General features: G+C 35.1%; 6 protein-coding genes and 1 pseudogene across 8 annotated transcripts; 4 read left to right on the top strand and 3 right to left on the bottom strand.

The window, feature by feature from the left end:
- Positions 1-45079: 45079 nt before the first annotated feature.
- On the top strand, positions 45080-48366 carry LOC132557901 (uncharacterized; annotated as a pseudogene).
- Positions 48367-63655: 15289 nt separating this feature from the next.
- On the top strand, positions 63656-80027 carry LOC132557909 (proline-serine-threonine phosphatase-interacting protein 1-like). 3 transcript variants are annotated; one of them, XM_060222434.1, is made up of 14 exons: positions 63656-63691; positions 65673-65773; positions 66959-67033; positions 67239-67380; positions 67986-68048; positions 68753-68857; positions 70172-70217; positions 70437-70516; positions 71087-71185; positions 72769-72865; positions 73540-73722; positions 74965-75047; positions 75399-75427; positions 79282-80027. In XM_060222434.1, coding segments are annotated over exons 1-14 (1140 nt in total). In that variant the 3' UTR covers positions 79283-80027. The 3 variants fall into 3 exon arrangements, with proteins under 3 accessions (XP_060078417.1, XP_060078419.1, XP_060078418.1); XM_060222436.1 differs by lacking the exon at positions 75399-75427; XM_060222435.1 differs by lacking the exons at positions 74965-75047; positions 75399-75427.
- Positions 80028-83851: 3824 nt separating this feature from the next.
- LOC132557890 (beta-1,3-galactosyltransferase brn-like) lies at positions 83852-85126 on the bottom strand. The gene has a single exon (XM_060222415.1). It carries the CDS (start codon positions 85124-85126, stop codon positions 83852-83854), a length of 1275 nt encoding a protein of 424 aa, XP_060078398.1.
- Positions 85127-88277: 3151 nt separating this feature from the next.
- On the bottom strand, positions 88278-101885 carry LOC132557900 (cytochrome P450 4A25-like). Its single transcript, XM_060222426.1, has 12 exons — positions 101730-101885; positions 100967-101168; positions 100606-100733; positions 99820-99944; positions 99188-99250; positions 98727-98850; positions 98132-98264; positions 97586-97709; positions 96722-96917; positions 93690-93772; positions 93107-93172; positions 88278-88377 (listed from the first exon to the last, which is right to left on the bottom strand). Exons 1-12 carry the CDS (start codon positions 101883-101885, stop codon positions 88278-88280), a joined length of 1500 nt encoding a protein of 499 aa, XP_060078409.1.
- A 1710-nt stretch (positions 101886-103595) lies between these two features.
- On the top strand, positions 103596-114221 carry LOC132557899 (armadillo repeat-containing protein 5-like). Its single transcript, XM_060222425.1, has 7 exons — positions 103596-103618; positions 105981-106263; positions 107443-107473; positions 108038-108224; positions 108678-108818; positions 110021-112177; positions 112523-114221. The coding sequence occupies exons 1-7, from the start codon at positions 103596-103598 to the stop codon at positions 113316-113318; spliced, it is 3618 nt and encodes a 1205-aa protein (XP_060078408.1). The 3' UTR covers positions 113319-114221.
- Positions 114222-115616: 1395 nt separating this feature from the next.
- LOC132557898 (spermatogenesis-associated protein 22-like) lies at positions 115617-121317 on the bottom strand. The gene is made up of 9 exons (XM_060222424.1): positions 121312-121317; positions 120937-121069; positions 119841-119996; positions 118957-119257; positions 117974-118259; positions 117409-117541; positions 116656-116756; positions 116147-116187; positions 115617-115767 (listed from the first exon to the last, which is right to left on the bottom strand). The coding sequence occupies exons 1-9, from the start codon at positions 121315-121317 to the stop codon at positions 115617-115619; spliced, it is 1308 nt and encodes a 435-aa protein (XP_060078407.1).
- Positions 121318-123407: 2090 nt separating this feature from the next.
- On the top strand, positions 123408-125610 carry LOC132557891 (uncharacterized). The gene is made up of 3 exons (XM_060222416.1): positions 123408-123877; positions 124500-124633; positions 125288-125610. The coding sequence occupies exons 1-3, from the start codon at positions 123408-123410 to the stop codon at positions 125608-125610; spliced, it is 927 nt and encodes a 308-aa protein (XP_060078399.1).
- The last annotated feature ends 18569 nt before the right edge of the window (positions 125611-144179 follow it).

Genomic DNA, 144179 nt, shown 5'->3' with positions numbered 1-144179 from the left:
AATATGACAGTCGATTTGGACCGAGAATAAGACAGTCGATGGGAGCCTAGAATATGACAGTCGATTTGGACCGAGAATAAGACAGCCTATGGGAGCCTAGAATAAGACAGTCGATGGGAGCTGAGAATATGACAGTCGATTTGGACCGAGAATAAAACAGCCTATGGGAGCCTAGAATAGGACAGTCGATGGGAGCTGAGAATATGACAGTCGATTTGGACCGAGAATAAGACAGCCTATGGGAGCCTAGAATAAGACAGTCGATGGGAGCTGAGAATATGACAGTCGATCTGGACCGAGAATAAGACAGCCTATGGGAGCCTAGAATAAGACATTCGATGGGAGCTGAGAATATGACAGTCGAGCCGATGGGAGCTTAGAATAAGACCGTCGATGGGAGCCGAGAATACGACAGTCGATTTGGACCGAGAATAAGACAGCCGATGGGAGCCGAGAATAAGACAGTCGATGGGAACGGAGGATAAGACAGTCGGTGGGGGTTGAGAATAAGACATCTAATGGGAGCCGAGAATATGACACTCGGTGGTGGCCGAAGTAAAGACAATATATCAGGACCGAGAATAAGGCTAGCCTGGCTTATAGTTCATGTGTACTTGTTTTAGATTAAAACAAAATCCTGTGATAAGCTGATACATTGAAAGAGTCATGACCATAAACGAGCCTCATATAACATAGAGGTGGCATATAAAACTATCACTATAGGAATTGACCGTTTTGTTGAGGAAAGTAAATGCTTATTACCCTAAACCAGGTTTTATGATTTATGGACGTCATCACGTGACCGAGTCATGTTTTACCCAGACTACAGACGAAAACTTAGTCTAGGATAATAGCTTGGCTCTCTCTACTGACAAAATTTCGAAGTTTATACCATCATGACATGGAATATTGAAACAATAAAATGAGTCTCTACGTATGTGCTAGATCGTAGTTCTTGATTTACATGTAGGTTCTAAGCAGTATTACATAGATAGCAATATTGCCTGCTTCTCCGCACTACTTTGGATTTTTTTTTCTTTTCTTTTTTCCCCCGAAAACTTCTACCGAGAAAGACACATCATACTCAGAGGCAAAAACAAGTTCACGCCAAGAGCCGAGTACATCCATGTAAAAGCCAACTCCGGTAGCCGAGAAGTCATCCAGGTAAAAACATTGTTAATTCAAAAACAGGACCTGTTTGTTTAGCGTTGAAATAACTGAGTCTTATATAAAACTTATCAATTTCAAGTATTATAAAGAAAAGAAATTATTAGATTTTGTTAAAATATTGAACTAAAGAGATGATTCATCACTCTAGTGTATGAAATTATAAGTAACAACGAACATGTTCTATGTCCTGAAGACCATGGCGTTACTGCGTTATCAGTCTGTCTCATACACCTAAGGAGCTCTCGTGTGTGGAGGGGCGAGATTAAACGAGATTCAGCGAGATTCATTCATGCTGTTACATTTCAAATTACATTTGCTGTTTTCCCGATATTGATCTTGATGTTTGCATATTGATATACACACTGTCGTACCATTCATTACCTTTATTTCTTACTGGTAATACTAAATTTTAACTTTTAAATACATTGCATCAAATATTCTACCCGAAATGCTGCAAATTACGTAATGGCATATATAATATGTTGTTACAACATGTGTTTAAAACGATCAAACAGAAAGGGAGAAGTGAAAGGTGTAACTCGTGGAATAGCTGGAATACGTAGTATTTATCGAAGCGATACAATTGGTTGTTAAAACGTTGGACAAAGAAAAGTGTGTAAGGGGAATAACACGTAATTGATAATCTAATGAGTTGTGCATACTGCACTATCAACTTTAACTGACTTTTATGTAATTTCATTGTTGAATTTCCATGTGTGTTTATGAGTGGAGCCCACAGATAACAGCCCTGTATGTCAATAACATACCACTCATACTTATAACAAGATTAGTGACTCAATCGGCCTAAAGTGGTCCAGTTTTGGAAAACTTGTAATTTTCACTAAACCAAAATAATACTGGCCATTTCAGTTTTAATGAGTCAAATATAGGCTGCATGGTGGTGATGTACCCGGAGTTTTAAATCCGCGTTGTCTTTTTGACAGTATGACATAGTGGATGAAAATAGCACAGAAGCAAGTCCTTGTATGATCATTCTAACACTGCATTTAAATGGAATGATTCAGTGTCTGATTTCGATGCCAGATGAGTTTCTGAAATCTGGCATTTTAACGATGTTTGATGAAATCTGGCGACAGTTGTAAGGCATCCTATATAGTGAATCATATACCACACAGAAGAATAATTATTTGTCTACCGATTCAGACCACTCCCAGCGAGATATCTTCAACATTTTAGTGACAATCACACATTTCCCGAAAACAGGTCGTTTTGCAAGGCCTATTGAGTAACTACGAAAGCCTAATGGTGTCAAAGCAGAAAAATTAAAACGTGGAAACATGCAATAACGCGAAATAAACATGTGAATACGTAAATAAACTCGAAGTAACGTGTTTTTTTACGTAATAACGCGAAAAAATGCGTTATAACGTGAATAAATACGTAATAATGCGAATAAACGCGTTATTACGCAAACTGAATACTCGTTATAACGCGAAAAATCACGTAATAACGTAAATTTAAAACTCGTAATAACGCGAAAAAAACACATAATAAAGCATTTAAAATACCCTTATATACCGTGTTTTTCCGCGTTATTACGAGTTTTAAATTTACGTTATTACGTGTTTTTCCGCGTTATAACGTGTATTCAGTTTGCGTAATAACGTGTTTATTTGTATTATTACGTGTTTATTTACGTTATAGCGCATTTTTTTGCGTTATTACGTAAAAAATCACGTTACTTCGGGTTTATTTGCGTATTTACATGTTTTTTTCGCGTTATTGCATGTTTCCACGTTTTAAATTTTTTGCTTTGACACCATTAGGCTTTCGTAAAGTAACAAACCTTGTTAATAGTGATGCAGTAGCAATTGTTACTGGGATAATAGCACGAAGCACAGGGACTTAGCAGAAGTTACCAACCCACAGTCCAGATTTATATATATATATATATATAAATCATAGTGACAAGGGAGGTAACTCCCGAGAAAGGAAAATTGAACCTATTGTTTTTAATTATCACTTTTATATATTCTAGACGCCACATGTTTTAGTAGCATATACAATACTATTTTGAGAAATGTTTAAGACTGATTTCTTTCCAAAGAATGTTTGATGAACGAGACTAGCCAAATTATTGACCAAGCTATGACCTGAGGAATCTGGAAATATATGTAGAAAGGTAAACATTTCAGTGTGCGGTTGAAACACACTCTCGTCTCTACTGGGTGCCTCAATAACTTACCGGTTGATGGCCCTATTGACCTTTTATGTGTTGATGGACTGTTAAGTATATCATCATAATAATGATAATAACCACCTCAATAACTATGTCCAAATCGCAAAATCTACGTTTGTAGCAGAATATATTACCCAAGACTGTGTCCACACAGAATGGCTTTTGATGTTGTGATTTTTTTTCTATATTAAAAGCAAGGTGCTCAGTTTCTTCCACAACAACGCCAACTTTTCTTTTTGTGTCGCCGATCTCTGGTGCACGATGTATGACATTAGTTCTTGGTATAAATGAATAAGATAATGTTATGAATTACAAGGGCTGATTGATAAGTTGTGAGCCTCATATTTACGGATTTGACTTTTGGGTGACCAATTGCTTTTTTTTTCAACATAATCCCCTTCAGTATCTACAGTGTGACACTCTTGCGAGCGATATTAATGGGCCTCAATGCCACTTTTAAAGACGTATTTTTATTGACCGTTCAGAAAGTCCTGCAATACGTGTATGACGTCATCATCTGACAGACTTGTGAACAGGGCATTCTCCTGGTGAAACAGCACTCCTTTACTGAATTTTCTGTGGCGCTTGAGTTCAATATTTTCTCTTAACTGCCTAAGATGTGAAGCATACTATATGACATTGATTGTTTGTCCCTTTTACAAATAATATACCATCAACATCCCAGAAAACCGAGGATCTACCTCTAAAATGTTCATATTGGTACGCTAAAAAGTCCGCCTGGTATGCTTCTGACCAACTGTGAATTGTCCTCGTACCCAACAGGCTGAGAGCTGTCTCATTGCAAGAATGTACGTACTCTTTTCTGTATAAACTGTACTGGTTATATATCTCTCTGTAACTCGTCTGTCAGCCATGACAATATCATGGACTTTATTGACCATTTCTGGGGTTGCAACAGTGACAGAGACGGGTGTCATCCCCAAGGCTCTGCCTGCCACGCTTAAATTCCGCCACCCACCTTTTCATTGTAGCATGTGAAGGAGCATCATTCTCTAGTGTTGCAGTTTAGATATCCTCAGATTCTAGATGAATAATGAATCACCGTTCTTTCAGCGATTTTGTCCATTTTGTAAAAGTCACTTGCTTTGTTTAAGAGTGCTACTTCTTCTACATAAACTGACCAAATAACAGCAGTCTTCGGTTACACTGTCTTAAATAGTCAGGAAAAAATAGAACTGAAAAAAGGACATCCCTGCTTAACTTCTTCATTACAAGACTCACAATTTATCAATCAGCCCTCGTAATTCAAAACGGAAAAGTTTTGAAATATTGAAATAGATTTTAATAAAAGTTTGAAATTTATTTATTTACGGTCGAGACCGTTGACGGCGTACACTAGTGATACAGTATACTGTATTATTTCGATATACATGGATCATGGATAGGGACTTCTGTGGCACGCCGATTAACATAATTCCTTTATGTTTTATAACTGTTAACATTATTCCTTTATGCTTTATCACTGTTAACATAATTCCTTTATGCTTTATCACTGTTAACATTATTCCTTTATGTTTTATAACTGTTAACATTATTCCTTTATGCTTTATCACTGTTAACATAATTCCTTTATGCTTTATTACTATTAACATAATTAATTTATGCTTTATTACTGTTAACATAATTCCTTTATGGTTTATTACTGTTAACATAATTCCTTTATGGCTTATTACTGTTGCTACTAATACCTTTATGGACATATTTCATTAACCTTGTGATGATATGGATCAGTTACTGTTTTAGGACACACATCGATGTCTTAATTCATAAGCTGTGTACTCTCCGCCGATTGTTTATTACAATGTAATTTAATATCAGTCATATCCAGCCATATCGATAGAGATACAATTAACGTGTCCAATAACACGGACATCGGGTAAAGCCTATATTCACAATCAGTATGGTTCTAATTAAGCCCCGCCGCCCCCACCCCCAACCCACTTCATCCCTAACGAAGATAAAATTATTTCGTATCCAGAAATATACAGTTTTTCATTGGAAACTTCCGCGGTCATTATCTACTGTTTCAAAAATAGAATGTTGTTTTGTCTTTCACTGAAATCTGCCTAACATACAGACAACGACGAGTTATTAATATGAAGGGAACGACTCAAGTTCTGTTCCGATATATCATATCATTGTCTTGTCAGATTTCTAGGTTTTATGTGATTAATGAAGCTGGGAAGTTTCCCATTTCATTCTGTTATCGAGAAATCCTGCAGCCATGACAGACACTGTCGTCATCCTAGAGGTATTGAGATTGTGGGGCTATCTCATTTCAAATGTTGTTTTATATTTCTTGATTAAAAGTTGCACACATCAATATAATACCGGTCGTAATTTTAAATGTTATTGGTTGCAAAAGCTATTTGCTTAAAAGTGCAGAACGTCATTAAATACAAAGGACGTCACTAGCTCAAGATGAATGATGTTTAAAGTATCAAACCGCACAAATGTATTGTATCAATAAGGTACTTAAATTAAAGCATGTGCATTACGTCACGTTATGTGACGTCACTGAAAGTGACAGACGCCAATTTACTGTACGGGACATCACTGAAAATATGAACGATAGATGTCATTTCTGTTCTTGTACTTTAGTTGTCGTACCAAGCAGTTCTGCATATGGTTTAATCGTGTGAGTTACTCATTGTTATCTCTCGTGGTGATTATATACGCTGATGTTTGAGAGAAATTCACGTATCAACGAGAAAACCAGCTCCGACATAGGATGACGTCAGGGTATTGTTGTTGGTCACAGTTCTTTATTTTCCAGGCTTAGTCGACAACGACATTTTCAGCGGAACACGATCTCGTTGACTTGCTAATAACTTGGAGTTATCTGGCAACGGTAGGGTTTTAGTGGTTTTGTCTATCTACATGTAGCAGTTACACTGTCATTTTGGTTGTCAGTGTATTATCATGGCGAGTTGGTTAAGTTGTCCAAAATATCTTATCTTTTGACGATGGAAACCAGTGACCATTGAACGATGCCAAGAACATCACCACGACAAGATAATCGTAAAACGTGACGTCACGACAAAGAACTAAATTGGTCTGAAACGATTGTTGATTTCTTTTATCTGAATATTAGCTGTTTGTTCATTTTCTGAAAACAACTTTCTATCTTAATCGTAAGACTATCAGGGTACTGTGTGTCATACATATAATGGTTAATTTGATTTTGTCTTTACACATGAATTTATAATTAAGCCACATTTTCACACTTAAGATAAACACACATATATATCCGTGTTTTCTGAACATATGTTGACGGCCAGGTGTTCAAATCTAAAGATCCTGTCATCTTAAAGCTTTAACCACGCATCATACAAACTAATGTACTGCCACAAGGTAAATACAATTTTATTTTCATCATTTTCACTGGTTTCACTTTTGTCAGATAAGCTATATGGTCACAAATTTCATCATTTGTGCCAAAGACATCGCACATCCGTCACACACATCATCACTCCCATTCCCTCGCACCACACCCTATCCCTCACCTAGAATCCGCACACACCCTCCTCGTGCTCAGTCCCTATCTGCTGTCAAGCTTATCGCTATACCATCTATATTGACAGAGTGAAACGAAGTGCAGTTACTCAGGAAGATCAAAATGCACCTTGCAGACTGCGACCGTCAATCGCCCAGGCATAAACAACCGATAACCTCAAACTCGAGGATCAAAGACGCTTCATTCAATAACTTAGCAAGCAGTGCTTTAAAGCCTCATCTGACCATTCTTGTTTCAATTTAGTTCCATGCCAACCCCGTGGACAAAATACAGACAGTACGTCGATACACCATTTTTTCTCCGTCACTTCAACTTAAAATCATCGGTTTTCAATTATTGTATCTAACCGGAGTTCAACATTGAGATAATTTCCACGCAAAGACGTTTTTAAATTGTTTTATAAAAAAAGACTCTTCCACTTCAAATGGCTTCTTTACACAATTACTACGGAGACTGTTTCAGAAATCAGCTATCGTGCCACCATATAAACTGTAGTATATTGTTTCGTTTAACGTTATTGCAAATAAAACGTTCTGCTGAAATTTAACGTTACGAGGTATTTTGTACTAATGCTCTGAAAAAAGGTTAAACAAATTGAAAAAAACAGCATTTATATGGGTTTGTATAATTGTGTGAAGCATTATCATCTAGAAGGCAACGACAGACCAACCGTACATTTCATCACGAAATAATAAAAATAACCTTCCACTTACTTAACGAGAAATGCCATATAATCCGTTACCATTATTGAAAGATGGAACTTTCAATCTCGATAAAAGTTCATGACACAGAAATCTCTTGTGAACATTTACGTTTAGTCAAGCTTGGTCGCTTAGTCGGCTTGGATACGTGTTGTTACCGTGGCGACAGGGAAATAAAGTGATCGATACATACATTACTAAAATACAATTACCTGTCGGTCCACATCGGGACTCATCATTTCTCATTTGAACAAGCACAACGTGTACGTACCACTCGGATACACTAGACTGTTACTGTCTCCACGGGATACCACTCCAGTCACCTAATCAACACTCACCGTATCAAGTTTTATAAACAGAATTACAATTTTGAAATCAGCAAGTTGAAAACAAATTAAGTGAGTTATAAATTTCAAGATCTCTACACGGTATGTCAATTATGCCTTCATCTAATTTCCAGGTTGTCTGATGGATGACATCATTACCAAGTGGCGATGTTTTAGGGACATATAGCTAGAGTTGAACGTCTTTGATCCTCTATTCGTCTTATTTAAAACAAATCTTGATATTTTTTTTTTGTCAAAATTAACTATGATTTGATTTTTTTGAAGCCTGACAGTTTAATCTGCTGCTGACAGGAAGTTTGTTATTTGAATCTCCAAACCGCTGCTTGTATGACTTCTGTTAATCAAATGTTCAAAATTACCATGTTGATTAAATGGAGTGAAAGTTTTCCAAACTACACAAATAATATATAATAATTATCTTGAATCTTTAATTCACTGATGGCATCGGATGCGTTATTCGAATTTGCAATCTCCAATAACGGATCTGTAGATTGTTGAACTGTTTTATCTCAACTGTATACTATATTTATTCCGACATTTTAGGATTCAAGATGAAAGGGGTCCTAATGTTGGAAAAATCTATAGATGAGTTGGGTACATACAAATCTGTTGGAGGTGAGTTAGGTACATACAAATTTGTAGAAGGTGAGTTAGGTACATACATATCTTTCGAAGGTGAGTTAGGTACATACAAATCTATAGAAGGTGAGTTAGGTACATACAAATCTATAGAAGGTGAGTTAGGTACATACAAATCTATAGAAGGTGAGTTAGGTACATACAAATATATAGAAGGTGAGTTAGGTACATACAAATTGATAGAAGGTGAGTTAGGTACATACAAATCTATAGAAGGTGAGTTATGTACATACAAATATATAGAAGGTGAGTTAGGTACATACAAATTGATAGAAGGTGACTTAGGTACATAAAATCTATAGAAGGTGAGTTAGGTACATACAAATCTATAGAGGGTGAGTTAGGTACATACAAATATATAGAAGGTGAGTTAGGTACATACAAATCTATAGAAGGTGACTTAGGTACATACAAATCTTCAAAAGGTGCGTCTGGTACATACAAATCTTCAGAAGGTGCGTTAGGTACCTACAAATCTTTAGAAGTTGCGTTGGGTACATACAAATCTATAGAAGGTGAGTTAGGTACATACAAATCTTTACGATATCTATTAGGTACATATAAATCTATAGGAGGTGCATTAGATACATAAAATCTAACAAATCGCGAATTGGGTACATAAAGATCAATAGAAGGTGAGTTAGTTACATAACAACCCATAGAAGATTCCTTAATGAAAACGTAGTATTCCCTCCACCAACGACTCGTGTACCAACAAAGTGACACCGCGATATCTCGGCGATTTATCTATATTAGATAAATAAGATGTTTACCTGATTAAAGCTTCGCTTCGACAGTATTAGTCTTGATTTATGTTGTCAAAGAATCCCAAGTATACAAGCTGCACTAGTACGACAGGCAAGCCGACTTTACTGTAGGAAGTAGAAACATCTTATAAAATATATCTTAAAAATTATAAGATATATTTTAATACAAACTTTACTTGCCATTCACAATGAGAAATCATTATGGTCATTAATTTATAATCATTCATAAGATAGGTTTAAGGAAGATGTCACCAGTCAGAATCTTATGTTACTTTCCCCTTCCTACACATAGAACCGTAAGGGATAAGGATAGATAATCTGCTGATTGGGAGCTAAAAAAAGAGAAGCTCATCATCCGAAAACATGTTTCGGCTCCGAAAAAGATTTCGCTATACGTACCGAGATTATCTTTAAAGGTTGCCCTTGTGTGTTGATGCTATTGTTCACTCATATTGTTACTGTATCCTAAGTTCCATTATTTGTGATTATCGACATGCCCGGGGGACGGGAACATGCTCAGCCATGGTCGTGCGACCATCTACGCGTCTGTGGACAAACAGTATAAGTTATATGTTATTACTAACGGCGAGCCGATAAGATGGTGGATATCATAGTCACTACCACGTCTGATCCTCCTTGGATGTACATGGTGATGCATTATTTCAGTGAAATATTTGAGTAGGGAATAGAAAATAGAAATCTGTTATATTCATCATTGTCGTATCGATGTGCAGCTCTGCTGAACACCTAATAGAAGAGTAGATTTAATAGTTTCTCTCCACGGAGGGAAATTGGTCGATTAGAAACATGCAACTTTTTCCCATTTCATGGATCATCATAAAACATTCCTGTCTGTATCTGTACAAGTCTTTATAGGGCATTACAACTTCCTTTCATAGTCATATATCGGTGGTTTCCACTGCTGTTGTGAGAAGTGCTATTTATGTATGCTGAACGCCTCGAATGAAAAAGAATGACACGAACCGAATCCTGCTGAAAGCGCCTCGTATGAAAGAGGAAGACGCGATACCGAATCCTGCTGAGACGCCTCGAATGAAAAAGGAAGACGCAATACCGAATCCTGCTGAAACGACTCGAATAAAAGAGGAAGACGCGATACCGAATCCTGCTGAAACGCCTCGAATGAAAGAGGAAGACGCGATACCGAATCCTGCTGAAACGCCTCGAATGAAAAAGGAAGACGCGATACCGAATCCTGCTGAAACGCCTCGAACGAAAGAGGAAGACGCGAAACCGAATCCTGCGGAAACGCCTCGAATGAAAGAGGAAGATGCGATACCGAATCCTAAAAGAGCTGCTGGATAAAGCAAGGTGATTACAAACTTGACGCTTTCACCGAGTGAACCAGAACTCACAGACGCGATACGATTACGAACGTTAACCAACCTACGATGCTCCGAAATAAAAAAGCAGAGGTGACCCCAAAAGTATGTAGAACAACGGTGCTCCTTAAGTAATGAAAACGACGAAGCATCGAATTTTAACAAAACATCAAGACGTCGAAATGTAGGAGAAACAATATTTCAAGCGAAGTGACAAGCAAAACTATGAAATTCAAGAAAGATTGACTCTGAGATGAATGTTAGACGGGTCACAAAAGACACAAAACGTAAGGGGAGCAACGTTTTTTCCAAATCATGTCGAAAGACCAGACATCATTTACACATATATTATGTCACAGAAGCAGCGGTATTTAAAGGGAAGCAAGCGAAAAGTTTTGAGTGAGAAACAAGATTTCTAAACTTTCGACATGTCACCTGATACATTGGAGTACCACGATTTTGAACAAATACCCTCAGAGATACCATTAAAAAGGGACATGTTAATTAAGATTGGATAAGAAACTAAATATGAATCATCATCTAGGTACGTATTGCTTTGAAGAAAGTGAAATCAAGTAAGTAAACGTCAGTTAGATACAAAATGTAAATTTGTCGCTATTTCAGACATACACGATATGATTAATAGAATCTTCCCCCACCTTGAGGGTGTGAAAGAGAAATCTCCAACCCGAAGGGTGATATTCTTGGTTGTCTAGCCTCATAGCCTCGGGTTAGACAACCAAGAATATCACCCCTCGGCTTGGAGATTTCTCTGCTATATCCTCAAGGTAGGGGATGATTATTTTTCTCCAATCATACTTATTCTAAAATTTGGTCTCCTCATCGGGCATTCCCTTCACAAGTTCAGGCTTTGCTGCACTTACTATTTCGCCAGTGTCAGTCATGTGGACTTTATACATCATATACCTTCCTATAGGGCGAAAGTGTCAATAATTTTGTCCTTCCTACCTTCAGATCCTATGCTGACAGTGTCTCCTATTTCAAACATGGTTTTGAGCTATTGGTCAATTCGTACTATGTATTTATTTACATACATGAAGCAGACGACGTGTGTAGAAGTAGTTCCGGTTCACTTCCGGTGCACGCGCTGTCTGTCATACTTTAAGGGTTGACAGAGAAATCATACCCTAGGGGTTGACAGAGAAATCATACCCTAGGGATTGACAGAGAAATCATACCCTAGGGATTGACAGAGAAATCTTGAACAAGTAAAACAGGTGACAAGCCTGTGAATGATGGGGGAAACATATGTCAGTATTTCAGATATACACGATACGATATGTATGTCAGTATTTCAGATATACACGATATGATAAGTATGTCAGTATTTCAGATATACACGATATGTATGTATGTCAGTATTTCAGATATACACGATATGATATGTATGTCAGTATTTCAGATATACACGATATGATATGTATGTCAGTATTTCAGATATACACGATATGATATGTATGTCAGTATTTCAGATATACACGATATGTATGTCAGTATTTCAGATATACACGATATGATATGTATGTCAGTATTTCAGATATACACGATATGATATGTATGTCAGTATTTCAGATATACACGATATGATAGGTATGTCAGTATTTCAGATATACACGATATGTATGTCAGTATTTCAGATATACACGATATGATATGTATGTCAGTATTTCAGATATACACGATATGATATGTATGTCAGTATTTCAGATATACACGATATGATAGGTATGTCAGTATTTCAGATATACACGATATGATATGTATGTCAGTATTTCAGATATACACGATATGATATGTATGTCAGTATTTCAGATATACACGATATGATATGTATGTCAGTATTTCAGATATACACGATATGATATGTATATACACGATATGATATGTATTTCATTATTTCAGATATACACGATATGATATGTATGTCAGTATTTCAGATATACACGATATGATATGTATGTCAGTATTTCAGATATACACGATATGTATGTCAGTATTTCAGATATACACGATATGATATGTATGTCAGTATTTCAGATATACACGATATGATATGTATGTCAGTATTTCAGATATACACGATATGATAGATATGTATGTCAGTATTTCAGATATACACGATATGATATGTATGTCAGTATTTCAGGTATACACGATATGATAGGTATGTCAGTATTTCAGATATACACGATATGATAGGTATGTCAGTATTTCAGATATACACGATATGATATGTATGTCAGTATTTCAGATATACACGATATGTATGTCAGTATTTCAGATATACACGATATGATATGTATGTCAGTATTTCAGATATACACGATATGATATGTATGTCAGTATTTCAGATATACACGATATGATAGGTATGTCAGTATTTCAGATATACACGATATGATATGTATGTCAGTATTTCAGATATACACGATATGATATGTATGTCAGTAGTTCAGATATACACGATATGATATGTATGTCAGTATTTCAGATATACACGATATGTATGTCAGTATTTCAGATATACACGATATGATATGTATGTCAGTATTTCAGATATACACGATATGTAAGTCAGTATTTCAGATATACACGATATGTATGTCACTATTTCAGTATTTCAGATATACACGATATGTAAGTCACTATTTCCGATATACACGATATGATAGGTATGTCAGTATTTCAGATATACACGATATGTATGTCAGTATTTCAGATATACACGATATGATACATATGTCAGTATTTCAGATATACACGATATGATATGTATGTCAGTATTTCAGATATACACGATATGTAAGTCAGTATTTCAGATATACACGATATGATACATATGTCAGTATTTCAGATATAAACGATATGATAGGTATGTCAGTATTTCAGATATACACGATATGTCAGTCAGTATTTCAGATATACACGATATGATACGTATGTCAGTATTTCAGATGTACACGATATGATATGTATGTCAGTATTTCAGATATACACGATATGATAGGTATGTCAGTATTTCAGATATACACGATATGTATGTCAGTATTTCAGATATACACGATATGATATGTATGTCAGTATTTCAGATATACACGATATTATAGCAAACTAATTATATCAGGTCAACACGAGATGTATGTCAGTATTTCAGATATACACGATATGATATGTATGTCAGTATTTCAGATATACACGATATGATATGTATGTCAGTATTTCAGATATACACGATATGATATGTATGTCAGTATTTCAGATATACACGATATGATATGTATGTCAGTATTTCAGATATACACGATATGTATGTCAGTATTTCAGATATACACGATATGATACGTATGTCAGTATTTCAGATATACACGATATGATATGTATGTCAGTATTTGAGATATACACGATATGATATGTATGTCTCTATTTCAGATATACACGATATGATATGTATGTCAGTATACACGTATGTCAGATATGATATTCAGATATACACGATATGATATGTATGTCAGCATTTCAGATATACACGATATGATATGTATGTCAGTATTTCAGATATACACGATATGATATGTATGTCAGTATTTCAGATAAACACGATATGATACATATGTCAGTATTTCAGATATACACGATATGATATGTATGTCAGTATTTCAGATATACACGATATGTCTGTCAGTATTTCAGATATACACGATATGATAGGTATATACACGATATGTATGTCAGTATTTCAGATATACACGATATGATAGGTGTGTCTCTATTTCAGATATACACGATATGATATGTATGTCAGTATTTCAGATATACACGATATGATATGTATGTCAGTATTTCAGATATACACGATATGATATGTATGTCAGTATTTCAGATATACACGATATGATATGTATGTCAGTATTTCAGATATGCACGATATGATATGTATGTCAGTATTTCAGATATACACGATATGATATGTATGTCTGTATTTCAGATATACACGATATGATATGTATGTCAGTATTTCAGATATACACGATATGATAGGTATGTCAGTATTTCAGATATACACGATATGATATGTATGTCAGTATTTCAGATATACACGATATGATAGGTGTGTCAGTATTTCAGATATACACGATATGATAGGTGTGTCAGTATTTCAGATATACACGATATGTATGTCAGTATTTCAGATATACACGATATGATATGTATGTCAGTATTTCAGATATACACGATATGATATGTATGTCAGTATTTCAGATATATACGATATGATATGTATGTCAGTATTTCAGAAATACACGATATGATATGTATGTCAGTAATTCAGATATACACGATATGATATGTATGTCAGTATTTCAGATATACACGATATGATATGTATGTCAGTATTTCAGATATACACGATATGTATGTCAGTATTTCAGATATACACGATACGATACGTGTGTCTCTATTTCAGATATACACGATATGATATGTATGTCACTGTTTCAGATATACAAGATATGTATGTCAGTATTTCAGATATACATTTCAGATTTCATATACACGATATGATATGTATGTCAGTATTTCAGATATACACGATATGATATGTGTGTCAGTATTTCAGATATACACGATATGATATGTATGTCAGTATTTCAGATATACACGATATGATATGTATGTCAGTATTTCAGACATACACGATATGATATGTATGTCAGTATTTCAGATATACACGATATTATAGGTATGTCAGTATTTCAGATATACCCGATATGATAGGTATGTCAGTATTTCAGATATACCCGATAGGATATGTATGTCAGTATTACAGATATACAAGATATGTATGTCAGTATTTCAGATATACACGATATGATAGGTGTGTCTCTATTTCAGATATACACGATATGATAGGTATGTCAGTATTTCAGATATACGATATGATAGGTATGTCAGTATTTCAGATATACACGATATGATATGTATGTCAGTATTTCAGATATACACGATATGATATGTATGTCAGTATTTCAGATATACACGATATGATATGTATGTCAGTATTTCAGATATACACGATATATGTATGTCAGTATTTCAGATATACACGATATGATATGTATGTCAGTATTTCAGATATACACGATATGATATGTATGTCAGTATTTCAGATATACACGATATGATATGTATGTCAGTATGTATACACGATATTTCAGATATACACGATATGATATGTCAGTATTTCAGATATACACGATATGTATGTCAGTATTTCAGATATACACGATATGATATGTATGTCAGTATTTCAGATATACACGATATGATATGTATGTCAGTATTTCAGATATACACGATATGATATACACGTATGTCAGTATTTCAGATATACACGATATGATATGTATGTCAGTATTTCAGATATACACGATATGATATGTATGTCAGTATTTCAGATATACACGATATGATATGTATGTCAGTATTTCAGATATACACGATATGATAGGTGTGTCTCTATTTCAGATATACACGATATGATATGTATGTCAGTATTTCAGATATACACGATATGTATGTCAGTATTTCATATATACACGTTATGTCAGCCAGTATTTCAGATATACACGATATGTCAGTCAGTATTTCAGATATACACGATATGATATGTATGTCAGTATTTCAGATATACACGATATGATATGTATGTCAGTATTTCAGATATACTCGACATTATATGTATGTCAATATTTCAGATATACACGATATGATATGTATGTCAGTATTTCAGATATACCCGATATGTATGTCAGTATTTCAGATATACACGATATGATATGTATGTCAGTATTTCAGATTTCAGATATACACGATATGATATGTATGTCAGTATTTCAGATATACACGATATGATATGTATGTCAGTATTTCAGATATACACGATGTTATATGTATGTCAGTATTTCAGATATACACGATATGTATGTCAGTATTTCAGATATACACGATATGATATGCATGTCAGTATTTCAGATATACAAGATATGTATGTCAGTATTTCCGATATACATGATATGTATGTCAATATTTCAGATATACACGAAATGATATGTATATCAATATTTCTGATATACACGATGTCATATGTATATCAGTTTTTCAGATATACACGATATGATATGTATGTCAGTATTTCAGATATACACGATATGATATGTATGTCAGTATTTCAGATATACACGATATGATATGTATGTCAGTATTTCAGATATACACGATATGTAAGTCAGTATTTCAGATATACACGATATGATATGTATGTCAGTATTTCAGATATACACGATATGATAGATGTGTCAGTATTTCAGATATACACGATATGTATGTCAGTATTTCAGGTATACACGATATGATATGTATGTCAGTATTTCAGAAATACACGATATGATATGTATGTCAGTATTTCAGATATACACGATATGTATGTCAGTATTTCAGATATACACGATATGATATGTATGTCAGTATTTCAGATATATACGATATGATATGTATGTCAGTATTTCAGAAATACACGATATGATATGTATGTCAGTATTTCAGATATACACGATATGATATGTATGTCAGTATTTCAGATATACACGATATGATATGTATGTCAGTATTTCAGATATACACGATATGATATGTATGTCAGTATTTCAGATATACACGATATGATATGTATGTCAGTATTTCAGATATACACGATATGATATGTATGTCAGTATTTCAGATATACACGATATGATATGTATGTCAGTATTTCAGATATACACGATATGATATGTATGTCAGTATTTCAGATATACACGATATGATATGTATGTCAGTATTTCAGATATACACGATATGATATGTATGTCAGTATTTCAGATATACACGATATGATATGTATGTCAGTATTTCAGATATACACGATATGATATGTATGTCAGTATTTCAGATATACACGATATGATATGTATGTCAGTATTTCAGATATACACGATATGATATGTATGTCAGTATTTCAGATATACACGATATGATATGTATGTCAGTATTTCAGATATACACGATATGATATGTATGTCAGTATTTCAGATATACACGATATGTATGTCAGTATTTCAGATATACACGATATGTATGTCACTATTTCAGATATACACGATATGATAGGTATGTCAGTATTTCAGATATACACGATATGTATGTCAGTATTTCAGATATACACGATATGATATGTATGTCAGTATTTCAGATATACACGATATGATATGTATGTCAGTATTTCAGATATACACGATATGATATGTATGTCAGTATTTCAGATATACACGATATGATATGTATGTCAGTATTTCAGATATACACGATATGATATGTATGTCAGTATTTCAGATATACACGATATGATATGTATGTCAGTATTTCAGATATACACGATACGATATGTATGTCAGTATTTCAGATATACACGATATGATAAGTATGTCAGTATTTCAGATATACACGATATGATAGGTATGTCAGTATTTCAGATATACACGATATGTATGTCAGTATTTCAGATATACACGATATGATATGTATGTCAGTATTTCAGATATACACGATATGATATGTATGTCAGTATTTCAGATATACACGATATGATATGTATGTCAGTATTTCAGATATACACGATATGATATGTATGTCAGTATTTCAGATATACACGATATGTATGTATGTCAGTATTTCAGATATACACGATATGATAGGTATGTCAGTATTTCAGATATACACGATATGTATGTCAGTATTTCAGATATACACGATATAATAGGTATGTCAGTATTTCAGATATACACGATATGTATGTCAGTATTTCAGATATATACGATATGTATGTCAGTATTTCAGATATACCCGATATGTATGTCGGTATTTCAGATATACACGATATGATAGGTATGTCAGTATTTCAGATATACACGATATGATAGGTATGTCAGTATTTCAGATATACACGATATGATATGTATGTCAGTATTTCAGAAATACACGATATGATATGTATGTCACTGTTTCAGATATACATTATATGTATGTCAGTATTTCAGATATACACTATATGTATGTCAGTATTTTAGATATACACGATATCATACATATGTCAGTATTTCAGATATACACGATATGTATGTCAGTATTTCAGATATACACGATATGATAGGTATATCAGTATTTCAGATATACACGATATGATATGTATGTCAGTATTTCAGATATACACGATATGATAGGTGTGTCAGTATTTCAGATATACACGATATGTATGTCAGTATTTCAGATATACACGATATGTATAGTATTTCAGATATACACGATATGTATGTCAGTATTTCAGATATACACGATATGATATGTATGTCAGTATTTCAGATATACACGATATGATATGTATGTCAGTATTTCAGATATACACGATATGATATGTATGTCAGTATTTCAGATATACACGATATGTATGTCAGTATTTCAGATATACACGATATGATATGTATGTCAGTATTTCAGATATACACGATATGATATGTATGTCAGTATTTCAGATATACACGATATGATACGTATGTCAGTATTTCAGATATACACGATATGATATGTATGTCAGTATTTGAGATATACACGATATGATATGTATGTCAGTACTTCAGATATACACGATATGATAGATTTCAGATATACACGTATGATATGTATGTCAGTATTTCAGATATACACGATATGATATGTATGTCAGTATTTCAGATATACACGATATGATATGTATGTCAGTATTTCAGATATACACGATATGATATGTATGTCAGTATTTCAGATATACACGATATGATATGTATGTCAGTATTTCAGATATACACGATATGATATGTATGTCAGTATTTCAGATATACACGATATGTATGTCAGTATTTCAGATATACACGATATGATATGTATGTCAGTATTTCAGATATACACGATATGATATGTATGTCAGTATTTCAGATATACACGATATGATAGGTATGTCAGTATTTCAGATATACCCGATATGTATGTCAGTATTTCAGATATACACGATATGATATGTATGTCAGTATTTCAGATATACACGATATGATAGGTATGTCAGTATTTCAGATATACACGATATGATATGTATGTCAGTATTTCAGATATACACGATATGATATGTATGTCAGTATTTCAGATATACACGATATGATATGTATGTCAGTATTTCAGATATACACGATATGATATGTATGTCAGTATTTCAGATATACACGATATGATATGTATGTCAGTATTTCAGATATACACGATATGATATGTATGTCAGTATTTCAGATATACACGATATAATAGGTATGTCAGTATTTCAGATATACACGATATGTATGTCAGTATTTCAGATATACACGATATGATATGTATGTCAGTATTTCAGATATACACGATATGATATGTATGTCAGTATTTCAGATATATACGATATGATATGTATGTCAGTATTTCATAAATACACGATATGATATGTATGTCAGTAATTCAGATATAGACGATATGATATGTATGTCAGTATTTCAGATATACACGATATGATATGTATGTCAGTATTTCAGATATACACGATATGATATGTATGTCAGTATTTCAGATATACACGATATGATATGTATGTCAGTATTTCAGATATACACGATATGATATGTATGTCAGTATTTCAGATATACACGATATGATATGTATGTCAGTATTTCAGAAATACACGATATTATATGTATGTCAGTATTTCAGATATACACGATATGATATGTATGTCAGTATTTCAGATATACACGATATGATATGTATGTCATATACACGTATGTATGTCAGTATTTCAGATATACACGATATGATATGTATGTCAGTATTTCAGATATACACGATATGTATGTCAGTATTTCAGATATACACGATATGATACGTATGTCAGTATTTCAGATATACACGATATGATGTCAGTCAATATATAGATATGATATGTATGTCAGTATTTCAGATATACACGATATGATATGTATGTCAGTATTTCAGATATACACGATATGATATGTATGTCAGTATTTCAGATATGCACGATATGATATGTATGTCAGTATTTCAGATATACACGACATTATATGTATGTCAGTATTTCAGATATACACGATATGATATGTATGTCAGTATTTCAGATATACACGATATGATATGTATGTCAGTATTTCAGATATACACGATATGATATGTATGTCAGTATTTCAGATATACACGATATGATATGTATGTCAGTATTTCAGATATACACGATATGATATGTATGTCAGTATTTCAGATATACACGATATGATATGTATGTCAGTATTTCAGATATACACGATATGTATGTCAGTATTTCAGATATACACGATATGATATGTATGTCAGTATTTCAGATATACACGATATGATATGTATGTCAGTATTTCAGATATACACGATATGATATGTATGTCAGTATTTCAGATATACACGATATGTCTGTCAGTATTTCAGATATACACGATATGATAGGTATGTCACTGTTTCAGATATACACGATATGTATGTCAGTATTTCAGATATACACGATATGATAGGTGTGTCAGTATTTCAGATATACACGATATGTATGTCAGTATTTCAGATATACACGATATGATAGGTGTGTGAGTATTTCAGATATACACGATATGTATATCAGTATTTCAGATATACACGATATGATAGGTATATCAGTATTTCAGATATACACGATATGATATGTATGTCAGTATTTCAGATATACACGATATGATATGTATGTCAGTATTTCAGATATACACGATATGATATGTATGTCAGCATTTCAGATATACACGATATGATATGTATGTCAGTATTTCAGATATACACGATATGATATGTATGTCTCTATTTCAGATATACACGATATGATATGTATGTCAGTATTTCAGATATACACGATATGATATGTATGTCAGTATTTCAGATATACACGACATTATATGTATGTCAGTATTTCAGATATACACGATATGATATGTATGTCAGTATTTCAGATATACACGATATGATATGTATGTCAGTATTTCAGATATACACGATATGATAGGTATGTCAGTATTTCAGATATACACGATATGATATGTATGTCAGTATTTCAGATATACACGATATGTAAGTCAGTATTTCAGATATACACGATATGATACATATGTCAGTATTTCAGATATACACGATATGTATGTCAGTATTTCAGATATACACGATATGATACATATGTCAGTATTTCAGATATACACGATATGATATGTATGTCAGTATTTCAGATATACACGATATGTATGTCAGTATTTCAGATATACACGATATGTAAGTCAGTATTTCAGATATACACGATATGATATGTATGTCAGTATTTCAGGTATACACGATATGATAGGTATGTCAGTATTTCAGATATACACGATATGATATGTATGTCAGTATTTCAGATATACACGATATGATATGTATGTCAGTATTTCAGATATACACGATATGATATGTATGTCAGTATTTCAGATATACACGACATTATATGTATGTCAGTATTTCAGATATACACGATATGATATGTATGTCAGTATTTCAGATATACACGATATGTATGTCATATTTCAGATATACACCATATGTATATCAGTTTTTCAGATATACACGATATGATATGTATGTCAGCATTTCAGATATACACGATATGATATGTATGTCTGTATTTCAGATATACACGCTATGATATGCATGTCAGCATTTCAGATATACACGATATGATATGTATGTCAGCATTTCAGATATACACGATATGATATGTATGTCAGTATTTCAGATATACACGATATGTAAGTCAGTATTTCAGATATACACGATATGTATGTCAGTATTTCAGATATACACGATATGATATGTATGTCAGTATTTCAGATATACACGATATGTATGTCAGTATTTCAGATATACACGATATGATATGTATGTCAGTATTTCAGATATACACGATATGATATGTATGTCAGTATTTCAGATATACACGATATGATATACACGATATGTATGTGTCAGTATTTCAGATATACACGATATGATATGTATGTCAGTATTTCAGATATACACGATATGTCAGTCAGTATTTCAGATATACACGATATGATATGTACGTCACTATTTCAGATATACACGATATGTATGTCAGTATTTCAGATATACACGATATGATATGCATGTCAGTATTTCAGATATACAAGATATGTATGTCAGTATTTCAGATATACACGATATGATAGGTGTGTCTCTATTTCAGATATACACGATATGATATGTATGTCAGTATTTCAGATATACACGATATGTATGTCACTATTTCAGATATACACGATATGATATGTATGTCAGTATTTCAGATATACACGATATGATATGTATGTCAGTATTTCAGATATACACGATATGATATGTATGTCAGTATTTCAGATATACACGATATGATAGGTGTGTCTCTATTTCAGATATACACGATATGATATGTATGTCAGTATTTCAGATATACACGATATGATATGTATGTCAGTATTTCAGATATACACGATATGATATGTATGTCAGTATTTCAGATATACACGATATGATATGTATGTCAGTATTTCAGATATACACGATATGATATGTATGTCAGTATTTCAGATATACACGATATGATATGTATGTCAGTATTTCAGATATACACGATATGATATGTATGTCAGTATTTCAGATATACACGATGTGATATGTATGTCAGTATTTCAGATATACACGATATGATATGTATGTCAGTATTTCAGATATACACGATATGATATGTATGTCAGTATTTCAGATATACACGATATGTATGTCAGTATTTCAGATATACACGATATGATAGGTATGTCAGTATTTCAGATATACACGATATGTATGTCAGTATTTCAGATATACACGATATGATATGTATGTCAGTATTTCAGATATACACGATATGATAGGTATGTCAGTATTTCAGATATACACGATATGTATGTCAGTATTTCAGATATACACGATATGATATGTATGTCAGTATTTCAGATATACACGATATGATAGGTATGTCAGTATTTCAGATATACACGATATGTATGTCAGTATTTCAGATATACACGATATGATAGGTATGTCAGTATTTCAGATATACACGATATGTCAGATATACACGATATGATAGATATGTCAGTATTTCAGATATACACGATATGATATGTATGTCAGTATTTCAGATATACACGATATGATAGGTGTGTCAGTATTTCATTTTATTGGTAGCAACATTACTGTTTCCTTTGCCTATGGTATATGATAATCGATTCGATCTTCAAGTACGTATTCCCAGATTCACGATTTCTGTGGTAAGATATACATTGCATAGATGCATTGTAATGATTGTACAGTCAAGTGAATAACACTCTTTAATACAAATATGTAGGTTAGATACGTTAGAGACAAAAATAAATAAAACTGCATCATACAACTGTTTCGTCCCTCTACGATTCATCTGTGGTGCTAAGGGCCTAATGTTTAAGCCAAGCGGGGGCGGCTGAGGAAAATACAAGGTGATGGAAAGAGAAGTCAATGTGTTGACGGGGATGTGCAGTTTTAAATACAGATTGTAATAATATTCTTAGAAACATTTACATGTAAATAATGATTATGGTCTTTGTTATAGTAGAGACAGATTTACACTCTTAACGATCGTAATGAGAAAAATGTTACAATTTGATATTTTGCCGCAGGTTGACAAGACCAGTCATTTATAACATATTTATATCATTTGCGGGTATAGTGGGTGTATAGCCGAAGATGTTTTATTATATAAGCGCTTTAGAAAATACCTCTTACAACAATGACAGGTCATTACCAGTGAATCAATGTTAACCTAACTACATGTAAATCAACATTCTACCTAAAGTGTCAAAGGGACGTAACTCCACCAACAGACTGATTAATTGTCAAGCCTTACCTAACGTGTTAAAGAGGCATAACTCTAGCAACAGATTGGTCAATAATCAAGCACGACCTAAGGTGTCAAAGGGACATAACTTGATATATTTCGTCTTCCACAACTTACCGTACTGGACGTTACTTAGTCATTAAGCCAGATTCGTGACAAAAATATTACCGGAAAAGAGGTCATTGCATTCGGTATTTTCTATTTTCGTTGTCGTTTTCACTAATAATCTGCGGAAACGTTTTTAAGTATACATGTAAATATAGCGTTGTACTTTGTGTGACAATTAAATAGATATGCCAAAGTATTCAAAAGGTCGCACAGTTCACACGAGGAGGGGTTTTGGACAGTTCCTAACAAGTCTTTCTGATATTGTGTCGTAAACAAACTCACCAATGTACACATGCAGACTAACAGAGTCGGGGATTGACCGTCCTAACCCTCTGTTTAGATCCACGCTAGTCATTATAGACTTAATTTGGAATCAGGAAAGGCCGCGGGTTGACCACGGTGAATGATTGTATTGACCAGATGATAATAGTCCAGGAGTCTCGGTCAATGTCCGCACGGCTATTTATTACTGACCATAGTTCTAATATATCTATCTCGTATACGTCGAACGTCCATGTTATCGACCTCTTCATTGTGAATGTAACACCCCCCAAACAAGGCTTTATTCTGATAGAGAGGCAGATACATTGACAAATATAGACCCAATGGGTTTACTTAGCAGGTTTTTGGTTTAGACTGGCTGAATATTCCTTCAGTGTGATTTATCTGTGTTAAGCATTCCTTCAATATGATTTATCTGTTAAATATTCCTTCAATATGATTTATCTGTTAAATATTCCTTCAATATTATTTATCTGTTAAATATTCCTTCAATATGATTTATCTGTGTTAAGCATTCCTTCAATATGATTTATCTGTGTTAGATATTCCTTCAGTGTGATTTATCTGTTAAATATTCCTTCAGTGTGATTTATCTGTTAAATATTCCTTCAATATGATTCATCTGTGTTATATATTCCTTCAATATGATTTATCTGTGTTAGATATTCCGTCAATATGATTTATCTGTGATAAATATTCCGTCAATATGATTTATCTGTGTTATATATTCCTTCAATATGATTTATCTGTGTTAAATATACCGTCAATATGATTTATCTGTGTTAGATATTCCTTCAATATGATTTATCTGTGTTATATATTCCTTCAATATGATTTATCTGTGTTATATATTCCGTCAATATGATTTATCTGTTAAATATTCCGTCAATTTGATTTATCTGTGTTATATATTCCTTCAATATGATTTATCTGTTAAATATTCCTTCAATATGATTTATCTGTGTTAAATATTCCTTCAATATGATTTATCTGTTTAAATATTCCTTCAATATGATTTATCTGTTAAATATTCCGTCAATATGATTTATCTGTTAAATATTCCGTCAATATGATTTATCTGTTAAATATTCCGTCAATATGATTTATCTGTTAAATATTCCGTCAATATGATTTATCTGTGTTATATATTCCTTCAATATGAGTTATCTGTGTTAATATTCCTTTTAATATGATTTATCTGTGTTAGATATTCCTTTAATATGTTTATCTGTTAAATATTCCTTTAATATGATTTATCTGTTTAATATTCATTCAATATGATTTATCTGTTATATATTCCGTCAATATCTTTTATCTGTGTTAGATATTCCTTTAATATGATTTATCTGTGTTAGATATTCCTTCAATATTATTTATCTTTTAGATAATTATATTCCTTCAATATTTCTCATCGGTCAACAAGAGTACGATTTGTGAGGTCGTCAATGCCACATATTGTCACTCAGCAACATGTTAGTCAAGCTTTCACCAAACCATCATTTACGTAAAGACATATCACAGATAGCGGCCATGTCTGGTCATGTCATTGCATGGAACGACAGAGAGCTTTCTCAAAACACTGAAACACATTGAAGTTGATTAAGTATATCTAAATATGCCATTTTATATAATACTTAACGATATAAGATTCTAACACAGGGAAAAGTTCTAGAGGTTGTTGAAAGTTTTTCCCACAGATTTTTTTCCTTCGTACAATTTACAGCGGTTGAATATTAACATGATATCAATCTTTTTGACGACCAGGGTTCCATTCTGCACTTTATTCTCACGTAATGTTGATAGCTCGTTTGATGTTTTTATTGGTAATTCGATTCACTTTTTGCTTGGGACAACCTTAAGTGTTATCGGAAATTTTATGTTTTGTTGATAATTTTAGACGTATTATTATATTGATATTTTATTAAAAACCACACGATGTTATCATTTATAAAAATACAAATTCAGTGTGATGATGAAACTATACATGACGACATCATATTTTGATAGGCAAATAATATACATCAGTACGACGATAAATAACCATAACATTGATATCCTTATATATACATAATGACATCGATATGTTTACAAATACAGAATACAGTATATATCTTCTTTCTATACTATTTTGTTTTGCCTAATATGAGTCTGTGAATTATGTCCCTTGACCGAGAATTTCTTCTCCCTACAAAATCTTTCATAATGATAGTAGCGTGACCATTCTTGTTTCTCGCGGTGAAACTCAATTAACGTTCAAACTGTTGAACCAATTTTGAAAGGTTTTAATGTAGAAATGGAATAATATACCAGCCTATCATATTAAAAAAAAATTAAAAATCATGCCACCTGGTGTTTTTTTCGTGCTTTATTTTTTTTTCAGAATGTTACTTAGGCAGACATTTATGGCTTTGTCATCACTTATCCTGAAGTTCACCAATGAGGGTTATTCATCTAAACGAATAATTCTAATTAATACAAAACTTCTATCATCCTTTCTTGTAATGGTCCAGAGTGGTGGATATATCATTTTCAATTGTAATTTTTTTCTAAACTGTGTACTTCATAAATTCATAACATAGATATCAAGACTTTTCCCTCTTAGATCACTGGCTGCGAGTTTGTGTGTGTTCTAGTTTAGAACTGTGACATTCACTATATTTCTGTGTATCGTGCAGGAAAAAAGGGTTTGGTAACTCAAGCTTGAATCATTTTTTTCACGACATCTTATCAAAATATGGCAACTTAGGTAACTACAATCGTTTTACATTGTAAAATTTAATCAGCAGGTTTTGCTCCAAATGAGCAAGTCATCTTGGGCGGTTATTTAATTCCTATGTAAATACAGTATAGGTCTCGGAAGAAGACATATGGTATGTCCAATATTCCGATAGACTAATGTCATAATGGTAGTTATATGCTTTCCAATACAATTATTCCGACATTTAGCTTATCTATATTGTACTATGTTGTATTAATTTATCCATTCTACCGTTCGCTCACACACGCTCAGTGTTACAGGAGAGGTAAATATTACACTTTAAATTTAGTTGAAATAAACAGTTTTCTATACACGTACTTATTACATTTCAAACAAAGTGAATCAGTACTTTCAACGTTATCAATTTGCGTGGTTAAGGCGTCTGACTGTCGGTATCACTGGCCCTCCATCTCTGGGTCGCGGGTCCGAGACCTAAATGGGGCGATCGCCAGGTACTGGCCACAGGTCAGTGTGATTTCTCCGGAAACTCCGACCTTCCTCCTCCACCCAAACCTGGCACGCCCTTAAATGACCCTGGCAGTTAATAGGACGTAAAGCAACAACAAACTTAATCAAATCTTAGACAAACTGAGATGTACAAATCTGAATGAACGCATATACATGTAGACTACTGTTACAATTGATAAACCCTGAAATAACCTACTTGATTTGTCGCTCCTCGTCAATGTTTCTTTGAGTTTCAGTTATAATATAATCCGAGAGAGTTGCGTGATTGCGATATTGTAAAAGGATCGTTATTTCTATATATTTCAACACTAACTACGCGTGATACATTTCTAGGACTTTATTTGGTCCAGCTGGTTATATTTTACTAGTTCATATATTAAACATCTTTAATCAAAAACGAAGGAAATGTAAACTTGCAGCATGTGTATCGATATTGATTTAAGCTCAGTTTCCCGCGTGATTTAGAAAGCATGCCGTCCGCTGGTACATTAGGTAAAGGGTCACACATGTGACCGTGGCTTGATTACCAGATTTTTAAAGTAGAGTTATCCTAACAATCCCATCAATAAACATCAATAACGTCTGTTCACTAGGACAATCATTTGTGTAGTTTCACTACACACCGCGCCGATCATTTATTGACGGACACAGTCGATATGTATCGATTTAATCCGCATGTATTGTGTTTTGCAGTCGACACATGGACAAAATGTCGGCCATCTTAGCTGCCAGGTGAAACAGCTGTAACGAACCGCGGGGCGAAGGACTGCGATGTTTAAAACTTTGAAAAGAGGCCTCCAAGAGGGTATTTTACAAAAAGTAGCGAAAATGTTGAACATTTAAAACAGATGCATGAAGTGATTGTTTTGTCAGCTCTTCCTCGTTAATAGTAATATTTAACACAGTAATGAGAGCATCACGTTTCTATTTAAATATTATCAGTAGTAAGTGAAGCAATCAAAATAAGTCTAAAAATGTCAGTCCGAAAGCGAAGTTTCGACCAAATTAATTAATTTTAGAAAGCGAAGTTTCGACCAAATTAATTAATTTTAGAAAGCGAAGTTTCGACCAAGTAAATTAATTCTAGCTGTATGTTTATACATTTAAAAACAATTCGTAATAAGTTGCATAATTACATGTAGCATGAATCTCGTCATTCATTTATGCAGGAGAAGTTATTTAATTAAAACAACAATTAAACAGGTACCCCTCCGGAGCCTCCTGGCCAGGTGATGCGGAGATGCTGACATAGAGATCGGGTGCCACGTGGCAATCAGAATTATTCTGAATATTTTTGCTCAAGAGCAGACTATTTTCAGAATTGAGCTCATTCAGTAAATACCGTGGACGTGTCCGCGACTTCTGTGGACTCCAGGGAAAAGTCCGATCTACATCGGACTTACGGAAACACATACAGGTGAGAACCCCTATAGTCAAAGTACAGAGAGATAGAGAATTGCTCTCTAAGGCGTGTTAAATTTTAATGGACACTTTGCATGTGATTTTTTTTTTTTTTTTTAAACAATATGCTAGTGGAATTATGAATACGTTAACGTAATATTCCGACTTCAGGGGAAACAATTTACACGATTCTACAGAAACATACTGGGAAGAATGACCTATTAGTTAGGTCACCGCACAAAGCTTTTACATGTATCTAAACTTCTATTTAGTAGCCTTGTCGTGGTTGTATTATAAAATAAGTATTGAGTATCTAAATTTCAATCGAGTGGCCTCCTTGTGGTTTTTTTTTATAAAATACATTGAGTATCTTAATTCTATCTATTAGCCGCCTCGTTGTGGTTTTATTATTGAGTACATACATTTCTATCTAATAGCATCGTCGCAATTGTATAATAAAATAAGTATTGAGTATCTAAATTTCTATCGAGTGGCCTCCTTGTGGTTTTATCATTGAACACGCATTGAGTACATACATATCTATCATGTAGCATCGTTGTGACTTTATTATAGAAAACATTAAGTACCTAATTTTCTATCGAGTAGCCTCGTCACAATTATATTATAGAAAACGTATTGGGTATATAAATTCTTTCTAGTAGCCTCGTCACAATTATATTATAGAAAACGTATTGGGTATAGAAATTCTTTCTAGTAGCCTCGTCACAATTATATTATAGAAAACGTATTGGGTATCTAAATTCTTTCTAGTAGCCTCGTCACAATTATATTATAGAAAACGTATTGGGTATATAAATTCTTTCTAGTAGCCTCGTCACAATTATATTATAGAATACGTATTGGGTATATAAATTCTTTCTAGTAGCCTCGTCACAATTATATTATAGAAAACGTATTGGGTATATAAATTCTTTCTAGTAGCCTCGTCACAATTATATTATAGAAAACGTATTGGGTATATAAATTCTTTCTAGTAGCCTCGTCACAATTATATTATAGAAAACGTATTGGGTATATAAATTCTTTCTAGTAGCCTCGTCACAATTATATTATAGAAAACGTATTGGGTATATAAATTCTTTCTAGTAGCCTCGTCACAATTATTTTATAGAGAACGTATTGGGTATCTAAATTCTACCTAGTAGCCTCATCGCAATTGTATAAGAGATTACGTATTGAATATTTCAGCTTTTATCTAGTAGCCTTGTAGCTGTTGTATCATAGTACACGTATTGACTATTAATCTAGTAGCCTAGTCGAAGTTGTATTATAGAAAACGTGTTGAATATTTAAACTTCTGTCTAGTAGTCTCGTTGTTGGTTTTATACTAGAATATGTACATGTATTGAATATGAAGTTGGGTTTGTGTGATATTTTTATGCCTTGAGGTGCCGTTGTTGGTTACTATTGGAAACTTTATATTACATGTGCTCACTTGTATAGATTTATATGACTGGTGAAATTTTTGAAGAAGAAGACGCTGATCCTTCAGTAACACGCGGTCTTATTGTACCTTTTTACGAATCCCCGTGTTCTTATTTGTATCGAATTTGAGGTTAAATTCAGGCTTGTTGTCATATAGGTAGTTTCTTTGTTGCTGTATTACATAACTATAACACATTATAGAACTTCTGAGTAATGCTGTCAAGGTAATGTAGTATTATCATAGAAAAAAAATACAAATTGTATTAACTTTCCTCCTTCTTCTTCCTCCTCCTCCTCCTCCTCCTCGTCATCATCATCATCATCATCATCATCATCATCATCATCATCATCATCATCATCATCATCATCATCATCATCATCATCATCATCATCATCATCATCATCATCATCATCATCTTTTCCCCCTTACTATTATGAAACAAATATTTCAACAATGATTTAATGATATCAGCGACTACACAATGCCTAGTTATTTCAGATCATCTTTAGGGTATCATTTATCTGAGATATGAACAGGACCACTTGAAAAGCGTGTCAGTACTGAGTCAGCAGTTCCAGCCAAAGCCATAAACATCTTAAAGTATGACTTTAAACCATTAAATGTATATTTGTTTACGGTACATGCATGTACATATTGTTCGCGTACTTATATGATTTTATTAAAATGTTCTGTCGAGAATTTCCATTTTACAATGAGATATTACTTGTGAAATATGCTACCTTTGAAACACTATTCATTTTTTTTCGAGACAAAAGAAGTTGAAATTTGAATTTTGTCTCGGAAGCTTAGCAATTTTTTCGGCATTGAAATGCTGACACCGTGTTTCGCTTGAAGAATCGATAGAATGGCTCTGGGGTATGTTTCTGTAGCGATCGTGATGAGACACCATCACAACTATTATCAGAATATGTCATTTCTCTTCAGACGCAATTTCTACATAAAATTCCAACCAATTTATGTCGTAAAAATGATGGAGAATTTTAGGGTACTTGTATATGGTGGTATAGAATTGTAGGGTACTTTATATCGTGGTAGAGGATTGTAGAGTGTTTGCATATAGTGGTGTAGAATTGTAGGGTACTTGTATATAGTGGTATAGAATTGTAGGGTGATTGTATATAGTGGTAGAGAATTGTAGGGTGTGTGTATATCGTGGTAGAGAATTGTAGGGTACTTGTATATCGTGGTAGAGAATTGTAGGGTGTTTGTATATCGTGGTAGAGAATTGTAGGGTGTGTGTATATCGTGGTAAAGAATTGTAGGGTGTTTGTTTATCGTGGTAGAGAATTGTAAGGTGTTTGTATATCGTGGTAGAGGGTGTTTGTATATCGTGGTAGAGAATTGTAGGGTGTTTGTATATAGTGGTTAATGCCATGTAATGTTTGAAAAAAGGTCACTTATACAAGAAAACATCCAATATTTCCAATCAGTACTGAAGATAATGAAAAATGGAAGCTAGTGGTTAAGATCAAGTGTTTTTCTTCGTTGTAGAGATCAGGTGATCTGCATGTGTAATAGTAAAGGTCATGTGATGTCTAAAAATAGTGTTACAGATCATGTGATACTGATAAAAATGTTACAGTACTTTGTGGTTTTGTCTAGTTGAAGACTACTTGTGTGGTTTGTACAATACAATATATAACGATGAGAATAACATGATGCAAGAGGTCCTTTAAATTGTCTATATATATACTTTTTCACTGAATCACCTTAGTCTGTGGAGGCCTATGTAGTGACCCATTTTTCTGATCACGGGTCACGCTGTGTTATTAATGGGGCTAAATTAGATGAAATAAACTTGAAGATTCTTCAAAAATACTGTAGCTGTAAAACATTTTTAAACCAACATCGATACATGAATCTACGCAATTTACGCAAACTAGACAAAAACAAACCGTGCGCATGTTGGTGTTGAGCAATATTACCAACACCCCTTTAAATGTTTTCCATTCAAATTAGAAAATCTGCGTCATAATCTGTTTTGAATTATTTCTGATGCATGAGAATTGTAATGTAAATATCTGTAATTGGTCCCGCTTACTTGGTCAATTTAGGTCCCGCTCCGATCCACTGAAAAATAAAGATGTGATATTACATTATCAGACAGGGGTTTGTAATGCAACAGACTTAATTAGATAACTAACAGATTTAGTATGAGATATTTTATTAAACGCGGTCGTTCTGATTACGTTAGAAACTAGAAAATCGGGTTTGATTTATTGGAAATTCCAATTTTGCTTGTGATATAACGAGATAAGTTACCGCCTTCCACATTATGATGCCGGACCAATAAATAACGTTAATCAAACGATCACGGTCTTATTAGTTAGGTATTCGTCTGATGTATCAATTTGTCAATTCCGAACAAAACAATTCACCAGTCCAGTCCATCTATACTAAACAACATGAATTAATTCCCACAGCAATTATCATTCGATTCTCGAAATCTTTTTTTTTTCACAGGAGAATCACACGAGTGAAACAAAAATTCAGCATTTTTTTTATTTCTTTAGATTTACTCTTTTAATTTTGGCAGATATTTACGACAATAAAAATAAATAAATATGTAAAACAATAGGAATAAAAGAATATGTATATATATATATATATATATATATATATAACATGGTCGGTTATGTCTTTGACCCTTGATTTGTATTTTGTGTGTACATACTTTACACTGGTTTTGTCTTTCGTATCGATGAGATGTTCCTCCTCAAGATGAAGTAGATAAATGAATGAGTAAAATAAATAAATAGATTTAATTCTATCGCTGATCCTACACTGTCCCGATATACGCTTACTGCTAGGCTGGCTGATATTGGTATCAATATAAGAGAAGCGGTGATGTCTGTAACATCTGTTTCCAATAATAGAAATTCATTATTCAGGTTTAAACACCAATTAGATTATTGTCAACTACCTTAGGTATCGCGATTTATTTTTGCCCCTTTTTCAGGACAGTAGAAGTTTTTAAAACAGAAATTAACTTATAATTAGGATAAAGATTACGTCTAATTAAAAGCTATATCTTCTCTTGGCATCAAAATCAATACTTGATTTTTCTGAACGGATGCCGAATAGTGTAAAGATCGGATCGATACTTTCTGTCATCTGGTATGTATCATCACGAGGAGATTGCAACAGCTTGTCTCGGCGCATGCGTACTGTATCGTAGTATAAGCAGTGGGGAGAAATGTAATGCGTTTTCTATCACTCATAACCAGGAGCGTGATGGACGCAGAAAAGAACAAAAATGGCATGCGACTTCGGTAAATTTGTTAGTTTAACCGTTCCTAGAATGACCTGGGAACAAATGAAAAAAATCAATACTTTACTTTCATTTCAAATGGCTCTTTGCATTCGTACAAGATCAGATGTGAAATTGTATTGATGGGGCGGGTGTTTCCATAGCACCCAAACCACGGCGTAACAGTGATTTGATAGATTTCAACTGGTACAGATACGTAATCTTGTAAACTGAGGAAAGCCTACACTCGAATATCAAAAATATTATCTTACATGTTTATCCTATGGGACTTCACAAACATGAGTAGGAATACTGGGAAATATATCCATACGGGTAATTATATTTCAGTCAACACAAATAATGTGTATTATATTCCTTATTTGGTCATTATTTGGCCCGGCTTCCAGTTTTTGGTGCGTGGAATTGCTTTGGTGGCGGTACAGATTGGACATAAAACAAAGCAAATTATGTGACTGGCATGATTTTTGGGAGATGTGATGTGATACCGTATGTAATAGAACGAGTAATCTAGATATCTGTTATATCATTACAGCCTATGTTTATTGTAATTCCCCTATAAATTAATTCATGTAGCAACGATATACAGCCATTAAAAGATTGTACAATAAAATTGCAGAAACTGAATAGTTTCAGTGATTACGAAGCTTTCAGAAGACACTGTTTCATAAACTGAACCAGCCATGAACCATATACATTTATGTTCTCTTATCTACATTTGTATCTAAATATGTAATCGTTTTCCTTCGCTCACAGATCATAAGAAACATAAAAGTATAAAGCATTGTGATTCATTTTCAGCCTTTTTACTTGGATATTTGAATGTCTTAGCATGATTTTAGAAAGAATTATATGATGAAGGAACTTTAATGCAGCTTCAGATATCCGTACAGAATATGGATTTTCGGGTCTAACAAATCCAGCGTTAATATACAAGACATTGTAAAAGTATATATAAGTCGATACCTTTTAGCGGTATACGTCCTGTGATGAAAAACTTTACATTTCATCAATAGTATTTATTCACTGTTTATTTGTTCAACTGTTAGTGCTTAATGAAGAGAACAAATTTTAAAGAAAAATTATGTGCAACATGTGTGCATGATAGATTTCAACCATATATAATTTTTTATTGTGTGGTTATACAACTGATGCTCACTCCAATTTTATTGAATCGATTAAAGTTCTTGTCTTTATTTCAGATCAGTCTATGTCCACTTTTGACATCTGGTGCTTCGGAGAAAATCTGTTCCATTTTCTATCGATCGATGGCGACACCTGGCGAAGACACGTGGATGACGGGCGATAACCCCTTTTCCTACTATTTTACAATTCTTGATTAATAGTTCTAACAAAGCGACGCGCGATACTTGACTGTCTAAGTCTGGTTATAACCAGATTAAGGAGAACGCCCAGCTCCATCAATTACGATACCTTTTAAGGTAACGAGAGAGTCTGTCTGTCTGTTGCGTCCGAGTGAAAGTCTTTTCCAGTCGTATTTCTGTGATCGGTGGGACTTTCGTTCGCTTGCAATAGGTAGCCTTATCATCACCAGAATCGCGTACCTTTTGACTGTGTATATGGAGTGGAATTGCACCAGAAAACAAAGGTACTTACTGAAACCATGTCCTTGTATAGAATCGACTGATCACTGATATATTTTATATTTATATATATATTTATTTACCCCTCTGAGTTCGCATAATTACAACCGAATATTTGTTCTGAAGGAATGATCAATATAAAAACTTCAGTTAAAGATTTGGTTTGCTGGTATGTCTTTTAGGTCGTTTCATTACTTAATCGAACTCAGAATTAAGACAGGGGTTATCATACGGCACAATGCATACTTTTCATATCTTGAAGATCGAATGCAATATTTTTCACGTTCGTTGTACTGTATACTGAAGTCTTTCAGGCGGTTGGTCAATTTTACTGTTGACTTATATATAATGAAACACTAAACTTGCAGGCATTCCTGATTTATTTATTGGATGATAAGTTAAATAAAATGTTGAATAACGAGTAGGTTCGACAAAACATAATAACTATGTGAAACGACACCCGACGAAATTATTTAGTTGCAAATATCGACATTTTAAAAAGATTTTTTGACATATACTTATCGAACAAGATCGCACGCAGTACTACAACACTAGTAAGATTTAATGTGCAATACTAAAGAACGCTTTGGGAACAGGACTTTCTTTTAATTACTGATCATCTTTCCGAATTACATTTCTTATTATAAGCATAATTGATGACGTGTTGCTTTCGTATTATTATTACATTATGAATTCAGTTGTTTATCTAATAAAAAATTGAAAAGAAAAAAGGAAACATAGTTGTCCTCTTGTATTAACTAAGCGTTACCGAGTAGTAACATCACATTTCTCTGACATCACAGAGAGAGAGAGAGAGAGGGGGGGGGGACATAAAATTACCAAACTGAGGTTCAATAAAATTACGACAAACTGTGATCAAAAGAAGGATTTACACGGATACATATGAAAAGGCACAAGAAAAATGAATTCAAGTGTTCCGGAAGGGTATGAGCCTTCTGCTTCATCCACGACACTCGCCCTGTAAATCTTGGTCAGTCAGTGCAAGTTAGTAATGTCGCATTCTCAAATTAGACAAAGGTATACGATAATGGAATCAACACACATACATCAAGCTATATCGACGTATTCGGAGTGTAAGATTGTTAACACAATCTATCGGTCTGGCCCAGACCAGACACCAGGTAGGTCTGTTATAAAGTCGGTGGTAAAATAAAGATATTAGCAACCTCGCTAGTCACAAAACCAACAAACCAGTCACATCTTATTATTTTAATTCAGTATGTAGTGGTGTGATTTCTATACATACACAGTTCTAATAACCCGACACAGAAATAATCCCGGGCGTCGTATTCGCTTTGTGTCGCCAGATATGAGATTGAGGCGACAAAATTATTCCGTAATCTGGAACAAGAATTTAAGAAATGGCGTTCTTATGCAGGTGAGACGACATCGGTAATCGAGGGATTCATTACTTTTGTAATTTGGACAGTCTTTCTCAGGATTGTAGTTCCATAATAGCTCCATGTTGCTTTAAATGAAAAATGAAATATAATCAAATGGCCATTTAGATCGTGATGACAAGAACATTGGCAATAGTGCAATTTGACTGAATTACTCCTACTCCAACGGCCATTGACATTAAGGCCGACAGAAAAAAAATATCGTGAATATACAATCAAATATTTCAAAAGGTTAGTTCCATATTAGGTAAAAATACATTCTTGGTCCTTCTTACCACAGTGTACATCAACATAGGTTATAACTTTAGACCTCTCTTTGGTTTTATTGAATGTCGATGCAACCCTAAAAACGTCTAATGATATGATATACAGACACGACATAATCCTTTAGTAATATGTTCCACACTAGAAAGATCACACATGAGACACTCAAGCGAATAACACCTTCGTTCCTCTAAGACTCATCAGTCACGTTACATCATACTGCTGTTTCCTCCTTCTAGGACTCGTCAGTGATGTCACATCATACTGCTGTTTCGTCTCAACCAAACCAAGATAGGGAGGTGCAATAACCCAAACCAGATAGGGAGGTGTACTAACCCAAACCACATAGGGAGGTGTACTAACCCTAACCAGATAGGGAGGTGTACTTACCCAAACCAGATAGGGAGGTGTACTAACCCAAAGCAGACAGGGAGGTGTACTAACCCAAACCAGATAGGGAGGTGTACTAACCCAAACCAGATAGGGAGGTGTACTTACCCAAACCAGGTAGGGAGGTGTACTAACACAAACCAGATCTAACCCAAACCAGATAGGGAGGTGTATTTACCCAAACCAGATCTAACCCAAACCAAATAGGGAGGTGTACTAACCCAAACCAGATAGGGAGGTGTACTTACCCAAATCAGATCTAACCCAAATCAAATAGGGAGGTGTACTAACACAAACCAGATAGGGAGGTGTGCTAACCCAAACCAGATAGGGAGGTGTACTAACCCAAACCAGATAGGGAGGTGTATTAACCCAAACCAGATAGGGAGGTGTACTAACCCAAACCACATAGGGAGGTGTACTAACCCAAACGAGGTAGGGAGGTATACTAACCCAAACCAGATAGGGAGGTGTACTAATCCAAACCAGATAGGGAGGTGTGCTAACCCAAACCACATAGGGAGGTGTACTAACCCAAACCAGATAGGGAGGTGTATTAACCCAAACCAGATAGGGAGGTGTACTAACCCAAACCACATAGGGAGGTGTACTAACCCAAACGAGGTAGGGAGGTGTACTAACCCAAACCACATAGGGAGGTGTACTAACCCAAACCAGATAGGGAGGTGTATTAACCCAAACCAGATAGGGAGGTGTACTAACCCAAACCACATAGGGAGGTGTACTAACCCAAACGAGGTAGGGAGGTGTACTAACCCAAACCAGATAGGGAGGTGTACTAACCCAAACCACATAGGGAGGTGTACTAACCCAAACGAGGTAGGGAGTTGTACTAACCCAAACCACATAGGGAGGTGTACTAACACAAACCAGATAGGGAGTTGTACTTACCCAAACCAGATCTAACCCAAACCACATAGGGAGGTGTACTAACCCAAACCAGATAGGGAGATGTGCTAACCCAAACCAGATAGGGAGGTGTACTAACCCAAACCAGATAGGGAGGTGTACTAACCCAAACCAGATAGGGAGGTGTACTAACCCAAACCAGATAGGGAGGTGTACTAACCCAAACCACATAGGGAGGTGTACTAACCCAAACCAGATAGGGAGGTGTACTAACCCAAACCAGATAGGGAGGTGCACTAACCCAAACCACATAGGGAGGTGTACTAACCCAAACCAGATAGGGAGGTGTACTAACCCAAACCAGATAGGGAGGTGTGCTAACCCAAACCAAATAGGGAGGTGTACTAACCCAAACCAGATAGGGAGGTGACTAACCCAAACCAGACAGGAAGGTGTACTAACCCAAACCATATAGGGAGGTGTACTAACCCAAACCACATAGGGAGGTGTATTAACACAAACCAGATAGGGAGGTGTACTAACCTTACTAGATAGGGAGGTGTATTAACCTTACTAGATAGGGAGGTGTATTAACCTTACTAGATAGGGAGGTGTATTAACCTTACTAGATAGGGAAGTGTATTAACCATACTAACCTTACTAGATAGGGAGGTGTATTAACCTTACTAGATAGGGAAGTGTATTAACCATACTAACCTTACTAGATAGGGAGGTGTATTAACCGTACTAGATATGGAGGTGTATTAACCTTGCTAGATAGGGAGGTGTATTAACCTTACTAGATAGGGAGGTGTATTAACCGTACTAGATATGGAGGTGTATTAACCTTACTAGATAGGGAGGTGTATTAACCTTACTAGATAGGGAGGTGTATTAACCTTGCTAGATAGGGAGGTGTATTAACCTTACTAGAAAGGGAGGTGTATTAACCTTACTAGATAGGGAGGTGTATTAATGTATTAACCTTACTAGATAGGGAGGTGTACTAACCTTACTAGATAGGGAGGTGTACTAACCTTACTAGATAGGGAGGTGTATTAACCTTACTAGATAGGGAGGTGTATTAATGTATTAACCTTACTAGATAGGGAGGTGTACTAACCTTACTAGATAGGGAGGTGTATTAACCTTACTAGATAGGGAGGTATATTAATGTATTAACCTTACTAGATAGGGAGGTGTACTAACCTTACTAGATAGGGAGGTGTACTAACCTTACTAGATAGGGAGGTGTACTAACCTTACTAGATAGGGAGGTGTACTAACCTTACTAGATAGGGAGGTGTATTAACCTTACTAGATAGGGAGGTGTACTAACCTTACTAGATAGGGAGGTGTACTAACCTTACTAGATAGGGAGGTGTACTAACCTTACTAGATAGGGAGGTGTACTAACCTTACTAGAAAGGGAGGTGTACTAACCTTACTAGATAGGGAGGTGTACTAACCTTACTAGATAGGGAGGTGTACTAACCTTACTAGATAGGGAGGTGTACTAACCTTACTAGAAAGGGAGGTGTATTAACCTTACTAGATAGGGAGGTGTACTAACCTTACTAGATAGGGAGGTGTACTAACCTTACTAGATAGGGAGGTGTACTAACCTTACTAGATAGGGAGGTGTATTAACCTTACTAGATAGGGAGGTGTACTAACCTTACTAGAAAGGGAGGTTTGCTAGTCACGAAAAAAAGATCTCTAAGGATTATGAAGTGTTTATTTTTGAATTAAAGCAAAAGTTGTTTTAACACAAATCTCGACCATATCAGTCGTTTGGACGAATGTCATCATCGACATTTTGAAATATGAAAATGGCTCAATTGCAAAGCTCTAACTACCGATATCAATCTTGATAATGTTTAATTCTGTAAATTATGTTCCATAGCTGAAATTCATCGAGGTGAGTAACCCTCCCTATCTAACCTTTTTTAAAAACAAATTCTCGATCACTTTGTATTTTTTCTCAGGCGCCTCCCAGGTTTTATACCTGAGGTCCTTAGCATCACTGACAAATCCCAGAAAGAAGAAACAATTGTATGATACGGTAAAATTCATTATCTGGCTCTCCCCTATCTGATCTTGGATTTGTATGATACGGTAAAATTCATTATCTGGCTCTCCCCTATCTGATCTTGGATTTGTATGATACGGTAAAATTCATTATCTGGCTCTCCCCTATCTGATCTTGGATTTGTATGATACGGTAAAATTCATTATCTGGCTCTCCCCTATCTGATCTTGGATTTGTATGATACGGTAAAATTCATTATCTGGCTCTCCCCTATCTGATCTTGGATTTGTATGATACGGTAAAATTCATTATCTGGCTCTCCCCTATCTGATCTTGGATTTGTATGATACGGTAAAATTCATTATCTGGCTCTCCCCTATCTGATCTTGGATTTGTATGATACGGTAAAATTCATTATCTGGCTCTCCCCTATCTGATCTTGGATTTGTATGATACGGTAAAATTCATTATCTGGCTCTCCCCTATCTGATCTTGGATTTGTATGATACGGTAAAATTCATTATCTGGCTCTCCCCTATCTGATCTTGGATTTGTATGATACGGTAAAATTCATTATCTGGCTCTCCCCTATCTGATCTTGGATTTGTATCATACGGTACACATGACTTGTGTGTCTTTTGTGAAATATTTGACCCTATGTACAGATGAATGTTTCTGTGGACAACATACCAAGGGAAAACATTGAGAACTCTAATAACACCAGACTTTCTTACACCAAGTTAAACTCCTTTTAACAGATCAGATCTACACCAAGCTAACGGTCACACAAAAACAGTCACACGGGAAACTTATTCTACAAGCTTCAAGGACATAAGCATTTATATCTCTTACACAGTGAATAAACGGTTTGAGTGGAACACTGCCCTATAAAACAAAAGTATTGAAACTTCTCCCGACAAATCTATCGTACATAATATGGTTATTTCGTTTCCAACCAACTGCTGACACTAAGCGAGGACAGGTATAAACCCTCCCTGGTCCGTGTTTAGTCTTCATTTAGGTAAAACCATACCAACAATGTTTAAAATACAATATATATTTACTATGTACTTTATGAGTTGTCTGGCGTGTATTAGCAGTTTTTCCGATTCTTTTAAACAAAATTTAAAATATAAACCTCTCCCTAGAACACGCAGAGGAAAGACCGACGTGGTTTTAAACACGGCAAAGCGTCAGATTCACACTGAACACATCATATACCGACCAAATGACTCCATAAAACCGAAAAAGAACAGCGTGTCTGTTGAACCGCTTTAGACCACGAAACACCAGATCGAACGGGGTCACGTGAATTTTGGCGAATTTACAAAATCTGAAACCATAAAATAAAGATCCGAATAATACACCTATATATATAAGACCACAGCTGTCAAATGATTCGGGATATTTCTCTGAGTATGGACAGTAATCCATGCTTCTTGTGAATTCTTCTGACCAGCGACATTAATCCATATATTTACACGGAAACCACTGTGGAGGAATGACCCCGACAACACATTCCAAACCCAGACACGGGCAAACCTAGGTTACGTTCATATGTTGGGATATCGATCGTCACAACAGAGGTAAAAATCCGTTAATTTCACAGATAAGGAAATCTAGGGCTATCCCGGGTGTTCGGTAAACCTATTTCATGTTGTTGTCAACCGGACATTTTGAAAGTGAAATCACATGGTGACGTCACTGATCAGCTAATGTATACTTAGTAATGATACAGCAATATTTATGTGTTCAAGTTTTATGATTAATTTGATATTATCATTTGTTAGGATAATAGCAAAATTCGATTTGTGCAAGTTTTATCTGTCAGAAAAGCTTGGAAAAGCTTGTAAAGCAATGTTTTTGATTTGTCTAAACAGTAAACATTTCGACAGACATGATTGACCTATACATGAACGGAGATAAAAAATCTTATTGGAACATATCCAATATCCAAGAAATAATTCTTGAATACAGCTTTTCAAAGCTGTGTAAATGTTGGAATATTAAAGATAAGATGCTCATTACACGACGGATTTTCTTGACAAGGCATTTGTTGCAAATAGACAAACAGTTGCATATATATATATATACTAAAACAACTGAAGTCTTCTTTGCAAAATTGGTCAAAGTCTGATCGAACGTACTTGTAAAGGTGTACGTCAAGGAGTATGAGTTGACCATGAACAGCAAGTCTTCTACTAACTCAACGATAGCCGTAATATCATTATGGGTCGGGTCCTACTAGTAAATATAAGAAAATGAAACCCGCGGTTAGTGACACCTCTACATATGGTAATGTACCTTGGACATGATGAGATAGTTTAGCACAACTGTGTTTTATGTTATTTTGACAAAATAACGGAATGTCGTCTTTATACTAACGTCACAGAAAAGTCGTGTTTAAGGATTACTAACGGTTAGACAATAAAAGTTGGATTTGCACTTCAAACTCAATGTTAGGTTATCCTGAAGGATGAAATGAAAGACGATCGGTAAGACCCGTGAAAAGCTTGGTTCAATCGGCCCGTGAACAACCAGTTATGTTGAGGCGGGGTAAACTTGTAATTGCCTAAGACTTTCTTACTTAACATCACTTAACATCATATTAGAGGCTCACCAACTGCGATCCAGAGCAATTGACGCAAATGTCTTGCCAAGAAAAGTGATAAATATGTAGGACAATTAGTTACGTTTCTACGAATCAGAAATCAGATATATTTTAATGAATTACTTTAAGGCTATGGCAGAAAATAATCGGTGTTCATCTTTGTGTCATTCATCTGTCACATCTTTATGAACCGGAAGTACGAAATCCTCGTGAGAAGGAGATATCAAGGTGTGCTAAAGAAAGTAAACAAAATCTTGTTTTTGAAAAACCTCTTGTCACGTAGTAGACAATCTACACTGGAACTGAGAGATCATAACTTCCGGTTTCTATTTCATATAAAAACAAGTGACGTCATCAGGTACTTTAGGGGTGTGCCATATCATGGCATTTTACCGTGTTAACCATTATCAGTTAGAATGAATTTGTGGTAACATCCTACTTCAAACTGACTGAAACGCAAACAAAATCAGCCTTTTCATTCTAATGTTCCCGGATAGAAACAGGGGAATCTTCAAGTCCATTAATTTTCAGAGAATACGTGTATGGTTGAAATGTTGTCACTTTAAAGTAAACAAATAATGACCGGTGCTGAAGTCCTTGACACGTGAAATATCCAATAATTTTAATATGAATACCACTTAGTCCCTGCGAGAAAATGTTTACGTATAAATAAAGCCAAGCCAAGCTTGGAAACCATAACATGATAAGATTATATCTCAAGGAACATCACAATATCATTTGGTTTCAAAACTAAGGTAAGAACAGAATGTTTGAAATTATCATAGTTTGATTCTACTATTTTTACCGTACTTGAGTATTTGCCTGTAAAAAAATTGATTTTAATGAAATTTCGTATAGGGCATGTTTATATATCATAGATACAGAAAATGACTAGCTTATATTCCACAATATCATTTATACTATAATGCATTTCAAATTAACGAAAGCAAGCTAAAATAATATAACTAATAATAACGTTATTCTGTCGATGTTATATGTTTCTGATGATGACGACACGTAAATACCAAAATATATCTATATAGATAGACAATGATAATACATAGATAACAATTAAGTCTATAAATCATTTACCTTATATAGGTTGTATCATTTCTTATTTTCCTGTACTATCGTTAGATAACCTATTTCAATAAGTAGTGTTTTTGCAGGTTCAATACATCTACCATGTAACGATATTCAAAGTTTAAATGGTGTATCAATTTTCTATTTTGTTCTGTTTTTCAGATTAAAAGTGAAGAATGCTCGGACTTTGTATTTATGTGATCTTTGCACTGACTGTGGCCGAGGTCAGAGGTCATGGGAGACTGTTGGAACCCCCATCTCGTGCCAGTATGTGGAGACGTGGGTTCAATTCCCCCAAAAATTACAACGACAATCAGCTGTTCTGTGGAGGCTTTTACGTAAGTTTATTTCATTGTGTTTTGTTCACACATTTATATTTCAAAGCTTCTCGTAGCATCATCATCATCATCATCATCATCATCATCATCATCATCATCATCATCATCATCATCATCATCATCATCATCATCATTACTTTACAAAAAAATCAATTAAGACGATGGAACATGCTAAGGCGGTAAGCGTTTATGTTGAAAAATATTACTAAATAAAAAACCAACTCCCTAATCTCTTCGAATTATTTTAATTAATATTCCATTATCAGAAGTTCTTGTGACAGGTTCATGTAGAGATTAATTACATGATATCAATATAGTGTGTTTTGCACTAAGGCGTTTGGCAGCTCTTTTCTATCCTGAGCTTTACCTAACTTTAATATAACTCTAAGGTGAATTGGGACTGACTCTACTTCTAAGATTTTGTTGAAAATTCATTCCGTCACACCTAATCAGTGTTTTTTTTCCATTGCATCGCATTCTTATTGAAATACTGAGAAGAGATAAAACTGACAAAAAACATAAATGATTGATAAATAGATCAAGCTGGGATACATGATACTAAACCAGTCGTAGTGGAGCTCTGCGATTTTCTTCATTATTTGTTGATACTTGTGGACCATCCTGGTATAACAACATCATCGCCTATGCTCTGTATTTTGGCATTCTCCCGTACTCAGTTCACTTATCATTTCTAACGTCTGTGGTACCATTCTTCAGTTCTATATACTGTCTGTATCATACAGATTACCTGCTTGTACATGTAGTTTACATTATTTCAAATATATCGATGGACTAAATATGTTGAGTGTTTAATCCCATTAGAAAGGACGGTAATTTTTCAGATATATTCCAGTCAGAAAACGTTGTTAACGGACCCATAGATCCGTATATCATCTCATTAACAAGGATCATTTAGCCGATAGATGTAGTGAACTTGTTTTCATCTGTGTTTACCAGTAATTATATAACTTCCTTAATCACTTATTAATTGTTTATAGATTACTGGTTGACCAATCAGAAGTCAAGGCTATGCCTCCCGGCCCCTAGTTATGATGTTCTTGCGTACAAATTCCTCCATGTTGTACATTTATTCGAAAAATGATAGAAATATAATGTCCTTCAAATTTTTCCATTTTTGTATGTCTCTTCAAAATTTAATATTTTTTATGATGTAGGCAAAATGTGGTCTTTTTGTTTGGTAGTTCATATAGTCGAGTCATATAAGGACGGGTGTGTAGGCGGGGAGTGGGGACAAAACACCAACAAAACAAAACAATTCACAGAGAAAGGAAAGAAAATTGAAAACACAGTAATTATGATTTCCAATGGCTCCCTATGTAATCAATCATCCTAAGTTTTGAAATAGGGACAGCTTATCAGTATGTTCGTTCCAGGTCGTTTAAACTGCTCTACTCTAGTGTTTTGAGTCGTACAGCTTTTTCTAGAACGTTATACCTAATGTGTGTTGACGTATTTATCTGTATAATGTAATTGTTTTCACTAGCATCAATGGACTGTGAACGATGGAAAATGTGGAGTGTGTGGCGACCCATGGGATGGACCCCGTGAACACGAGGCTGGAGGGAAATATGCCACCGGAACGATAACTCGGACTTACACAGAGGGAGCTACAATCGATATTGAGATTCAGGTGACCGCGTCACACCATGGATTCTTTGAATTTAGACTATGTCCGAATAATGACCCAACTAAAGCTGTCACACAAGAGTGTCTAAACCAGCATCTGCTCCACCAACCAGACGGAAAGACTAGAGTCATCGAGGTTGGGCATGCGCAGATGTACCGAGCACAACTCGTACTTCCAGATGGAGTCACGTGTTCGCAATGTCTTCTCCAATGGAAATGGAACACGGGTAGGTTTGTTTGAGAAGATATCATTAAAGTTATCAACTGGCAATATGCTTGTCTTTTGTCCTGGAATCGGGAGAATACTGTGACCAAATGAAATACGATTTTGTATATTTAAGTTTAAATGGATAGACATAATTGAATTACATTAACTTCCCTTTAATGCCAATAAGTGTCCAACTTTACATTGTAAAGATTAGAATGTCATTCTGAGTAAATCAACTGAAAGACATAGAGATAGAGGTTTCCACCACAATATATAGGTGTAACTCCAGGCATCAATGTCTCATATACATGTTATACCAAATGAAGTATAACACTTAAACACATTTTAATTGGCTGAACGTAGGACTGAATTCACGGTAATCGGAACGCGCAATGTTGTAGTTCACAATTGATTTTGCAATAATTTGACGTCTATTTTGATTTCTATCCTTTTTCTTTAAAGGTAATAAATCAGTTTAGTTCTAGTTATAATTTGTAATGAGTTTTAATAACCCAAATTGTTTCCGAAATTGTCAGTTTATGCTAATTATCAGTAATTCAGTAAATGTATCATCACCAAACAAATGACGTCAACAAAGCACATGTGGGCGTAATTTTTTATATGTGGAATTTCATTCGCTCTTTTAAGTTATTTTCCAAAAGTTTCATAAACAGTCACCAAAGCTCCCGTTTTCGTTAGTTTAAAAAAACCTATAACTACAGTGAAGGAAATGCCATTTATCACAACCACTCGTTTTGTAACCTCCATTTATTATATCACATAAAATAAATAATGATATTGAAAATGTGTTTAAGTATATATATGTTTCCATGGATATAGGAAAAACCCGTCAGGTGATGATTAAATTATCTTATAACCTTTTATTGAAACACTGCTATTTTGTGATATTCCCTTAGTCCTTTTAATATCATTTTAAGCGTGTCTCCGTTATCTATTACAGGGAACTCATACGGATGTTACGCGAAGCGATGTTGTAAAGGATGTGGGAAACAGGAACAATTTTATGGCTGTTCTGATATAAGTATCGTATCATCTCACAGTAACACTGACAACATAGGGGGAAATCAAAACTGGAGTGGTCTAACGAATGTCGATCATCAGATAAAATCTACTCCCGCACCAGGTCAGCTTTCTGGAAATCAGGCACATCAGTCAAACATTCAGCACCCTAATCAGATATCGACAAATCAATTCCTAGGACAACACGTCCAGTCTTCGTTGCAGGCTGTTCACGGGTTTCTGCCGTTAAATATAGCTAATTCTCAGAATCATCGTCCCAGTGAACACGTACCAAGCCACGGACAGCAGGAAAACCTTGTCCCTCCACCTCAAGGCCAGGCGAACTTTCCTCATCTGCAACACGTTGACCAGTCACACTTCAGTCCAGTCCATCAGGGCCCCGCACAAACTCAAGGTCAAGTTACACAACATGGTCTTCAACATCTTCTAGTTCAAGGATTTTTACCAATAAACGTTGGCCTACAGCAAGTAAACGGAAATTTACAACAACATCAACCTGCACTCGGTCACTCTCAAATCAATCAACACGTATTAGGTGGTCGTCCGTTTAACAGCCAGGTTGGGCAATCACAAGGTTCAATAATTGGTTTCATGCCACAGAATTTTGGGAATTTCCACCAACCGCAGCACCAAAATCCACAGCATGGCCAACCTCAACAGCATTTTCCTAATAACCAACATATGACGAGCAATATGCACGGATCAATTGACTCATCTGCTTCCGGACACATGTCTGTGCAGTCTGTCCATGGATTTCTTCCTATAAACACTATAGCTGGCAATCATCAGCAGGGTTCAACCGGAAGCGGAAGTGCTCAACAGCCATGCAGAGCTACGCCCGAATACAGAGCCGTGTATCACATGGCTGATCAGTATTGCGTGGCAAAGTGCAGACAAGGTCAGTGTCCGTCTGCTCAGTACTGTTTGGATTCCTGTAGACACTGAAGGTTACCATGGATACCTTAACCTACTCTAACACCCTGTCTCATAATACATAAAGGTCAGATTAGCCGGAAATATTCGTTATTAACATTTTACATGTTTACCTTATGGTAATTTGGTTTAAAGGTAATTTATATATTGCGTCATGAACAGTCACGAACAAAATGTGTATATCTAGTTTCTATAATTCTGATATTCGACATCTCGGAGAAAAATGTTTTCGTTACTATCAATATTTTACCTTCAAAGGCAAAACATTATTGACTAAATATTTGTAAACACAGTCATAACGTCCTTGGAGGTGATGACTGACCATGGTTTTCGATAATTAGAAAGCGACAATATTAGATCGCCTGTAAGTTTCATTGTAGTTCAAACGAAAAAAAAAACCATTTGAATTGTATGACGTAACATATCGTTTTCGATACAAAATGGACACGTCCGATCAAAGTATTCATTCACTTTCCTACAACTTCATTTTTTTTCTTCTATTTTTTAAATTTGATTTTAACATGTTTTATATTTATTTATTTATGTTTCTTAGTCATAAAATCGATAGGTATTGGGTGCGACGTTTACAGAGTAAATGGAGCCGATATTCATTGGCCGGATGTGTTATAAGTAAGTCACACCACGTGGATATAATTTGAAATGTGTGATGATACTGTCATTCAGTATTTTATTTACAATGCCGATAGTATGCATCACTTCGCGTTAAGATGCGACTGTAAAACGGTGTTTCTATCTGTCCTTGACTATGAACAAGAAAACTTCACCAGCTACAAACATTTTCAGCTATTACATGTCCGTGATATTCTATTTAATTCACAATAATTGTATGTACACACGGACGACCTTTTTACAAGATAAAAGAGCCATATTTTAAAATATCACTGTATAAGTACATTAACGAAACTGGTTCAACATGTGTTTGTCTATATGTCAAGTGAAATGATTGTGATAATGAATTGCTGTAAACACACATAATGATGTGATAGATTTGAAGGTATGAATGTTTTGTCATATTTTCATATATATCAATGTTTATTTGAATAAAGCTTGTATTCTCTCCAATGACTGTCTGTAGTTCTGATAACCGTGTTTATTAACTGGTGTCGTATGAACGTTTATGATATAATGATGTCATATTAACAATGATTTAAATTTCGTATTAACAAACTGTTATGTGAAAATTTATGTATGTCATAGTTACATTAAGACATAGTGACGTTTAGACACGAGGCATATAAAACGTTTAGATAGGGGTCTAGTAATGTTTAAATAGGGAACATAGCAGCGTGTAGACAGAAGATATGGTAACGTTTAGATAGGGGGTATAGTACACGTATAGATAGGGGGACATAGTACACGTATAGATAGGGGGACATAGTACACGTTTAGAGAGGGGGACATAGTACACGTTTAGATAGGGGACATAGTACACGTTTAGATAGGGGACATAATACACGTTTAGATAGGGGACATAGTACACGTTTAGATAGGGAACATAGTACACGTTTAGATAGGGGACATAGTACACGTTTAGATAGGGAACATAGTACACGTTTAGACAGGGGATATAGTACACGTTTAGATAGGGGAAATAGTACACGTATAGATAGGGGGACATAGTACACGTTTAGATATAGATATAGTACACGTTTAGATAGGGGGACATAGTACACGTTTAGATAGGGGGACATAGTACACGTATAGATAGGGGGACATAGTACACGTTTAGATAGGGGGACATAGTACACGTTTAGATAGGGGACATAGTACACGTTTAGATAGGGGACATAGTACACGTTTAGATAGGGGACATAGTACACGTTTAGATAGGAGATATAGTACGGGTTTAGATAGGGGACATAATACACGTTTAGATAGGGGACATAGTACACGTTTAGATAGGGGACATAGTACACGTTTAGATATAGATATAGTACACGTTTAGATAGGGGACATAGTACACGTTTAGATAGGGAACATAGTACACGTTTAGACAGGGGACATAGTACACGTTTAGATAGGGGAAATAGTACACGTATAGATAGGGGGACATAGTACACGTTTAGATATAGACATAGTACACGTTTAGATAGGGGACATAGTACACGTTTAGATAGGGGACATAGTACACGTTTAGATAGGGGAAATAGTACACGTTTAGATAGGAGATATAGTACGGGTTTAGATAGGGGACATAGTAGATAGGGGACATAGTACACGTTTAGATAGGGAACATAGTACACGTTTAGACAGGGGACATAGTACACGTTTAGATAGGGGAAATAGTACACATTAAGATAGGGGGACATAATACACGTTTAGATGGGAGACATAGTACACGTTTAGATAGGGGACATAGTACACGTTTAGATAGGGGACATAGTACACGTTTAGATAGGGGAAATAGTACACGTTTAGATAGGGGGACATAGTACACGTATAGATAGGGGGACATAGTACACGTTTAGATAGGGGACATAGTACACGTTTAGATAGGGGGGCATAGTACACGTTTAGATAGGGGACATAGTACACGTTTAGATAGGAGATATAGTACACGTTTAGATAGGGGGGCATAGTACACGTTTAGATAGGGGACATAGTACACGTTTAGATAGGGGGACATAGTACACGTTTAGATAGGGGACATAGTACACGTTTAGATAGGAGATATAGTACAGGTTTAGATAGGGACATATTACATGTAATGTTTAGGTAGAGAGCGTAGACGTGTTTTTATAGTGGGCATAGTCAATGTTAAAATAGGAGACATAATTATGTTTAGTTACATTTAAACAAGTGTCTTTATAAAATCATACAGAAATCTAATATTGAAAAAGTACTGTATGTATTCCGGATTAGTACTTTACTGTAATTGTTTACTATGCCCTGCCAATATTTCAAAGTAAATTCAAACACATCATTTCTTTTAAAGACTGCCAGCAGAGAGGTACCTTATAGCCATTGAAATAGACATTGAGACAAAAGAGCAGTAAGACTGTCGAGGAAAGTCAAGGATTTATATTGTTCTACACACTAGTATGTGGTAGGGAGCAGTTACATTAAATGTTAACATCAATTAGGTGTGTCTTATTCGTACCATCCTGGGAGGAATTAAACTGAAACTGTAATAACATTCCTAAAGGAGGGTACATGTTCTAATTCTATTTTTATTGCCTAATTTTTGAGTAATTCTGCCCAAAGATTACTATCTATACTGTACATCAGGTGATACTGAAAACACACCATGTAGATGGTTTTATAAATGTCAAACTGTGATATTGCTACAACGATATATGGTCCCTTGATTGTCATAATAGACAATATTTTTTTTTTCGTATCTTGTCAGATTTGTGTTATGGGCTAGACCCTTGTTGTCCAACTACATGTTAAATTTGAGGTTTAAGCTATGGCTTACAAATGTATTAAGTAACAGTGTTCGTCATAAAACATCATCAATACACTGACTCTGCGGCAAGTCACCACAAAGAAAGGGACTGAAAAAAGGGTCATACAAGGATATAAGTACATTTCAATATAAATTAAATGATGCTAGGGGCCCAAAATGTGGAAATCGGGAGTTCGGAAATAACAGACATTAGTAAATAATAAAACACATGTCCTCATTTCCAGAGAAATTAACAGGAACTAGGGATGCGAATTAGAAAGATATGGAAAGGTTGATGTTTCGAAACCCGGGAATAAGAATCCGAAAGATCTAGAAAGGTGAGCACTTGTTGTGTTACGAGTGTCTACTGACAAATCCGTGAGCACGTCACGAAATCAGTCGGCTGTGAACAGCCGTTACGAAATGTTCGTTATATCCTAGTAGTTAAGTAGTTTCGTGATTCATAGAATGAACTTATCCAATCTGATCAATATGTAGATCCTTATTCCCTCTCCGTTACTCTTCGCATAGAATCTGACAACGTCTGATAAAGGGGTCACCTGAAGATTGGCGAAATAGCTTGCATGACCTATTTGTGCATTGAGTCATTTCGTCCCAGTATGTCCACAATAATTCAAGCTTATCTACATCTCAATTTAATTAAAATGTGTATCCCTTTTCTCTCTCTCCGATGCAGAGTGTAACGAGTTTTGATGAGGACATGAATTTTAATCACATTGATATACATGTGACGAAATGACTTGCTGCACCTGAAATCGACTATTAGACCATTCGCCTTGTGTGACGTAGTGTGGGTGTAAAGTTCACTCGACCATGAATCCTTATGAGATATTGTCAAGATCCTATACAGACAGTAACGGAACCAGAAGTAGGAACTGCATATAAATCCAGTTGAAATTGACCAAGGACAGTCTGCTAACAAAAACAATATTAATAGCCTGGGTTTACGAAAAAGCTGTCACACATATCTATGGAGACGAGACGTACCTTCAAACCAAAACTGAGAAAAGAAAGTTTTTATTAGACTGCAGTCGTCACCTTGATGAATGATAAAATCGTTGGAAAGTCTCAAAAATAACAATCAATACAAATTGAACTTTCCACGTACGAAGATATGATATTCACGGAATACTCATTTGATTTAATTCTAATTTAAGTCTGTCTCGGAAAAGATGCCCATGTTACATGTTTGTACCGGAGAATAATTACTATCCAACGTCTAGGGAACAAAGCCCACATTGGATCAGGACCCAAACAAGATCACTTTCCTAAAATATGGTGTTATATCAATAATTGTTTCCATATATCAAGGTTTTCAATTGCGTACCTGTAGAATGCAATGACATACCCATACATTTTTATCTTCTATTGTCAATAATTTCACGAGACCAATGAACCGAGAAATTATAGTTCAAACCGGCAAACGTGTTGCTTGAATTGATTAAGAAAATAACACATGCGGGCGCTTTTCTTTTTGTTTTGTTTGTTTGTTTTTTTCTTTGCTCTTTTTTCTCTCTTATTGTTCTTATAGAAAGAAATCAATCTGAATGCGAAGCATATTGGTGACGTCGGAACATTCTTAAATATCCCATAGAGTTCAGGGTGATCAATCTAAATTTCTGTTTGAAAACACCATTCTTCTTCTTCTTCTAAAATGATCTTCTTTTTATTCTATAAGTTTTGAACAAATTAGAGGCTTGTTATATATATATATTAGAATTATCATGATATATATACGTTTTACTTACTTTTTTGATCAATAACAATACAATTTCCTGACACAGCAACATTAGCCGATTCGTATTTGGATGATACACAATATAACATAGACGATGTAGTAAGGCGAAATGCTTTCTGGGATCAGGATAATTAACATACGAAGAACATTTAACACAAAGTCTCACATGACAGTGTGTTCTCTAGATATAACGTGGTGCTGTATGATATAACATCACACATGATGGTGTGTTCTCTAGATATAACACCACACATGTGTGTTCTCTAGATATAACATGGTGCTGTATGATATAACATCACACATGATGGTGTGTTCTCTAGATATAACGTGGTGCTGTATGATATAACATCACACATGATGGTGTGTTCTCTAGATATAACGTGGTGCTGTATGATATAACATCACACATGATGGTGTGTTCTCTAGATATAACGTGGTGCTGTATGATATAACACCACACATGTGTGTTCTCTAGATATAACGTGGTGCTGTATGATATAACATCACACATGATGGTGTGTTCTCTAGATATCACACATGATGGTGTGTTAACATCACACATGATGGTGTGTTCTCTAGATATAACGTGGTGCTGTATGATATAACACCACACATGTGTGTTCTCTAGATATAACGTGGTGCTGTATGATATAACACCACACATGTGTGTTCTCTAGATATAACATGGTGCTGTATGATATAACATCACACATGATGGTGTGTTCTCTAGATATAACGTGGTGCTGTATGATATAACATCACACATGTGTGTGTTCTCTAACATCACACATGATGGTGTGTTCTCTAGATATAACGTGGTGCTGTATGATGTAACATCACACATGATGGTGTGTTCTCTAGATATAACGTGGTGCTGTATGATATAACATCACACATGATGGTGTGTTCTCTAGATATAACGTGGTGCTGTATGATATAGCATCACACATGTGTGTTCTTAAGATATAACGTGGTGCTGTATGATATAGCATCACACATGTGTGTTCTTAAGATATAACGTGGTGCTGTATGATATAACATCACACATGATGGTGGGTTCTCTAGCGATAACGTGAATGGTGTTATTTGATGTAAACGTTTGAATTTCTTATCTCGTTCAGTCTGCCGAGATTGATTTGTAGAGATCGATTTTTTTTATTTTTTAAAGTTACCTCTGTTTGATTGATTTGTGTCTTTCCGTGAGTGTCTACATACACTGTGCCATTTCCTTTAAATACCAACTGAACCGTAAATCCCTCCACATCAGCCAATAATGTTGTGATGTACTTACAACGACTCAACCTGTAAGCCATTTCAATCGTAGATATGTGCCGACAACACTTTCGATGTGAAATAGTTACAATCCCGCTTTCCAAACCTAGCGTATTTTCGTGTCACTGTTTGATAAATATACTGCTGAAAAAAATCTTTGTTAGAGTGCATGTTTCAAAAGAATTATATCAAAGTTTTATAACCATCATCGTGATCTTGACTTTTTCAATACTTAGTATAAAGTGCTTTCATTGGGATCGCAATGATACCCACTTTAAAAGTAGTATAGATTTACATGTCATGTGTCTTCGGTGAAACAGAAGACGCTTGCATTTCCGGAACACCTGGTCAATTAACCTTTAACGTCTCTTTAAAGGTTTCCGTATCAATATTTTGATTGTTTATATCTTGCGTTCAGTTTTTTTTTTTTTTTATATAATTACATTTCTATTTAACTGTGGGTATTGTTTTGTTGTTTTCGGAGTACTGCTAAATGTCCCAAACAATTTACATACCGAGATATATCCTGGTGAAATATTGGTATACACCCTGATGCTATTTTCATGCAAAATATGATTTATGACACTAAAATAAACAGTACTGTATTTGCACTGCAACAAGAAGAGTTCCCCGTGGAGTGATGAATGTAAAGATGTATTTGAGTTGTAATATCCAACGACGAATTCATTTTAATTATTCAAAGACATAAGAATTTTTTCAGCGAGAAAAGTTTCAAAGAAATTTTATGAAATACGAATAAGAACGTTCAAAATAGTCTCTTTCAACTATCATCAGAATGGAACAATTAATACTGGAATCTGTTACCTTCTGGTTAAGTGAATAACGGGTAGTTTTACGAAACAGGATTGTTATGTGACAGACTTATCAAAGAATACCTAGATAATAACATTTTATAAGCTTCACAGACGATATTCTTAGCTGATTAGATCATTGATATACTTAGTGATCCGCTGTCGTTTTGTTTTTGTTTTTGTTTTTGTTTTTTTTATTGTTTAAACTTGTCATTACTTACTTTGATTGACATTGCTTGTGAATGTAGCAGAGGACGCTTACCCTACCGGAACATTTGGTCTTATCTACCTTGTATGTTTTTTCAGTAATCTCCGTGTAATTTTCCTTCGATATGTTTCACCCTAGTTTCGCCGAATTTGTGTTTTAATTGTATTTTTCTGTAAAAGTACATATCGCCATGTCACTAGTCACTGGATTTGACATAACTGCATACCTTGTATTTATCGTTGACATTTGATTATTAAGTTACAAGTGTGGAGTATGGGTTGACATTTAAGCAAGGTTAAAGCTATATTTCTATTTAAACTCTCCTGCATTCAACTTTTTTGTCAACCAGCATTTTGTTATGTGGAGAACTAACAGTGTCGGTGACTTTTGCGTTAATTAACATTAAGTGGCGACTATGTATACACTAAACCCACGTATTTGTAACATTACTTAAGGCATGAGTTTTATTTGAATTCGTATAATTTCCCGAAGGATTAACGATCTCATTTTAAAAAGGATTGCGTCACCAGTAAAGACTGTAATACAATGTAACTGTAGCAATGCCAACCTTTTGATAATTTTTTTTTGTATATTTTTTTTCTCAAAAAGTTAAGAAAAAGTGAAGAATGATACTAATACTATGAACCAGAAACAGTATATTTTAACGTAATCAATACGAATACCAAAAACCGCTGAGCTGTCGCTATTATTTGAAATAACAGGCCAGTGCACTAAGTGTTAAAATGTACGAATTTATCATAATATCCCAGTCATAGGAAGTTTTAGTTGAGACAAGGAAACAAAACGGGAATTTGTGAAGTAAACACAATATTCGCTTTGTGTAATGCAATAACAAGCATAAAACCCCAAACACACATGACCTGGACATTTCAGGGACATCTGCCCTCACACAATGATCATTACAAACTATGGTGGCTGTCACTTTTATGTAACGGTGTGACAAACGCCACACACCTGATGTGTCTAGGATATTATCAGTTGTCCTGATGACGTTGTCTGTGTTTAGCTTTAGTACAAACGATAAATGTATTTACATATTATTTAACAATACTTTGTCTTGTCGTGAAATGGTCTAAACAAGACATTAACTTTACACAATAAAATAGACCGGTTATTTTCAGTCTAGTTTTATAAGCAGTGGTCATCTAATAAAAAACTTCCGTGTACATAAACAGACAGCTGGGTGGCTGTCCGTGACACAGTGTATTATAAATGAAACACCTAATGTTTGTAGAACACAGCAATATAACATTTATTGATTGTCCTCTTTAACATTAGCTTACTTTGTCGGGTATGACGTAAACAGAGCTTGAACTTAAAACACATTGAATATTAATCAAATAGACTGGTTAGTTTAAAACTTTCATTATAAGAAGTGGAAAGTTTGCAAATATTGATCTATATATTAAATTACTATAAATCTTATTACATAGAGGCGGTAGTTGAACTCGCTGCTATGTTGCGGTAAGATCATTTGTATAGGGTGTCAATGTCTCTAGAACAAATAAATTTTATCTACTTTCTCTTCACCTTCACATTTGGCATACAAATATGATACCGCTAAATTTCAATAGCTCTAATCTTCTATGTTTAAGACAATCGTTTTAATAAGATCTCACCGTAATGTCCTAACTACCGTACATGGGTCTGACAAGTACCATCAATGTGGAGATAGCTGCTGTGTTAACTCGCCTCCTAGTAAGATAAACACGCTATATAGGAACATTGAAATCACTACAGTCTATCAACTGTTCACTTAAACTTTATTCGTATCTAGTCGCTATATTTCCATGCATCTACTTTTTTTAAGCAATAATGTTAACGATTTTGCACTTCTGATGTCCAAAAAAACTCCTACCTCATATTTTCAGTTAAATAGTGTTAAGTGATAAGGTGACACAGCGCCGAACACTAGTATACCAACTAAACAGTATCGGGTTGTTTATGTGTTTTGTAGTGACTGCTCTGTTACCATTGCCGATATATGTTCACCATATCTCTTTTTTATCGCGTGAGACGGTATGACTTATATGTTGCCATTGACTGTTGAGTACAAATGTAGATAGTATCCGCTGATATTGTTTTTAATGGATCGATCCTTCTCGTGTAACTCTCGTTACTTCGTTCCGCTACTTTTCGTAATCTTTACTTACGTTCGTAGTCACCGCTGTTGTCCCTAGACTCTGCTAACGTTCGAACCACTGTCAAATGTTCTGATTTTAAAGCACCCGTGCCCTTCCTTAAGTAAACAACATTCCTGCCCTTGGGAATTTCTTGTGGTTTTTCTAACCTTCCTATCCCCTTGGAAACCTACTTGACCTTACCGTCCTAACGTCTTGTGAATCTACCCACTCCATGATAGCCTATGCAACCCCAGTCCCTGCTAGCCATACTAGCCCATAAGAAAGTCCGATAACTCTACTTATTTATATAAATTCTGTTTAATTCCTCAGTCACTGCTTACCTTCGAAGCCCAGGAGATATGGCTAGCTTGTGTCGTGCTAATTTCATGCTAATATTTCTAGTCTCTAAAAACATCCATATTCCCTGCTAACTTCAATATATTGTCCTAATAGCATCCCTATTTAATGCTAACTTCAATGTTCTGTCCTCATAACATCCATATTCCTTGCTAACTTCAATACACTGTCCTCATAACATTCCTATTCCCTGCTAACTTCAATGTACTGTCTTCATAACATCCCTATTCCCTGCTAACTTCAATGTATTGTCCAAATAATATCCTTATTCCCTGCTAACCTACATATGTTGTCCTCATAACATTCCTATTCCTTGCTAACTTCAATGTACTTGTCCTAATAACATCCCTATTCCCTGCTTACTGCAATGTATTTGTCCTAATAACATCCCAGTTCCCTGCTAACTTCAATGTACTTGTCCTAATAACATCCCTGTTCCCTGCTTACTGCAATGTATTTGTCCTAATAACATCCCTGTTCCCTGCTAACTTCAATGTACTTGTCCTAATAACATCCCTGTTCCCTGCTAACTGCAATGTACTGTTATCATAACATCCCTGTTCCCTGCTAACTTCAATGTACTGTTCTCATAACATCCCTATTCCCTGCTAACTTCAATGTACTTGTCCTAATAACATCCTTAATCCCTGCTTACTGCAATGTATTGTCCTAATAACATCCTTAATCCCTGCTAACTGCAATGCATTGTCCTCATAACATCCCTGTTCCCTGCTAACTTCAATGTACTTGTCCTAATAACATCCCTGTTCCCTGCTAACTTCAATGTATTGTCCTCATAGCATCCCTATTCCCTGCTAACTGCAATGTACTTGTCCTCATAACATCCCTATTCTCTGCTAACTCCAATGTATTGTTTTCACTGCATCAAGAAGAAAACCATTTAGCAGACTATGGTATCAGCTATATCGGTTTGTTGAGACTCAATAAACTACAAATCATTATTGTAGGGGAGGTAACTTTTATAAAGTTCCTCCGACCAGATAAAGTCGGCGACCATAAAATCTTACAATTTTTTTAATCTGCTGCATCATACCTACTGTATTGTAAGTTTCTTTATTTTAAAACAAATAATAATAATTCAAACTTTCAAATATATGACTTTTAATGTATACTTGTTGATTGTGTATTTCCTAAAAAAACATCATCAGTAATTTGTGTTAAAAATATTTTGATAAATTTTCGAATGGTTCCAGTTAGCATCTTCATCAATATATAATATTATTCTTTCTTATGAAAACTTTCATTACACGTGACAAACATAATGAGTTCTTTCGACTTTTTGTTTGTTTGTTTTTATATTTTTTTTTTTTTTTTTTTTGGGGGGGGGGGGGGGTGGGTGGGTTTGTTTGTTTATTTGTTTGTATTTTTTGTTTGTTTGTTTGTTTTGTTTTGTTTTGTTTTTGTTTTGTTTATTCGTTTTTTTTATATTTGGTTTGTTTGTTTTGTTTTGGTTTTTTTTTTGTTTGTTTATATTTTTTGCTATATTATCAAATCGTACTCACTCACTGTAACACTGACACTCTCCAATATCCAAGTCGTGATGATCGCTTGTCGTGACACCTCGTATTACACACGGAAGTTTATATTATATCCATAATGGAACATTTCACATATTACTTATCAAAACATATCTCCGACTAACATGTCATTGATACAAGTGGTTAGCATGCGAATTCATCAGAGAACAGGAAACGATACTTCCTGGTATAATGATTCACAGATCATCGTCTTCTACCATACCGCTCTGTCGTAAAACACGTAGTTACACACTGGGACTATATCTATGTATATATATAAGAATAGATAGTCTAAATCTACTCCTGATAAACTAAAATATTCTGTCTAACACCTCCTTTTTGTAATTAGGGGACAATATATACTTTATGTATGCATTTATGTTAATCACGAGACGTAGTAAGGGTTATGACATTTTAAGGTTCAACAATAAATGAAGAAATCTCTCAGGGGCGGCGGTAGTCATAAATTAATTTCTTTTTTTTTTAACTCGATCTTTTGTTTTTCTGTCTTGAAATACACGTCCATATTGGCCAGTAAAATTTACATCTATAAATCACTACCCTAGATCCTCTATAACAGACTATCAAGATTCACGGGTTATACAAAGTGAGTTATTTGATGTACGTAAATAAGTTACTTCTCCAGCTGGAGATACGGAAACATATGCTGTCTGTTTAATATGACAGTGGATTGGGCACATCAACTTTATCTGGTGTAGAAATCGGTGTCTAATCTCGCGCTTTTCAGTCAGTATCAATTTCCCACATAAACAAACTTTCTACCGTTTTATTTAACAAGGTTGGAAATCATTGACAATAGTTACTTTGATACTGTGTGTTATATAATGAAATATCTCTTCAACATGATCAATACAATCTGGTCTATAACAATGTCCGTAAGGAGACTGAGTCGGTCTAAACACTTTTGTCCAAAACGATTACAGTGTATTTAATTGATTTTTCTTTCAATCACTTTAGATATTTTTCAGTCACCTTCCTGACTTCAAAATTTAGAGCATTAGCATCACTGACAAATTCTAGAAAGACGACACAGCTGCATGATTTTTTATCCCCCGCTTTCACCGAAACGGGGGATATTAATTTGGGTTGGTCCGTCCGTCCGTCCGTCAATCTGTTTTTGACACTTTCGTTTCCGTGTTCTAACTTCCCCAAATATCATCCAATCTGGGCAAAACTTGGTCAGCAGATGCAACTTGAGGTCATTAAGACTGAGTTTGACTATCGGTGTCATCTGTTCATAATTATGCATACTACTGAGGTGTCCTTTTATTGCATTGGTCGGTTCATTTCCGTGCTCAAACTTCTCTAGATAAAATCCGATTTAGATGAAACTTGGTCAGTAGATGCATATTAGGACACATAAGACTGACTTCAGCAATCAGCATCATCTGTTAATATCTATGCATACTAATTAGGTATCCTTTCATTTCATTGATCGGTCAGTTTTTGTGCTCTAATTTTCCTAAATATAATCTGATTTAGATGTAACTTGAAGTCCCACAAATATTATCCAGTCCCCAATACTGATCATCATATTGTGTGGACTACTATACCTGCTGATGACCATGGATCTGCTTTGCACCATTATAGTTACTAGTATGCAAGTTTGCTTCAATTAGTTCACTTTATTGGTTAATATTTGATATGTCCAATAAAACATCTACTCTCTATAATCCTTTACATCTTTCTTTGGCTTTATCGCAATACATCATAGCTCAAGAGAATATATCATTCTACATAGCATTATGACATGTTTACTCCTAACCTCTAAAATATTTACTTACAATATGTTTGGAAAGCGGGGGATATAATTTGCTTGGTTTTTTGTTTTTGCTTTTTTTTTTTGTAAAAATCAAGACTAGTTCAGTCTTTCACCTAATGCAACCGAAATTCCAAACTCATAATCTATGAGACAAAGGTAACATCTGAAAAATTAAAAAAAAGGAAAGGATTTAAATATATTTCATATTTTATTACATTCAATTGTACACTTACACATACAACGGTCGCGTATGTTTATTTTAATACTAGTTATATACATGATAGGCAGCTCTGTGGGAATGGATATACATAATACGTATTAATTATGATCGCTTTGCATGACTTTTATAGATGATCACTGTTTGTAGCGTTGAATTATCTCTACCTGTGTTTTCCACTTGTATCAAAACACAGGTAGGTTATTCATGGCATAGCTCTGTCGTCATGTATGTACAATGTAAATACATAAGACACGAAATGAATCACAAACTATTTTATATGTTGTGTAATATGAACTGCTAAGTTTGCAGACGAGGAGTTACCGCTTTCTCTGTCATCCCTTACTCTAATAACGCTTGGTTAAAGGGCGTATCAGCTGTCTATCACATGATACAAATATACACTCGGCTATATATAGCTCTATACTCCCGTACAATTTAAGAAGCTTTATCAGTATGACTCGGATAAAAATATCCAAAATCGTCTTTTTGTAGCTGGAAAATTAGGCTTTGATTACACACGTTCATGTACGTCGACGTTTTACATTGAACGTAGATACAAGTTACAGCAGATATGTAGAAATTATTTATGTTAGATAAGTTGACTAGACTCAATTGAATTGTTCACCGGTGAATTTTCAGACAGATAAATAATCAACTACTGGTGTGATTAAATTGGCGGCGTGTCAACTACTGCTCGGACAGACAACAGCAGAAATCACAGGTGTGTATGTGTGTAGGTATGTAATAACAATCTGGTTGTAGTCAGCTTAATGTACAGGAAAACGCAATCGATCATCCTGATTCAAACAGGTTCTTAACGCTCAAGAAAGTAGAAAAACATCACTCCTACACTTTCCAGTACAACGCAGATGTTAAATATGCTATCTCTCTAGTATTTAAATTCAAATTACCTGTGCAGTTCTGTATAGGCCAAAAGCGCACAGGTAACTTAGATGGAGAGACTGTGTAATCAACGCCCGTAACCTAAATATCAACTATGTACGTTGCTTGACTGTTAAACCGAAACAAGAGTTAAATATGTTGTAGCTTCCGGGTTGAGCTCGCGAACTAGTCTGACCAACAATGACCAAAACACCAAAGTTTGTGGAATCCTTCTGGGTGAGTATCTACATTTTGTCTTACAGTTCACTCAGTGATGACAGAATCCAATTCTAAGTAATGAGAGCCATGTTAGAATTAATTGTGAACGTTAACCGACCATCTTCATCTACAGCTAGGACACGACATAACAAGATCGGTCGTTAAACCGGTTCACATATATCTGGTACAACAGTGTACATATTCTGCATAATACGATTCTGTCATACTATGATACAACAGTGTACACACTTTTAATCATACATCAACCTGATACAATAATATACATGACCTACATCATATGTTATTGTTATAGTAATTGTTTGTAATGTACACTCCTGTGTATCAGTTTCGAAGTGTGTTAATTATTACATCCTATAAACTCTGGCAGTTGTATTCGCGGAACTACTTTGACTTAAACTTACATACATACTGACATGTATAAATGATATAAAATAGATTTACATGTTATCATATGTTCTTCTAGTTCCTGCTCAATTTGTTGATTGTTTAATTGTTAAAAAATGGGACTTCCTGATTGATATAACGCAATAACGTTGTGTATTATCATGTACGGCTGTTTAGTTCGAGTAAACATTAAATACGACAAACATTTCTAATTTTACTTCCTGATGCTTTCTACCAACACTGTAAAATAACCCCCACTTGTTGGACTGTATCGTATCAATCATGACTTACTCAGAACTACTTAAATACATGTTTTTATAATGCATACGTTTATTATAAAGGGAGTTTCCTCTTAGGCTTCAAAAGTCGGCCTTTGACATCACTGACGAGTCCTAGAAGGACGAAACAGTTGTATGATGTAGCATTACTGACGAGTCCTAGAAGGACGAAAAAGTTGTATGATGTAGCATCACTGACGAGTCCTAGAAGGACGAAACAGTTGTATGATGTAGAAGGACTTAACAGCTGTATGATGTAGCATCATTGATGAATCCTAGAAGGACAACGCAGCTGTATGATGTAGCATCACTGACGGGTCCTAAAAGGACGAAACAGTTGTATGATGCAGCATCACTGACGAGTCCTAGAAGGACGAAACAGCTGTATGATGTGGTATAACTGACGAGTCCTAGAAGGACGAAACAGTTGTATGATGTAGAAGGACTTAACAGCTGTATGATGTAGCATCATTGATGAATCCTAGAAGGACAACGCAGCTGTATGATGTAGCATCACTGACGGGTCCTAAAAGGACGAAACAGTTGTATGATGCAGCATCACTGACGAGTCCTAGAAGGACAAAACAGCTGTATGATGTGGTATAACTGACGAGTCCTAGAAGGCGAAATAACTGTATGATGTAGCATCACTGACGAGTCCTAGAAGGACGAAAGAGCTGTATGATGTACCATCACTGACGGGTTCTAGAAGGACGAAACAGCTGTACGGTGTAGTATCGCTGACGAGTCCTAGAAGGACGAAACAGCGGTATAATGTAGCAGTACTGACGAGTCCTAGAAGGACGAAACAGCTTTATGATGTAGCATCACTGACGAGTCCTAGAAGGACGAAACAGATGTATTATGTAGCATCACTGACGAGTCCTAGAAGGACGAAACAGCTGTATGATGTAGCATCGCTGACGAGTCCTGGAAGTTTTATTCATTGTTTGGCTCTGCATCAAACACGTCCGACTTCATATCGCACAAGGAAATAACATACTAACCGATCAGATCGTTTTGATGACTGTAAAACTTCCACATAACCTTGACTAATCTGTATCTCTCTAAACCATGGGTCGCAAGTTTTATCTTATGGCCAAATGTGAGTGTTATGACCTATATAATTACCCCGTTACTGCCTTAGTTAATTACAGGTTTTCTATATCAGCGACTCCTCCCGTTGCCGGGTATCATCTAACCGGCGAACGTCAGTGTCCTATCGACGTGTCGTTACTACCGAACATTTGTAGGAGATATTTATAGCTGCACGTGAATGACGGTATTTGTATTGATATATCAACTTCTTTTACCAGGATGCGGATATAACAAGCACCAGAGGGAGCGATGTAATAATACGACGAATGAAAGAAGGCAGGAAGGTGTGCAAAGAGTTGATTGAATATCTCTCCGAAAGGTAGGATCATAATATACTTTATAGAGTACAGTTCAAATGTTAGCTAAGGATTGTATTAAATGTACGTTTAATACGAAGTTTCAGTACATATCGTAACGTCCCAAAGGATGGCGTAAACAAATCACAGAACAGAACAAGTCAAATCATCCTCTAAAAAGCTTTTCTGTGGTGAAAGAAACAGATCACAAAAACTTTCATTTTTGGTATTTCTTTCACTCTCGTTAGTGAGAGGTAGTTTTTTCAACATTCTTACAGCTGTCTCGATCATTTCCTATAACGAAACCAACAGGGCCACCGAACAGGATAATGAGTGGTGATCACCATTTTCCTATTGTAGATATCACATCTGTATATAATCGCAGCTTCCCTAACTCATGTTGTTCATTCGATATTTAAGGTTTTGTTCCCTATGTTAATATTTTCGCGCAAAATGTCGACAACTGATAGATGAACGTAAAACATCGTTTTTTTTTTTGAGAAATTCAGGTTAATGGCAATTTTATAGGAAGTTTTGAGGTAGTCATAAAGATCTAATTGGGAAATGTTGGACATGTCTGATGCCTGGTAGTAAGGCATGGTGGCTCCATTTTTTGTTTACCCTGTTCTCATTTGGAAACGTGACAATGTGTTATTGCATTGACGAGGATTTACATGGTTGATATGGTCTATGAATCAGAAAATGGTAAAACTCGGGCCATATTCTCCCTGTACATTTCCAGGAGTCTACACATACACCTTTCCTTTGTTCATATTTTGCCGTGGTTTCATCGCATTTGAGTTTGAATTAGCATGCTGATGAGATGTATATTTTCATCAAACGGAGTATGCCGACCTTACGCCAAAAATAAGGTCGAAACATGGTGGATGGCTAACTATGTTATTCGTAGATAAAAAAAAAATCAATGATTCCTACGATACAAAACCAGTACTTTGTTTAAACACTTATCTGTGATGCGATTTGGCACCTGTTTGTATGATGGTCATTTATCTTCCTTAAATGATATTTTTCATAGTTTGTTTCATCAGCAGAATACAACTATAAATTTAGATTTAGATATAGGTGGGTCAGATAATGAACTGATAGTTGAGGAAAACCAAAACTTATCGACGAAAGTTAAAAATCATGATTAGGAGATGCACTACATCTAGAAAGTGAATTATGTACTTGTCCTGTTACTTTTTCAGAGCTAAAGCGGAAGCAGCGTTTGCAAAATCTCTTAAACATGCAGCTCGTAAATTAGAAGGCACCTTAGAAATAGGGTAAGTAAAGCCTCGAATAATCATTAACAAGGTCACGTAGTAGAACGTTCTTAAAAGTAATATCTAATTATGTATATCATTCATAATTAAATCATATACATTTTTCTGAATACCAAAGAAATATCAGCAAAATGCTAGATTCATATGACACTAGTGAAATGTATTATAGTGCACTTCCCTTTAAACGTAGTATTGATTATAACAGGGACCTGGGAAGTTCCATACGGGCACTGAAGTCCGAGACAGAACATATAGCTACGGCTCATGAAACAGCTGGTAACGATTTGTCGTCTCTGTCGATAGAATTAAGCAACTTTAATAAGGAACAGGAGGTTATCAAAAGTCAGGTAAGCATCACTGTCGTTATCATATATGTTTACTGCTTAGTTCCTTCGTTTTATAAACTTATACAATTATAGATAGCGAATTGTGAAAATTGGATTTAATGTCGAGCTCATTATGCAAGCACGGAAAAAAAGTGGTTTCATTACTGCAGTCAAACTAGTGTGGAACTGGACTTGGTAGGAAAAAAGTAGAAAAAGCATTGAAGTTATTCTTAAAGCTTAGTTACATTATTGATAAAGACAAATTAGTGTTAGGCTGAGAAACTAATGATTATATTAAATTATAACTATACATATTATCGTTTATCACTGAAAAGATGTAAAATAAATTATACTTAATGAGGGATGGGTGAGGGGGTTGAGCGGTGGTGGGGGTCCTCCTAAATGGTTTATCTATACATTTGATGCTTCATTAAATTCCATGAATGTATTTCAATAAGACACGCCCTTGATTTATGTCGATAAATCATTTAAATAATTACCTAAAAATTGATAGAAAGTTCAGAATGTAAAAGCTTAATTGATTCCTATAGCCGTAAGTACCAGTGTTTCAATCATACTCTAGTGATTCTACTTTAGCTGCATGTACTTTTACTTTTACGAACTAGAAAACAGACCTTTTACAGAGAACCACAAGTAACAAGTCATCTTGCCACTCCAAGACAGTCACGGTAAGTTAAGATAAATAGGAATAAAATATAGACAGTTGCGCTGGTTTCTGATATCAAATATTGTTGACTAAACTTTCTAATATCACTGTGGTAAATCTAATTTCAAATTAAGGTAGATATTTGTGTGATATTTTAGATTTTCATTTATGCCTATTATATATTAAGACTTCAACAAAAATATTTTCTCATAGTTTTTTTTTTTTTTTCGATCGAGTCATGTTTGGACTGGAAATAGAAAAATAATGATCAACCGTTAATCAATTGTTAAAGAATGTGTTGGCAAATGTATCGTTTATTTCAATTTTATGAGGACGGAATGAGATAAAATGTATAACAAATACATAGATATGTGTGATGTGATATTACAAGGTGATACGACTTTTAAATCATTTTACACGTGTTGTAATACTATGTCGTTTATTTTGCATTATTTCGATTTCAATGGTTCAGTGTATAGTTTCTATTACAACATGTGTTAATCTATAATTGACCCGTATTACTGTCATTAAGCATTCATATATCTAGTGTTATGATTGGTGTTAAAGTATTATAAAGAGGTTGATAATGTACCCTGACTGTAGAAAATAGAGAGGATGGCCACTAACAACAAGTTGTAATTACTAGGAAGGAAGGCGTATAGTTTAAGGACTATAGATCGATTAACAACAAACAGTTTATAAATCTATTTGCTGGTTTGTTTACAGCTTCGAGAAAAATATATGCAGAAATGCCGAGAGCGGGACACGGCAGATGATGTATATGCATCAGCGAAAAAGAGTGTGGCAACTCAGACCAAAGATCTCATGAAGGTATGTGAAGGCGGTGAGGTGAGGATATAAAGACCGAATATTTCCAATAGCAATGTACAAATAATGCACCGCAGAAGCAGACCGGTAGGTATGAACATGTAACGTGTTATAGAGGACGGACAAAGATATTCTGAATAAGTGTACACGGAATTATTCCTCACATAACAAATGTCCTCAGAAAGTACGTTAAAAAAATTTATCGTTGGAAAAGACAAAATATATATAGAATTATCGTATAGAGAGACCAAACATTTAAGAAAATCTCTACCAATGATGTATTTTAAAGAGAAAACAGTTATTTGTTGAATGCATAAACAAGCATGTGTGTCACATAGAAAGACCAGATATCTCCAGAAGGTATGAACAAGTGTGTGTGTTGTATAGAGACCAAATATCTCCAGAAGGTATGAACAAGTGTGTTTGCTGTATAGAAAGACTAAATATCTCCAGAAGGTATGAACAAATGTGTTTGCGGTATTGAGAGACCAAATATTTCCAGAAGGTATTAACAAATGTGTTTGCTGTATTGAGAGACCAAATATCTCTAGAAGGTATGAACAAGTGTGTTTGCTGTATAGAAAGACCAAATATCTCCAGAAGGTATGAACAAATGTGTTTGCGGTATTGAGAGACCACATATTTCCAGAAGGTATTAACAAATGTGTTTGCTGTATTGAGAGACCAAATATCTCTAGAAGGTATGTACAAGTGTGTGTACTGTATATAGAGACCAAATATCTCCAGAAGGTATGAACAAGTGTGCATGTGCTATATAGAGACCAGATATCTCCAGAAGGTATGTACAAGTCTGTGCTGCACAGAGTCCAAATATCTCAAGAAGGTATGAACAAGCGTGTGTGCTGTGTAGAGAGAGTCCAAATATCTCTAGAAGGTATGTACGTGTGTGTGAGGGTGTGTGTGTGTGTGTGTGTGAGGGTGTATGTGTGTATGTGTGTGTGTGCTGTATAGAGAGGCTAAAAGATCACTTGCAAATTAATGATGTATTTTAGAGAGATCAAATATCTGTAGTACGTATGACCAATGATATCCAAGGGAATACCGTAAGTAAAGCAATAGTTCTCCGGAAGGTGAGTATAAGTACTTTGAACTTAAAAAGCCAAAAGGTATGTACAAGAAATGTGTAATTCAAAGAGAATGACTAAGGTCTACACAACTCAAGAAAATATTAATGACTCGGTACCTCCTGGATCTAAATAACAGTAAGCAATGTATAAAGTGTGTGTGGTTATGTGTGTTACTCTCCGCGTGTTACTATTATATGTACATTGCGTTTTATTTTTCCCGTTGTTTTAGGCAGAAAAGAATAAAGAGAAAGCCTTTGAAAGTATGAAACACGCAGGTAAGTCAATGTATCAATTTAAAGTAAAAATACAAGAAAATGACGTGTCAACAGAATCTTAATTGAAACTCAAATTCGATTTATCTTTGGCAAAATATGCCGGATGTTGGTATTTTCTACCATCAGGCTGGGTAAAACGATATTTTTCCCGTTATTAGAATCATATTAATTTAACATTCTTTCGTTTTATGTTTGTAATATGATATTGTACTGTTTTAGATACGGCTTATAAAAGTTCTGTAGACACTCTAGAAGGAGCACACAGAGCATGGGAGTCCAACATGGCAGAAACATGTGAGGCATGTTATCCTTTATCTGCATTATTTTTTTGTTTGAAGAATATTTTGTTATCACGACGATTTCATGTACGATTCAATGCCATTAGATGATTTAATATCTGTTGTCGGTTTGCGAGTAATGTTGATACGTTTACTCTTAATTCTCTGTTCAATACGTGTCAGACAGAGAAATATCTATAATCCACAATTCTGAAATACTGGATTGGTAGGAACTTGAAAAGGACCTGATAATTTTTTTTATCAAATTGTATGCAAAATCACATATAACATATATTTCTTGCAATACTCTACCATATGTCATAATATTTAAGATATTTTGGTAGTGTTCGATGTTTTACATTTTGAATGTTTGTAAAATCTTAAGAATAGAAAAATAAAGAAAATGTTCCAGACTGTCAATGCGTATGTATATGTTAAATGTGATGTTCAAATAGAATAACACCTTAACCTAATAGTTTGGTCAATTACTGTTTTGCCAGAGAGATGATCGGAAATCTTTATCTTTATGGAAAACTTGTAGTACGAGAAATTACCATAATTATAATTCTATTGTGATATTGTGTATTACAGGCATTCCAAAAGATGGAGGAAGAGCGTATCTATCTTACACGGAACGTTATGTGGAAGATTACAAACGTCGATTCTCAAGCGTGTGTGAGACAAGATAACGTGAGACCGCTTTACGTACACAAGGATACCTCAAATTAACAATATATGAATTCTTGTCAATATCTCACGCTTCAATTAGCTGCTTTGATCTGCAGGTTCCGACAAAGTTGAAAAAAATCTTCACTAACAATAGTGAATAAAGGAACTATCATTGATTAGTTCTGATAGTATAGGTGACAGCTTAAAGATATAGTTACGAGGTGTAACGTCCTGTATTATCAGGTTTATGATCGAATCCTTCTTGTGTTTATTTACAATTCGAGTCTCTCTTTCATATCGTTTCTTTTCTTTCCTTTTATGTTATGATATCATTTTTCTTTGCTTTTGTGTCGTTCTACGTGAATTTTTTCTTGAATACTTTCCTGTCCAAGTGTCTCGCGCGTGTTGTTGCCTTGGTATTTTCTTTGGTGAGCATTTCCTTATCTTTATTTATCTATATCTTGTTTGAATATGACTAGCTCTTTTATAATAATTTTCATAGTCTAAGTCTTTCGTTTGTTTTCACAGTTTAATTGTATCTGTTAGTTCAATATTCATGGTCGTTTCCAAATATATGTTTTCTATTATATATTTAGATGACGACAAAAGATAGAAAAAATTAAAACAAAGGATTTCAAGAAATGTGAATCGATGAAGGCCAAGATTCCATGGTCATTTTTGCGATACTCGTTAGTGCACTCGGTGATTTTGATGTTATAGGCTTGGTACTGGCCACCTCAGGTGATGCGTTGTGGCGACAGTGAATGTTTGTCATACATAAATGTATTTCCGATAAAAGCTCTTGATCGCTCCTTCTCAGATTTCAAATTAGATTTCCCGTGGTCCCTCTTTGCAACCAGTTCTTTTTTGGACGGATGAAAAAAAGCAAAATGGCTGACTTACGGACACCTTCAATGTAGACAATGAAAGTTTGTCATTACTTTTTTCTCCATTCGATGGATATTTCTCATATTTCATGAGTAAATTTCCAAAATTCCTTCGTTGTGCCCTTTTAATTTTGGGGATGATAAATAAGAACAAGAAAAAAGCGACATGTTAATAGAATCATAATCTTGTAAATCTTCGTCAATCTGGCGTCGATGAGGCGTGGTTTACAGTTCTTAGACACCAGATATGTTGCTGAACTCGTATGAATCTCTGTATCGGCATTGTTCTTGTATTGGTAACGCTCACTTAAGTGACGACCATGTGATTATCAAATATAACATTAATAATACATTGGAATGGCATAACAGCAAAAGAGCTAGACTTCGAAGGAAAGTGGGAATAGAAACTTTCACCAAATGAAGCTATTAAATGAAAATACTGTTAACATTATCTATTTTTCCAAGTGAAAACATGTCTTATGCCGATATTAACTACTGTGAGCGAGAATTTAAGAGAAAAAAGCAATATGTCTGCTTGCATTGCCATCTGTACATTTCATATGGTATTACTTTCTGTCTTAAACAAGGACTTACACGAAGCACCATATACAGGGCAAATGTGTATACGGAGGAAATAAAACACGACACAATAGTCTACTTATGATCACCAAAACAGAATATATAAGATTGATTTTTGATCTCTTATGTTATCATTAGTGTGCAGAAAAAGTACGTCAGGTGTTGGAGAAATGTGACATAGAAACCGATCTACAGACTTTTATAGAAAACTATGGCGTGGGACAGACGCATCCTGGTGAGTATATTGTACCTGCAGTAAAACCGCAAAAAAATTGGACCACGCAAAAACATAACCTATACCGTAACATATTCTCTCTAAAAAGGGGAATACCGACACGTCCACAAAATCTTGATTCAAACCCATTTTCGATGAAACAAGAGCAAAATATGATATAGAAAAAATTCAGCTGTTCTGGAATGGTAAGTTAGCGTCCTCTGCTTCATTTACAACAGCCGCCATTTAAATTTATATCGGTTCTGTCCCGTTCCTAAATTGTACAAATGTTAACAACAACTGAACACTGCATACTAACGAGCATCAACCACCAAACACGACTTGCTTCATATCGCAAAAGGAAATAGAACATTTCATGATGAGATCATTATGACATTAATTATAATTATAGATTATAATGAATCTATATACATTTTTCAACACCTTACTGGTTGAGCTTATTGTTTTATTTCGTTGTTATGGCTGAATGTTGATGAAAACACGCACTACAAATAAAATTAGCAATGCAGTAAGAAATGATAACATTTTCTAGTCAAAAAAGTTAACTATGAGAAACATTTAAATGATTTTCTGATAAATAGTTTTCTGTAAAATTCAAATGACTAAACGCAATAATTTCGGTGGAAATATGAACTCAAATGAAACGGGATTATTTCTATGTTTTATTTTTTCAGAGAAAGTGCCTTATATTAGTTACTATGAAAGAAAAGGGTCACAATCAACCCAGCCAACGCTATCAAGATCGGGTGGAACACGTCCACGACAACCCCTCCCTTTGGTTCGTAATTTGTCGGGAGGACCACCGATTTCACCACCACCAACACTGTCGAGAGAACGTCCAACCAGACTCCCATCAGGTTAAAATTAGCATAATACGGCTATATCTGTGGTCATTTCTGTCTCGCGATATAATCTTACAGTTAAGCTTACTCCAGTGAAAACTATTGCTGTGTTGATTATAGCAAATTGTCAAATCGAATTTAATTATTTAATCAAATAATGGTTGGATGCTGCTCCATAAATAGATGACAATTTGGCTTGCCATTGAGTCTGATGACCTATTGCCCCACTTAAAGACATTATACGTTCATATACGAATAACTTTTGCTAACTATTGTGATGTCATATCACAAAAAAAGTGACTATGCTAATTAACTTACTGCCTATTGCATATTTCTCTTATCGATGTATTTACATGTTCGCACGTGCATGAATTTGTGAGTCAGAAATGCATTTGTTGATTTTTTTTAAAAACTTTGTCTCAAGTAGCATGTGTAACATTAAATTAAAAACTATGCATATATATATATATATATTTAAATGACTTAGATGCATCATACAAATTCATTGAGTGAAATGCGAATAACAACATGATTTCTATTCATTATATCACATGATAATATATCTTGTATCAAATGGCAATGTCCAGTCACAATAATCATCACATGACAATCAAAAATTTACTATATCTATCCTTTCCTACCACGACAAACATTTATTTCATCTCACGTTTGCTATCCTGTCAAAATTAATAGAATATTTAAATCCACCCTATCATAGCTTGTTAAACAATAACCATATCTACTCCCTCCTTCCTAGTCAAACGATTACAGAAACCATTTCCTTTTACATTGTCAAGCATTTACTGTGTAATTAAGTCTATTTTTCCTACCCTGTCAAATATATCCTTTATAAAACATTTACTATATCTACCATCTCTTATCTTGTGAGATATTTTTCCATCATCATCACTCTTATACCCTGTAAAACCTTGACTCTGCCTACCCTCTCCTGTCCTCTAAAATATTTCCCACACCCATCCACTCCTACCTTTTCAACATTTACTATATGTTTTCTCTTCTACTGTGTCAAGCGTTTACTATACATTTAAATTTATTCTTTCCTATCCTATCCACTCCTGCTCTGTCAATGTTTTAATGTATCTACACTCTACCTACCCTCTCCTACTTGACAAACATTCACTAATTGTAATGTCTACCCTCTCACACATTCTCGCGCTTATACTTGGTCAACATTAATTGTCTGTTGTCTCCATTGCTCTCTTCATTTAACTATAATATTGTCCTGTTTCTTCTCAGACGACGAGGATGCGTATGCAAGCATTAGCACAACAACTCCCGGTAATAGAATGGCTAATGTAGTACGCCAACATGATGCAAAGGTTGGTAATTCGTGTGTTCTCAGCTGTTTAAAAGATATATATTTTATGGCATTTATCTATATTTAATTTATAAAATAGTTCATTTTCTAAGTTTACGTGACCATGGATACTGACAGACAGTATAAGACCAAATATAAAGTCCATTGACATCATTATTATAAAATATTACTTTCACAAAATTAGTTTGCATCTTGTAATATCAACCGAGCTCTTGCTCCACCAACTTTCAAGCGAAAATTAAGTGGAGCACATGCTTTCTCCGTGGACACGTTTTACTATCAATCACTTCCTTTGATACGGTTTCCCGTTGTCACTGCGTGGTGACTTTTCATGATGCACATATATATTTAGATCGTAGTTGCGGCATCTGAAAGACTCTGGTAAGTATTTTCTAGAAATAAGAACCTATTAATAATAATAAAAACGCAAACACGTGCTTTACGTTTAGTGAAGTATACAGACTGCCAATACTTCAGGGCTCCCAAACGTTTTGATGAAACTCTTATGCTCGTCCTGAGCATATATGTGTTTTGAGGTTTGTGATTTGATGTATCAACTATGTTAACACGGCTAAATGAGAAACCTGTTCTCACGTTTTGTTCATAAGGACTGTTTTTCAAATGCGGTATTGCATAGGTAGCCATCCTTTATGTATGATTAAAGCAATGTGATGGCATCATACGTCCGTACATGGCGACATCATTATTCCATTTCCATGTCCATGTCCATGTACATAACAAGCAACATAAACATTGCGGTTTAATGTGCTTTTCAAGTGACAATAATAACAAAATTTCTCAGGTTTTAACTGAACATCTTACACTTTACATATGAATTTTATTAGTGCAGTGTACATATGCTTTGTGGTCTGGAGCGCAAGTGTTGGCAATCTGTGTCGAGCTGTAGGCTGATTGTTGTCGTTTAAGTTGAAACACTACTCTGGATAGCTGGCAAGGTTGTAATAGTATGGTATTAGATCTGGTGAAATTAATCATGACGTTTGTATTGTCACGAGCTGTTTGTGCATATATTCTGTAACCAGCATGACGTTGGTGTGTTTACGGAATGGCGAAGGCTTGTACAGAGAATGTTATATTATACTGCTGCATGCGCATGGGCAGTAGCCTTATATCTATGGGCATGGGCAGTAGTGTTATATCCCTGGGCATGTGCAGTAGCTTTATGTTTATGAGCATGGGCAGTAGCGTTATGTCTATGGACATGGGCAGTAGCTTTATAACAATCTATTATTATGTATGTGTATGCATGAAATAACGATATTTGCTTGACATGTTATGCTTAGAGTAACTATGTGTGTTATCGGGACGAAAGAAATTAGTTACACTCGAACTTATTCGAACACAGGTTCTGTATTTGTTCTATTAAGTATAGTACAAACGAATTTGTATTTTATGAGATGAATGAAGACAACTGACATAGATTACATGTCAAAAACAAGTTACAAAGAGTACAATTTTTAAAGGAAGTTCTGATGAAAATGGCCCTGAAAAATGTGATAAATCGTTGTGAAATTACAATATATTTGTCAGTCGTACGACCAGATCATAAATATAGTATCGTGAGGTCATAAATAACTGTCGTCATGATGGCGTTAAATTATTCCATCCGATATAAAAAACGCTTCGAAACATGGTTTTTGGTTTTTCTTCAGAAAATGAGTTATATGATAAATGGAATCTAACGTTCATGCCAATGGAATCTGGAACTTTTAAACATCGTTTAGTAATTTGAACTCACTCGCCTAAAGGCTATTTAAGTTTAAAATGATTGAATTCGTTTAATGAATCCCATACTACATCGTCATTCATGTAAAATACTATGTTTAAAGTATTAACATGGTTTTGTGTAAGGATTTCTCTTAACTAAATGTTTGTGTGGTTTTCAAAATTGTTCCGCTTTTAATACTGCTTATTATTAACTTATTAACTCAAGACTTTATCAGCAGTACGTGTTTATAACAAAACCATATTTATGATAAAGGCATAAACAATAACATTTCATAACAATGAAATATGGGTTTGTTTGGTTTTTACTATCATTTTTTTACATTACATTTTCCACTTATGATAAAGTCATTGATAACGTCATTATTTGTTAATTTTCACTTTTTTATACGAACGAAAATATAAAAACACACGACCATAACACCTTTCTGACTTCTGGCCTTGAAGGTTTGCCGAATTAAAACAATCATTTGTTACATGATTGGCTGTAGTGACAAATCTTTACCAAAATAATTATGCCTCTTAGCCAATTAGCTTGATAGTCGAATAATCAGCCCTGAAAACCTAGCTTGATAGTCAGATACAACTTCTATTAAAGAAACTAAACGTTGAAAATTATGCATAAATTCTGAAGATGAACACTAAATTTTTAAATAAGAGAAAAGTCCTGCTGTTCCACATTTATAGCTATTTAGGCAGTATGTTAATTGAACGCTAGAAATCAATGGTTTCTTCCGCCCAATCCCACTCGTTATCTAGGTAAACTTTCTGTACATGTACAGTTAAAGCCATATAAGAGCAAAACTTGTGTAGGTTAGATATATTGTCATATTCCTTAGGATGTATGTATTTCATACTGATTACATTTTATAAGACACATTGTGTCTGTGTAATACATACCATAAAGTTTAGATGTGAATATTTATAATTTTTTTTAAGACGCCTCGTGTTTATGCAATAAATTGCCATATAGCTTAGACTGGATATATTTTTATTTATTTTTTATATATATATTTATAAGTGATTGTGTAATACATTGTCATAGAGGTTACGATGTGTATCAAATTAACCGCATATAAGACACCTTACATTTTGTAATACATTACTTGGTAGTTTTAAAAAGTTTGTGTTATATATAACTATATAGTTTAGGATGGATACCAATTTTTCATCTTTCAGACACACTCTGTTGCTGTAATATATTGCTATATAGTTTAGGATGTATATTCGTTTTAAGTGTATTAGATTATATTAATACTAAAGAACACTAAATACCTAAATTTCTACCGTAACGGTAGGTATCACAGACCCAGATATCAATCAAAGTGACACATTTTGAAAATACATGATAAAATGACACTTTGAAATATCTTAAACGCTTATTTCCTTTCAATTGTACGGAAAATGACATCATAAATCAGGTCTGATCGACTAGGTCCATAAATACCATGGGTCTTGTTATTTAAAATATAGTGATAAACACTGTTATTGGTGTGTCAGTAGTACCTTTAGGTATCCTTTTGTATACATACATTTTTGTAATCTAAGGTTCCATTTGTATCCTGTTAATTTCGTTACTACATTACAATTTGTAGGTGTATTTCACTGTCAGTCTCAGCCCCTGGGGGAGGGGGATAAGGGTCTTATCCTAAGACACTTCGCCTGTAGAATGTCAGGATTTTGTCGTAATTTAGTCGAAGCATCCTGTGATGAAGTGAATCAATTTTGTATATATAGTCGATCTGAGACCACTGGGAAGGCAAATTATACTAAGATCCTTCGTCTGTAGGAATGTCAGGATTTTGTCCAAATTTGGTCTGAAGCATCCTGTGATGAAGTGAATCACTTTTGTATATATAGTCGATCTGAGACCACTGGGAAGGCAAGTATACTAGGCAAAATTTGGTAAGCATCCTGTGATGAAGTGAATCACTTTTGTATATATAGTCGATCTGAGACTTATACTAAGTCTGTTGTTGGAATGTCAGGATTTTGTCCAAATTTGGTCTGAAGCTTGCTTTGATGAAGGGGAATCAATGTCGTATAAACAGTAAGTCTCCCTCCGTTGGAATGTTTGGATTGAAGCCCAGATTGGTTTGGAGTAATTTTGGGTGAGGAAGACTTTTGCATCGGTTGCTTTTTTAACTCTTTGGGGCAGAACGGCGGAGGCCAATAGATAATATTAGAATCAGAATATCCTTTACTTTAGTTATGATGAAACAATCTCAGCGAAGCAAAGTCAGGTAAGCGATGCAGGCCCAATGAGCCCATTGTTGTATGTATTATCAATAGATGCTCTTTCTGCCAAACGTAAGTGTCTCCTTGTATTTATTACCATCAGATGCCCTTTCTACCTTACATTATGGACTCAGTGTTGTATGTTATCTTCAGACGCCATTTGAACTACATATAAGTGACTCATTATTGTATGTTATCTTCAGACGCCGTTTGAACTATAATTGACTAATTATTGTATTTGTTAAATTCAGATGCCTTTTGAGCTGTCCGTTCGAGTTGGAGATAAGGTAGAACTGCTAAATCAAAATAAAGGATATCTTCAAATAAAAATTGGAAACCGAGTGGGAGCAATTCCGGAAACATGTATAAATATGCACAACTACGTCTGACAAAATACTACAACCATCGTCAGGACATATTTATACTAAATTATTTTTTTACTTTTGATATTAATTGGTATATGTATGAATATATTTTGTAACCAAGTGACATCAGAAAAAAGTAAATGTATTTGACAGTACAATCCTATGAATACCAAGACAATCTGAGAAGTATGTTGTTATACAAAGATATTAGAAATACATAAACATCGTAGGAGACGATAAACTAAGTATATGTACATATATCATAATATATCTTCGAAGTAGTTAACAATATGAAAGTTGATTAAATGATGTTGTTTAATAGGGAAAATAACAGAGGATTCTTAAATGGCGCTTAAAGTAGAGATATAAATATAAATGTTGATTTATCTTTGAGGTATATGAAAGTCCTTGGGTATATTTGAAAGTACAGTAATTACAACTTTGTCGATGTACTGGGAAGATAGATATCAGTATTTTAATTTGTCTACATAAAGTTTGTTATATGATTTTTGAAGCATCTGGAAAGTAAAAATATATGTTGTTCTATTAGTATAAGGAGGATTGTGAAATTACGTCGATACGTCGAGAAGGGAAGGGACGAGTAGTTATTATTGGATTGAGCTTTAATTCATTTAGTGTTTAAAAACTGCTGTTATATATTGCTTTTTTTGTATTTTTATTATCTATTTGTTAAATTGATCTCCATTAATATGATTTTTGTTTGCAATATAGTTCATCAGTAAGTATTTACTTTGGTCACTGTCATGCTGAATTACACATTGATACTGACTTCTACATTTTTAGGTATTACATTTCAGTGTTAGTGTAAAATGGTGAACATACATAGCTGAAAGTTGTTGTTTAGGTTTGACGTAAAAAATATACGTGCACCCTTATTACAAATCAAAGAAATATGTTTCACAACCAAGGTCCGACTTATTCAGTCATAACATAAATGCTATAAAGAACACCTTTCAGGAACATAATGATTTTACCCATGAACCAATTTTAACTAAGCTGGATGTTTTTGTAACACGCTCAGAGACAACCAATCAAATGTGTAAAGAAAAGATAAAAAAAACCAAAGTGCCTAGGGTTTGTGCTATGACATAGTGTTGTGAATCATGGATGTACATAAGGGTTCATGATTACATAGAAAAACCTACCAAAACATCAGTGAACACTATCCATGATATTTTTTTAATCAGTGGGAACTGCTGCAAATAATGATGACATCAAACATGTGTAAAAATGTTACAATATTAAAAGGTTATTCACTTTCAAGAATGAAGAATGATTAACTTTAAGTCGATGTTTAATCACGATTATTATGAAAGTTCCTTTATTATCACTGTATAAGTGTCTTGTATACACTTTTACATTCTCAATTAATGAATCAACCGACTGGCAAGTGTGCTTATATTGTACATCCAGTGTTGGATAAAATATTTATATGGCATATAGTACCAGGTAATAATATTTCATATAGATTTAGAAATACCGAGGCAAAAACAAAGGTGTTATATTTTATTTAATGTAGTTTAAGAAAACTGAGATATACCTTAATGGCATTGCTACATCGTCCATTGTGTTCGTCACTTGTTTCCTTCAGTGACTAGAAATGCAATTATTTTGCCTTCTTGCATCAGTATTTTGTGATATCACAATTTTTTTTGTTTTGTTTTCTATTGGCGATACGCAATGCTTATCGGAATCAGTTTTGGTTTTGCACACATTTCCATATGTTCCTGTATGTTCTGTGTGTATTGTCTGTGTTCCTGTATGTTTTGTGTGTATTGTCTACGTTCCTGTTCGTTCTGTGCGTATTGTCTATGTTCCTGTTCGTTCTGTGTGTATTGTCTGTGTTCCTGTACGTTCTGTGTGTATTGACTATGTCCCTGTACGTTCTGTGTGTATTGACTCTGTTCCTGTACGTGTTGTTTGTATTGTCTATGTTCTTGTTCGTTCTGTGTGTATTGTCTATGTTCTTGTTCGTTCTGTGTGTATTGTCTATGTCCCTGTACGCTATGTGTGTATTGACTATGTCCCTGTACGTTCTGTGTGTATTGACTCTGTTCCTGTTCGTGTTGTGTGTATTGTCTATGTCCCTGTACGTTCTGTGTGTATTGACTATGTTCCTGTACGTTCTGTGTGTATTGACTATGTTCCTGTACGTTCTGTGTGTATTGTCTATGTTCCTGTACGTTCTGTGTGTATTGTCTATGTCCCTGTACGTTGTATGTGTATTATCTATGTCCCTGTACGTTGTATGTGTATTATCTATGTTCCTGTACATTGTGTGTATTGTCTATGTCCCTGTACGTTGTATGTGTATTGTCTATGTTCCTGTACGTTGTATGTGTATTATCTATGTTCCTGTACATTGTGTGTATTGTCTATGTCCCTGTACATTGTGTGTATTGTCTATGTCCCTGTACGTTGTGTGTATTGTCTATGTCCCTGTACGTTGTGTGTATTGTCTATGTCCCTGTACGTGTTGTGTGTATTGTCTATGTCCCTGTACGTTGTGTGTATTGTCTATGTCCCTGTACGTTGTGTGTATTGTCTATGTCCCTGTACGTGTTGTGTGTATTGTCTATGTCCCTGTACATGTTGTGTGTATTGTCTATGTCCCTGTACGTTCTGTGTGTATTATCTATGTTCCTGTACGTTGTATGTGTATTGTCTATGTCCCTGTACGTTGTGTGTATTGTCTATGTTCCTGTATGTTCTGCGTGTATTGACTAATAGTAACAAGAATTGTTACTTTTTTTTATTTATAGTTATTTGTTCTTATTATCTGAGGTTGACCCAAGAAATGTCATCTTAAGTTGAAGATTAGGTCGATCTCCTGGCATGTTCTCTATCTTCATAGGTGAAGGTCATTCTAATCCTAAAGGCATCAGTTAATCATACGATCGTTCTTTTTTAAGCAGACCAAATCTAATCACAAGTGCATTAAACCTTGAACGCGTTTTGAGTAGCGGTCACGCTGAACTTTGACCGGGAGGTCGATTTGCTGAAATCAAAACACACAAAAAGTAGTTGCAATCGTTATTGTAATTATTTGTTTTTTTATATCTTATTTTGTAAAGCCTGTGGATGTTGTCTATGTATTTCTTTCAATCTAATTGATCATTTCATTTCGCTGAAGCTCGTTTTTAGTGACTTTTAGAAAATGTCGACAGAGAGTGAAATAAGTATATAAAACAACCATTTCTTATATGACCTGCATTATTTTATCGCCCAAGTAGCAAATAGAGCTGGATGTAACTCGGTTAACACAACATTAGTCACATTTCGAACCTTCGTGTTTGAAATTTTAGGTTTCTAGAACGAAATATGGGATCTGTCTGACGGTTGTCATGTTAAGGAGAGTGCATAGTTTGTTCTTCGGGTATTATTTAATGCAGGGATATTAAAAAAGTACCCTCTCTATACATTTAGCACATTATAATCTTTATGTGGCTTCTGTTGTTAGTATTATCGATTATACTTACACTGTTAAATTAAACATACAATATACTAGTATATATGATGTTTAAAATACGCTCATTAAAATATATTAAAATGTTTAAAAAATGTATTTTATCGTTTTTCGACAGAAAAAAAAACCCTTTAATATGGCGTCCATTTTGTGAACAAATGAAAAGACGTCAAAACAAAATACAATGTTCTCTAGGTAAAGACAGTGTAATTAAAACTGTCTGTCAAAATGAACCACCGTGTAACACGTTGTTATATAGGTAAAGATAGTGTAATTAAAACTTCTGTCAAAATGAACCACCGTGTAACACGTTGTTATATAGGTAAAGACAGTGTAATTAAAACTTCTGTCAAAATGAACCACCGTGTAACACGTTGTTATATAGGTAAAGACAGTGTAATTAAAACTTCTGTCAAAATGAACCACCGTGTAACACGTTGTTATATAGGTAAAGACGTTTTAATAAAAACTGTATGTCAAAATGAACCATCTTGTAACAAGGTAAAGTATATTTAGAATCGTTTAATCTTTTATTTGGAATTGGTCCACCGTCTGTGAAATCTGCCCTCACATGACGTTTTAATTATTTGAGAGAATGTAACACTAGGGGAAAAGTATTAAAAACAAAACATTTCACTGAAATAATTAGTCATTGAATGTATTGCCATTACATATCTATAAAATCACTGATAATTTCATTTCACGGTCACACCGAGATTAACTGTCGTACTGGAATCCTCTTTTAAGCACCGAAGTCTCGTTATTTAACTGCCACACTGAAGGTTTTTTTGACCACAGAGAGTATAATATTTATTGTTGTAGGAACGGAAGCCCTTCCAATGGAGGCCGCGTCACTTCAGTTTTGGATACCTTACCTGTTCACTAGTCGTTTTATTCTCCTTATAAATGTTGATTAACCTCTGCGGCCACCTGTGATACCAGCTTCCAGCAGAAAGGATCGATATACATTCACCAACATGTTTTCTTAGTCGAGTTTTCTCGCGCCAATTCCTGCATTATTTCGTGACATCGCCACGCATGTTTGAGTTCAAACGGACGCTTGTAACCGTGGGAACTAAGAACCGTTCGGAACTCATCATCAGAATACCTCACTTTCCGGATGGCAAACCTGTCTTCGGTCATAGGCTTTATCCCGAGTTTATAGGCTACAATGCCGAAATACACGTCGTCGAATCGAATGGGTTTTGTGTAAGGTATCACGATGTTCATGTCAATAACAAAGTCCATCGACATAACGAGAGTTCCTCCTCGGATAACTGGAGGATACTTGTTAAAAGGATAATCCGCGGGAGAGATATACCACTTGGCAGACCGATCTCGCTGAGGTTTAGCACTATGTATCAGTCCACCCATGTATACCCCTGCGGGTTGAAAACTATGAATATGTTCCAGTAAAGATAACATGAAATCCGTTGCCACGTAATAGTCATCGTCCCCCATCACTGCAAATTTGGCTCCAGGGCAATTCTTCGCCGTCCATCTTATTCCACCGATAGCTTTTAATGTTAAATTGTAATACGTGTCTATAAAATCTAACTGCAGAATGTCACTGAACTCTTTACTCTCAGCTAAAACCATATCATTTAGAGCTGACCTTTCCGGAATTCCCATTAGAAACACTAGCCGGATATTCGGAAACTTGTTTTCGTCGGCCCAAGACTTTCGGATAGCATTGCGCCTAGCGTAGTTGGTAGGTGTGCTCTTGATTAGATATATCATAAACACGTTTTTTTGTGACTCCTTCTTGTCTCCGTACATGCAAGATTTGGCTGGAACGATTGTCTCGATATGAGTGTATTTGTTGATGATTACCTCATTTACATATCCCTGACGTTTGTAGTCAGACACTAATTTAGTCATATTTATCTCCAATGGATAATTAAACTCAGAGAAGGATATTTCACATTCGACGTCTTGTTCCGTTTTATTCGTACAAAGTGGGAGTTCGCGTTCTGTTTCCTCTTCTTCGTGTCGTTGTTTTTCTTCTCCAAAATATTTCACGCGCACTTTTGCTTTGTGTTCCTTTTCTGTATCTTCTTCACATGGCACTGTTCTTATAACTTCACGAATTATTTCCTGTTTGGTTTGGATTACCTCCCCTCTGTTATACATATACACGATGTTCATGAGCATCACCAATGCATTACATAAAGACATAAAGAAAATAAACTTAGCCGAGCGGAAACGGGAGTACATTCTTCTGGCTACAGGCCGTCGACTCATTTCCACAACCCGTTGGGCGCAGCTATAAAGAGCTACTGACTTACTGCCCAATATATTGGAGTTTTTTTGTCGATTTTATTGGGATTCCAATTACCGTATTTAACCAACAGGTTATAAAGTAACCCAATAATCATTTTTATGATATCAATTACCATAAATAACGACATGTTTGCGCGTCCACGACAAGAAATGGTAAAATCAAGACGTATTCATCAAATTGTACAGGTACATTTACTAACGGAAAAATTATTTAAAAGAGATTAGCACAACTGGTAGTATAATTTCCAAATTGAGGTAATAACAATGTAATGTAAGCTAGGTACACATTTTCATATTTGTTAACAAGAAAAAAATACGATAATGGCGGCCACAGATGTTTAATGTCACCATCAATCACACGTGCGCGAATTTTCCCTTATTCGCGAGGTCAAACAACAAAGCATTAGAATGGCGAAACTTTCAAGACGAATGAGAATGGACCCACTTTGTATAGAGGAGTAACTACGGTCTATCCCTCTGGTACATATTTTCTAGGCTGATTGTCTGGCAAGGAGGGCGTGAATTATTAAGTGTATCGTGTCGACCATCAGTAATCCGACGTGTGAGTTTGCATGTGGTCTAAGACTTAGCCATCAATCAATATAGTTGGTAGGTACCATTGGTAAATCATTTATTGGTAGTTAATTTGACACTTTACTGCCCGACAACAAAACCTTATATAATCACACAGGCATGTCTTAGACAGTATATACTATCCACGGTTACCGAAATACTTGCTTTGATGGTTCCGGATAGGAAAGTGGTACACAACCGACTTTAATGGAAAATGTTTCCCTAAACCAAATTAAGAGTTATTTTATATATAGGAATTTCGATTATGTAATCTATTAAATTTAAGATATGTCAATCATGCATAAGTATGATAAGCATTCATGTTATTCATTTCTACATAAATAAAAACCTTTAAAATCTCTTGTGGAGATTAAGGAAAGGAATCCTCTATCTAAACATTTTCTATTCAATTCTGAAAATTTTGTTAAAATTTATATATTTCCATATCATAAAAATACTGTTCTTCATACGAAAATATCAGATGCGATTCTTACAAGAAGAAAATACTTTCAGAGATTCCTAAGAGAAAGAGAAATAATTGCTTTAAACACGAACTGTTTGCGATTCTGAGTTCTGTTCTACAGAATATAATTGTACTGTTGTAAGAGGTTTTTATTCATCACTCCTGTTTCCCAAACTGTGTTTATATGTAGCATCCAAATACATGTATATGCGCAATTCACTCGGAGCTTCCCTTTCTTCCCATATCAAAATCCCATTTGTTATTTTAACCTATTGTAACTACCAAAAAGCAACATTAAAACGTAAGATTTTACAATAAATCCCTTGCCTGGTCAATTTTTAGTGAATTTCATCTGGCTTAAAAGTCGACAAAATTGCAGTCCCGGTTCTTCCTCGTTTGAAATCATCTCGTCAACAAATTGTCTTTCTGTTTCTAAGTTCAAGATATGAAATATCATCTTTTCGCTGAGATGTAAAATTTGAAAGCCCTTCTGTATTTAAAAGTCTCCTTTCCAGTGCCTATCAATAAAAATGCACTGAAAAATTACCAACTTCGGAATTTTTTGAGCCCTTGAAAAATTTAGATTTTTCACGATGAAAAATATTATCTAATTTTTTAAATATAATTTCATTACAATTTCAACGTGAATAGATTCGCTTTTACGCGAAGTTGAAATAACTGTAAAATTCCTCTGCCCATATTCGGTTATTCTCCCTACGACTACAATCACTGCATAATAAGCACGTTGCAAGCGCGTCAGTTTTAACCAGTAATACTTGTATAGTGGTTAACAACCATTAATTAATTCATGATTGATCCTACATCTTTCTGTCAAGTTTAAACCAACCTTGATGTAAAGATTAATAGCCCTCTTTATGTATTTTATTTTCATACATTTAGTTCTAAATGATGTCGGTAAATGATTACAGAGGTTGCAGAACAATCATCGGACCGATTCGAGAAGACTACAATGCTTGCCTGCTTTGGTCTACAGCAAAAACCAGCTCCAGCTTTTAAAGCTGCACATAAAACGGAGAACTACAGAAACATTCACTTTATGTGTTTAAATTGTTATTTATTTTATGAACTGGAAATCAATCATTAATGTGAATAACGCCATTTCCAAACAGCGATGGCGACATAACTAGACAAATAAAGTTTTAAATAAAACTACAATACCTTTCTACTGTTCAATAATGTATTGAAGTTCGTTCCTGTGTAGACGTACTACATGATACATACGGGTTAGATAGCAATTCAACCTGAGGCTCAAGCATGATCCGACAAAAATAAACACTATGTGTCAATTTATTCTTTTTTTGATTAATTAGTTAACCGATTGATGCTCGCGTGGTCACGTGACAATGGTTATCTCTGGATGTAACGAACCTGTTACCACTTATATACATAAAGCCACGTAGCAGTGACGTTAGGATGTAATCTGTTACAGCTGATACACATATGGTCACGTGACGATGATATAAAGACGTACCAAACCTTTACAGTCGATACACGAATGGTCACGTGACAGAGACATGAAGAAGTAACAAGCCTGTTAAACTGACATACGCATGGTCACATGACAGGATCTGTTGACAATATATAGAAAATAGCACAATCGTTACGTAAAATCTGAAACAATATGCAAGTTTTACATGTTTGGTCAATTGCCTGTCCGGAGGACGGGGGAGGGGGGGGGGGGTAATTTAACGGTGACCATAGATGAAAATTAGTATAGTGGATCGACTGGGTGTCGTGAGTTAGCATACAGCCATCGATATAACTTTACATGAAAAGTTAATAAAAGCTAATAGAATATCTAACAGCCGTAATTTGGGTAAGCAAAGTGATATCATTAAACTGTACCTGGAGTCCCTAATGTACGTAAGGTTTTTGTGCAGCACCTTGATTCAAAATATCACGATTCCTGAGATAAATGTCTGCCATAAATTCTATACAACATACAGAGATGAGGAACGACCTGATCACGATATAATATTTACAAATTACTGTCAGTTTGAACAACCATCAGTAAAAACATTTTAATACACAATCTGTGTGATCTAACCACTTCCATCAGCGAGGACTCAGCTTAACTTTGATCCCGTTCTTTGCCCTCATTACCAAATCCGGAACGAACGCAATCTCGTGATCCTCGTCCAGCTCCACTTTGAATCTACAAGACAATGACGTTATATGTACGCTAATTTCCGTGTATTTTTAAAAGTAATGTCAAAACGTATTGGCAAAAACAACGAAGAAACTGACTCAAATGTGTAGATTATTATTTTTTTGAGGTATTGAGCCAAAGATTGAATTTCCAAAAAAAGATTCTAGACAATTCTACGGTATGACGATTCTGGTATAGCCAAGGTACAAATTTATGAAGGTGCTGGACGATAACCATAGTCTGAAGTTCTAGACGATGGCGTAGTCTGAAGATTCTAGACATGCCGTGGTCTGAAGTTCTAGACAATGTTGTGGTCTGAAGTCCTAGACAATGTCGTGGTCTGAAGTTCTAGACAATGTCGTGGTCTGAAGTTCTAGACAATGTCGTGGTCTGAAGTTCTAGACAATGTTGTGGTCTGAAGTTCTAGACAATGTTGTGGTCTGAAGTTCTAGACAATGTCGTGGTCTGAAGTTCTAGACAATGTTGTGGTCTGAAGTTCTAGACAATGTTGTGGTCTGAAGTTCTAGACAATGTTGTGGTCTGAAGTTCTAGACAATGCCGTAGTCTGAAGTTCTAGACCATGTCGTGGTATGAAGTTCTAGACAATGTCGTGGTCTGTAGTTCTAGACCATGTCGTGGTCTGAAGTTCTAGACAATGTCGTGGTCTGAGACAATGTCGTGGTCTGAAGTTCTAGACAATGTCGTGGTCTGAAGTTCTAGACAATGTTGTGGTCTGAAGTTCTAGACAATGTTGTGGTCTGTAGATCTAGACAATGTCGTGGTCTGAAGTTCTAGACAATGTCGTGGTCTGAAGTTCTAGACAATGTCGTGGTCTGAAGTTCTAGACCATGTCGTGGTCTGTAGTTCTAGACCATGTCGTGGTCTGAGTTCTACAATGTCGTGGTCTGAAGTTCTAGACAATGTCGTGGTCTGAAGTTCTAGACAATGTCGTGGTCTGAAGTTCTAGACAATGTTGTGGTCTGAAGTTCTAGACAATGTTGTGGTCTGAAGTTCTATGTCGTGGTCAATGTTGTGGTCTGAAGTTCTAGACAATGTCGTGGTCTGAAGTTCTAGACAATGTTGTGGTCTGAAGTTCTAGACAATGTCGTGGTCTGTAGATCTAGACAATGTCGTGGTCTGAAGTTCTAGACAATGTTGTGGTCTGTAGATCTAGACAATGTCGTGGTCTGAAGTTCTAGACAATGTTGTGGTCTGAAGTTCTAGACAATGTCGTGGTCTGAAGTTCTAGACAATGTTGTGGTCTGAAGTTCTAGACAATGTCGTGGTCTGAAGTTCTAGACAATGTTGTGGTCTGAAGTTCTAGACAATGTCGTGGTCTGAAGTTCTAGACAATGTCGTGGTCTGAAGTTCTAGACAATGTCGTGGTCTGAAGTTCTAGACAATGTCGTGGTCTGAAGTTCTAGACAATGTTGTGGTCTGAAGTTCTAGACAATGTCGTGGTCTGAAGTTCTAGACAATGTCGTGGTCTGAAGTTCTAGACAATGTCGTGGTCTGTAGATCTAGACAATGTCGTGGTCTGAAGTTCTAGACAATGTCGTGGTCTGTAGTTCTAGACAGTCGTGGTCTGAAGTCGTCGTGGTCTGAAGTTCTAGACAATGTCGTGGTCTGAAGTTCTAGACAATGTCGTGGTCTGAAGTTCTAGACAATGTCGTGGTCTGAAGTTCTAGACAATGTCGTGGTCTGAAGTTCTAGACAATGTCGTGGTCTGAAGTTCTAGACAATGTCGTGGTCTGAAGTTCTAGACAATGTCGTGGTCTGAAGTTCTAGACAATGTTGTGGTATGAAGTTCTAGACAATGTCGTGGTCTGTAGATGTAGACAATGTCGTGGTCTGAAGTTCTAGACCATGTCGTGGTCTGAAGTTCTAGACCATGTCGTGGTCTGAAGTTCTAGACAATGTCGTGGTCTGAAGTTCTAGACAATGTCGTGGTCTGAAGTTCTAGACCATGTCGTGGTATGAAGTTCTAGACAATGTCGTGGTCTGAAGTCCTAGACCATGTCGTGGTCTGAAGTTCTAGACAATGTCGTGGTCTGAAGTTCTAGACAATGTCGTGGTCTGAAGTTCTAGACAATGTCGTGGTCTGAAGTTCTAGACAATGTCGTGGTCTGTAGATCTAGACAATGTCGTGGTCTGAAGTTCTAGACAATGTCGTGGTCTGAAGTTCTAGACCATGTCGTGGTCTGTAGTTCTAGACCATGTCGTGGTTTGAAGTTCTAGACAATGTCGTGGTCTGTAGATCTAGACAATGTCGTGGTCTGAAGTTCTAGACAATGTCGTGGTCTGAAGTTCTAGACAATGTTGTGGTCTGAAGTTCTAGACAATGTCGTGGTCTGTAGATCTAGACAATGTCGTGGTCTGAAGTTCTAGACAATGTCGTGGTCTGAAGTTCTAGACAATGTTGTGGTATGAAGTTCTAGACAATGTCGTGGTCTGTAGATCTAGACAATGTCGTGGTCTGAAGTTCTAGACCATGTCGTGGTCTGAAGTTCTAGACCATGTCGTGGTATGAAGTTCTAGACCATGTCGTGGTTTGAAGTTCTAGACAATGTCGTGGTCTGTAGATCTAGACAATGTCGTGGTCTGAAGTTCTAGACAATGTCGTGGTCTGAAGTTCTAGACAATGTCGTGGTCTGAAGTTCTAGACAATGTTCTACAATGTCGTGGTCTGTAGTTCTAGACAATGTCGTGGTCTGAAGTTCTAGACAATGTCGTGGTCTGACAGTCGTGGTCTAGACAATGTCGTGGTCTGAAGTTCTAGACAATGTCGTGGTCTGAAGTTCTAGACAATGTCGTGGTCTGAAGTTCTAGACCATGTCGTGGTCTGAAGTTCTAGACAATGTCGTGGTATGAAGTTCTAGACAATGTCGTGGTCTGTAGATCTAGACAATGTCGTGGTCTGAAGTTCTAGACAATGTCGTGGTCTGAAGTTCTAGACCATGTCGTGGTCTGAAGTTCTAGACAATGTCGTGGTCTGAAGTTCTAGACAATGTCGTGGTCTGAAGTTCTAGACAATGTCGTGGTCTGTAGATCTAGACAATGTCGTGGTCTGAAGTTCTAGACAATGTCGTGGTCTGAAGTTCTAGACAATGTCGTGGTCTGAAGTTCTAGACAATGTCGTGGTCTGAAGTTCTAGACAATGTCGTGGTCTGAAGTTCTAGACAATGTCGTGGTCTGAAGTCGTAGACCTCCCGTGGTCTCAAGTTCTAGACCATGCCGTCATGGTCTGACAATATCTAGGCAATGACTGACTATTCTTGATAATTTCAGTGACGTGGTTAAAGCGTAAGATTACAGCATATATGAGTTTTTGAAAGAATAGCCAGCATTTCGTGTATGGTTAGTTCTTGAAGGTATGTTCAATTAAAAGTCAGCTATATTTTATAAACAAAATTGGTTAATTAATTAATTCAATTCAATTAATAATATCCATGAGGTTAACCTTTCCCACACCATAAAGGTGTTCTTTGTGTCTGATTTAAAACCAATCAAAAGAAGAGAATTCAAAAGATACTATGTATAATGAATAATGAAATGACTATTTCTCAGATTTGAAGATAGGCATTATCTCCATGTGAGATTATTTTACGCAACAAGAATAGATTTCTTGTATGGCATTCTACAGGGACTACAAGGATGGCTTTACATATCTACATTTAGAGCCTAAATATTTTATATGTACCCTGCTATTTCCGACGGGTTTTATTTAAAGAACTATCAGGTTATAAATAGACACATTCGGATTTTAAAGCACGCCAGAAATTACAATCATTGGCACACAGTGTTAGATATACTTGTAACGTAGTGAGTTTTACACTTAAGTATTACAGATAGGAGCGTTTAAAAGCTGTCTCTTTATTTTGTTTATCCTATTTATTTCATAATTCGTAAACAAGTATTATCAACTCCTATTTTTGTTTTGTGTTGAGAGTGGTATTACTGTAAAAATTATGAATATATACCCCTGAAAAGCCCGCGAGGACACGTCCTATCGTGGAGTTAACCCCGTTGCCTAGGAGAAAGGCAATGGCGTTATATCGCTACGCCATCCGACAAGCAGCTGAATGCTGAGCATCACGTGAGTCTATCAATAAAAAGTCCTCAAAACGTCTGCGTTTACATAACCAACTAAGATATAACCGCTTTATATTTGACAAAACAGAGTCATCTTTTAGATAAATGAATACCCAGCTTTTCTCAACCTTATGCGTATAAGTTATTACTATTTTTATCTAATTTTCTATGAGAAGTTATCATAATTTCAATATTACGCTCCGTTATCTTATTTCACTACATCTATAATACTTCCATGTGCCAATATGCATTAATACCATCACGTTTTGTTGCTAGTTGTTTCGCCAACACAAACATATATCACGAACGGAGAAGTACTGTTCAACTTTACATAAAACAGTCAAGCATCCCCAGAACACTTGTTATGTAGGATGTAGAGTACAACAGCCATGTTTCTCCCTTGATTACATGTATTAGTTAACAATTCATTCTCTCACACGACGGATATAATTAACACGCACGTGGTTTTAAAATCAATTAGTCCTTGAGACCCTTAACTTATACAAGACAACTGATTGCTTTTGTAGAACACAGCTTGATCGTTCTGCTAATCACGTTTCGTATAAAACCAACACTAATACAAGCCAGACTACAACAACTCTATAGGAGTATTTATGTTGCAAGTCACGCGAGCTGGTCGTACCTTTTCAGAAGTCTTGTCAGCACAACTTTGATTTCGTTTAGAGCGAAGTTTTGGCCGATACAATTCCTGTAAGAGAAAGAAATACGTTTTATCAGAAAGAAAATTCTTCACAGCTGCATAACTTCAAATGTACATGAAAAGTTATAGAAACGAAATCGAAATTTTAAAACTTCATACCAATGTTCCTAGCGAAACCATTTTTTGCATAACGATATTCAAAGGCTGTGTCAATAAGTACCAACAAAAAATGGAGTGTGTCGGTTTGTTCCAAACAATAAGCATTTCCACGGTTATATGGAGATGTACCGATTACTTGTTAAAGGAGTATTAACAGTTTTATTATTGGCCTGTCATTACGTTCAAATGATCCTCTTCATTGTGAAATCCTTTGTGTGTCTTTTTTGTTAAAGAACGCGAAAAAACGCAAAAGGCAAACTTACCGATAGTCAGTAGAGATCGCTCAAAAATGCAAGGACCAGTGATGACTAGGTCAGAAAACTTGATAAATGACTTTTATGTATTTTCTTTGTTGTGGTTAAACCCTTGAACAGAAGAGGAGGTTTATGTGGACATAAAAACTTACCTAGGACCGGCAGAAAAAGGCACGAAGGCATAAGGATCCCTGTCCTCCAAGGAATCGTCAGAAAATCTTTCTGGTCGGAAAGTCTAAACAGAAACAAAAATCTAAAATGAACTAACGAGATGGTTTTACTTAATATAAACACTGTTCAACCAACAAGGACGTTTAATTTAACTAACGTGATGGTTTTACTTAATATAAACACTGTTCAACCAACAAGGACGTTTAATTTAACTAACGTGATAGTTTTACGTAATATAAACAATGTTCAACCAACAAAGACGTTTAATTTAACTAACGTGATAGTTTTACTTAATATAAACAATGTTCAACCAACAAAGACGTTTAATTTAACTATAAACAATGTTGAACTAAGAATGACGCTTTCCTTAACAACAAACAATGTTGAACTAACGAGAATATTTTCTTTAACTATAAACAACGTTGAACTGACAAACACGCTTTCCTTAACTATAAACAATGTTGAACTAAGAATGACGCTTTCCTTAACTATAAACAATGTTGAACTAACAAACACGTTTTCCTTAACTATAAACAATGTTGAACTAACAAACACGTTTTCTTTAACTATAAACAATGTTGAACTAACAAACACGTTTTCTTTAACTATAAACAATGTTGAACTAACAAACATGCTTCTTTAACTATAAACAATGTTGATCTTACAAACACGCTTTCCTTAACTACAATGTTGAACTAAGAATGACGCTTTCCTTAACTATAAACAATGTTGAACTAAGAATGACGCTTTCCTTAACTATAAACAATGTTGAACTAAGAATGACGCTTTCCTTAACTATAAACAATGTTGAACTAACAAACACGTTTTCTTTAACTATAAACAATGTAGAACTAACAAACACGTTTTCTTTAACTATAAACAATGTTGAACTAACAAACACGTTTTCTTTAACTAAAAACAATGTTGAACTAACAAACACGTTCTCTAAAACTGTACTCAACAAAAAAGAAACGAACAATTGAATCATGCAATCATTAGCCTATGATAATTTGGAATATCTGTACAAAATTTTATATCAATGTGAAGGAACAAGTGTACGCTTTACAATACTGTAGAGGGAAAGTCTGTGTGACGTCAATCGTGTCGTCAGTAGTTACACAAACATTCCAGAGGCTGAATTTCACTCAATGGGAGATGCCTCCCTAAATCATATCAGAAGCCCTACCGAATCTACCGCGTTCAACCACGCTTGCGCCGGCGAAATGCTCAACGCGTCTGCGATATACCTTTTTCTGTCTGAGCGAAACAGACAGAATCAAGACTCGGTGAACATCACACGCCTCCAGCGATACATTCCAAACCTACTCAGGCCATGTCTTGCAGTTTGAGCGCTAATGGGTCCGCCAGGAGTACCAGAGGTATGCGACGCAGGCTCTGCCGCAGTCTTGAATCTGCTGTGCAAATACGATAATCGAATCACCCTGTCTTGTCGTGCGGTCGTAACACGCGGACGATCGGAAACTAACCCAATAGCATTGAAACGTGTATAGAGACGGTTAACTGTACAAGGTTCAACGCCAAACTGCCGCGCGACATCGCAATTGCTCTTCCCCTCTGAATTTGCGTTAAGCGTGGCATCTCGGTCAATGGCGATATCAAAATACCAACAGGGAAAATTGATGTGGCTGAGCTTAGAGTATCCGTTGAAATTATTCGTTTGAAAAATCCGGTTTGGCTTGATATGAAGAAGCTCACAAAGCTAGACAATGACATCGTAATGATTGGCCGATTTTAGGGTAGAATGTCGAGAAGGGAGATAATTCAAGATTTAGTACCTAACCAAATATTATATTATTTCATTCCCGCTAAGGCGTACTGCATGGAGGGACTTTGTGCGTTTCTTATTTTTTTGAGTATGTAAACAATGTTGAACTTACAAGGACGTTTTCTTTAACTATAAGCAATGCTGAACTCAGAAGGACGTTTTCTTTAACTATAAGCAATACTAAACTCAGAAGGACGTGTTTTTAAACTATAAAGAATGTTGAACTAAAGAGAATATTTTCTGTAACTATAAACAATGTGGAACTAAAGAGGATATTTTCTGTAAATATAAACAATGTTGAACTAACGAGAATATTTACTTTAACTAGAAACAATGTTGACACAATGTATGAAACCTTCAAACATGTTTTTCATGTTTCCACATCCACTACCTTCACAAAGCTATATAGCGTTACTGAAGCTGACGCTCGCTGTTTTCTTGTCGCCTTAATGCTTGGAGGACAGAATAGAAATATCCAATTGACAAACTGAAGTAAACCTCAAGATAGCTAATTGAGTACGTCTGAAGTTTGATCCTCGACATTGGGTCATTGTCTTAAGGCTGGGAGGACATAATATAAATGTCGCAAAGTTGCAATGGTAAATAAAAGAATAGTTCGAGAAAGCCTAAAGATATCTAATGGAACGTGACTCAAGTTGATTCTCGACAATGCATCATCGATTAAAGGCTTGGGGAGCAAGCGATACGGAATGGAGGACGATTGATTTTTGTTCCAAGGTAGCAAGGTAATATAATACTCAGTTAAATTAATTTACATACAATATAACCGGAAGTCCCACAACAGGTTAATGATGATGTTTTACAGTTTTATGCACGGAAAAGGCTTAAGGCCTAGACAAAAATCTAAAACAAAAAACAACTAAAACCACACTGCATGCATAACGGTTCGAATTTTAGCTGTTCTGTGAAAACTGTGGAGAATATATGTATTTTCAGTATCACGGAAGTCACGAAATTGGTCTCAAATAAAACAGAAAACTCTACACAATAATGACGTGTACAATAAGCAGATGAATACATCACAGCGTGACCATAATAATGCAGTCTCACTAAATTAATTATAAATTTCTTATTGAGTGATAACCACTGAAGCTATATTTCCATTAATGGGCTTTAACACCAGAAAGTGTACATACAGGGCAAAGTAGACTTAAAGTGATAAAGAAAGCTTGGCAGAATACATGCTTGGATGGGCGAGAAGCTTACTTCGTGATCGGGGTACACATCCGGGTGGTGATGGATGCCCACAAGGTTGATATCCACGCCGAAGCCCGGAGGAATCACTGTTGACTCGTACACCAGAGGGCGCGTCAGACATCGCGCCACGAACGGCACAGGACTGTACATGCGCATAACCTCCTTGATAAATAAGCTCTGATAGCGAAGCTTCGATAAATCTTCCCTGCGAAAGAGAGAGTAAATTCAACGATATCAGGCAGTGCTTTCAACCGTTCTTTTATTTCAATGAGTGTTACAGAAATTCAAGATAAAAGTCAAAATCAAGTAGATCTACATCCGCGACCAAATGGTAGTAGAACCAAGACTGTGGGACCAGGGGTTATGATTTGAAGGAATATATCACATCTTTTGGATTAGACTTTATTGCATGTTGTTATCCTTACATGTATATACATTCATTTTACTGAATATCATCTATACGATTTTATCAAATCTCATGGACTAGTCACCCCCTCCCCCATCCCCGAGATCTGAACATTTCCTTCGACCACTTTGAATTCTTCTCAGTCACTTCCTAGGTTTCTGTGGGGCCCTAGCATCACTGACGAGTCCTAGAAAGAAACAACTGTATGATGCAGCTTAATTCGTCATGACAGTGCTGTATCTAACTCGAAATTTGCACTCAAATATCTGTACATGTATTACTTGTTGTGAACACCTGACTTCATCACTATCATCATATTGTACTAAAGTTGTATTTCTTTGTTCTGGATTCATTTAATGTCACTCGCTTTTGTTTCAACATTCCAAGACCTCAGTCACTCATCTCCAATTCTAGTCAGAAATACATGCAATGAAATGTACACTGTAATAACAACTCCTTTTTATTACCATTCTACGCATGTCCGTGTCCCGATAACTTCCGTCACTTCCGCCGCCAGGCGTTCCTGCTCCCGCTGGTACTTGGCAAGAGCGTAGATTGCCCAGCTGATGGCAGAGGCTGTGGTATCGTGACCTAAAATGTGGAGATAGAAACTGGGTCGGGTGAGCGGAGCATCGATCTCGTTAGCATGACCAAGAAACAGCTAGCCTTACAGGTAATAAAGACATCAATACCGATTGCTAATCAGCACACCATTTCATTACTCCAAACGTGGCACGATGCCATCTGTACTATTGAGAGGAACATTCAGTATATTAAAAAGTTGTAAAGTTACCAAATGTAACTATAAACAGAAAAGTATATACTACCGATAAGTTTGTAGGTAATAACTAAACAATTGTACAACCTAGGTTCTTTTTCGTAATACGTTATTGTTCGACTTTGTATGTTCAGAAGGCATTTCATGGATACAGGGTTTTTGTTTATCTAAATTTTGACTTCTACTTTTTTATTAAAAAAAAAAAACTACAGGATACAAAGAGTGAATAACTCACCTTCAAATAAGAAAGTGTCTACTTCCGCACGGATATCCTCATCTGACATTCCATTTCCGGTTTCATCTCTTGCTACCAACAGTATATCCAAGAAATCAAGTCGACGTTTGTCCAGTTGAGAGGGATCAGCATTCTGTGGAATGACGAAGTAGTATGCAAGTAAATTTTATGGTTAAGTTATATTCTGAAAGTGGTGGAGGGACTTTCCCTCTGTGAAGTTTAAATCAAATTTTAAGCAAACAATGTTTTGTTTGACGACCATATAGACGTCTTTCCGTTTGTTTTTCTTTTATCATAAATAGTTTTACACTCAACTCGGGTACACACACGTTACAGAAAATACCGACACATCAACAGAATTTTCATTCAAATTACAATTTGATGAAAACAGAACAAATTAAGAACAAAATGATGATTTATACAGAGCCATGTGAAAAGTACAAGGCCAATTAGACAAGGTGTTCTGGAAGGGTAAGCGTCTTCTGATTTTGATTTGATTTTAATGCCGGTCACTCGAGTAAGTCTTGTCATGTTCCTAAGTTTTTACAAGATTATCGAATAAAACATGACAATCTGTAAACTCATAGTTACTTACAATAGATCTGCGCCTAGCCTTGATGATGTCGGACGAGAAGATGTGGACGTATTGTGTAAGAGACCAAAACTCTCGCCCTTCTTTAGTTAAGTAAAATATCAGGTCCGGATACAGCCAAGGTCGGCTGGAAAAAGATCTACCAGTTACTTTTACCTATTTGTTTCCCCTGTATCCGACATTGGGAGCAGCAATATTTCAACTAACTTTATTAACACATTGTTTCAATTTAATTGTCGCGGTTCTAGAAACTCAAAGCCATACTACTTTCCAGATAATTATTATTTATTTCTTTATTCATTCATTCATTTATCTATCCATATATTCATTCACAAACATATTCGTTTATTTATCTATCATCACAATGGTGAAGCTAATAGATTCCTTAAATCAGGATCTGAAATATTTCGAGTCATTTCCGGGGCCATCGTCTCATTACTTAAATGACAAATGGAAGTTCTTACATTGTCCTCTTAATACAGATGCGTGATAAATCCTTGACTGCACGGACATATGGGTGGCTCTCCCTACAACACATGAGATACCAGTGTAACAAATTTAGCATTTCGCATTTCTGATGCTGTTTAACATACATACACAGATGAGAGAGGCTTGAACCATGACTTTTCATAACGGAAATGAGACTATGACCATGACCTTTATCAGCGATAGAAACTATTTAATCAACCTTATTTGACCTTGACCTCTAACTCTAACCACCCACTGATAATAGAAGGGTGCAACCATCACTTTACTGAGACATATAACTTTAATCCACGATCTTTCATTAAAGTAGAAAAGAAAATGTATACAGTGAAACCTCGCTATTAAGACCACTTTTGGGACTGGACAAAAGTGGTCTTAATAGCGAGGTGGTCTTAATAGTGAGGTGGATCAGATTGACCGCAAAGAACCGTAACTCCGCTTGAAATAAAGACAATATATATCATTAAGTAATGTACATGTATATTATTCAACAATAATAACTAAACTGTATGTAAAATGTTGAACATTTTTCTAGAATTTCTTGTGGTTACGGTAAAGCCGATACGAGATATAAGTAATGTAATACAGTATTGTTACTATGTCATCTTACCCTTTCAGCTGGACGTCTCCCTCGTATGAGAAGGCACACCGCAGCATAGTGTCCAAAGTAGCTAACCCCACTGGTCCGGCCACTTCTACAGACTGACCACTCTTACTCTCAGACAACAGTTTGTCCTGTTTACAAAGAATAAACCTTATCAAATGACGACGTATCATTTTATTGAAATAACGTCCTTTCAAATCTTCTAGACCTCTTCAGACGACTTCAAGATAAATATCTTAATTTACTTGAATCCGGTGGTTCAGTTATCGGGAAATTTCAGAAAACAAAATAATCAAAATTTCTTTCTCATTGACTATTCAAAAATTATAATATGAAGTACTAAAAGCTTGTTAATTAGAAAAAAATGCCCTTGAGTTTGCTTTCGTAACGCTCAATGGTCAGCGCATGCGTATCCCGAGATCAGAACCTAAGTGACGTATACTAAGAGAACAATGAAAACTTAGGTTTGCATCCTTTCTTTGGCTATAAATTTCAATCCCGGTAGTTTTCTTATGTATTGTGTCACTGTAATGATAATGCATTATAAAGAAAAAGATTTGGTACAAATTGTAACATATCATTCTGCATATGAATGTATAGATTAAATAGTCAAATTACAGTTTCTCAATTCTATTACTATATGTATCTACCAACTTATGATACCGTTATGTATTAGCTCCAGGAAATCAATTAAGGAAATTCTGGTTACCTGCTCCTATAACTTTATGACGAGTTTATTGGTTTAAATCAAGGACTTTAAACTTGCACGGCAATCAACATTAAGTAACTTACCAGCAATATATCTGCGACTTTGTTGTAGATGTTCACATATGGCTGGAGGATATCAAAATGAAAGGCGGGAGTCAGTAGTTTCCGGTTCCGTTCCCACTTTTGTCCATCACTTATCAGTAAACCGTCACCTGATAAAGCAAGTAAGAATATCATAGGTATAAGCAAAGTGATAACTGAATTCAAAGTTATTTACACCTTAAAGAAAATGTTATCAAAAATACAATGATTTGAATTCTGATGTAAATACATTCTAAAGGTGAATCAATTCATACATCTCCATTCAGAAGTTACATAGGATAAGACAACACCACTGACAGATTTCAAATAAAGACAAATTTTGCCAGTGTAATGAAATACATGCCTAGCCAAGGTAAGAAGGACCGGTACACCATACTGAAACGTTTCGCCTTAGGTTCAGACGAGCGTAGCAGCAGTTTGGCGGTGTCGGGATGACAAACCAAAAACGTCGGGAAGAGGAAGAATAGCCATCCAGACAACATCTTGGCGCGGGTCTTTTGTAATACAGACATCGAGTGTTTTAGGAAGCTTTCTGCATCAGAGTACTGAAACCATTCACATGACATAGAATATATTTTTGTGTATTTCTTGGACAATTTGTGTTGTTATCAATACCATTGTAATCCTATTTTATCAATGTTATCAAGTTATATATGTATGACTTCCTACCCAGATCATTCGCCATTAACACAGAAATTGTATCAAACCAGACAAAGATTATCACTAAAACTCTTATGCTTTTAGACGCGTCATGTCAAATACTTAAGTCAGTCTGAAAACAGAGCAAGCAACAATATCATTGAAAATCTGAGATGTGAAATACGTGAAATCTTATTTTGAAAATTAAACGAAAACAACTTTCCTCTGCCTTTGATTCAAATTGCAAAATTATGATTAAATATATCTATGTTACTTTGTCATCGTAGATTCCTTTGCCAACGGCTAATAAATCGAGATTGCATTGAGAATAGGAGGATTACCTGTAGGTTCACCAATGCTGAAAACGTACCTTGATGACCCTAAACTCTTATGGTTTAAAATAAAGATTATGTATAGGGCGTTTACAAAATGCTGGTTATTTCGGCTTAACTAGCCATCTGACCTACATGGTGCATTGTTCCGTAGATAGGATGTCGAGTTCCGAGAGAAGTAGTCGACTTATGAATGTGGTTCCACTTCCGGTACGTCACTACAAACTTGGCCAGTCTCCATAAAAGGTATCCCAAACCAATGGTCGCCACAACCATTAGTACAGACGCCATGTTGGCCACAAGGGATGTCCTGCTTGAAAGAAAATGTATATTGGCGTAGTCAATTAGGAAAGCATTACGGTTTTATCTACTGACCGTTTTATACTTATAATTTTCACTTCTATCTACATTTCATAAAAAAGGACGTGAATTTGATCAAAGGGGGGAACATATGAGTTCAATCTTGTTTTCCAATCGGCTGAGTAAGACAAGTCATAGAACCGACACCCGGACTCTGACAGGGGTACACATTGATGGATTAAAAACTTTTGATTTATTCAAAGCGTTGTAGTTTATCCGTGGTCCTTTAACTCCCTTGTAGTGAAGGCGATGAAGGCAAATGTTAAAGGAGAGATGACATATCTACATGTCTTTTGACTCGAATTACTACCTATCATAGTTTTATTTTCAGTTCGCATGAGATAAGTTCGAACTGATAAAATAATTAGCATATATTTTATCTTATCTAAAAATTGGCAAAATTCATCGAAATTCATCTTCGCGATCAAAGAAAGGTAACTCGTATTATCAAACAAAATAAAGGCAGGAACATACACCTGGCCAGCCACGCCCACTGCTCCGTACAAACTTGGAACTGAAGTCACAAACACGTCATACTTACTTTTTGTTTGTTTTCTAAATGAGTGTGGCGGCTGTACGCGCGCCTTCCTGCTCGTCAGGAGTAGGAATTCATCTAAGGTGTGATATCACACCTGAGCGGGTGCCCTAGATATATGATCTCTCCCAGGATTCATTGCGTTTCGCTCACCTCACGATCATCTAGGTCAAGATCCCTGGACCTGGACAAACAAACGAAGAAGAAAATTACTGTTATTATTTATTATGAGATTCTTAACGGCCCGTCAACACAAGGTACTTAACCACATCTACATGACTATAGGTAAATTAGAATTCGAATTAGTTTACTATATTGAGTGTTACAGTTTATCTTTATACAGACACGGTTCACTGCAACAGCGGCATGGATAGGCAATATATCAATGACTTTTAACCAACAATTTTTTTATTACAGAAAAGCTGACCTACCTTAAAAGCAGATTAAACTATAGTATTAGCATTAAAATTATTTGAGACAAACTTTTTTCACTTGTACAGTGGCTTCAATGATATTGGAGCACCCTTTCCACGGAATCTTCTAATTGAATTACAACAAAAACAAAAAATGAGTAAGTGCGTCATTTCACAATGAAATAGAACCGAAAAACTCGGTTTAACACAAAAACAAAACTAATATTTTTAAAAACGGAGAGTGAAACAAAATATTGGAAAGAATTGAAGGATGTCTTCTATTTCTTTATGAATATAAATTGTTTTTGTAAACTGGATCAGAAGTTACAGGCAGGAAACATGACCTTGACTAGTTAAACGTCCGGCAGGGTGACCCAATATCAGTTTCAACAAGATATATCTGATGGTTTATTAAAATTATAGTCAAGCGAGGAAATATTACATTATTTGACCTTTCACCTTCAGGTGAAGATCACAGCGACTTAATTTCAATGCACTTCACGCCGTCTATGTGAGATGCTGTTATGTTTCAAACTGGAATTAAGAATTCTGAAATAGTTCAAAAGTTATATAGCCCAGACAAGAAAGCATGACAACAAAGAAATGAACCAGTACCACAATATGTGCCTCCCTTTTTCCTAAAGGTCATAACAAAATGAAAAAATAATGTATTGATAAGATATCTTTATAAAAATGTTGTTCAATGGCTTAAATATGTAAGTTTACTGTGCATATAAATCGGCATTTACTATTCAGTAGCGCCGAGTAATAAACGTTCTCCAGAGATAACCTTAAAATTGGCAGCCATTTCAGATTTCCAGCATTCAAAAATACTGACAATAGCATTTCCAAATTTCAGCTAATGCTTAAAATACCGCACTAATAGTTTGAAATATCAAAGAAATATATCAGAAACCACATGAAAAGTATGGACGTTTCACTTGAAGAAATTAAATTTATTTTAATTGGCACTCATTTTCTTCAAAGAAGGGAAAAAAATGGTATAACAAGTGCTTGATACTTGGACTAAAAACAACTCGAACAAAAACAACAACAACAACACAAAATAGCATCTGGACTAAATAACTACCTGTACGATCCATCACACAAGGAACGAAATTCTTTAATAACTTCCAAATTCTCTTTATTTTGTTGTTTTCTTCTTTCCCGCCGTACGTGTGGAGTCATTAAGCCTTCCTGACATATTATATCTGTCATTATCATGATTGATAATAATTTTATATCTTTTAACAAAAATGAGATCATGATTGTAACTGGTGTGTTGACTTTTTCAAGCCATAGATAAATACCATGCCAAAACTGTTGGTAAAGACTGTTAATCATACATAAGCTGATTAAAATGTTTCAACTTTAATTGTCAACAGCACATGCAAGTCCTCAAATTTAATTGATTCAAATGTTGTGTAAGTACAAGGTATTTCACCAACAAAGATAATAAATTAAATATGATAAAAGCAGAAAAATCATTTATTAACTTAACTGATCTGATGACCAGCTTTTTCGACCTTTCAGCAGACCAGCCACAATTTACAAAGAAATAAAATCATACATGAATTTATCATGATTTCAAGTAACGTCTTGATATTTCATATTGGAAACTGATGATTTTCAAATGATCACTTCTGATGACTGCTTTCCGATTTGTATTAACCAGTGAGTTGTAGACAGTAACATAGAAAATGACATTATTTGAAATTTTTGTGTCATGAAAAAGTTAACAAATGTGGCTCATTTGAGAAAATAGATAAAATGATAAAAACTTTAAGCTTACCCTTTAGAAAAGATGCACGCAGACACAGTGACATCCGTCATTTTCTTTAAATTGTTTCATTTCATCTGTGTTTTTGTAACAGGGTCAAAATTATTGAGTTATTAGACTGGCTGTCAAATTCTGTTGGATATAAAATATTTTTTGTCGCTCAGTACATTATACTAAATTGGTTGTTTTATAATTACTTGTATATTATTTGTAAATCTCGCGTTAATTGTTGCCTGTCCATGTATACCGGTACATATACAAAGTATAGCGAGAGTACGTTACTTTGTTTGCGCTTTGTGCGCATGTATGTGTGTTGTACGTGAGTTGTGGTCACATTCGAACTGGGCATGTGACACTTGACGGACTTTGACGAAGTTGTTAGAGTGGTTGAAAGTTTCTGTCTTTTTTATTGTCCTTAACACTTCGATACATTTGATTTCTATCTCTCAGAGTGAACGGTTGAATTATTTTTGCCAGTAAGACTGTCTCTGAATATTTCTGGCATTTACGCCTGATATTGTGGCGACAGAATTATGTGGCGTCAACTGTACTGGCGTGTGTAATTAATGCACGATACGTGTTAATCTCTTTCTCTCTCCATTAGTAAAAGTAAACAAATCGGACACAGCGGCTTTGTTATGATCAGCCCGTCACTCATTGTCAGGCTAATTGAAGCGTCTCTTTGACTCAGTGATATCACCTGAAACAAGCCGACAGGTTTTGGATACACATACAAATGTATGTCATTTCAGGCTAGCGAATTCAAGTTGAGGTCGTATTTGTGGATATCTTTCAAAACTGAGACAGTGGTGTTTCACTGATCACTCTATTTCACAAATGCAATAGCATGAATACATTCAGTACATTTCTGTATCTGTTTGGTTGCAACTGATCGATGTAGCATCGCTACTGAAAAACGATTATAACGTGGTCCGAAAAAAAAACACTAGAAAATACCGACATGTCAACATAATCATAATCAAAACCCAGATTCAATAAAACCAAGGCAATGTATGAACAAACGAAATATTTTACAAGAAACTCTTAAAAACATAAAGAGAATAAGACCAGGTATTCAGGAAGAGTAAGCATCCTCTGCTTCATTGACGAAACTACATTGTACCGAATTCGAACTGGGAGTTTGATTTTGCTGTGATATAAGGAACGATAACTCTACATCTACGTTGACAAACGCCTAAATGCATGGATTTAGAGTGATCCCCCTTGTCGTAAATAATCTTGTGGCAGTTGCCTCGCAGCTCATACTCCTAATTACAGTAGGCCTAAATTCTACTAAGAAAATATGAAAACAGTCGTAAAATGACATCGAAGTATGTCGAGAGAGCTTTGCTGAAGATAACAAATGGCACTCCCAAACAAATCTATAACATCTTGGTAGAAATTCGAACCAAAGTTGTCAAGTCTTCTACCGGTGTTCGTGAGCTAATTCGACATGGGTTTGTTCACAAAGCTCTTTACTTGTTATCCGATGAAATACGGCAAAACCAGCTTCCACATACAACTGATATCGTTCTCAGTGTCCTTGGCAATCTATGTATGGAAGAAAATGCCAGGAAAGATGTAAGTTTGGGACTGATATAAACACTAGTCAATGCTACTGTTGGTCGAAACTTTCCACTGTTATCAGACCATTTACTGAAGCTGATTAACTAACTAAAATGGGCATATGAGATGTTCTCAACATATTTACATGTAGTGTTTGCTAGTGACTCATTGATGTAAATTAACTATAGCTTAGAGATACAGAAAAAACAAAACGATTCACTATAATGTGACCAGTGTGCATTCCATGGTTACATTGTACGATACTTGTGATTGCATAACGCTGTGCAATTTCATGGACAGCCATAAAAATCAAGCCAGGTCCAGAGAAAATCTTTGTGAACAATGATTAAATTGTGTGTTTTATAGGGGGAATCAGCTTTTATTTATATACTGTAACAGAGGTCATTATTTATTTTATTGCCCCCGCTAGGATTTGAACCGAGGACCCCTGACTTACTATTCTGACGCTAAACTAGAGGTAAAGAGTTCTCTCTAGCCAAATGGTATATTGTGGCTAGTACGTATTTTACCAGGGTTTTATAATCCCCCTTCAGGAATTAGAATAACTCGTCCCAGAGTTTCCAGGGGTTACAGAGGTACTTGTGAAAGTAACACAAAATATTATTCGCAAGTCCCTATGTGGGCGCCAATGTAACAGAAGTCATTAGCTATTTCAGTGCCTCTGCTAGAATTTAAACCCAGGACCTGTCGCTTACTAGTTTGGCGTTCAACCGATAGAGCTAAAGAGAAGTTCTCTCTAGCCGAGCAGTATATTGCAGCTAGTTTTTTTTACCAGGGTTACAATATATTTGTGCTCTAATTATATTAATGATCAGAGGATGTTTACATCCTACGTGATCCCACAAAGATACAACATGTACATATATAATAGTGAATGGTCAAAAGACAGGTTATGACCACTTGAGCCAGAGAATCCAAAGCAGAGTGTTTAATGGTATGTATATATGGGAATAATTGTTCCCTGATCCAAACACCAGAGATTGGACATTTCATGAGATGAATTTCTTAGCCGGCCTGTTTTATCAGACTGAAGTGAAAAGGAATTATTTTGGAGGGTTAATACTTACTTATATTGATATATGCATATTACATTTTAAATGTAAGCATAACATTTAAACATACAGTATACTGATACACAAGATATGGTCACTTCAACGGTTTTTATCATTTCAGGTACATCAGAGTGGGGGTATAGCAACCTTAGGTGAGTGAAATTCAACTTCTCAACTGTCTGGAATTCTGTTGCCAATGAGATCTTGATAAGTTCCTGAAATGTAATGTGAACAGATACTAGTAAACTCAAATAACATTTAAGCCTGCTTTTAGTATTTGGTAATGCCAGTGTACTTATGATAAGACTGATGATTAACTGATAAATATTTCAATGACAGAATTTGAAAATTAATAATATAGATTTTCTTATAATATATGTGAATTGTTATAACTGACAGTGTCTTTGCTGTCAATATCCAAAATACATACAGTTTAGATGTTTATACTCGGAGAGTCTTTGTTGCGTAATGAAACTGTTTTTTGTTCATTGTTATTATGATTTTTTGCATCTGTTGTGACAGGCCAAACAAACTGTATTTCTCTCATTTGAGGTTCTGCCCTCAACTAAGTTCCATGGTAGAATGAAAACATTCATCACACACAAACTTACAAGAGCTTGAGTTTCTGTCAGAAAGTCCACAATAAATCATGAAACTAGCCGCTACCTACAAAGCAAGAAATCATGATTATTGATGACATCTTCTTATACTTGCAGCGGACTTGTTTTGCACCTCAGAATCTGTCAGCATTCAGGACCGTAGTTGTAGGGCCTTGTCAAACGCAGCATTGTTGCCTGTGAATGCTGAAGCTGTACATGGCACTGACACTGTGGATCATGTGGTGGAGCTCCTACAACTGGAACCTACCAAGGAGAGCAAACTCATTTACTGTAGAATTATTAGGTAAGTTAAGTGATGTGTCTAAATTTCCTCATAACAAAAAAACAAAACAATATGTTCTGTCTGATGAGACTAATGATGTCAGATATCTTTCACCTGTACTGTTTGTCAGAACAGAAGTGTAAGTAAGGTATGCTTTTAAATCAGATTGATACAGGTAGTTACTCTGATGACGTCAAATACATCTCACCTGTACTATACATGTACAGGTAGTTACACTTATGATATCAGCTATTTACCTATATACTATATTATGTTAAGAGGAAAAGTTTCACTTGTACCATACTTGAGATAATGTATTACATTTTTGTACTTTCCAGTCTACAGTGCTTTGACTATCACTTGATTATCACTATCTTCTGAATTCTAAAAGTAAGCACTTCAGTATCAATTGTGAAAATAATCTGGAAATCATTTACTAAATGGGAAATTGGTAGAATCTCCTGTTATCATCAGATTACTTGGCAAGACACAGAAACACCAAGACAAACTGGTTGCTGGTGATGCTGTGCGATGTGTGGTGAAACTGCTGTTGGATGATGACAAAGATGTTCAGAGTGCAGCATTGAGGATGGTGTTTGAGACATCCAGCCAAGGGTAGGAACCAGTATTTGTTTTTGTCCTCTGTGGGTACTTATTATTTTGAAATGATCAGTGTGTTTTACATACATGACCTATGCTTATTAGCTCACCTGGCATCCCATCCATTGGTCAACCTTTTCTACAATTTGTAATTAAGTCATGAACCACTTCGTAGATTTTAACCAGATTTGGTCAGAAGCATCCTTTGGGGAAGGGAAACAATATTTATTCAATAATTGATGGGTTTTGGAAGGTGGGGGCAGGGCCAAAAAGGGAAGATTTGCAACTTCTTTAAAATCCTACTCCTCCTGTAGGAATGATCAGATTTTGGCCAAATTCGGTCTAATCTTGTGTGAATAGGAACCAATTTGTATAAACTTTAGGTCTCAGCCCCCGGGGATGAGAAAGGAAGGACCCAATAGGGAAAATAGAGTAAATTCTTTGAAATCCTGCTTCTCTTGTAGGAATGAATGGAGATAGCCCAAATTTGGTCTGAAGCATTCTTGGATGTAGAGGAATAAATCTTATATAAACTGTTGGTATCCGCTCCCTATGCTGAAAGAGAAGGAGCCTAAAAGGGGAAATAGAATAGTAAATTCTACTCCTCCAGAAGGAATGATAAGATTTTCTCCAAATTTGATCTGAAGTGTCAAGAGGAATCAATTTTGTGAATAAATCATGGGTATGGATCCTTTGAAATAGGTGGACAGGATCCATTACAGGGGAAATAGATCAAATCTTTAGAATTCTTCCTTTTCTGTAGAAATGGCAGAATTCTGTCTCAGCTTGTTGTGAAGCATGAATGGTTAGACAGATTTTGTAGAGACAGAAGGTTGGGGCCGATTGGGAAAACAGATCTGTATTGTGTGTGTGCTTGGATATTTAGAACTCCTTTCCCTTTAGTATTAATGAAGCAATTTCAGGCAAGCAAAGCCAGGTGAGCAATACAGGCCTTTTTGGCTTCTTAATATTTTCTTCTGATATTGAATTGATTTGTAATATGCCTATCAATGAGCTGTCAACAGTTTTGCATTTAAAAGAAAAACCGTTAAATCATTCAGTACGAATAATTTCTAGACTATCCACAAAAATTCAACATGTATCCTTGAGTTTATCTCCATACTCAAGTAACTTGTTTCCTTATGTTGAGTTAATCACTTTGCTTTTTCAATTAATTTCTTTTATCATTAAAAAAAATGAAATTTGCTTCGTTACAGGTGCAGCAGTGGGTTTGCCAGTCAAGTTGTCAGTGCTGGGGGTATTGCTGAGTTATTGTCAAGGGTAACAGTTGAAGACAGTACTGCCGCTCACCAGTCCTTTACAACTCTCATACGATTAGCTGATCATTCTCATGCTCGGGCTGAGCTGGGCAATGCTGGTGGCATTACAAAATTTATAGGCTTCTTTCAAGGTATTGGTAACTTTGATAAAGACAAAAGGTTTTCTGTCCTTAATGTTTTGTGTCTTTGCTGTAAGGATGTAGTGAACCGTGTGAAGATTCGAGATAACAGTATACTGCCAAAGTTCCTGGAGTGTCTTAAAGACACAGAATACAAACGTTTACATGATCGTATCATCAGTGCTCTGCTGTGTTTTTTGTATGATGAATCCAGTTTAGAACTTTTACTTCAAGATGGTCTTATACCACTTTTACTATCACATTTGCAACGAGTAGCAGAGTTCACTTCAACTGTGGTGAGGCTTGACGAGGAAGTGGCCAATCTGGATACAATATCTGAACATGTTTCAGCTGAACAGGACAACTCAGCTGACGATCAACAGACTGGACTAGGTGATTCCTCAAATGAATGTCAGACACAACATAAAATTATAGCAGAATGTGAGGGACAGACAGAATCTGTTCTGACCAGAACTGAACAGGAACCGTTGAACGTAGATAAAGATTCTACTGAGGAGCTTACAATACAGACAGATAAGAAATACCATTACAGTATTGATAGTCCAACTTACCAAGTGTCATCAGAGTGGAACCTTGATGTCTATAGTCAGGGAGCCAAATGTAAATCATTCAACCATGGAGCATCTTCCCCACAGTACCCCAGCATTAGTCCCTTAAGTACCATCTCCTATTACTCTCCAAGCCTGTCCCCAGGAGACTACAGCCCTACTAGTCCTGTAATGTCCAAGGTCAATGAAGACCCCAACTACGGATTGGTCTTTAGTTTGCCCTTTTCTTGTAGCAGTCCAGAGAAACATTCAAGTCCCAGTAATACATCAGGGATGTCCCCTGGTGCTTCTGAACACGAGTTTGAACACAATTCCAATGCTCCTATGGTTTATTCAGATGAAGAAGATAGCCAAGAGGCCACATCAATTGATACATTGCCGTTTCGGTGTGAAAATGCAGAACAAACAACAGAAGCCTCGGGTATGGAAAACATTCCACAGAAACATGAAAACATTAGTGACTGCAATGTTGAAAAGATTGAATCTTCTGATAAAACTGATGAACAAAAAGAAGACCCGTTATATTGCTCTCAGGGATTTGATGTAGACATGAATAGTGAAAACCAGCAGGTCAGTGGTCACTTGTCGCACAAGATTCACTTCGATTTGGGAGAAGAGACCATCATCATTGGACCACATAAGAAAAATAAGTTACCTCCAACTTCTCCTGAAACATTACTTAAACATAATGTACCAAAGAAACCCAGGTTATCAATAACATGTAGAAAGTCTCCAACTGCCACTGAAAATCACATCCTGATGATCCTTTCATTTGTGTCGCAAATGCCAGACCCAACAAAGTATTTAGTTTCTACAGAGGTTCTTTGCTGTCTGTTAGACTACATTAGCTGTGTACGGATTGGTGAAACACGAGCTGCTAGACTTCTTTGTCGACTAGCCCGAAACCCTAACTGCTTTGAGAAATTGATCCAGTTAAATCTACCATGGATTGTGTATGACAAACTCCTTTCTCAAGAAGTTAATGACCAGTGCTGGATAAAAATTCTTCAAGCGGAACACTCTGGTCTAGGAAATAGAACAAACAAAGGTCAGAGATCACAGTCATTGAGTTTCTGTTCAGATGATTCAACATTTTTTGAAGAAGACACACATAGTCAGGTGCAAGACTCTGTCACAAGCGTAATTGATTGCAATCTTAAATCACCCAACACCATTATCTCTAACAAATCTTCATTTAACTCTTCCTGTCAGAATGTTTCAAGTGAAGGAAGTGTAACAGAAGAAGAAGAGGAGATACTACTATCCAGCAGAGCAGGGATAACTGTACTGCAAGACTTATGTCGAATGGCTGACAGTCCATATGGAAGAGGTGTTGTAGCTCACATTTTATCTAAGCAGACAGTGTCACAGATGCATATCCTGGTCAGTCTTCTTCATATATTGTGGTAAGTGATGTTTACTGGTTGATCTGTTTGATTATTTCTTCTATAAGCAAACACATCAAAATTGCTGCAACTCAGAATCATTCATAACAAAAGAGTGGTGTCATATCATTTTTTTCATAATTTCATTTCATTTTCTTATTTCATTTTCCAATTCTACTTGTGAACATTTACTGTGGAGATGTGAACACCCAGTTAAAGTTTTCTTATTGTTCGCAATCTCTTTATGAAATGTCTTAAGTAGCGATATTTTTGCTACCAAACTGATTTTAGGGAATAAGTTCAACTAAGTTATACCTTTATGTATTAACAGCATTCTTCATAATGTATTTCATTTATATGTTCCAGGGCAAGGGGTATGTGGAAGTTCTACTTTTTCAAGAAAGGGTTGTGGAAGGAATATGTGGACATCCTTACTGCTGGATCAAGTCATCCTTACCACAGAACTATCCTAGAGGCATTCTGCTTTCTTGGGAAAATCATCAACTTTGACATTAAATTGAAAAATGAGCATTGTGAGAAACTGTTTGTCACCAGTGTCAATGTAGCTAATGAAAATATTCAGCGGGGCACGTGTCGGCATAAGTCTCATAGTCACGATATAAAGTTCTCTGTACATGACACAGGATCCACCATTCCTGCCAGTAAGGAGAGATTAGCCAAGGCATCACCACTGTTTGCAGCCATGTTACAGGGACAGTATTCAGAGTCTACCCAGAACACAGTCACATTAAATGATACCTCCTATTATGCTGTGCAGTTTGTTGTACACTTTCTTCACGGATGTGATTTAGAGTGTGATGTCATTGCTAGTATTCTTACCTGTGAACCTGGTCTGGACACATGGTCCCAGTGTGTAGAGGTCCTGACACTTGTTAACAGGTACCTTGTCACAGACCTAGAGCCATTCCTAAAGTCAGTGCTGTCCTCAAGATTCCTGGTACCATTGGTGGCCAGTAGCACCTACGGTTTTGCCAAACTTCATGGATATGAAGTTCTGGCAAGTGACTGTGTTAAAACTGTACTGGTTGGTGGTAAATGTGTAAGTGATCGTATCAGAGGTTTCAGTTTGTTTCTGAATGGACCAAATTCTGAAATGTTTTTGTCTCATTTGGAACAATTATTCCAATCAAGTATTCATTAACACTAACGAGTACTTTCTATGTACATCAAGTTCAGGATTATATTGGAAGGTTAAGCCTTACAGTTATTTAAATGGTTACGTATAATTTCAATGAGTTACAAATAAAGAAATGTCTGGGTTATTGATGATTTACTAGCGGTACACTGTGATGAAAGTCTTTCAAATTTGTTAACATGAATGATTTTGACATACTCATGAGGATACCTATGCCAAATTTGTATGAAACTATGTAATCTGAATAAGCAATAGGCCTAGAATTATGATGTTTGACGATCAACGTGGGACTGAAATACTACAAATTATATGACTTAGGCCCTTTCAATGTGAAAGGCATGTAAAAGCATAATGTGTAGGCAATATGTTTCAGAAGACAAATTAAATGCTAATGATTATAACTTAGAGGAAAAAAAGACATTTTCCAAGATCTAAAGTCAAAGGGGTCATGTAATGTAAAAATGTTCAAATTATTTTTTATGGAGAACAGAAAAGTATGAGAATGGTACATCTTATTAAATGATTAACTGGTTTATGATATACAAAAAAATGTATGTAATTTTAATTTTGTATGTGATCATATTGAATCCTTAAAGTGTTTATTCTGTGTCGATAAAAGTGACTACATGGAATGATTCACAAATTTCACAATATTATAATCTTACCATCAAGAATGTGAACCTTGATGAATAAGTTAATGCTGGAAAAAATAGCTGTACTTTTCCAACAAAACATATTTATCCATATTAACAAGGACCATATTCCTTGCTGCACACTTTGATGATACCAAAGAAAGTAAAACTGATTATTCAACTATTACTGTGTATGATTCTGTCATACAGATATATGATTGATGGTATTCATGTTTATGACTGAAAGTATGATTGAGATAATGTTAGAGATGTATTTATGCTAATGATATTTAATTAACAATGATTTGAAATACTGTTTAACAAAAGTTTCATGTAATAATCAAATCTGTATCTGATAAAAGCTTTATCTTTAATACAGCTGTGTTAACATAGTAATGATGGTCAGTAATTTGGTTTTGGTGATGAAAATTAATTTTCAAATTTTACATTTGTTGATTTTAATGCCATTTTTGTTGCATTTGTTGTCAAAATAAAGAAACATGGTTGTATAAACTATACTTTGTGTATGTGTTCCTTTTATTAATGTTTAAAAAGTCTTCTTTTTTCAGCTCATCATTATCACATTGTGGGCCATTCAAATCGCTCTACATTTGTGGTCTGTTATCAAACAGACAGGTGGCCATTTGGATTTTGACAATGAAAGATTGTTATTGCTATATTTAGAGAAGAACTGGATGGATCTTTTTTTTTTTTCAAATTTCATCAGTAGGTTTTTGCTTGGTCCCTAATTGTTCCCTTTTGAATTTGATACTGATCAGGAAAAATAAAGTGGCTGACAGATGGCCATGTTTATTATGACAAAGAAAGTTTGTTATTTCTTCAATTTTTTTAAATAAGCTCCCCTTGGTCCTTCCTTGTCTGAGAAAAAGTCAAAATGGACAGTAGGTGACTATTTTATATTTGGCAGTTAAAGATTATTAACACTATATTTTAGGAGGAATTTTCAAACTTTGTTGTTGCTAAGATCCTTATGGGGTCTTGTTTTTCCCTCATGTTGAAGAAGTCAAAAGGTAAAACCCATGGCTGGACTGTCTTGTTCTCCATGTGAGGTCAAAGCAAAAGTGTTGTATAGTTTTTGCTCCTGCAAGAGACATTCTGTTCCAGTAATAACTCATCATAAAAAAACCTCCAGGGACACACCTCTTCCTCTTTCAGGTGATTTCTCCTCTAACAGGTGATTCAAATTTTGTGAGACAGTGAGATATGTTCATGTGTTTTATTTTTTTATATACAATGTATATGTTAATCCTTCATTGCCTGTAACTCCACATTTTAAAACTCTCATTTAAAGCAACTTTGTATGCAAACCACCACTTTGATCATGATGTACAGGGAAAATGTTGGTCATTTTCTTTTCTAAATATTTCAATGTTTGGTCTCATTATCAAGGGTCAGATAGAGAGACTGAGTGAACCAGCTTTGTTGACAAGATTTTTTGTAAAGAAAAACAGTTATTAAGTACACAAGTACAGTTTCAATGTTTTGTGCGTGTATACTTTTTCAATCACTTCTGCAGCTTGGATTCATTTTTGAAAGAGAAAAAGAAAAAAAAAGGAATCATGTTTTCACTTTGACAAAATAAATTTAATGATAATCAATAAAACAAATTAAACACTAACAAGTTTAACCAAGTACAGCACATTATTGTTATTCATGGCTCTGGTGTGGTTTTTGTAAAGTCCCAAAGAAAATTGTCAGACTTTTTGACAGAAAGCTTTGAAATATCCTTTTCCTCCATGGAAGCAGGTCGCACTGATACACATTTAAATTTCCCACTTCTTTCATCCATGGTGCCCACACACCTAAAACAAAGTCATTAAACAGATAGTTGAAACATGTTAAAAGACTAAATATTCTGTACTTTTATTCAGTACAAACTGCAATATTAGAATGATGACGGCATCCATTGCAATATTTCTTACTGTCTTTGTACAGTATTTTAAACTACGTTTAACTTATTGCTTCTTAAAATATCTGTCCAAAACGGTTGAATAATACATTTCTTGTGACCAAGATAAACTGTCAAGTTTCCTTCTTTTACTCTCTATATAAATGGTTAAATTTGGAGTCAAACATGAACTTTCAATTTCAGAATAATATCATAGTCATTTCATCAGTTATATGTTTGTGTATTGAGGAACAGCATGCAATTTTCAGCTGTCGTCGTTCAGCTACATGTACCTGTGCCAATGTCCTCGGGTTAATCGAGGGAGTTGACGATCCTGTAATAAGGAAATGATGATATTCAAATATGTATATAGTGTGTTACAAAAACTACAACAACACAGCTATTTAGTATTGTTTGTTTTAATCTGTAGGTATTAAATAGAAAGGCTTTTTGAGAAATTTCATCCATTTAATACTAATAAGTGAAAGGATTCATCCAGTAATCCATTACACTATGACTCTACAAGAGGACGTATGGCTAAAGGTTTAAAGTACTCTTGACAACGATAAATAAGAAAATATGTGATCATTTTCATCCTTCATTTCAACACAAATACATCTTTTGTTTGTTGTACATTAATTTAATAAGTGTTACATGAATTCTACATTCTCGAAGAAGAATATCTACATCCCACATGCCAACTTATGATTAAATCTATGTCTTTCTTTGAAGCATCATGGAGAGGAAACAATAAACTGGTAAGGTGATCATCAGCATATATTTTGTTAAAATAACTTCTTACAATTTCATAGAAAACACATTGCATGGAATCCTGTTCATCTTTCATAAGAAATTCTTTTCCTGTTCCTGAAGGATCTTGCATCAAAGCTGAGTCCACCACACCTACAGATGATTTATGAATTTAACACAAAGTTAATGACCTTTCCAATATTTACATGAATTTGAAAATAAATGTTTTGTAATAGAATTAAAAAATAAAACCAAATTTTATGAACAGCACATGCCTATTGATATTATAAATCAATTGTACATAACGAAGATGTAAGACTGTATGTTCAATCTACCACAAAATAGTTCACTTTACATCATTCCTCAGTTGATTTAGTTTTCCTTATAATCCAGCAAAGTCCTGACTTTTACCAAAATATGTATGAGTCATCATAAATATATGGACAAATACATTTCTGTACTGGAATTCTAATTAACCTATATCAAATACTCTACTATCAAGCTGAGAGGAAATTCACGCCAGCCAGAACAAAACGTACCCTCAAGTTTATATACTACTCTTCTCTTCATTAAGTCTTTTATGCCCCCAAAACAAAGCACAATTTCTATTGAAGTGGTCTTTTAATCCCTTTTAGTCAATCTGAAGTTTTCAAATTGGCTCCAAATGAGTATGACGAAGGCACCCTCCTGCCTATACTGGATCTTGGACAAAGCAAAAAGCTGCTACTAAAAGAAAGATCCCACTTGCTTTTTAGCAACTAGTGATTAAGCAACTAGTAGTCTCAAGTTTTACCTGAATACATACCATATACTTCAAAAATCATATTAATTGTATCTCTGTATTTGCTCCAATGTTTAATGCCCTGAATGGTTGATGTGATCAGGTGAAGGGTTTTATCTGCTTTGTTTTCAGTCTTCTTTGGTGGCTTTTGAGGATCCTGAAAATGACTTAATACTAAATACATGTCAGTAAACATGCATTGCCATGTATTTTTCATTCTGTGTCATCATTATACACATGTCAGATTAAAATCTTTGTGCTGTTCATACGTGATTTGCTAATAAGACCTAACTCTATGTACATTTTGTATATCGTAGAGGTAAAAAAGATGTAATTTAGATGGTCATGACATTGGTTCATAAAGCTCAACTTATGCAAGACATCACTCCAATTTGTCTCTTAAAAGTTAGAAGTAATAGGTTCTTGTTGATTAAACAAAGCATCGGCTTTTTCAAAGATGAAAATCATTCTGAAATTTTGATAGATGTTTTTCATCACTAGAGTAAGAAGAGATGTGTTGGCTCCATGAGCATCTTGCAATAATTTTGTAACCTACTATGTACACACAAGAATTTGTCATTAGACTTACTTTTTTCTGTGTTGTTGATGAAGGTTTGATTACAGTATCTCCAAATCCTCCAACTCGATGATATCCGTCGCGTTGAAGGTGTTGCATAGTGTTATCTGCCCCTTGCACTGTTGCTGCACCACTGGGACCTGGCCTGAACATGTTCTGGTTTTGATTAGAGCCTTTCTGGAATGGGTGCTGATTTTTATATATATTTGTGTTAGAGGAATTATTTCCAGAATTGTTGATGCGACATACAAACTCGCTTCCTGCTTGGCTATTGTAGCTCTGTTTCTCATCTAAAGACCTGTAGAAAATACAAGTTAAATATGTTAGAAATTATAAATACTTATAAAATTTGAATCAACTGAACGCTGAGTTGAATATTTACATGAACATCTATATGATTTGTTCTGGACTTGCTTGCAGACCTCATTTTTAGCTCACATGGCCTCAAGGATTAACTAAAAGATCTAGAAACATAATATTTGGCTGATGGGTTACTGTTATGAAGCCTGAAGCTTACAAAATTTGTGAAAAGATATGACCTTAACCCTTATTCATGGTCACATGGGTCACATTGAAGACCTTCTGATTGACCAAAAGATAGGCCAGACAAAGTCTTCAAAAAGAAACAAACTTTATCAATATTCAATGTCACATAGTTCAATTTTGTAAAAACTTTCAAATGACTTTCTTTTGAATGTCTAGACTTTGAATGCCAATTTAATCATGTGAAATTTTCATGCATTTTTGGACATCATTGCATACAAGATGAGCAAAGTTTACCCATTGGACTTTTTATTCTTGCTAGTTTCTTTCAGTAATAAATCTTTCCAATTTGCTGTTATTGAGTTGCCATTAGTGATGTCAAAGCAAAAAGCAATTTACAGTAACTATTTTTGAGATGTCAATATCATTGATTAAAAAGGTCACTTCAATGTAGTACCAAGAAAGACAGTTCTAAACATTTGAAAATTTGAGCAATATGTTGTAGGTAGTACCTGCTTTGCTGTTGCCCATACCAATTGGTGTGGTTGTTCCTGATAGTTGGAGGCCTTTGTGGTGTTTTCTGGTTACTTGTATAACTGTTAACTCCCTGTCTGTTGGTGTATGATGCCTGCCCAGTACTCCATGCCAGAGATTGATATTTGTCTGTCTGCCATCCATGCTCAGATTTACCTGTTCTATCACAGTTTGAAAAACTAAGAGCCGTGTTGCCTCCTGTCATCACACTTTCTCCCTGGTGACCTGCATTCTGTATCTGTGACTCTCTAATAGGGCTTGGTTTGTTTATATCATATGCTGCTGTAACAGGAAGAGCTCACCTAGTTTAGAAGAGGGGCCTTTCAGTCATGCAGTTTAATCAGAAAGAAAGTATCCCAATAATTTTATCTTCCTTCTCTCTATTACCTATTTAATTGAAACTATCTTAATTTGTAATGACCTTATCAAACTGGAGTTATGTTCAAAATGTTCCCCTTTTACATGTTTTTTAGGATTGTCCTTTGTCGTTGCATATGCATTTAAACTAATTTGAAATAATGGGCAAAATATATACATATATGCAGTTGATAAATTTATTCTACAATAAGCTTACAGTATGTTGTAAAAAATTACAACACACAAATAGATGATACAGGACAATGAAATAGAATTCACTGATACTGGTTCTAACAGTTATGTAATATAGAGGTCAGACATGGTGTTTTAGCCTGATAAAACAATATATCATAAAGAGAACTATCAATAAAAAAAATCAAGACGATGAACTGTAACATAATCATGAAGAAATATTTGACATTTGTTCCTGAAATTTTCCTCTTGGCTATTTCCTTCAGAACTATGATGATTACAATGAAACTGTCTATGTAAATTTGATACTAACAATATTGCTGTTTGTGTTGCTGCTGCTGTCTGTTTGGCAGTTGATACTGTTGTTGGCCCTGTTGGGACTTGTTCTGCTGGTATGATTGTGAGTACCCCTGCCTTGTTTGTCTGGATACATATCCCTGTCCGTCAAAGCCACGAACTGGCATTAAATCTGGGAAAATGAAAAATGCTATATCATACAAATGTATTACACATTTCATCTGCACTTAAACAGCTTTAAGGAGTGCACTAAATAAAACTATTTACCTAGAAAAGTTTAAAGTGAAAATGTTTTGCGATAAAAAGGATAGAAAGGAGGGGAAAATTGAATTAAACAAAATGTAAATTTGAGCCATATTACTTACTGGGTACAATTTTTTTTTTTAAATTCTTTCCTTGAAATGTATATCAGTAGCATGTATATAGCAAACTCAAAGCCGCATCTTGTTTAGGAATGCTTTGAAACACTGGGAGAATAATTAAATTGTACTTGGTTACTCCGATTATGTATACGTATGTTTGTGTTGTGTTAAAGGAATAAACTTTTCATGTAAAAAATATGTTTAGGTAACAAGGCAAAAGAACAATAGTTCATAATTCAACTCCAGAATATCAAAAGAGTCAATATATTGCAATATGTGTCTACTAACAATATATGTTAATATGATTTGCAGGATCACATCATTTTGCAGAAACGTTCTACAACTGTTTGAGGGATTTAACCACAGAATTGAAATAATTTTGCAGAGAAATTTCTATTGAAACCAAATTTCAACTTGTTATATATGTTTTTAATTTTGTGTAGTGTTATATAACTTTAAAATAAATCAAGTTCTTTTCAGTTTATCACTGTATTGATACACTGGTAGCTATTGATAACCTATGTACACATTTTGTTTTGCAAAAAATAAAAATATTACTACTATGCAATCACAATATATATCCCTTTGAATATTGGTAGACTGTCAATTTCGTTAGTGGAATATGTTTTAACAGTTATTCATCTATAACTGATATTTAGAACAAAAAGTCTGAGCGACTGCCATCGATAAAAGAGAGAGAGAGAGAGAGAGAGAGAGAGAGAGAGAGAGAGAAAGTTCAGGATGTATAACCTTGATAATGATGCGACGACTGAGGTGTATTGACTGGCGTGCCGGTTCCAGGTCCATCAATAGTTTGAGGGTCAGCTATAACAGCTTGTCGTGGTCTTTTCCGATGATTGAAAATGGGCGCTGGAGTGGATTTCTGAATTGAATTGAATTTAACACAAGTAAATTTGTTTAAGTTCTACATGAACAGGAATTAAACAATAAAGAAATGAAAATTTACATTTCATACCAATACATAACACATTTTTTTTTCAACTTAGGACGATGTCTAACAAAATTTATACTGAAACACTCTCTATTCCTGGAAAACTCATGTTGAATACTTTCACCAATTTGAAATACACATCGCTCAGCCTCAATATAAGATCTGTTAATTACCTTCATAATCGTTTTTCGGTAATATCTACTTATGTGACTGATGATTACGGCGTCCTTTAAATACTACGGTCCTGCATTCTTGTCTGAAATGAAAGAGATTGTCAGTTGTATTAAAAGCAGACGACAAATGCTATTTCTACGATTTCTGCTCATCTGAATAGATTGAAGAATGTCTAATGAGTGTCCTCAATTAAATTGAAACCTGAGTAAGCGTCATCTGACATTATCTAATAAAACGAATAAAATTCGGCTCCGATAGGCCTAGATATAATCTTCTATTCTTACCTTTCATTCCGTTTTCTCCTATAAACTTTATTTGTTTTCTAATCTCTATATGTAGAGAAATACTACAAAGGGACGTAACTCAGACATTACAACTATTTCCGTTTGTGTATGAACCGGTTATAACATTATAACACAATAATCTACAATCTTTTCCTCTCAACTATTCGAAAATGTCCCGCAAATTGGTAGAAGGGGATTGAAGAGATTGAATACATTCTAAAACATCATGAAATAGTTTCATTGATGTCAGTAGGAAAACCGAATAGGCATTATTTGTTGTCAATTATAAATTATTAATTTCAATCAAGTTGTTCTTTACGATATCCACAACGAATGCTTCTTTCTGTAATAATATATAAATGTAGAGCTAATCGTTGTTTCATAACTATATAACTTACGTATATTATGCTTTGAGCACTATCAGGAAATCGATTATTGATGGACGAGCACGCTTCTAATATTAAGTGATTTAAGTGTGTTTTCTGTGCCGAAAAGTTGTCAAACAATGGATTTTTCCGATCAGAAATCATTGATGTAAATAAATCCCTTAACATTCTATTTTACACTTTGATGCTAGCTTACGCCTAGTATTTTACCTTAGCAATATATAACGGTGTTGACACACGTGTACACTTGCGCAATACCCCACTGGATACATATCTAATTCTTCCAAGGACCATATATCCAGAACCAATGGATGTTCCGACAAATAAACCAAAGCATTTAAACCGAACTGAAATGAACCATTACGGGTGTTGTTTAAGAAGCAAAAAACGCTAATCTCCCCGTAACATTAGCATTTATCCTCCGTCTACCTTATAGATTTTGAGTTTAGGTGATGTAGTAAAGTATACTTATAAATGAAGTGTTATACAAAAATCTAGTGTATGGATTTCTATATCTTCTTGAGTAGACAACACATTGTATGTAATTATCTTCATTGTATTATATCACTCATAAAAACACGGAAAGCCACCCACCTCACCCCCTTTTTCAGGTGGATTGTCACGCAGTACCGTGTATTTTTACAAGATACTAAACAAGATGGCCCTTACCAGCCTTGTCAACTGAAATACCATTAGCATCTTGTTTTTGTCAGCAAGTACAAAAGCAGTTGGATTTTGTCATAAGACTACTTGAAGAAAAGCAGAATTTGACAAAAAAAAAAAAAAAAAAAAACACACACACACACACACACTTGACAAAATTCATGTGCTTTTATAGTTTACGATATGGTTGCAGAAAATACCATGTACAAAAATGAGTTGCTTTAGTGTATTTAGTGCATAAAATCAACTGAAAAAAGTAAATATTTTCTGTTCATGTAGTAAAAGCTGCCATGAATTCAACTAGGCAAAAACAAATACTACGAAAGTGAATTATTCTACAGTATTGTCTACAAAAACATTGGTGAGATATACCCAACAGGCGTACAGAAAAAGCGACGCATTTATTGAAGTTATATTCCACTATATTTTTTTCCGAATATCTTCCGAGACAATACAGGACAACATCTTTATAAACGATTAGAGTGCAACCGTGTATTGCTTCTGCAATGCTTCACATTTAGCAGTATTCATTTCCACGGAAGACCACTGTCACCATCGTATGAAGACTATTCATGAACTTTTGAAAGCTAGTAGGGAAAAACAATTATGTAACCTCCTAATTGCTTGGTATAGTGTTTGCTAGTGAGTTTCTTTACTTTGTGGAAAAAACGTCAACATGACGTTGAATAACGTACATTTAAACTGATGACGTTTCAAACACATATTGTGACGTTTTCATCACCGGAAGTCCAAGATGACATGATGGACGGGAAGAAGATATTGGTTTTGTTGCTTTTTATCTACATATCATACACTTTTATTGTGAAGTTTGGCAAAGAACAATTCGACGATTTGCTTTTAACTTTGAAGAAATATCCACATGTCGAGTGTCCGAAAGGTTACATGTTATATAAAATTTACGCGGAAAACATTACTCATTACATTCAAACACAACAGGATTTTTCTGAAAAACGAACACAGGATGTGAAATTTAGACGATGTGAACAGGAATATCTCAAAGATAACATTACTTGTGATGGTAATTCTGACGGAACGGCACAGTCATCATGCATCGTGTCGTATCCTGGTGACGCAGATGTTTTACACGAGGCATGCATAAGCACCGAGAATCGTTACAAATCAGATGCTCTGGATTACATACCAGATAAAAACGATTCTAGGCAATCTGTTTTTAGCAGGCTGTTGGCTTACTTCACGGAAGTAGTATACGGGTACGGAATTTGAATCTCAGGGATCTATGTTACCTTTTGTTTACCGAATTGTTAGACGCACCTACCTTAAGCAAAAGCTTTGACCGATATTAGCAGGAAAATTTGAATCTAAAAAGTGATAAACAAAGTCTGACAATGAAGGGAAGAAGATTCTTCCGATATATGTAAAGATATAGCGATATTCATACGGTTTTTTAAAAAATATTTATTCATTGATTGTTTCAGTTTGTGTGTTTACGTTCACGATTTAATGCATGTTGGAATTTATTCGAAACATTTAATATCTAACCTAAGGTCTCTACAAAATCAGTAATCCTGTAAGACTTTAAACTGTATGCTGTATTGTGTACGAGTACATGTACCTAGTGTCATGAATAATGTATACTAGAAAACAACCGCGGTCTCTGTTTTTTGTGGGTTTTTTTGTTTTTGTTTTTTTTTTTTTTTTGTCTTTGCTTGTTTGTTTTTATTTTGTTTTGTTTTGTTGCGTGTTTTTCTTGGGGGTAGGGGAGGAGTGAAGGGATAACATTTCCGCTTCAAAACGCAGTCTGTTATCACAATGTTGGTACCTTTCATTTGACAAAAACAAACTGGTAAATATAATAACTCTGTTATTTCTCAGTTCCATCCCCGAGAAAACTGATGTAGGAGAGAGGGAGGCAGACATAAAAGACTATTCCCTGCTTCAGGGAATATTTCCGGGAACTCGCTGGTGTGGTTTTGGTAACATCGCCGACGATGTATTCACCAACTTAGGTAGGTGAAAATTCACCATTTCCAAATAAAAAATTGTGTATGAATTCTTAAATTTCTTATCTTAGACATGACATGTTCCCGATATAAATGTACAAACCTGAACTATGGTGCTGCTTATTGTTGAACATTACACTTGTTCCAGTAGACAGTTCTCCAATAATCAGCATCCTTCCAGGCTAAAGGACAAAGTGTTTGGTGATCAAATGGACTGCATTTTCTTTGTTATCGATAATACATTTACTGAGTGTGATATAATCCTATAATCCACTTCAAAGCAGCAAGATACTATCATCACACGCGGATGAACTTAAGTTGTAGAATAAACACATGTAAAGATTAAAGTCAACGACTTCCATATAAGTTTAAACATATTTCAGTGAGAAGAAAGGAAGACGAATAGGGCACAGATTCTATGAAAATCTTATACGTACTACTTCAAAATTTCATGCAATTGTAAGTTTGCAAAATTAAAAGGGAACAATTACACCTGCGAACACTTCAAATATACTAAGAAATACAATATCTAAAGTGGCGCAATTTTGGTACCATCGACTCAAGAGCTCTTCGAAACCATGACGCACTATACTTACTGCCGAAAAATTAAAAAAAAAACATCAAATGCTTCCAGTTAAAAAGTATTATTTTGTTTTTTAGGAGAACATCAACACACAGACTCGTGCTGTCGCTCACACGACCTCTGTGAACCAAAGATCCGGGCTCTACAGAAAAGGTATTATTACAACAATCAAGGGATCATCCCTATCAGTCACTGTAGCTGTGACCGTGATTTCTACAACTGCCTCAAGGGAGTTAACTCTCCGGTGTCCAACAAGATCGGCAGAATATTCTTCAACATAGCAAAGATTAAATGTTTCGATTTTGCTGTCAGTGATGTTTGCACATTGGAGTTGATGGGCGTATGCCTTATATATGGTCAGAAATGTGCTGCAGCGCTGAAACAAAGTCCAGTCTACTGAGCTAACATTTACCTGTCTGATTTATAGTGATTCAAACAAATAAAGCAATCTTGCAATTTTGATTGTAAAGAAACTCTAATGATTGTACCAAATGTTTATTTCTTACAATATCATATTGGTAATTTAGCCATTTAAACAAAACTGTATAGCATTTCTAACTATCAGATCTGCTTCTACAATATTGTGTTTTTGGCCTTCACAAGATCGTGTATTGAGTATTGACGTTCAAAACACTTTCACTATTTATCAACGTTCTGTTGTCTATTGTGAAAAACTTTCACAATTTATCAACGTTCTGTTGTCTATTGTGAAAAACTTTCGCTATTTATCAACGTTCTGAAAGTCTGCAAAAGTCTGAAAGTGTTCTACGAAAGACAAAAGAACGTTCATGAAACAGTGAAAGTGTTCTACAATAGGCTATAGAAAGCTGATAAATAGAACACAGATAAACAGAGGAAATGTTATTTAATATATATATGTAGTGTTCTAAATTAGACAATGGAACGTTGATGTTATACAGCAAGTGTTCTACAATAGAAAATGGAACGTTGATGAAACAGTGAAAGTGTTCTACAATAGGCCATAGAACGTTGTTACAGAGCAAGTGTTCTACAACAGAAAATGGAAGGTTGATGAAACAGCGAGCGTTCTACAGTAGGCAAAGTAACGTAAATGAAACAGAGCAAGTGTTCTACAACAGACAATGGAACGTTGATAATAGTGAAAGTTTTCTACAATAGGCAATTGAACGTTGATGCTACAGTGCCAGTGTTCTACAATAGAAAATGGAACGTTAATGAAACAGTGAAAGAGTTCTACAATAGGCAATTGAACGTTGGTAATAGTGAAAGTTTTCTACAATAGGCAATTGAACGTTGATGTTACAGAGCCAGTGTTCTACAATAGAAAATGGAACGTTAATGAAACAGTGAAAGTGTTCTACAATAGGCAATTGAACGTTGATAATAGTGAAAGTTTTCTACAATAGGCAATTGAACGTTGATGTTACAGAGCAAGTGTTCTACAATAGATAATAGAACGTTAATGAAACAATGAAAGTGTTCTGCAATACGCAATTGAACGTTGATAATAGCGAATGTATTCTACAATAGGCAATAGAACGTTAATAATAGTGAAATTGTTCTACAACAGACAATAGAACGTTGATGAAAAAATGAAAGTGTTCTACAATAGGCAATAGAAAGCTGAAAATACTGAAAGTGTCCTAAATTAGACAATGGAACGTTGATGTTACAAAGCCAGTGTTCTACAATAGAAAATGGAACGTTAATGAAACAGTGAAAGTGTTCTACAATAGGCAATTGAACGTTGATAATAGTGAAAGTTTTCTACAATAGGCAATTGAACGTTGATGTTACAGAGCCAGCGTTCTACAATAGAAAATGGAACGTTGATGAAACAGTGAAATTGTTCTACAATAGACTATAGAACGTTGTTACAGAGCAAATGTTCTACAATAGTCATTGGAACGTTGATAATAGTGAAAGTGTTCTACAGCAGACAATAGAACTTTGATGAAACAGTGAAAGTGTTCTACAATAGTCATCGGAAAGGTAATAAATAGAACACAGATAAACAGAGGAAGTGTTATTTAATATATATATATATATATATGAGAATAATAATCAGAAATACGATGTGCATTTAAGTGTAAAGTATATATATATATATATATTTAAAGAATGTTGATAATTAGATTCTAGTTGCGTTTAAAAAAAAGGTACATGTTTGCAAATCGAAAAGTCCAAGCACGCGATCCGATACAAGAATCGAACCTACAATCTTTCAGACAGAAATTAAGACGATCATAGCTTTTATAAACGAATTTGTCTTAAACGGTACTTACATTCTTAAACGGAACAAGAATCTGGTTCCTGGTACCGTTTTTCTTAAACGAAACTAGGAACTAGGAACCAACTTCAGACTCCCTTATGACTGTTATGACAGGTTTTACTATTGACGGAACTGTTTGTTGTTTATTCCTCTTGCATGAAATAACTTGCTGAAATTACCTTTCATGAGCTGCTTGTAATGATGCCAGAGTCAGGATGTTTTTGTATCGTGTAAATGATGCCTTATGTATATTTATATCTGATTTATGCACCTGCTGTATTTTCATTTATGAAGGGGTCGATTATAATTATGTTAAATTCACTTTGCAACCAGCAAAGAGATAGTTTTCTATTAAGCTTAATGATAATCAGAATGATTTTGACTGTCTCATTGTGAATATTTGTTATCTGTGTTTATATATTTTTCGTTGATTCGATTGGGATTGTCTATGTCTAATTGTCATATTATTAAAATCTGACAAATGAGTCACTGACAAGTGACAGATGAGTTGTGAGCCTCATATTTAAGGGCTTGACTTTTGGCAGACATATTGCATTATTTTTCAACATAATCTCATTAAGTATCTATAAACTTTTGCCAGCAAAGTTTAAGGGTTCCAATGCAAATTATAAAAAAAGTTCATATGATAACCCAGTTTTGGAAAATTGTTTTTAATCACTATCATCATGTTTATTTTATAAAATAATTATAAATGTTCAATAAATCGGTCCTACTGTTTCCCTAAATTTTCCCTTCAATTTCATGTTAATATTTAGGGCAGCTAATACAGGTAACACAGGTAATAACTAGTTATCCCTTCTGAGGGCCCCTTAACAATGTTCCCTTTACGTCAACTTTTTTAAAAACACATATGGCAGTTGGTGTTGTTTTTACCATTTAAGTCAACAAAATTGGGGTACCTCATGGGGGCTCTGGGGAACAGCTACTGTGGAGTACTTACCTGTGACTTGATAATATTAAGCCATAAATGGGGATATTTTCAGATTTTGAATTGAGAATTAAATTGAAATGTTAGGAAAAAAGAAGATTTTTTTAAAATGCTATATTATTTAAATTTAAGGAGAAAAAGGAATTATTTGAAATTTATATTGTTCAACACTTCAAGCCAACTGCACTCTGTATAAATACAGCGACTGCATCATACTTCATACCATGAAAGAGTCAAAGAATCTACACTCGACTGTTTACCCTACTCAAGGAACACATGACTCAACTGTACCTGCCTTTCGCCCCAACCCATACATTCGCCGACTTTGAAGTAGCAGTACACAACGCTGGACTGCAAACTCTATACCGGGACAACGAAGATGTTAGGACCCTTATCCGCCGTGCAGCTGTTCTACCACTGGTACCCATGGACTGCATAGAAGACGTATGGTTACAGACACTAGAAGATCTAGAAGACGCTAAAGTACCACAGAACACAACACCTTTCACAGACTATGTTACAGAGCAGTGGGTGGAAGGAGACAGACAGTTGTGGAATCACTTCCAAACAGATGGACCATAAACAACGAACAACCTAGAAGCCTGGCACGGGAAACTAAAGAAGAAGGTGAAACACGCTCATCCGAATATATTTGCCATCATACAGACATTCAAGGAAATAGACAATGCCGACGTCATCAACAGAATGCAGAAAGAATCTGGAGGAACCACCCGACCGCGTGCGAAGAAGTACTGCAACATTGACCACCGCCTTACAACACTCAAAGAAAGGTACGGAAACGGAACCATTGACCTGGCCCCACTTGTATAAAACATCTCAACTTGAGATTTCCTCAAGTCGAGATTTTCCTCAGCTGATATCTCACTGAAAATATCTTGTATGAAAATTCCTCAAGGAATTGCAGGACATCCTAGTTGATGCCTTCCTCCTGTTCCTTGAGAAAATTTATACAAGCCGTTTTTGAGGAGATATCAGCTGAGGAAAATCTCGACTTGAGGAAATCTCAAGTTGAGATGTTTTATACAAGTGGGGCCTGATGACCTACGCTGATTCAGCATCACAGCTACCTCATCTTGGATAAATAGACTCTGTGCTTTATGTGAATATTAATTAGTGCTACATACGTGTTTATGAACATTCTAATAGTTAGTGCTGTTAGGTATTTAATTTATGAAAATAGTGCTTGTATATCAAATATTGAAAATTGAAAATTAATTAGTAAAATTTAGTTTAGTATGTATATGTTGAATTTAGTGCTACATTATAAAACTAAAAATGAAAAAGTTATTTCTGTGCTTAATTTAAATGATAATATGCTTATTAATGTTTATTAATTGTAATCTTCATGTGGTCTATCATTAACGTCATATTAATACAATAAATAAAATGTTTTAAGTTTATCTTATGTCTGAATTTCTTATTACTTACCTTAAAAACTGTTGCAAGTATTTATCAGATATATTTACCCGAGTTTACCTGTGTGACAGGGTGTGGATTATGTGAATTATTGCTTTTATTGAATGTTTGTTAAAGTTATGTTTTATACCATTGTATTTGCTGACATGGGTCAGATAATGTATCTTTTTTATTGCTATATGTATTGTAATATCTGATATGATTCAGATATTAGTATAATTTAATTAATTCATATATTGAGCAATGTAGGTAGTAAATATAGTATTTTAGAAAATCATGAGGCATGTATCCTTAATGGTTTGGTTAGGTATATAGTGAAAAGTGTTCAGGTAAGACATTTCCATATATGGTAATGGTACAGATTGACCTGTGACTGACCTGTCCACTGACCCGGGGAAGGTAATTTTGATTGGGTAGAACACAAGAAAGGTTAAGTATGATTTTTACTGGGAAGTTTAGATTTGTCGGGCAGTACAGGTTTGGGTTTTGGAGGGAACGGCTGGTTATTAGTATCTCTGAGAGATTGAATAACTGGGTATTGATTCTACACCAGTATTATTGGTAAGTAACTATTCTTTCCAATAATTGTATAATATTATGTATTTCAAGTAACTATTATCTATAAAAGTAGGATAATGTAGGGGTTAATATCTGTATATATAAATGTACATGTAGCTCTATCTACAAGTTGCCACTATAGACTCTTATCTTATGTCCTTTTTATGTACTATTGGTTGTATGCAGTGTGTAGAGAGTAAAGATCTAATTGTGGTTATTATTGATTTGTAGAACAGATTAATAGGAATGAAAGTTCAGTTCAAAACTGTACTCCACGTACCTCTGCATCATATGTAGGGTGAGTTATGTTATACATTGTACTAAATATGTATTTTCTTAAAATAATGTAATTAAGGAGCTTGATATACTATAACACTGTAAAGATAATTATAAGTTCAATATTTAGATGATTATCATTAATGTAATTAGATTTGTAAAGTATGTAATTAAATTAAATACTTGCTCTGTAATTGGTGGACATGTATATTGTACTTAGTGTGAGAGAGTTATGTCCCTTGGATAAGTATGAGAGTTTAATGTATGCCTCTTTTATTTTTAGGGTACTTTTTGTGTATAACACAATAAACTGATGACGAATAATGAAAGGTCATCAGTTTTGTATTTTTTGACACTATTACACCTGTATACAACCCTAAGTACCCCTTCCTGACGCCCCTCAATTATCTTGAACAATAGAAAAATAATCCCTTTGATGTTCTGCAGAGTTGGCGTAAAGGGAAACAGCCGTTCGGAGACTAAACCACAGATAAGAACTCAACTAATACATTCTGCGCTGACTAATCATGAATTGTTGTACAAAAAGTGAAGACCGAGAATGTTGTCTCATCTAAAGTTTGTTTGCATAAATTTGTTTAAATGCAAGGCTTCACCCGTGCACCTGTATAAACACAAAGATAAACGTTCGATTGAAAACAGAGACATACCATAGTGTCCGCTTACACTCCGTCATTGGGATCGATGCCGACAATTTTTACCTGAGAGAAGGTGGCGCCTCAATGTTCGAGACAAAAAAGAAAATTTTGGCAGAATTTAGAAGGGACAGATCACAAAATATGCCGGACGCAAACGCAGTGTTCGACTCACCGGTTCATTCTCACTTAGCCAACATTCTGAAATTTACCTGTACTACTTGGCCAACATATACAATTTTACACCTGAGTGATTTTCAGCTATAATCTGTTCCTACTTTCCTTGACAGAAAATTTTTAAAAAAATGACAAGTTGAATATGATTTATAAAATAAAGATTTAAATCAATTCATGTAGGAAATCATATTGAAGTCGTAAATGTTTGCTGCAATTACTTAATATATCTGTACTTAAATCTACATGCATTATGTAACATATTCTAAAATCTTAATCTCAAGAGTTAAATTGTGATATCAATGTATTTACAACTGTTTTAAACAATTTTTTTTCAAAATGACAGATTTAGAACTGAAAACGCCAGAAAATCTATTCCGTGCGACCATTTTTCCAAAATATATAATATCCTATTAGATGTTGTTGTGTCTTCTGTTAATCACTTACATAATTGATGAAATTGTTAAATATAATTAGATATTGTTAACATTAATTGCTTAAATGTTGTTTTATCATTTGATAGTTCCGGTTCGTGAAATCATGGTAATTGTGTACCTAAATGTTTACCTAATATACTAGTGTTGTTGTAACTCATATTAATTAAAACATGGATGTGATGACAGAAGACATCAAAGCTTGGATGGGTGTTACCAATTCTTCTTGGCTTTGGTGGGTTGGGATTAAAAATAAAACATATCAAAGGTCTTGCGCTAATTTTCATATTTTCAAATCGTTCATATCCAATGATGGCTAATGCACATGTTAACATCAACTTTATAGAAAATGGAAGGGTGGATACTATCTTCTCGTCAGGACCAGACCTAATGATAGAGTTTATTGGAGATGTGTACAGAGACCATGCCGGCCACTAGCTTTGTGGAACCACTATGACAACGATGGCCCACGGACAACAAATCATGTTGGGAGATGGCACAGCAAGGTCAACAAGCTCTGTCAGCATGCGCACCCGAACATCTCTGCGGTTGTTCAGCTTCTGAAGAAAATTCAGACTACCGATGAAGCAAAGATGATCCAACTTTCGACCGGAGGTAAAACAAGACCAAAGATGGGGAAATACCGCCACAAAGACTCTCGCCTAAGTCAACATAAGGACCAATACAGAAATGAACAAATTTATGTGCTCGGTTATGCTGATGCTGCTTCCCATCGACTGCATTTACAGTAAAATAAACTGCATATAGGTAATATAGACATGTCCAGGTTACCAGTGGAATATAGGTAGTATAGGCATGTCCAGGTTATAAGTGGACTATAGGTAATATAGATATGTCCAGGTTACCAGTTGAATATAGGTAGTATAGGCATGCCCTTGTTATCAGTGGAATATAGATAATATAAACCTATGCCGGTTATAAGTGGAATAAAGGTAATATAGACATGTCCAGGTTATCAGTGGAATATAGGTAATATAGACATGTCCAGGTTATCAGTGGAATATAGGTAGTATAGACATGTACAGGTTACCAGTGGAATATAGGTAGTATAGGCATGTCCAGGTTAGTATAGACACGTCCAGGTTATAAGTGAAATTAATGTAATATAGACATATCCAGGTTATAAAAAGAATAAAGGTAAAATAGACATGTCCAGGTATTCAGTGGAATATAGGTAGTATAGGCATGCCCAGGTTATCAGTGGAATATATGTAATATAGACACGTCCAGGTTATCAGTGGAATATAGGTAGTATAGACACGTCAAGGTTATGAGAGGAATATAGGGAATATAGGCATATCCAGGTTATCAGTGGAACATAGATAATATAGACATATGCAGGTTATAAGTGGAATATAGGTAGTATAGGCATATCCAGGTTATCAGTGGAATATTGGTAGTATAGACACGTCCTGCTTATCAGTGGAATATAGGGAATATACGCATGTCCAGGTCATCAGTGGAATATAGATAATATAGACATATGCAGGTTATAAGTGGAATATAGGTAATATACATATGTCCAGGTTACCAGTTGAATATAGGTAGTATAGGCATGTCCACGTTATCAGTGGAATATAGGTAGTATAGACACGTCCAGGTTATCAGTGGAATAAAGGTAGTATAGGCATGTCCAGGTAATCAGTGGAATATAGGTAATATAGACATATGCAGGTTATAAGTGGAATATAGGTAATATGGATATGTCCAGGTTATAAGTGGAATAAAGGTTATATAGACATGTCCAGGTTATAAGTGAAAAAAAGTAATATAGAATGTCTAGATTATCAGTGGAATATAGGTTCAGATATAGTTTGTCCAGGTTATCAGTGGAATATTGGTAGTATAGACACGTCCTGCTTATCAATGGAATATAGGGAATATACGCATGTCCAGGTCATCAGTGGAATATAGATAATATAGACATATGCAGGTTATAAGTGGAATATAGGTAATATACATATGTCCAGGTTACCAGTTGAATATAGGTAGTATAGGCATGTCCACGTTATCAGTGGAATATAGGTAGTATAGACACGTCCAGGTTATCAGTGGAATAAAGAAAGTATAGGCATGTCCAGGTAATCAGTGGAATATAGGTAATATAGACATATGCAGGTTATAAGTGGAATATAGGTAATATGGATATGTCCAGGTTATAAGTGGAATAAAGGTTATATAGACATGTCCAGGTTATAAGTGAAAAAAAGTAATATAGAATGTCTAGATTATCAGTGGAATATAGGTTCAGATATAGTTTGTCCAGGTTATCAGTGGAATATAGGTAGTATAGACATGTCTAGATTATCAGTGGAAAATGGGTAGTATAGGCATGTCCAGATTATCAGTGGAATATAGGTAATATAGATATGTCCAGGTTACCAGTTGAATATAGGTAGTATAGGCATGCCCTTGTTATCAGTGGAATATAGATAATATAAACCTATGCCGGTTATAAGTGGAATAAAGGTAATATAGACATGTCCAGGTTATCAGTGGAATATAGGTAATATAGACATGTCCAGGTTATCAGTGGAATATAGGTAGTATAGACATGTACAGGTTACCAGTGGAATATAGGTAGTATAGGCATGTCCAGGTTAGTATAGACACGTCCAGGTTATAAGTGAAATTAATGTAATATAGACATATCCAGGTTATAAAAAGAATAAAGGTAAAATAGACATGTCCAGGTATTCAGTGGAATATAGGTAGTATAGGCATGCCCAGATTATCAGTGGAATATATGTAATATAGACACGTCCAGGTTATCAGTGGAATATAGGTAGTATAGACACGTCAAGGTTATGAGAGGAATATAGGGAATATAGGCATATCCAGGTTATCAGTGGAACATAGATAATATAGACATATGCAGGTTATAAGTGGAATATAGGTAGTATAGGCATATCCAGGTTATCAGTGGAATATTGGTAGTATAGACACGTCCTGCTTATCAGTGGAATATAGGGAATATACGCATGTCCAGGTCATCAGTGGAATATAGATAATATAGACATATGCAGGTTATAAGTGGAATATAGGTAATAAACATATGTCCAGGTTACCAGTTGAATATAGGTAGTATAGGCATGTCCACGTTATCAGTGGAATATAGGTAGTATAGACACGTCCAGGTTATCAGTGGAATAAAGGTAGTATAGGCATGTCCAGGTAATCAGTGGAATATAGGTAATATAGACATATGCAGGTTATAAGTGGAATATAGGTAATATGGATATGTCCAGGTTATAAGTGGAATAAAGGTTATATAGACATGTCCAGGTTATAAGTGAAAAAAAGTAATATAGAATGTCTAGATTATCAGTGGAATATAGGTTCAGATATAGTTTGTCCAGGTTATCAGTGGAATATTGGTAGTATAGACACGTCCTGCTTATCAATGGAATATAGGGAATATACGCATGTCCAGGTCATCAGTGGAATATAGATAATATAGACATATGCAGGTTATAAGTGGAATATAGGTAATATACATATGTCCAGGTTACCAGTTGAATATAGGTAGTATAGGCATGTCCACGTTATCAGTGGAATATAGGTAGTATAGACACGTCCAGGTTATCAGTGGAATAAAGAAAGTATAGGCATGTCCAGGTAATCAGTGGAATATAGGTAATATAGACATATGCAGGTTATAAGTGGAATATAGGTAATATGGATATGTCCAGGTTATAAGTGGAATAAAGGTTATATAGACATGTCCAGGTTATAAGTGAAAAAAAGTAATATAGAATGTCTAGATTATCAGTGGAATATAGGTTCAGATATAGTTTGTCCAGGTTATCAGTGGAATATAGGTAGTATAGACATGTCTAGATTATCAGTGGAAAATGGGTAGTATAGGCATGTCCAGATTATCAGTGGAATATAGGTAGTATAGACGTGTCCAGTTATAAGTGGAATCTAGGTAGTATAGACACGTCCAGGTTATCAGTGGAATGTAGATAGTGTAGACATGCCCAGGTTATTATTGGAATAGAGATAGTAGAAACGTTCGCCAAAAGATATATAAGATTAAATATTTTATTGAAACAATAACGAATGATTTAAATAAGAGGAATCATCGATGTCATTTTCATTTGTTTTAAATTTGTATCATGATCGTTACTTTTATTTCTTTTCTAATCATATTCACTTCAGAAGATCTATTGCATATGCCGTTTTAACAGTTGTTAAGGTCGATAGACTACCTTGTCATGTGAAATGCCAGGGATGATCACTAGACAAAGGCAGATGCACATGTATATTACTGCAGATGTTGCAAGTGATAAACATCTCGATTACGTTAACAATGACGTCAACTCATTTGTAAATAACCATTTACATGTAAATATGACTGGTAAAAATATAAATTAAGATACAGTGATGAGCGATGAAATTAAAAGCTACATCAAAGACATCTAGTATATATCAGTGACAGAACCATTCAAGTAAAGATAAAACAATGTATAAAGATGAACGTTAACCATCAGTATTTTTCAAAAAGTAGGCCTGGGACATGGTTGTTAAATGACTAGACGATGCCCTTGAATTATACGTGTTACCTGGTGCTTGTTACGCCTGCGAAATCACTCGATACCTGTATTAATAAAACACCAAGTAAATGACATTTGAAACACAAATAGTTTTGATAAGAGTACACTACGTACAGAAACAGTAGATAAAATAACGCCCTGAGACATCGACATATACACTTTAACTGTCCTGTGAAGACTATTTTACAACCCGCCTTCATGCAAGGTAAGTCTCTTCCTCCTCGAAGGTTTTTAGACATTATGCGATGGAAATATTCATGGAAATCCGTGTGGAACAACATGACGTTTCTCATGCCTTACACAGACCTTCTGCCTGATTTAGAGCGGTGGGGTTGTTCGGACGGGCATGGTTGTTCGGACAATTTTGGGTGTAACTCTAAGATGTGAATCAATTATCTACATCAACATAAATTCTTTTTGCTTCCTTTTTATTTTCTTGCTACAGATTTATCCTAACCATGCAGAATAGATAGAGTGTAATATTGACTTATTTGATTTGTGTACTAGTAATATGTAATGGTATTAGTGTCAGTTATGTTAATGTTCAACATGGACTGGTTCCAGATGATGCTAAATGATTAAACTGTTATCAAATCTCTATTTGGCAGTTGCCGGTCCAAAGAGATACCTCATCAGACCTTGTGTTCGGACGTATTTCCAAGTATGTTGAATTGACATTCATTTGAATTGGTTTTGTTCTCATGTAGATGAAAACTGTCCTCTGTGTTTTTAATATGAAATCATGTCCCGGTTACTGGTGAAATATAGGTGGAATATAGGTAATATAGACATGTCCAGGTTATCAGTGGAATCTAAGTAGTATAGGCATGTCCAGGTTATCAGTGGAATATAGGTAGTATAGACACATCCAGGTTATCAGTGGAATATAGGTAGTATAGACACATCCAGGTTATCAGTGGAATATAGGTAGTATAGACACATCCAGGTTATCAGTGGAATATAGGTAATATAGATATGTCCAGGTTATAAGAGGAGTAAAGGTAAAATAGACATGTCCAGGTTATAAGAGGAATATAGGTAGTATAGGCATGTCCAGGTTATCAGTGGAATATAGGTAGTATAGGCATGTCCAGGTTATCAGTGGAATATAGGTAGTATAGACACATCCAGGTTATCAGTGGAATATAGGTAGTATAGACACATCCAGGTTATAAGTGGAATATAGGTGGTATAGACACGTCCAGGTCATCAGTGGAATATAGGTGGTATAGACACGTCCAGGTCATCAGTGGAATATAGGTGGTATAGACACGTCCAGGTCATCAGTGGAATATAGGTAGTATAGACACGTCCAGGTTATCAGTGGAATATAGGTGGTATAGACACGTCCAGGTCATCAGTGGAATATAGGTAGTATAGACACGTCCAGGTCATCAGTGGAATATAGGTGGTATAGACACGTCCAGGTTATCAGTGGAATATAGGTAATATAGACATGTCTAGATAATCAGTGGAATATAGGTTATATAGACATGTCCAGGTTATAAGTGAAAAAAGTAATATAGACATGTCTAGTTTATCAGTGGAATATAGGTTATATAGACATGTCCAGGTTATAAGTGAAAAAAGTAATATAGACATGTCTAGATTATCAGTGGAATATAGGTTCAGATATAGTTTGTCCAGGTTATCAGTGGAATATAGGTAGTATAGACATGTCTAGATTATCAGTGGAAAATGGGTAGTATAGGCATGTCCAGATTATCAGTGGAATATAGGTAGTTTAGACGTGTCCAGTTATAAGTGGAATCTAGGTAGTATAGACATATTCAGGTCATCAGTGGAATGTAGGTAGTGTAGTCATGCCCAGGTTATTATTGGAATAGAGATAGTAGAAACGTTCGCCAAAAGATATATAAGATTAAATATTTTATTGAAACAATAACGAATGATTTAAATAAGAGGAATCATCGATGTCATTTTCATTTGTTTTAAATTTGTATCATGATCGTTACTTTTATTTCTTTTCTAATCATATTCACTTCAGAAGATCTATTGCATATGCCGTTTTAACAGTTGTTAAGGTCGATAGACTACCTTGTCATGTGAAATGCCAGGGATGATCACTAGACAAAGGCAGATGCACATGTATATTACTGCAGATGTTGCAAGTGATAAACATCTCGATTACGTTAACAATGACGTCAACTCATTTGTAAATAACCATTTACATGTAAATATGACTGGTAAAAATATAAATTAAGATACAGTGATGAGCGATGAAATTAAAAGCTACATCAAAGACATCTAGTATATATCAGTGACAGAACCATTCAAGTAAAGATAAAACAATGTATAAAGATGAACGTTAACCATCAGTATTTTTCAAAAAGTAGGCCTGGGACATGGTTGTTAAATGACTAGACGATGCCCTTGAATTATACGTGTTACCTGGTGCTTGTTACGCCTGCGAAATCACTCGATACCTGTATTAATAAAACACCAAGTAAATGACATTTGAAACACAAATAGTTTTGATAAGAGTACACTACGTACAGAAACAGTAGATAAAATAACGCCCTGAGACATCGACATATACACTTTAACTGTCCTGTGAAGACTATTTTACAACCCGCCTTCATGCAAGGTAAGTCTCTTCCTCCTCGAAGGTTTTTAGACATTATGCGATGGAAATATTCATGGAAATCCGTGTGGAACAACATGACGTTTCTCATGCCTTACACAGACCTTCTGCCTGATTTAGAGCGGTGGGGTTGTTCGGACGGGCATGGTTGTTCGGACAATTTTGGGTGTAACTCTAAGATGTGAATCAATTATCTACATCAACATAAATTCTTTTTGCTTCCTTTTTATTTTCTTGCTACAGATTTATCCTAACCATGCAGAATAGATAGAGTGTAATATTGACTTATTTGATTTGTGTACTAGTAATATGTAATGGTATTAGTGTCAGTTATGTTAATGTTCAACATGGACTGGTTCCAGATGATGCTAAATGATTAAACTGTTATCAAATCTCTATTTGGCAGTTGCCGGTCCAAAGAGATACCTCATCAGACCTTGTGTTCGGACGTATTTCCAAGTATGTTGAATTGACATTCATTTGAATTGGTTTTGTTCTCATGTAGATGAAAACTGTCCTCTATGTTTTTAATATGAAATCATGTCCCGGTTACTGGTGAAATATAGGTGGAATATAGGTAATATAGACATGTCCAGGTTATCAGTGGAATCTAAGTAGTATAGGCATGTCCAGGTTATCAGTGGAATATAGGTAGTATAGACACATCCAGGTTATCAGTGGAATATAGGTAGTATAGACACATCCAGGTTATCAGTGGAATATAGGTAGTATAGACACATCCAGGTTATCAGTGGAATATAAAGGTAAATAGACATGTCCAGGTTATAAGAGGAATATAGGTATGTCCAGGTTATCAGTATAGACATGTCCAGGTTATAAGAGGAATATAGGTAGTATAGGCATGTCCAGGTTATCAGTGGAATATAGGTAATATAGATATGTCCAGGTTATAAGAGGAGTAAAGGAAGAAAAGACAAATCAAGGTTATCAGTGGAATCTAGGTTATCCAGGTTATCAGTGGAATATAGGTTATCAGTAATATAGACACATCCAGGTTATCAGTGGAATATAGGTAGTATAGACACATCCAGATTATCAGTGGAATATAGGTGGTATAGACACATCCAGGTTATCAGTGGAATCTAGGTAGTATAGACACGTCCAGGTCATCAGTGGAATATAGGTGGTATAGACACGTCCAGGTCATCAGTGGAATATAGGTAGTATAGACACGTCCAGGTTATCAGTGGAATATAGGTGGTATAGACACGTCCAGGTCATCAGTGGAATATAGGTAGTATAGACACGTCCAGGTCATCAGTGGAATATAGGTGGTATAGACACGTCCAGGTTATCAGTGGAATATAGGTAATATAGACATGTCTAGATAATCAGTGGAATATAGGTTATATAGACATGTCCAGGTTATAAGTGAAAAAAGTAATATAGACATGTCTAGTTTATCAGTGGAATATAGGTTATATAGACATGTCCAGGTTATAAGTGAAAAAAGTAATATAGACATGTCTAGATTATCAGTGGAATATAGGTTCAGATATAGTTTGTCCAGGTTATCAGTGGAATATAGGTAGTATAGACATGTCTAGATTATCAGTGGAAAATGGGTAGTATAGGCATGTCCAGATTATCAGTGGAATATAGGTAGTTTAGACGTGTCCAGTTATAAGTGGAATCTAGGTAGTATAGACATATTCAGGTCATCAGTGGAATGTAGGTAGTGTAGTCATGCCCAGGTTATTATTGGAATAGAGATAGTAGAAACGTTCGCCAAAAGATATATAAGATTAAATATTTTATTGAAACAATAACGAATGATTTAAATAAGAGGAATCATCGATGTCATTTTCATTTGTTTTAAATTTGTATCATGATCGTTACTTTTATTTCTTTTCTAATCATATTCACTTCAGAAGATCTATTGCATATGCCGTTTTAACAGTTGTTAAGGTCGATAGACTACCTTGTCATGTGAAATGCCAGGGATGATCACTAGACAAAGGTAGATGCACATGTATGGTACTGTAGATGTCGTTCTTCATTGTTATACATTGACAATATTATCCTATTTTTTCACAAAAAAAAAACGCTTTCTCTCAACATAAAATCATCAATTACAGAAAAGATAAGAAAGCAATCCCAAATTATTGGCCAATGAATTGTAACATAACCCATAAAAAATAATCTCTAAGTTGTTTCATAATTGAAAAATATGAATACCTTTTAAATGGCTTGATATCAAATAAAAAACAGTGTGAAACTACGAACCAATTAAAAAAAATCCAAAGCATTATTCGCAAACGGTGTACTTGGCTGATGTCAGTTCCTTACCATGTTTCTAGAGTATTTTTATGTGTCTTTTGTAGTTTTTCTGTTCTATTTCCTCCGAAAGAATGGTAGCTCTTGCATACTGACGTCATGCTAACATCGTTAGGTCGTAGATAGGTAAATGTCACATTGAGCCCTCGACAACAGTTACTATTGAAATGCAAACTCTAATCTTTAGAATTATTTAATCGTATGTTTCGCTGTCTCCTATCTAGTGTTTCCCTTTGAACATAGGTAGTTAAATTATCATTTTTCTAATGTAATAGTGTGTCCTTTATAGTCCATTTTCAGAATGAAGACGTTTAATATGATGTTACCAAAGTGGCTGCTCTTGATCACAGTGCTCGGTGCTGTTTGTAAAATATTTGTACTATTGATTCTGAATGAATACGGTCTGACAGTGAAGAGAAAACGACAACATTATCAACAAGACCTTCAACTGAAAGAGACAAATTCAACAAACAGCATGACCGACGATCAAGATTTCAAAATTGATACAAGAATATGGAGTGAAAACAAATATTTAGATAACTCATCAAAAGTTGTGAACAAGTCATTAAAAACTAAAGCATGGTCAGAATTTCCGTATCCTTTGGATATAAATATGGTAGAACTCGTTCGAAATCTGAAATCAAACATCCCCGTGGAACACAAACCTATATTTCCGTACACGTATAGATTCAAGCACCATCGCATAGACAAATGTGTGGAGGACGCGCCTTTTTTCATATTGCTCATCAAATCTGCGATAGAAAATTATGAAAACCGGCAGGCAATAAGGGAGACATGGTCTCAATCGAAACTGATGAAAAACTACAACGGCGTTAGATTATTCCTTGTGGGAACGTCAGATAACCAACTAAAACAAACAAGTGTGGAAAACGAAAATCATCTTCATAAGGATATGATCGTAATGTCTTTTCTCGATAATTACTATAATAACACACTAAAGACAATCGGAGCGATTCATTGGAGCGTGAAACACTGTAACCGTTCTAAGTTTGTAGTTTTTGTCGATGATGATATGTTGGTATCTACAGCACGATTGGTAGAGTTTCTAAAAAATGAAGTGACTTTTCCAAATTTTTTCGGAGGATATATCACAAGTCATAAGCCATACCGAACAGAGACATCTAAGTGGTATGTGCCACCTGAGGACTACCCCCATGAATGGTATCCTAGAATGCCTTCAGCTGGTTTTATGATCTTAAGCATGGATTTAGTTATCGACCTTCACTTTGCTTCACAATACACAAAGAAGTTTATATACGATGATGCCTACCTAGCCATTTTAGCCTATAAACTTCATATCACACCAGTTAACATCAAAACTGTATACGTTACACACATATATATATTCAGTAATCTGTTCAATACACGACTGATGGCAGCACATGGGTACTCTTCCTCTAAACTGAAAAGTGCATGGCGTATTTTACAAAAAAAGTATACCAAGTAAAAACTCTTAGAAACAATCGACCTATATATCATTGCCATTTACACAGACATGGAAATATGTTCTAAATTCAGTTTAAGTCCAAATTTAATCAACAGGAGCTTGGCAATAGTTGGTGATGAAAAGTTCTACTATATAGATGTTAAAACGAGTTAGATGTTGAAATAAACGATGAAAACATAATTCTTGTTAGTGAATTATGGAGGCTTCTATATTTCGGTGGTTTCGCCAAACGCTTGAAGAAAAGACGAATGTTTTCCTTTGAATTAGTATTGGTTTTGACTACTGACATAGGTTACACTATCAGAGATAGTTCACTACGTCAAATTATATATATCCAGTAATACCGTTCCCAAAATCCAATGGTACCGATGCCAACGTCCAGTTTAATCGTTCCCCATACTAGTTGTATTGATCCGAACGTCCAGTGATAGTGTTCATTCAGTGATATCGTTCCCCATATCTAGTGGCATCAATCAATCCCCGTTATAGTGATATCGTGTGTCTTATTTTATAAATCATGCGTCAGACTGGAACAACTTAACATTTCCCTTTAAATCTGCAACATATGCCATTGTGCACCACAAAGAAACATATTTCACAGTCAAAGCGGTATTATACATTTAACAATTTGGCATGCGATTTAACAACTTATCGGTCATTCCCCCATCCCCTCCTATTTTTCTTATTTCATTTCAAAACGTGGCCTAGCTATCAATACTTATAGTTAATATTAAAGTTTTGCAATATATAGTTCATCATCAAACGGGTTAGATCGTCGGGTATGCTGGTCAGAGTTTTAACTTTTATGATTTACATTAGTGTTGTAGACTTTGTACTTTGTATTCTGAACTTACAGAGTTTTCACAAAAAAGTGAGTGATATAGGACTTTGTGTTTTCAACCTTAAACACTTAAGTGACGGATACGCACATGTAAAGAGGTGAGAGGGCACTTAACAACGCCTGATAAAGCTCGTCAATTATAGTTATCAGAAGACATTGATTACGTGGTGACTACCCCCCACACGCGTCCGGATTCTACAGCACTGTCTTGCCATTACATTTCGTTATTTTAATCTTTAGCGGAGACATTGAGATAAAACCAGGTCCCAACAACCTTGGTAATTTTGACTTAATTTTTTACTTTTGACGTCAGAAGCATTAGAAATAGATTCACCTTTGTTGACTATTACCAGTGAATCTGATCATCTATGCTGCACAGAGACACACCTTGATGACTATTGAAGACGAGTCAGATTATGTCTGGTTACGTTATGTCTCCGGT

Source organism: Ylistrum balloti, unplaced genomic scaffold (assembly GCF_031769215.1).
Source record: "Ylistrum balloti isolate Yb309-2 unplaced genomic scaffold, AGI_CSIRO_Ybal_v1 Utg370738, whole genome shotgun sequence".
Classification (NCBI taxonomy): domain Eukaryota; kingdom Metazoa; phylum Mollusca; class Bivalvia; order Pectinida; family Pectinidae; genus Ylistrum; species Ylistrum balloti.
The sequence above is the reverse complement of the archived record's forward strand: the minus strand, read 5'-3'. Positions and strand labels throughout refer to the sequence as shown.

What these genes read in the sequence shown, in the direction of transcription:
- LOC132557899 (XM_060222425.1), top strand. Translation starts at nt 103,596, where the DNA reads ATGTTGTTCAATGGCTTAAATAT. An exon ending in AAGAAAATGCCAGGAAAGAT is followed by an intron (nt 106,264 to 107,442) that starts GTAAGTTTGGGA and finishes TTATCATTTCAG; the next exon opens with GTACATCAGAGTGGGGGTAT. An exon ending in ATTTACTGTAGAATTATTAG is followed by an intron (nt 108,225 to 108,677) that starts GTAAGTTAAGTG and finishes TGTTATCATCAG; the next exon opens with ATTACTTGGCAAGACACAGA.
- LOC132557891 (XM_060222416.1), top strand. Translation starts at nt 123,408, where the DNA reads ATGGACGGGAAGAAGATATTGGTTTTGTTGCTTTTTATCTACATATCA. An exon ending in TTCACGGAAGTAGTATACGG is followed by an intron (nt 123,878 to 124,499) that starts GTACGGAATTTG and finishes GTTATTTCTCAG; the next exon opens with TTCCATCCCCGAGAAAACTG. An exon ending in CGATGTATTCACCAACTTAG is followed by an intron (nt 124,634 to 125,287) that starts GTAGGTGAAAAT and finishes TTTGTTTTTTAG; the next exon opens with GAGAACATCAACACACAGAC.
- LOC132557890 (XM_060222415.1), bottom strand. Translation starts at nt 85,126, where the DNA reads ATGAGTCGACGGCCTGTAGCCAGAAGAATGTACTCCCGTTTCCGCTCG.
- LOC132557900 (XM_060222426.1), bottom strand. Translation starts at nt 101,885, where the DNA reads ATGGCGTCTGTACTAATGGTTGTGGCGACCATTGGTTTGGGATACCTT. An exon ending in GGAGACGTCCAGCTGAAAGG is followed by an intron (nt 99,251 to 99,819) that starts GTAAGATGACAT and finishes CATGTGTTGTAG; the next exon opens with GGAGAGCCACCCATATGTCC. An exon ending in CCTTTTTCTGCCGGTCCTAG is followed by an intron (nt 93,173 to 93,689) that starts GTAAGTTTTTAT and finishes TTTCTCTTACAG; the next exon opens with GAATTGTATCGGCCAAAACT.
- LOC132557898 (XM_060222424.1), bottom strand. An exon ending in TATGGGCAACAGCAAAGCAG is followed by an intron (nt 118,260 to 118,956) that starts GTACTACCTACA and finishes TATTTTCTACAG; the next exon opens with GTCTTTAGATGAGAAACAGA. An exon ending in ACCCGAGGACATTGGCACAG is followed by an intron (nt 115,768 to 116,146) that starts GTACATGTAGCT and finishes ACTTTGTTTTAG; the next exon opens with GTGTGTGGGCACCATGGATG.
- LOC132557909 (XM_060222436.1), top strand. Translation starts at nt 63,656, where the DNA reads ATGACCAAAACACCAAAGTTTGTGGAATCCTTCTGG. An exon ending in AGGAGGTTATCAAAAGTCAG is followed by an intron (nt 67,381 to 67,985) that starts GTAAGCATCACT and finishes TTTACGAACTAG; the next exon opens with AAAACAGACCTTTTACAGAG. An exon ending in GCCACTCCAAGACAGTCACG is followed by an intron (nt 68,049 to 68,752) that starts GTAAGTTAAGAT and finishes GTTTGTTTACAG; the next exon opens with CTTCGAGAAAAATATATGCA.